We start from the raw sequence: 135,250 nt of genomic DNA on the forward strand, positions 1-135,250 counted from the left end.
CGTTTGGAAAAAAAATGATAGAACTATAAAATAGTTAAAGTGAAGGAAAAATTAATTTCGTTTTAAAAAATTCGTTCAACCAAATTGGTTAACAACCAATTTGAAAAATCTTTTATTTATTTGGTGTGAAGTTATGCGAAGAGTGTATTCATCAACAACTACATTTTCTAATTACCCAGTTAATCAAATGTTGTAGGTGATTTACCGCAACACAGGGAGACTCATCAGATTTCATTTTCTCCAATTTCCGTCATTAAAATTGAATAGTTGTCTGCTACGGACGTTCTCTGTAACGAGGCCGGTTAACTAACTTCTCGGAGTGATAAGGTGATCAAACCTTCGACAAGCTCGAAGGAAAGGTCACGATTTGCTGTTTCACGGACGTGTTCCGATGACAGCAAAGAGAGAACTAAAATTACGCTTGTTGCTCAAGCTAGGTTTAGAGAAAATATTTTATTCATTCATTGATTGATTGATTACAATGATATAACCTCTCCTATTAATAATACTAGAATACTACTACCCTAACTTAATGAACAAGAAACAAATATCTAAACAAATATGGGAAAGATATGGTGAATAAATGAAAACTAAATAATTGGAAGATCATAAGAGATATGATCGTATCAACTCTCCCACGGTTGAAATCCGCCTTGTCCTCAAGGTGGAAACCACAAAGCAACGACGATAGTTGAAAGCAAAAGCTTTGGTGAGGCGTCTCCTCCTGGATCAAACACATATCGAACAACTGAATATCTCCCTTTATCACCTTTGTCAAAAATCAACAAAGGAGACCCAATGTTGTTGGCAAAATTCCATGCCACAACGAAAAGCTTGTTCACACCTCTCAGAATGCTCAAACATGGAGCACCTCTTCTCTTAAACCAACAATTCTCAACATCCGTCGATGACATTTGAGCAACATTGAACGATGCGATTATCTTCTCCACTTCACCAATAGAACCATCCTCCTCTTTATCTTCTAGCAATGACTCCTCCTCTTCACTAATATCTGGGTTGTACAGCTGCAAAATTAGGGCCGGTGGGGGCGGGTCATCGTGTAACAATTCACCCTCATCCCTACTGACATCAGGGCAGCACGACGGTGCTGGTGGAGTTGAAGGCGGAACAGCAGCGACAACAGGTAGCGAGGGGCTAAATGGATCGTGACAGAGATAAGGACGTGAGAGGCGTCAGGATTCCACGGCATGAGGATTTCGTGGGGGCACGTCCGACGAATAGGGTGGGTGCCTTAAAGTCGAGGTCGTGTATTGTCTCGGCTGCTCGTATGAAGAATCCAAGTCGGTGTAGGGCGACTTCGGGTATAGCGGTGGTTCCGGCAGCGGAGGAGCACGAGTTTCTCCAACACGGTGATTGGAAGTTTGGAAGGGCGGATCCCAGCCAGTTGGACGACGCCTAGGCGTTCCTGAATCGAAATCCGCATAGGGTTGTCGTCCATATGCTGCTTTTGACGCATGCAAAATTTTCACACGGCGATCGATTTCTTCACATCATGATTTTAGCCTGGACTCTAATTTTTCAAATCGGGCCATGATCTTCTCCAGCCCGGAGGAGAAAATCTCGCTCGATCGCGGGAAGGCACGCGGCGGATTGCTTCCTTTCAGATTATCGCGCAGGGAAAGCCCCGGTTGACCATCCCCGCGACGGGTCATCGCCGACAAGCGACGTGACGGATCGGGGGGATCCAAGTGGTGTGAGACGTAGGGTGATTCTGGATCAGGCCACGACGGCGGACGGAGTACTTCCACCCGGCTGCTCGGAGGGTCCCAACAGGTTACACGACGAGGTTGGACCGGCTGGTAGGGACGGAATGGTTGTATGGCCTGAGGGAAGTTGTATTGACGACGGCGGTAGCCGGCGTAGTCGTATGACATGTCGACGGACTGAAGCGTAGGTGTGGTAGAGATGATGGTGATGCGGCTGACCTTTTTTTTGATATTGGAGATTTGTTTGGGGGATACGGATGAACGAAGACGGAGGATGAGCACGGGATGAAAGCACTAGTTGTTACGGACGTTCTCTGTAACGAGGCCGGTTAACTAACTTCTCGGAGTGATAAGGTGATCAAACCTTCGACAAGCTCGAAGGAAAGGTCACGATTTGCTGTTTCACGGACGTGTTCCGATGACAGCAAAGAGAGAACTAAAATTACGCTTGTTGCTCAAGCTAGGTTTAGAGAAAATATTTTATTCATTCATTGATTGATTGATTACAATGATATAATCTCTCCTATTTATAATACTAGAATACTACTACCCTAACTTAATGAACAAGAAACAAATATCTAAACAAATATGGGAAAGATATGGTGAATAAAGGAAAACTAAATAATTGGAAGATCATAAGAGATATGATCGTATCATTGTCCTATTTGCTATTATCAATCTGTTTCCTTAAATAAAAATCGGTTGATCAAGAAATAAATATACTAAAAATAGGAGAGAAGAATTGCTAAAATAAGAGGAGGGAGAGAAGAATGAGTAAAATAAGAGAAAGGAATAAAAAAATTAGTGGAAATAGAATTAGTGGATTGTTGGGTCGGTCATCTTCCTAAAATAGAAAGTTTCTATTTTTAAGAGACGGTCCAAAATGAAAAAAATTTCTATTTTTAAGAAACGGTGGTAGTATTTTATACCTATTAAAATATAAACTTTTGAAGGAACATAAATTTTAATGCATAATTGGTAAAGTCATTAGAGATTAAAAAGTTTCTTAAGTTAGAAAGTTCGTAATTTCAAGGGACGAACTGAAAAAGAAATGGGGTAGTCCATACTTTTAAGGGACATAAACATACATGATTAAATATTATCTTCGTGTGTCCGTTAGTAAATATCTCATTTCACTTTTATTATTTTTGGTAAATGGACTTACATTCTACTAACTCATTTCACTCACGTTTTATTATAAAATTAATATATAAAAGTAGGATCCACAAATCCACGTAACTTTCACTATCTACTTTTTTTCTCTTTATAAAGTCAAACAATTTCTTAAAACCCGAGCCAATCAAAGATATTTAATCATAGACGGAGGGAGTAATAGAGATTATTAAGGAAAAATTCTTTTTTTGATAAATCATGTTAATGGAATTCCATTTTAATGAAGGAGATTATATTTATTCCGGAAGAGGGAGTGACGCATAAGGGTTATGCGTCGTTATTAATGAAACGCACAACCCTTATGCGTCTTTGGTTAATGACGCACAAGGGTTATGCGTCGTTCAACGACGCATAAGGGTTGTGCGTCTTACCCTAATGACGCATAACCCTTGTGCGTCACACTGGTTAGTATTTCTGCCTATCACGTGGGTGACTCGGGTTCGATCCTTGGCAACAGCGCATTTTTTTAAGTGATTAGTATTTGATAAAAATGAGTTATTCTAAACATTTGTTTTTGGCAAATACATATTACTCTTATTGTTTATGTTTATCACCCTCGATTACTTTAAAATCAACACAAACTTTAAAAAGTACCTATAATTATAACAAAACCATTAAATGAAATATACTTAAATTCATAATTAATCTTATTCCACAATACTATAATTAATTTCTGAAGTTAATAAAAATTATGAAGTTTGATTCCATTGAAACAAAATCAAAAGCATGCCCTCTTTTAAATAAAATTCCCACAGCGTGTAAAAAAAATAATGCGAAATATCTTATAAATGCATTAATATGACACAAAAACTTGTGTGAGTCTATTTAAGCATTGAAATAGATAAAACATCGGTGACTCCAAAAATTGTTAGATTCCATTTATTCTGATTTAATACTACTTCATTTTAAATGGAGCTTGGCCAAGTCAAAGCCATTATACAAATGAAATTATTTGAGACATGCTTGTAACAAAAGAAGCTTATGCGAAGTGTCTATCAAATTCGTAAAATAATTGGAATTAACTTCTTTAATTAATTCTTTTATAAGAGTAATATGTATTTGCCAAAAACAAATGTTTAGAATAACTCATTTTTATCAAATACTAATCAATTAAAAAAATGCGCCGTTGCCGGGGATCAAACCTGAGTCACCCGCATGACAGACAAGAATACTAACCAGTGTGACGCACAAGGGTTATGCGTCATTAGGGTAAGACGCATAACCCTTATGCGTCGTTAAACGACACATAACCCTTGTGCGTCATTAACCAAAGACGCATAAGGGTTGTGCGTTTCATTAATAACGACGCATAACTCCCTCTTCCGGAATAAATCTAATCTCCTTCATTAAAATGAAATTCCATTATTCGACTTGAACAAAAGTAGAAAGACCTCAGAATATTAATCGTGCAGGTGAAGATTATAGAAGATATTTGCCACTATACCAAGCTGTAATGAGAGATGAGCAAGCTGCAAGGAATTTCTTCGTAGACATAACCTACTTCAGAACCACGATTATCTCTTCACATTTGGAAACAGTTCTCCAAGGAAAATCAAACAATTTGGTGAACAAGTCGGTGGATATAATGCGACGAGAGGTGCTAGGCCCCAAGGATTCCAATGGGGAAATTGCCTTACACTATGATGCCCTTGTTGGAAATACAACATCTGCTTTGGTTATCAAAAATCCAAATTTGCTGTCTGATGACAACCGGTTGTCGGTGCACAAAACAACCATGAATTGCCATAAGAAAACGCTACATTGTTTTATAGCTGAGCCTGAGACCAACTTCCGGCATGACCCTTTTAAATCTGAGAGCCAACAAGGCGTCATTTTCTTGAATGAAATAATAGCTTCTACATATGTTGGTCAGTTCCAAATTAATTCGTTCAATGCTCTAATATATATTATTCTCATTTCAAACCATAACTGAATTATGTGTATATCCTTGTTTATGATTAGATATTGCTGCTTATTTGGCTCACAAGTTCCCAAATTTGACTCTAAGAGTAGATGACGATGGTGATTCTGCATTATCAATCATTGCTCAAACTGACACCTTATTCCCAAGGACGAACTCTTTCACCTGGTCGCAAAAGTTTGTTTACCATCGTAAGTACATATATACCATTATTGCTCAAACTTTAAAAAGTCATTTCCAAATTTGTATTGATTAGTAGCATCTCTTGTTGCTTGGGACATAAACCTAAGATCATTGCTAGGCTGATTTGGTTGGTTAGCGTTTCAAACTCATCTTGTTTTATGTAGTAATATAATAACTAATTATTATAGTTCATTGGTTAATGTATCAGTGCCTAACGTTAAGGAGCTGAGGGAGAAGAAATCAATGCGTGCACAAACACTACAACTTGCAAAGCACTTGTGCAACCAAATACCGACTTTGCATGGAAATGAGGCTTTAATGATATATGAGAAATCTATACATCTTGCGGCAATCTATGGGATCAGTGAGCTTGTGGAGATGATAATAGACAAATATCATGTGGCAATTTATTATAGAGATTCTGACACGGACAAGGATGTGTTTTCGCTAGCAATGGCCTATCGCTTTGAGAATGTTATCAACGTTGTATATACTATGAATGACCGCAGATATATGTTTTGCAGCTCCACATACCATCATGATGTCAATTTACTGCACATATGTGTAAAACTAGCCCCTTACCGGCTCAATCTTGTAGCTGGCCTCGCTCCACAGGTGCAGTGCGAATCGCAGGGGCTAAAGGTACCATTTTAAATCAAAACCCAATTACCTTTCAACATTTTAAAACATGAAACCGAGACATTAGTAGCAGCTGACTAGAAAAAGTAACGAGTTAATATATGTATATATATCAAATTAGTCACTTTGATATACAGGAGATGGAATATTTTGTCCTTGCTTCACGTAGAACATGGCCCAAACACGAAAAGCAAACTCCACAGATGTTATTCACAAAGGAGCACGAAAAGCTAAAAGAAGCCGGAGAGAAGTGGATGAAAGACACGGCTAGTGCATGCACCATCGTGGCAGCACTAATTGCAACAATCATGTTCGTTGCAGCTTTAACTATTCCTGCTGGGATTGAACCTGCATCTGGCAAGTCACTTCTCTCAAACAAACCTTCATTCATGTTGTTTGCAGTGTCGGATGTCATATCATTGTTCACTTCCGTAACTTCTCTACTCTTGTTCCTCTCCGTTCTGACTTCACGTTATAATAAGGAGGATTTTTTTTTGTATGTTTTACCCAAGAGGTTAAGGTTGGGCCTGCTTAGCCTCTTTGTGTCCATTACATTTATGTTGGTTGCATTTAGTGCTACGCTCTATCTGGTTCTTCAAGGACAACGAGATGTGCAGGATTTGTGGTGCTTCTCACGGCCTTCGCTTACCAGCTCATCGCATCATTCGTGTTGCTACAATTCTCACTCCTTATAGATGTTATCTATTTAACTTATGGCCCTAGTATTTTTAATAAGAAGACCAATTGCATTCTCTAATAAGCTCATACGTGTTTTCTCTAATAAGCTTATATATAGTCATAGTTGCTAGCATTAGATTTTTTTTCTTTGCATTATATTACCAATTTCCCAAGCATGTTGTTCTTAAGAAGATTTAGTGGTTTGTACTTGTATTTGTAATTTATGGGCTTGTTTAATGCTAGTACTATATATTCTGGTTTCAGTAGATATATCAGTTTGTAACCACAAATTATTTGACTTTTAAATAGCCTAATATAGGAAAATGAAAATAACTGTTACATAGTACTAGCCTCATTATGTTTAACATTATTTATTTATTATTATTATTTAATTTATTTTAATACATTATAAATTGTTATTTAGTTTAATTTGATATTTAAATGAAATGCTTAGCATTTCTATAAGTTTTGTATCATAAGTAGAAATATTACGAAAACCACCCACAAGGACTAGTCAGAGAGACTTGAGACTTTGGAGGATAGAATAGGTACAAAAGGTTTACTAATTGCTCCTGCAAATTCTTTGCATCCTCTCCTCCTATAATACATAACACACTTAATACATAACACACTTGAGTAATAACATAGAATTTTAGGAGATATTTTATATTTTGGCTGGAAAAAGAAAATAGTACTCCCTCCGTCTACTAAAGATGTTTCACTTTCCTTTTTTATTTGTCTCATTTAAGATGACTCATTACTATAAATGAAAACACTTTTATATCTACTTTATTCCTCCTCTCTTACTTTACTCTCTCCATTTAACACACAAAATAAAATTACATAAAACTTTGTGCCGCCCAAAGAATGGATCATCTTCCTTGGGACGGAGGGAGTACTCAATTTATATTAACGTGAGAGACAACTATTTCAAAAAAGAGAAGGCGATTTGAAGGGTTTCTAATTAGACGTCTCCAAACCGAACCGGCCCGGAACCGTCGCCGGCGGTTCCGAACCGGAACCGGAACCGTCACCGGCGGTTCGAACCGGCACCGGAACCGCCGGAACCGCCGGGCCGGTTCCGGTTCCTCATTTTATGCAAACCGTAACCGGCGGGTCGGAACCGCCGGTTCCGGCGAAACCGGCGGTTCCGAACCGGCGGTTCGGCGGTTTCCGACACAATTTCAGGCCTACTCCCTAGCCTTTTCACAATTTCAGGGTTAAACCGGCGGTTCCGGGCCTAAACCGGCGGTTTCCCACCGCAATTTTCAAAATTTGAAAATTCAAACGGTCCGTAAACCGCCGGTTCCACCGAAAACCGGCGGTTTCGGCGTTATTTTTCAAAATTTGATTTTTTTTTAATTTTTAATCACAATTTTCCCCTATAAATACCCCCTCCTCTTCCATTTCTACTCACCCCATTCTTGTGTTAATAAGAATTTCTCTCTCAATCTCAATTTCTCTATTCTCCATCCTCATTCTCTCAAGTTGTGTACGTTGTTTGCGCTCATAATTTACTCACGTTGTTCTTGTTCACGTTATCATATAGTCATATTCACATAAACACTACTATCTATTCTCTACTTCCAATTTCCATAATATCATGTCTTCATCTCGTCGTGGTGGTGATCGGGGCAAGGGCATTGCTCAAGATCAAAGTGACTCTCGGCGTCGTCGTGCCCCTTCTAGAGCACAAGTTGCGGAGGAGGTGGGAAGGCGAGCCGCTCTTCGATTACAAGTAAGTTCTAAACTTCTAAATTAAATGTTTTACTATGTTAATATGTTATAATAAGTTTTAATATGTTAGTAGTTTTTTAATATGTTTTATTATGTTATATGATATAAGTTTTAATATGTTAGTAAGTTTTAATATGTTTTAATATGTTATATGATAAGTCTTTAATTTGAGAGCACCATTTGGTATACTTGCTCGGAAAAAGATTATGTGCGGACTACCGCCTTTTCTTATATGCTTGTGCAAGATTTTGAGTTCGACTTGCGGGCTCTCTTTCACGATTACGAAGTCAAGTACAACACTACCCACCAAGTTCGACCTAGACCCCCCCGTCAAACACAGAACTTTGGCTTCTTCCAAGTTGATGACCCCGACACCCAATCCCAATTGGCGGACCTATACGCCTTCAGCAGCGGAGGAAGGACGGCACATTCTGTAAGTGAGTTAGATTTATATTTAGACTCACACTTTTCATTCAATGAGGAAGAAGGAGGTCCCGTTCCCCAACAAATCGACGTCCTAGATTGGTGGTCTTCACACGAGAAAGATTTTCCCATCCTTGCATCAATGGCCAAGGAGATCTTTTCGGTTCCGGCTTCCACTGTCGCCGTCGAGTCCGCCTTTAGTGTTGGAGGCAACGTCTTGGACGACCGAAGAAGTAGGCTCACCGGACAAAACATGGAAGCCACCATGTTACTTGATGATTGGTGCTCCGCCGAAATTAGAGACCAAGAACCGGATTGGGACAAACTAGTAGTACAACCCGACCAAGACTACTTCCCCGACGAAGAAGAGTAGGCGCCAATACTTCCGATCAAGCCAAATAGGTAAGCAAGGTAAGAGAACTACGTGGACTTTGATTCCAAAATGCAATTGAGCATTGAGGATACGTAGGCATCTCAACTTATATTTCAACTTAAATTTTAAATTTAAGTTTAAATTTAAGTTGAGCTCAAGTCATTTTCCTTTATTTCTTTTTTCTCCCCTTTATTTCGAATATGTAATTTTGTAAATTGTAGACTAAAGGCCCAAAATGGTCCCTAACATTTGGCGTTTTTTTGATTTTGGTCCAAAACATTATCTTTTGGATTATTCGGTCCCTCACATTTGAAATCGGAGTCAATTTAGTCCTAAATTGACGGAATTGGTTAAAATTGACGGAATGTCACAGTCAACGCGATTTTAGTTGATTTTGACCAGATTAATAGTTATAACTATGTTTTATTAATGGCTAATACCTAATTAACCTAATTAATCAAAAACTTAAAAATGTAAAATTTAAACATGAAAATAAAAAAAAAATCAAAATTTTAGAGGAAAAGCGACGCACAGCACAACGTCATCCGCCTCCTCGTCAGCCACCTCGCCTTCGAAACCATCTCTGAGCACAGCAAATACGCCATCGCCACCAACAAACAATCGATCCACTCGCTTGTAATGGCGAATTCAAACTCTAACCCTAACCATAAAAGCAACGAAACAGAGGAAAAGCATCACGGCGTAGCCGATCACCCCATGGACAATCAAATGCCTAGCCAAATGCACAATATCGTCACCAACACCTTGGCTATGAAATCCACAATGTTGCCGGTGCCGCACAAATCTGCAGCATCTCCGTCTCCGATCAGCCACTCTGACCTCGGGGAAAAAAATGGAAAATCGAATAAACAACAGAGTCACCAGTTCATCAAACAAAACAAAGGCCATGGATTACCAGGATCCAGCATCAGACGCAGAGAATTCGAAGATCCGGCTACTAAAACAGAGATGAAAGCGATGGCAGCCAGAGCCCTACGCTACCTCTGCGCAGGAAACGTATCCGTATGCAAAAGCATAACAGAGTCACGCGCTCTGCTCTGTCTCGCCGTACTCCTAGAAAAGGGGGAAACCGAAGTGAAATACAATTCCGCCATGGCATTGATGGAAATCACCGCCGTGGCCGAGCAGGACTCAGATCTGATGCGATCGGCGTTCAAGCCGACTGCTCCGGCGACGAGAGCGGTGGTGGATCAGTTCTTCCGAATCGTCGAAAAGGCAGATTGCGAGCTCCTAATCCCTAGCATTATGTCAATTGGAAACCTAGCGAGAACGTTCAGAGCAACGGAGACGAGATTCATACCGGCATTGGTGAATCTGCTGGACGACAGGGAGCCGGAGGTGAGCTGCGAGGCGGCGGCGGCGCTGAACAAGTTCGTCGTTCATACTGCTGTGCTATCTAGCGATGCACGTGCCGGATAGTGAGACGTTGGCGCAGGAAGACGTGTTGATAGCGCTGGAGTGGTCGACGAAGCAGCTGCATCTGATGCAGGATGAGGGCATTGTTACGCTCGTTTATGAAGCGAAGAAGAGATTCGAGCTTTTTTTTATTTTCATGTTTAAATTTTACATTTTTAAGTTTTTGATTAATTAGGTTAATTAGGTATTAGCCATTAATAAAACATAGTTATAACTATTAATCTGGTCAAAATCAACTAAAATCGCGTTGACTGTGACATTCCGTCAATTTTAACCAATTCCGTCAATTTAGGACTAAGTTGACTCCGATTTCAAATGTGAGGGACCGAATAATCCAAAAGATAATGTTTTGGACCAAAATCAAAAAAACGCCAAATGTTAGGGACCATTTTGGGCCTTTAGTCTAAATTGTAATGAAGACTTTAAGTCTTTTGTAATTTATAATTTTGAAGTTGTAATTTCTAATTTTTATGTTGTAATTTGTAAATTTTAACTTTTAATTTGTAATTTTAAAGTTGTAATTTGTAATTTTGAAGTTGTAATTTGTATCAATAAAATTACATTTGTACATCGCTTCATTATAATGTTATTTACGCAAGTTTTTTTACATTTTAAACTTGAATTACAATTTACAAAATGCAAAAAAAAAATAAAAATCGGATAAACCGCCGAACCGGCCCGGAACCGGGTAACAACCGACGGTTAGGCCGGTTCAAGTGAACCGGCGGTTCACGGTTCATAAACCGGAACCGTGCGGTCTTCGACGGGCCGGTTCCGGTTCCAACAAATCTTGAACCGGAACCGCCGGTTCCGAACCGTGAACCGGCGGTTCACGAACCGTGGTGACGTCTATTTCTAATGAGATTTAAAGGTTACTTGAATTTGAGTTATTTTAGGGAAAATCGGAGAGGTGTTTTCAAGAGCTTCTAATTGATCGAAAAATCGATATGTCGCGCATCTTGTTTGGATGCGCGGCCATCTTTGGTCCTTTTGTGGTATTTGAAGACGTTCTCAAATTTCTCCTTGCGATTTTTAGTGCTTCGTTGAAACCCAAGCTTCGCCATTTTCCCGAATAAACAAACACCTCCTTATTCCATGATTCTTCAATCCATTCAAAAGCTGATCATAAACCCCAAATTAACACATAAAATTGGAAACAGCTCATTTTCCTGATTTGGTAGAATTCTCAGATTTTAAAAGAAAAAGAAGATGCCCTTCCTTCATGCTCATTCTTTTGCTAAAATTAGCATGAACCGCCATAAACGAACCGAAATCTGAAGTGTGAATGATTTGGTAGTATCAGGTTTCATGAAAGCAGGAGAATTAAGGGTAATTTGGTCAATTTGTAAATATTACGAGAAATAATAAGGACAAAGAAAATAGATAAAAATTTAAAAAATCTTTTATTCCGAAAAATTCGCGTGTCCATGTAGAATGATTTATTTTCGATGATTGTGTGGCACTATTTAATGGCGTGTCATTAATGTATTTCAGATAAGACTAAAGTTTCCATATTCATTGCATTGCATTGCATTGCATTGTCCCACTATGTTTTAACTTGCAAAAACGGTGATGTAAAATCAACCATCGTCCCAATAAATTGCCGCAAAATAAATCACAGTAGACAATTGAGAATGTTATAAAATTTACAATTCACTACATCGGGTTTAAAAGTTAGAATTGACTGAGATTTAAAAATTATTAAAATAATGAAAAGTTAGAATTGACTGAGATTTAAAAATTATTAAAATAATGAAAAGTTAGAATTGACTGAGATTTAAAATTATTAAAATAATGAAAAGTTAGAATTGACTGAGATTTAAAAATTCTTAAAATAATAATTATTAAAAATTTTGATTTAAATGACAATTTTCTAAAAATTAAAATATCTAACGTGCCCCGAACCTCTTGTGCGACTCGGTTACTCTCTTCTTAGAGCATCCACAATGGCGGCGAGCCCACCGGTTAGCCGATCCCTGGCGCTCGCCGGTCGGCTCGCCGAACCATTGCAGCCGGCGAGCGCCAAATCGGCGAGAAAATCAAAACTGGGCCGATTCCCGAGCGCTGGCCGATGCGCTCGCCGATTGGCTGGCCGCCATTGCAGGCTCCCGATCGGCGAGCGATCGGCCAGCGGATTTTTTTATTTATTTAATTTTCGAAACACTATATATACGCGATTTGCACGTCATTTTCATTTGCACCACTTGTTTTAACGAGTATTCTCTCTATCTTAATTTATGTACAAGAGCAAATCGGCGAAATGGAGCACAACAACGAGCCTACTCCAGGGACGAGCGGGTCTCAAACTCCCACAGTACCCGTGGGAGGTGGATGGGGTTCGATGGGCGGGTACTACAACATGTACCCTTGGCAGCAGATGATGACCGGGATGGCATCCGAGGGTGGTATGCCGGGATGGCAGGGGATGCCGGGGGGGCCGGCGATACCGGGTGGGCAGGGTGTACCGGGGATGCAACCCGGGATGCAGATGATGCCGGGGTGGGCACCCGGGATGCAGATGATGTCGGGGTACCCGGGGATGCAGGGGACGCCGTCCCCCCCGCCTCCACCTCACTCCTCGCCGTTGTCGCCGCTATCCGGGACCCCTAAATCTGCGGCATATGAGCCCGCGTCTGAGCCCCCCACCTGTGCCGCGGCGGTGGTTAAATCGGCACGCATACTCACGAGCATTGCGTGGAGAAAACTCTTCTCCTCGGGGTCAGTTGTCGCCCTCCATTCAGCTAAGATCTTGTACGTCTGAGCTCGCGTTTGTTGACGCGCGAAGAAGGCGAGCTCAACTGTCGACCCGCCAACAGGGGGGATGCCGACTGGGCCTCCTGAGAGGCCTGGCGAGCCCGTTGCGCCTGCCTTTGACCAACCGGGCGAGTGCGGCGAGCAAATGCGGGAGGGGACTGGGAACTCCTGTGCATCCTCGGGGAGGTCGTGGGAACCGCCGCTGCTGCCGCCGCTGTAATCACTGGTATAGTTCAGGCGCTGCTTCTTCGGCCAGCCAGCGTCGACACCTGCCCGAAACTTCTCAGAGTCCATCAGCACCTCATAGCAGTTCCAGTAGGTGAACTCCTTGTAAAGCCCGGGCACGGGGAAGGCTTTCTCCGCCATCCTCCTGCAGTCCTAGTCAGTTTGGCCACTGGACTGCATGCGGAGGGCGTTGGTGTACAAGCCGGAAAATCGGGAGACCCCAACCCTGATTCGGTCCCACCCCTTCCGGCACTCCTCCTCGCTGCGTGGCCGCCCCTCCGGGCAAAATGCCTTGTAGGCTGTTGCTATTTTAGCCCACAAATTGACGATCCTCTGATTGTTCGAGGCGAGGGGATCATCGCAAACACTTACCCACGCCTTGGACAGCGCGACGTTCTACGCGTCGGTCTACTTCCTCCGTGCCAGGCTGTCGTCACCAGCCGGCTGAGACGACTCGCCGACCATCCTCTTCCCCTTCTTCTTCTTTGGCGCGCTCCGACCCCACCCTACTCCCTCCGTTTGAACGGGAGTGTCCGCATCCCCGAGATCTATCCCCAACTCCTCTAGGGAGAAAGTCTCAATCCTAGTGAACTGCGTCTCCGCTGGGGTCGATGTGTGAGAAGAAGCAGTAACAAAATCAAAACTGGGGCGATAGACATTGTACCCCCCGTCCCCTGCATCCTCGGGTACCCCGGCATCATCTGCATCCCCGGTACACCCTGCCCACCCGGCATCGCCGGCCGCCCTGCATCGCCGGCCCCCCCGGCATCCCCTGCCATCTCGGCACACCACCCCCGGATGTCATCCCGGACATCATCTGCTGCCAAGGGTACATGTTGTAGTACCCGCCCATCGGACCCCATCCACTTCCCACGAGTACCGTGGGAGTTTGAGACTCGCTCGTCCCTGGAGTAGGCTCATTGTTGTGCTCCATTTCGTCGATTTGCTCTTGTACAAAAATTAAGATAGAGAGAATACTCGTTAAAACAAGTGGTACAAATGAAAATGACGTGCAAATCGCGTATATATAGTGTTTCGAAAATTAAATAAAAAAAAAAAAATCCGCTGGCCGATCGCTCGCCGATCGGCGAGCGCATCGGCCAGCGCTCGCCGACTGCAATGGTTCGGCGAGCCGACCGGCTAGCGCCAGGGATCGGCTAGCCGGTGGACTCGCCGCCATTGTGGATGCTCTAATGCTGCTGATGTGGCAGAAGGAGTTTATGGCTAGGCTATGACTGTGCTATTTCTATTATGAATGCTCTTAGCGGTTCGGGCACTCCACGTGCCTCTATTGCGTTTGCCGTAACACAGTATTGAATTCGGATCCATACCCGGGTCCCAACCCAGGAGTTGCCCTACCGAACTCCATAGCTGAGCAACACTCTCACACACTCTAGAATCTCCCCCTTTCTCTCACACACACGAACACAGAACGGGATACTGAAAAGGTAGGAATCCAATTATGGCTGAAGCTGACGGAGGAGGGGACGCGAGAGCACCTCTAAGCTCTTCCATCCCTTCCGGCAAGGACACCGCCTGGTTTGACGTCTCGTCTCTCCTCCATCGCGCCTCCCACGGTCCGTTTCTCTCTCAATTGCGATCACTAATGTTTTCTGGCTTTTATTTTACTTTTTTTTTAATTTGTAAATTGGAATGAGAGGGTTGCCCAGGCCGGGTAACATTCGCTGTTTTCTCAATTTATGTTGTGATTCTGTTCAATTGCAGCAGTATTTATTCCCTTCTTAGGCTAAACGATCTACTATTTTGTTAGGGAGATATGTATGTTTTTCTTATGCAGCAAAATTAAGCTGAAACTTTACATATCAATAAAAGCTGGTGCGGTTTGATTTGAAAAAGAATCAACTTGGAGATATATATGTAGTTTCATATGTAACTCTATTCTGTACTTCCCCCTCCACCTTCCATGCCCAAATTCCACTTGGAGATATATATATATGTAGTCTGGCACAAATTCCACCCCTACCACCAGAAAAGTTAATAAGAACTGCAGCATCTTATTAATTTTTTACTTGTAATTTATTCACAGATCTTCGAAATGATGAGCTTATCACAGGGGACAATTTCAATCTGTTTGCTGCGATGTCTGCTTTAGAGGTAATACAGCTTTTCTTCCGAAGAGTCGAAGACCTTTCATGAAATTAATTTTGAACTAAGGTATACTGCAAGTAACGGTATAGCTCAAGTGATCCAGAGAAAAAAGAATATCAGAAATATCGGTAGTAGATGTCAATTTGATTGTGTGAGAACAAACTGTTAATGCATCCTATTTTCAGTAAAAGATTTTACTATTATATTATCTTCTTAATGATAAAAGAAAGGTGATATATTTATTTTCTTGTTTCATTAGAAGTTATGACAATATTGTCTTTAGAAATGGAATTTACTATTATCACGAGACATGGGGCAAGAGCTATGTTAAACACATTCCTGTTAATTGGCTTAGGCATGAAGTTTTCTAATTATTAATTGCCTATTTTAGATAGTTGATGCTCTATTAAACTTTGGTTGTGAGCCTATTCTGTGATCAGCGTGCTTTATTTAGAACTCAGGATTAGATATGTTGGCGTTATTTGTCTAAACTTAGCATTTACTGCTAGGTTGATTGTTGATGAAACATGTAGTTTGATAATAATCCTGAACTTTAATGCCTTCTCCTCCTCTGTATGAAACCCTCCTTTATCTTTATGATATTGCTAGCACTGAGTAAATAGTAGTGTAACGCTCTGCATCATCACTAGCTATTAGCTAATGAGACCCATTTCAAGTAAGAATGTTTAGAAATATTCAGATTTCTTTCATCTCCTTGTTGTTGATATTTGAATGAAATGCTTAGCATTTCTATATGTTTTGTATCATAAGTTAAGAAATATTACAAAAACCACCCACGAGGACTAGTAAAGAGACTTTGGAGGATAGAATAGGTACAAAAGATTTACTCATTGCTCCTGCACTAAGTCCTTTCAATATATTAAATAGGTAGACAATTTTAAATAACCACTTTTAGAACAATGTGTTATTTTTGTCACTCCCATAAAGAAAGCTTTTAGTCAGAATATCAATTACACCCTTAATAAAGGGTCCCCTCTATTCATTTAAATAGCACATCAAAAGATTACCTGATAGGTCATCACCCTCTCTATCCCAAACTCCATCCTTCCCTTCTCCATTTCAACTCTCCAATTTTTGACCCCCATTCCCCCAACCTATCTCTCAATTTACTTGACCATATGTTTGTGTAATTGGAATATTGGATAAATTAAAGTATGTGGTTGATGATCATAATCTTTTACATGTAGCAACTCATTGAAACATCCAATCAACTCTCGGTTCACTGAGTATTGCCAGGATGCAGGGAGACGGGGCACACTAGCAGTTCAAAAATAGTCAATCTACACTAGATGAAAAAAATAAAAATTACTAGTATTCTTCTGTAGTCTTTACAAGTTCTCAGATAAAATGGGATACAATTTATTTTCAATCTGGAAAAGACATTACTGACTCTAATTAAATCATAATATCCAATAATTGCTACTTATGTTAAAGAAATAGGGTGGCTAAGTTAACGTAGGTCAATTTTCTTTTCCCTTCAAAAAACAAAAGAAAACTACACATGGGAAATTTCAAACATGACTTCAATTTCTATAGATTTTGGCCATTGTGGATATGCCTTGTATTCAAAAGAGACTTAGAAAATAACACATCCAGAAGCAGGTTCTTCTTTTCCTGCGACGTCCATTAAGAACTTGATTTGAAGATGGAAAAATTAATTGAGAAGCGAAGAACTTAAATGAGAAAGGAAAGATTAATTTTCTTGAGAAGTGGAGAAGAGCTGGAACGTTCATTATTTTTGTAGGAAAGCTAGAGTAATTAATTTTGGTGATTTGAAGGGTTACTTGTATTTGAGTTATTTTAGGAAAAAACGATTTGATAAGATTTGAATGGTTTACCTTTTAGTGGTTTAAAAGGTTATAGATCTCCCAAGCCACCCTGGCTCGCCCCCTTAATGTTGCTTGCCGCAGGCTCGCCTCAGCCACCTTGGGGCGATTCCAGTAGAGCCCCATGCGCCCCAGATGCACTTTTGACACCATTGGTTCCACTATTAGATTGGATGTTTCTATGTTTTTCATCATCAATGTTTGAAATTTGTATTTTTTGTGTTCTAAGAAAAAAAAGTAGTAAAAAAGAATAATGATTAAATTGAAAAGTAAATTTATTCTAGACTTTATATACCAACATGGCTAAGAATAACTATGATCTCATGTTGGAAGTTGTCACAAAGGAAAATTTTCACTAGCTATTTTCTATGCTAATAGTAATTTGACACTGTCATTGTTTTGCTTAATCTGGTTTTCCTGTCCTCAAATTTTGAATTAGATTTAAATATACTGGGTCCAATGTAGCACTAGCTTGTTATAATAGTGTTATTTGGTTTATTCAGCTCTTCTTTAACTTGTGATTCCTCATCTTATAGAAGTTTTCTTACAGAGAAAAATTACCAACAGCATATTAAGCACATCTTCTTGTCCTTGGAATGCAGGACTACTTGTTCATCATACTTATATAGGACAATTTTTCTTTCTTTTTAACGTTAAATAGCATGGTGTGGCATGCAAAATATTTAACATCGGATTGTATTTACGTTTTGTTAATAAAATTTCTGTTTTTACTACAATATTCAGCTGTAGTCTATGCACAATTTTATGTTAAATGGTGTGGCATGGACATTTTGTTCTGAGGCAATGTTATCAATCTCGTATGGCGGCTTATGGCAGTTTGCGTAAAAACCGCCACAGGCATATGGCGTATTAGTATGGCGGATATGGCGGTCAAAAATTAAATAAATAAAATAATACTTATATATTTATATATAATTCAAAAATAAAAAATATTAAAAATATAACATCTAAAACACTTTAAACAATTAATAAAGCATAATATACCACTCTAACAACCATGTTTCTTGCATAATGCCCTATTCTTAAATGCAGAACACACGCAATGTTGTCAAATGTCGGATATGGCGGTGCTATGGCAGCAACATGGTGCTATGGCGTTTCCACCACCGAACGCCATGCCATAGCGCCATGGTGCCCCCATATCCGCTCTTTGATAACATTGGTATTAGGCTGTAGTTCCTACTATATTGTGGTTATGTTTTATTGATAAACCTTTTGTTTTTACTAGATAATGGACCCGAAGATGGATTCAGGTATTGTATCTACTTATTATTCCGTTGATGAAGCCATTGAGAATGGTGCTGCTCCTATTCCATTGAGCGTTGATAGAACAAGTGATATTCAATGTGTTATTGATATAATGGATCAATTTCTTGCTTGTGAGGTATCGTCGATCAGTAGCCATTCTAGATAGCACTCATAAATGGTGACCAATATACCCCTCTTAAGTTCATTTCTTTTGATGCAGGCAACATGGCATAAAGGAGGTTCATTAGCGCAAACAGTGTTTTCTTGCATCTACCTGTTGAGGCCTGAGAGAACATCATCTCATGCCCTGCTGCATTCCTTCTGCAGTGTTATACGTGCTACTTGTAGTGCTCTTGTTTCAGCTGTTTCAGAGGCACGCACAAATGAAGTAAAGTACTTCAACAAATCTTTGCTCGTTATTTTCTAAAGATACTTTTCGTGCTTAAAAAATTAATTTATTTTTTCGTAAGAACTAAAATGAATCTTCAGCTCTTTCTTCAAGGAGGTAGAATTGTCAGAAGTTCCCTAGTACCTACCTCTTTAGAGAAAAGAATAAAGTTGTATGGGGGGGTAATTGTTTCAGCATTAAAGATAATAGCTCACATGTGTTTTTAGAGAGAGGGAGAAAAGAAAGCAATCACAAAACTAAGTGGTCTCTTTGACTTGAGTTGGAGGTTTTTTGAGGGTCAAGAGGAATAACTAGAGGAGATCTGGGATATGGTTATGCATAAACTAGCTCGGCAAATATCAAGTCTGAGTTAATCATATTTTGTATCAGATTTAGAGATGGAGTTGTATAATCTAAATAGGATGATATTTATATTCAAAGGATGACTCGTCCCATTTACTGCTTTAATGTCTACTAATAAAATATCTTTGTTTCTTATTTTCTTTTTTTTAAAAAGCTAATAGATTTATACATTCTGTGTCAATACTTCTCTTATATCATAAACTACCCTTTATGAAGGGAAGCAGGATATTGGTACCGGAATTCATTATTTTTGTGTGTGTCTATGCTTCATTCCTTGTCTGAATTTACTGTGGTTTCTGTTCTTGGGTATCATGCCCTCGTTTGCGATGTTTTACATCTGGGTTGAAGATACTGAGATATCAGTCCTTACTTCTTTTTCAGCAGCATTTTGGCATGATTATCAGTCCTTGTATTCTTTTCAATCTTAAATGTCTCAAGACTTTCTGGGTATATATTGTTAATCTTGTCCAGTAATGAAGTATGGTTGTTCAGGAAGAAGATCTTTTTACCATGGCTTATGGTCTACCGTTAAAGGCCAATGGAGATGAAAAATGCTTATCTATGATACATGCGGTAGACGAAACACTCTGTCGGCAACTGAAGGCATGTAAAGCACCAGTGTCGAAAAAAACAGTCCTCGAAGGTATGAAACTTAGAATTTTTGTACTGATTTTCAAGACCTATCAGAGAATTACTAGACCTCCAGTATGGTTCTGTACTGGCTTGTGGCGTCTCAGTTGCCCTGCAAATAAGTACACATAGGAAATTGGGAACAAGCTACTTTTGGCATAAAAAATTAAAGAAACACATACAAGAATTACATGATATGCTTTTTTTGAATGGTTGTGAAATAGCTTATATTTTCAAAACTACTATATACAAGTTTTAGGTTAATGTTGTTGCTTTGTGCAGATATAGAGCCTCTGCAAACTCATCTCGATCTTGAAGAAGGTTTTTGCAAAGCTGTTTTGTGCCGCATACGTTTTCGTAAGGTCTTATCTTGTATTTCTTGTATTATCTTGAATAGTATTTTCTAATTGTGAATGTGAGATGCATTGGGATACTTTTGAATTTATTGCCATACAGTGTAGTATCTGCCTTCTGGGGAATACTGTCAACATGTCTACAGGCATACAACATACATGCATTCAGTTCTTTATAAGCTATCACATAAACTTGTTTTCCTCCTCTTCCCCTTTTTGCCACACCTTCAAAAGATAATACTCCCTTCATCTCATCGAAGTGTCACATTTCCTTTTTGAATTGTAGCATTTCATTTAGCAAGCAGTAGGTTTTTTTTGTTGTTTAATTGCCAATTCCATTTTCCCTCTCTCTAAAAACACATGGGGGCTATTATCTTTATACTGTAATCACCTTTTTCTTAACACCCGTGTCCAAAAGAAATGAGACACTTCGAGTCATCGAGTGGGACGGAGGGAGTAGGTAATAATAGGTTTTTTTTTACCTGCATTCATTGCTTTTATCATTTATACTTTTCAGGCATTGGGTTTATTGTCCTTTTGTCTAATCTTAAAATGTCTCCCTTTCCAATTCTAATGTGACTTCTTTTGCATGTGATGTCCATCATTTTTCCTCCAATAACATTTAGGGATTCTTCTGTGTGTTCAGCACTTTTACCATGTATTAACATGCTTGAGGAAACCCCAAGGAAGAGGCTTGGAGTTGGCAAAGAAACATATTATTTCCTGCTTATCTGAGCTAGATTCCATGCTTAACACTGAAGAATTTCTGAGGCACAACTCTGCATGTGGAACTGTTGAGAATGAAGATGAGAAAACAACTGCCTCAGGTTGTCAACCAGTTGGTTTTGATTCTACATTAAACAGCAGGTCAGCAGCCCCAACTCCGCCCCGTGCAATTAAACTACTAAGCTGGAAAAAGGTAGTTTTATTTGCTGTTTTATTAACCTTTTAATCATCCATCCCAGACATGGAAGTAACTGTGTTATTCTTTTCGCTTCTGTTTCTGTCAGGCAGTCAATTATTTCCAGAAGCTTCTGCATGATCTGGATGTTGTATGTTCCTACCCTTTAGATCCTGTTTTTGAAGGTGCCATGCGCTTTGCGGTTGATGTTCAGAAGTTTCAACCAGATTTGGTGGCTAGAGCTCATATCCAGGTTCGAGTCTGGTACTTCTCTTTTTTGTCATTTTGCATATTGAAATTTGGATCCCATATTTATATTATTTGATTCTTCTTGAACTGTACCACTCAATGAATAGTAAGAATAATTATTAATTTATTGAGAGTGTGTTTCACTGGATAAGGGACTAAATATAGAATGTCAAGTTCTGGCTCTTGAAATGTTCTTACTGAAAAGATGATTAAGGGGATGTATATTAGCAGCTTTAATGCAAGTATTCTGAAGGTGTCCCTGAGAGCTTGGAACTAAGATCAAGAGTCCAGCATAAAGTGAGACTAGGATCTTGATGGCAAAAGATCAGATGGGTTGAGGTCGTACAGTCAAAATATGCTATCAGATGGCTACTTGTTAAATTTATGAAGCATAATCTGGTGGGCAACGACCAAGATATTTGATAAAATGACTACTTGATATAAATATATGTGATACATCGCAGATGTGTGGTGGAAAGTGTATAGTACGGCTGAAAATTGAATTCTAAAGTAATGCTTGTCACCCAAAGTTAAAACTCTTTTACAGTAAAGCCAAGCTCATTTGCCACCTCTCTTTCTCTCTCATTTGTTTTTGCTGCAAATATCTTTGTTTTTGCTGCAAATATCCTGATGCTGTCTTCAATAGTCTAAATTAACGGTACTAAGTGAGTCACAAGTTACAATTTAGTTGGTGGTATCAGGTTTAATATGGTTGGTAATTTGTATAAAAATACACCCGGCATACCCAAGGAACACAAAAAGTGGCCAAGTCTGTACAATGATGGAAATGGACAACTTAGAATTTCCCTAAGCAACAAAAGCCAATGGGATAAAGCAAAAAGGCCTCAATTGACCAAGTAGATTTGCCTCCTCAAACACATTGGTAACTGACACTAACTGAACACAAATGAGTTCAAATGTTTAGGATGCCTATATGGATGCAAATAAGTTAGTACTACGTGGAAAAGGATTTTAGTTAAAATCTTTTTATTAAGGTTTCTGAATTGAATTCTTTCTGTGCTCTTGTTAGAGTATAGATATTTTTTTTGTGAAAGAGAGACTGATGACTCTTTACTTATCTGTGGTGGATTTAGGATTTTACCATTTTCTTGAGATTTATTTCAAACTAGCAATTTATACCTTATGTTTCATTTTCTTATTGAGATCTCATTTTTTAATATGGTTAGTCTTCAGTAAGATTTGTCCTTCTGCTGTTTTACTGATTAGTGATCTAAGTCTTATTTTATGCAATGGATTCTCATGCGAATAGCTAATGAACAGCTTCTGCTGGTACAAGATGGGAAGCTTTATGGACGTGAATCTTTGTTTGCCGTCATATGCAAGGCTGCCCTATTACCTGAAGGAGCAAAGAATCATGAAATCCAGAAGAATGAGAGTGTTCAACAACTAGGGCAGGTGGACTGCCAATTGTCTTCCTATATTGGCATAACATGGGTTTTTATAAAAAAAAATTCTCCCCGACTTTGTTAGCCTCTAAAATTTGATGAAAGCATACCTTGTTGATGCAGTTACTTGTCACTTTGTTCCGAGTCCTATGTGCTAACACTGCATGGCAGAGGCGTAAACTAGGGAAGATCTTACAGGATTGGAGAATAATATATGTCCAGGTTTACCGATATTCTCAATAAAAATATAGATCACAAAGTACTGCTTTCCATGAACCTGCTGATTTGTTGTCTCGTATTGGTGTTGCATCCATGTTCCCATTTAAATCTTAACTTTGGTTCTTAAGTCTCTCGCATGAGGTTAATGTAGTTAACTCCTAGCCTTACAGGTGGTAGCTAAGCTATGGTATTCCAAACATGAATATTGCATCTTCTGTGAAGTTTTGGTTTTTTTAGTTGCGAGTGTTTAGTGCCAAGAAGGGACAGACATTTCTTCCCAAGAATGAGTTAGATGAAATAGGTGTATCTCTTCAGAAGTGATTAGATGCAGGCATGATTAAGAAGTTTTCCATGATTGTTGTTAAAATCCAAATTCTGGGGTACCCAGCCTTAACAAATAGCATTCTCTATCTTCCTGATGTATAACTGAATATATAGCAACATTGGTCCCTCTTTGGTGTTATTGATTGACTAGCATTGCTGCTGCCTCAGTCTTCACAGCTTTATCTGATTGCTTACCTATACTTGTGGCTGATTGATATTTTTGTTTGCAATTCATCTCAAACAGCTTGAGTTAGCTTTTAGAAAGGAGTTCGGGGAGACTGCAAGTATGCCGGTTGAACAGGTAGATATCTGCATATTTTCTGATCATCACATCAATTTTCTTGACAACTGCATGCCCGTACTTATTTTAATTTGGTAAGCCTTTTAAGAGTCTACTTGTATGTCCTTGAATCTTTTGCTCCCTTCTTGCAGGACTTGTTGTTAAGGGTCTGCAAACATATCCTTATTTGGGTAGAGGAGCAAACATATTGGATAGCTTTACGTTTCCTTATGCTTGGTTTTGAATTAGATCTATATTCAACCGATGAATATTGCATGGTATATTGGTACATTTATATCTACCTGATCAAGCTAGCTGAGAAAACTCATCTCAAAATAATGCTGAGCAATGGTTCTAGTGAGTAAATGCAAAGATTCTCTTCTTTTCATGTCACATTATGATGCAGAACATTCACGTTTTTTATGAGCTTTATCAACTCTTTTGCTTCATGAGCAGGTCGACGAAAATCGAAAAAGAAGAAGGATTTTGTAAAGGATGTTGGCAAAGACTATCAAGTTCCACCTGTGGTCCAGTTACTTCAGTGCTATATATACGTTGCACATGGTCTTATGATGGTAATTATACTCTTTGTAGTATCTCAATCCCCATTTACTTAGGTCAGCTAATTCTTTTTATGCCTGATTGTGTTAGATATTGGTAGAATGAGTATGGATTTGAGCAACAGTGGTTAGTTCAGTCAGATATCAACTGTATATAGACTGACACTAATTCCTGGATTATGTTACAGGGAGCTATGGTCCCCATACGTATTAATCAGTGGACCCTATGATTTTTTACTTTAACCTTAAAAGATAAGATTAATATTTGCTTCAATTAGTCTAAACCTGCTCAAAATGGCAATGCAGAACTTGGATATAGGAAACCTCAGTCTTAGAATTCGAGTGCGTTACTCCAAGTTGAATGACTTATCTTTTACAAAAACTATTATTAATTGCACACTAACTGCTCTAATTCTTATTCAAAATTTTCAGATGCTTGCTTCCTTACGGAACGAAAACAAGATCTTTTTGTGTCAGGGTCCTTTCAACAGCGAGCATGAGGTATTTTTATTATACTTGTTCCATTGTTTGCGCTTAAGTTCTTTAGTTGGAAAATAGATACTATATCCATTAGCAGCTAACTCAAACTTTCCAAGCTTCATACCTTTTTGTATCTTTGTTTTCTGACAACTATTTATGAGTCTTTCTTGGTAGAACCTCATCTTCCCTCCCCTCAACTCCTTAGTTTTGATATTAAATGGCATGCATTAGAAGGCTGTGTCAGCAGCATTCCACAATATTCTTTTGCCCATTTGTATATTCATATAAAACCAGTATACACAATGATGGTTCCTTGACGTTCACAATTTTTCCAGAGATTTGTTCAGCACTTTGAGCTGTTGCAGAAGGCTTGCCTTCCTGATCATGCGTCCTTCTTTTCCTTCAGTGAGACTGTAGCTAATATTCGTTTTTCTGTAAGTATTTGTCATTGTATTATACATCCTTAAACTATCTTCTTCCATAAATTGTGATCCTTATCATTTCCCAGACCGTATCCATGCATAACTGCTTCAAAGATGCACAAAAAATTGCTAAGGATCTGCGCGGTGGTTTTGCCAATGATCCAGACAGATTGGCCGAGCTTCGCCAGATAGAACAGGTAGCTGAACATAACCATGTTGCTCTAAACCTTCTCTGCCGGTTAGGAAGTCTTGAACCATCGCTCAAAATTTCCTTCGATTTTATTCACCATCCACATTTTGCCACAGCTTCTGTGAAGAGGTCTTAATGACCTCAAAATTTTGATACTAATCACCACCCTCCTTTTGAGCCATTAGATTATTTTTAAGACCTTCACCCCAAAAATTGAAGATAAGAATTGTACTATTATTAGAAGGTGGAAGTTATTAAATGAATATACAGCAACCATAGTTTAGAAGCTTCTCTTGCTAGCAATTTTGTGATATTGGAGTTTGTTTATAAGAAAACATATACTCGGAAAAGTCTTGTATCTTGTTTTTCTTGATTGCAGTCAAATGTGATCATGTTTCTTTTATTTCATTTAGTATTTCTTGCTCATAAGATTCATTTCTATTCAAAAAGTATTTATATTTTCTTGATGGTTGATTTATGTTGAATATTACAAGCTTCTTTTTGAGTTTTTTGGTGGAAAATCCATGTATATATCCTATATACTTGTGGTATCAATTTCAAATTGTCAAGATAAGATTGTGGAAGATTCCCCTTGTTAAAAATGATATACATGTGTTTGACTGTCCTCTTTATAATAATGAAAGCTTTTGAATTCAAAATAAATTAATGACACCATGTTAGGTAATTAGCACAACAGCTATGCTTAGGGGTGTAAATTTGTGTTAATGGGTCCTATAATAATTATAACATCTACTTATTTACGGTTAATAGGTCAATTACAACTTATAACCCGAATAACTATTGGAGATTAACATCGGTAGATCAGTACTTTAAAGTACTGTAAAATCTCATTAAATTATTAGTCTTAAGAGCTTAAAATTTAGGGCTCTGTAAACTTTTAACAGTGCAAGATATATTCATTATTAACTCAGCACTCCGTGTTTCTTATTTTGGATTAACCTGACATTTTAAGTTGAGTTAAACGCACAAGTAGAATAATAGCTTCATTTAATTTTTTTAATTAGGTGGGTGACCTGTAATTGTAGTTGAATATTTGATAGCCTAACACATAGTAGTTAATACCCTCATTGGCTCTGTTTTAAATACTGGACTCATTTTATTTTGGACTATCTCATGTTATTTGAGTCAAAAAAAATTTTAATTTAAAATAAATTATCTAATTTTACTTATTTTATTCTTTTGTACTTTATTCACTCTCATATTTTATTTAACTTATTAAATACAAAAACACCTCAAGTAACATGGTTTGAAGATAAACTTGACAGAAGAACTAATTCAGCTGTCAACGTGCCTGTTGTTGACCAATAATTTTAAAACAAACGCACATTAAATTAGACAAAATATATTGTCAAATCTTCTAGATTGTTTTGATCTATACTTTAACCAATTACACTACTGGGGTTAAAATATTAAATTTTTTAATCATAAGTATATATTTTAGTCGTATGAGGCCTATTTTGTCTGCGCTCTCGATCGTTGTAGTAAATATATAACATAAATCATTGCAAATCCTTTAAAATTACTTAATACTAATAATGACCAATCAAATACTCTATAATTCTTCTGCTCCGATTATGTATTTACTGAGTCAAAAAACACAACATATATGATTTACAATTTGGTAGCTCAGGCATAATAATTTGGACTTTTAATTAGCTTCCAACAGTCTTCGATTTTGAACGAGGCTTACAAATTTTTATATTATAGTGCAAATTCAAGACGATATTTTTTAAAAAATATAAAAAAAATGTAACGATGGGATAAAAGTTGGTGGTCGAAATTCTTAATAAACCAAAATCATATTGTACAAAATGATTTTGTACTAATGTACATGTTCTATTTACGTATATTATCAACTATTGTCTATTTTTTTGGTGCTCTGTAATTTAAATTTCTGACAATAGACAAAATCGACTGGCTTCAAACCAGTTATAAAACAAAGTGCAGAGTGCAGACCTTATATTGAGACCCACATATTTCATAATTTGATATATGTGTCACTATCAAGTATCAACCGACAGATTCAGATTCATTCAAACTTTTGAAAAAAAAAATTTAATTAAAATATAATGGTAATTCTTAATGAGGTCAATAACTTAGTGATCGAAATTAAGTCCAAAAAATAAATACTCCAATATTTAATACATAGAGCACTTTGGACGTGACGCTGCTAATGTGATTTACATTGCATTTATCTATATTATTAACATAGTTCATGTAAAATAAAATTCATGAAGCTATAGATTTATTTGTGCTGTATAAAAATACATCATATATGCACAATATATAAAATATTACATTTTCATCTTATTTCGATAGTTTTCGGTACTACGAAGAAGTCAGAATCACTACGTGGCCGATATAAAGTGATCCAATAAAGATTAAAATTTGGACTTCTTAAAGATGGTAATCGAGAGAGGTGGAGAAAGATTGGTTAGTCATTTGATAGGAAGAAGTGTATAGAGAAATATTTCAATGTTTGTTTTCTATATCTTTCAAATGTTCATTCACCCTAGTATTTATAGGGTGAATGAGAACATTCTAGTACACCAATAAATGTAGTTGGTACTTTACAACACTTAGGAACTCTACACTACTTAATGTGGGCGGCATATTAATGTGGTCTTCTTTTCCAACACATGTCATCTTCTTTTCCAACACTCCCCCTCAAGTTGAGTAACGGTATCCCCGATACTTAACTTGCCAATGAATTCTTTGAATTTTGTAGGACTCAACGCCTTGGTGAGAATGTCTGCCAGTTGTTCCTCAGATCGGACAAATGGGAACTCAATAATTCCGCTTTCAAGTTTCTCTTTGATAAAGTGACGATCGACCTCCACATGTTTGGTCCTATCATGCTGTACGGGATTTTCTGAAATGCTAATTGCAGCTTTATTGTCACAGAAAAGTTGACTCCTCCGTGTCGGTGGGAATCCAATTTCTGTTAATAATCTTCGAAGCCAAAGTATCTCCATAAGACCGCTCCTGATCCCTCGGAATTCAGCTTCCGCACTTGACAAGGCAACCACTTTCTGCTTCTTACTCCTCCACGTGACTAAATTGCCCCCAACAAAGGTAAAATACCCTCCAGTTGATTTTCTATCGACTGGATTGCTTGCCCAATCTGCATCTGTGTACCCATCAATTTCCAAATCTTCCTTTTTCTCTAGGAATATCCCATAACTAGATGTTCCTTTTAAGTATCTCACAATTCTCGTGACAGCATCCATGTGATCTTCTTGAGGCTGATGCATGAATTGGCTCACAACTCCAACGGCATATGCGATGTCTGGCCTGGTATGAGAAAGGTAGATGAGTTTTCCTACTAGCCGTTGGTATCTTTCACGATCTGTAGGTTTAGCTCCATCTACAATTTTCAACCCATGGTTGGGTACCATTGGAGTTTCAGCAGGCTTGCAGTCAAGCATACCTATTTCGGTGAGCATGTCAAGTATATACTTCTTCTGCCTTAAGAAGATTCCGTGCTTGGATCTCAACACTTCGATCCCAAGGAAGTACTTCAAAGCTCCTAAGTCCTTCATTTCAAATTATTTGAAGAGATTCTCTTTCAAATTCTGGATTTCTTCAATATCATCTTCTGTTATGATCATGTCATCAACATAAATAATCAAGCATGTCATTTTTCCATTCCTTTCTTTCAGAAATAGTGTGTGATCTGAATGGCTCTGTTTAAAGCCATGTTTGAACATTGCCTGACAAAATCTTCCGAACCATACTCTGGGTGATTGCTTTAACCCATAGAGGGTCTTTTTCAATCTGCATACCTGCCCTTTTCCAAATTCTTCGTACAGACCTGGTGGGACCTCCATATAGACTTCCTTGGTCTTCTCAAGTTCACCATGAAGAAAGGCATTTGTCACATCCAACTGGTATAATGGCCATTCTTTGCATGCAGCCACAGAAAGAAGAGTTCTTACTGTATTTAGTTTGGCCACCGGGGAGAACATTTCCTCATAGTCTACTCCATACACTTGAGTGTATCCTTTAGCAACCAATCTTGCCTTGTATCTCTCGATTGAACCATCTGCACGTCGTTTTATGGTGAAGATCCACCGACAAGCTACTGGTTTCTTTCCCGGAGGTAGAGTACATATCTCCCATGTTTCATTCTTTTTCAGGGCATCAATCTCCTTCTTCATGGCTTCCCTCCAGTGCTTGTGTTGCATTGCCATCTCGAAGGATTGTGGAATCTCTTCTTCTTCATAGAGAGCAGCTTCAAACGCTCTAGCCATTTCAGTAAGGTGTCCCTGGGTGAAATTTGCAACTGAGTACCTTGATTTTCGTCCTTTCCAGTCTGGAGAATATCGTCGAGGAGGAATGCCCCTCGTACTCCTGTGGGGTAATCTGCCATGTCCTGTCTCTTGTTCTGTAGGTGGCTCTTCTGTATCACTTATATTTTCCCTGCCACTGTTAGCAATTTCGGGCAGAGTACCAATGTTGGGATCAAAAGTTTTTACCTCGGGTCTCAAAGACTGGTTCGATAGTTTGGCTGGGTCCTGAGGCGACATGTTCTGTTCATGAGGAATTGGCGTTGTTGGACTCTCAATTATGATAGGATTTTCCTCCCCCTGAATGGTTTCTCCCCATAGAGGTAGCCAACTGAGTGCGTCACTATTCGGGTTACCTGGCTCACTCTCCCCCTGACCACTAGATTGGCTATAGAAATATTCACTTTCAACGAAGTCACAGTTCATAGTTACATACATGCGATCTGTTGATGGGTCATAACATCTATACCCTTTCTGATTTTTTCCATACCCCAAGAAAACACATTTGACAGCACATGGTGAGAATTTATCGCGATCATTTTTTGGTATGTGAGCAAAGACAGTGCAGCCAAAAACTTTGGGTTCAAGAATGAGAGAAGAGGGAATTGAGTGTTTGTTAGAGAATACCTCTAAAGGGGTTTTGAAGTTTAGGATTCCTGTGGGAAGACGATTTAGGAGGTAAACAGATGTGGCTATGGCTTCAGGCCAGAAGGTTTTAGGGATGTGGGATTCTATCAGAAGTGCACGGGTGATCTCCAAAATATACCGGTTTTTTCGCTCAGCCACCCCATTTTGTTCTGGCGTGTAGGCACATGTTGTTTGGTGAAGGAGACCTTTTTCGGTAAAGAAGGTTTTCATGCTAGAGTTCACATATTCTCTCCCATTATCAGATCTAAGGACTTGGATTTTGGTGTTGTACTGGGTTTGGACAAGGTTATAGAACTCAGTGAATTTTCCAAAGACTTCTGATTTTGATTTCAAAAAATAAATCCAAGTCATACGAGAAAAATCATCAACAAAAAGCAAAAAATATCGAAATCCTTGACCTCCGGTAACGGGCGCAGGGCCCCAAACATCAGAGTGAACTAAAGCAAAAGGAGTTTTTTCTCTAGTTTTGTTCAATTTGAAGGAATGTCTATGACTTTTAGCCAAAACACACGTTTCACAATTCAAAACATATGAAGAAGAAACTAATTTGGGAAAGAGTAAACGGAGATATCCTATAGATGGGTGCCCTAACCGACGGTGTAGGAGCCATATCTGTCTTTCATTCAGTCCACGACTTAGCAGTGCAGTACTATGTTGGGCGATCTCATCAACGTAGTACAGTCCATGTCGCTCAGTGCCACGCCCAACTATCGTTCCCGTCTTGATATCCTGTAACATGCAAAAACGAGGCTGCATTAGGAGTTTGCAGTTAAGTTCTTTCGTGACGTGACTCACAGACAATAATTTGTGGGACAAGGACGGAACATAAAGACAATTGGAGAGACGAAGGGTTGGTGATATATATATAGTTCCTGCCCCTTCGACCTGTGCTAACTCCCCACTGGCTGTTTGGACAAAAGGTTTTTTTGATTTGGATATATCTAAAAAATCGGATTTATCGAATGTCATTGTGTCAGTTGCACCACAATCAAAAATCCAATGGGAGTCTTTTGGTCCTATTTTTGAGGATGACGAATATGCCAGAGCTTGGACCAAGTTTGTATATGGTGTGGAAGGTGGAAATTCAAACTTTCGGGTGTGATTGTGCATTTTCCGAAAGTTGGGGAAATATTTGGAAATATTGTGATTTTCTGGGGTGGGTTTTTGGAATTCAGGTATAAGTAGGGGTGGGGTTTCGAAAATATTTGTGGGGTGGGGTGTTTTATAGGATTGATGTGGGATTGGGGGACTATTTTGCAAAAGGAGTGTTCTTCTCCTAAAAAACCCTAGCCGTCCCCCCCTTTCACTCTCCCGCTCCATTTCTGCTCCCACACCCGTCGACTCCCTCTCACGGTCGGCCTTCCCAGCCGAGATCGGAGACCGGTGGTCACCGGTCCCTCCTTCCCCCTCATTAATTTTACCTTCCATCCACGTTTGAGTCGATGCAATTGATGCTTTGGCCACGTTGACTTGGTTTGCGCCGCCTCCGCCACCCCCTGGTGCTGCGCCGCTGTTAGGGTATTGTGGTGGTGGAGTGACGACGTTGCCGCCGCTGGATGAGGGATTGCCGAAGCCGCCGGTGCCTGTGGAGTTGCCGAAGCCGCCGCCTCCGCCGTTGACCGTGGGTTTGCCGAAGCCGCCCGCCGGTCCTCCGGTGTAGGTGGCTCGGTCTCCTCCGATCAGAATGGCGGCTGCTGCCCTTCCATTCCCGGTGCCACCTCGTTTTCCACTTTGGCGAGTTCTCTTCATCTCTTGCCACCATTCGGGGTATCCGTGGAGGTGGAAGCATGTATCCCGTGTGTGTTTTTTTCCTCCGCAGTGTGAGCAAATAAGCTTGTTTTTGTCTTCATCTTGTTTTCGATTTGGTGGGAATGGTGTGCAGATTTCCGGTGGGGTTTGCGCCGCTGGAGTTGGGCGGTTTCTGTGGAAAGCTCCTAGGCCGGCTGCGATTCCAGATGAGTCTGGTTCGGGTTTGAGAACCTTCTCATTGACAGCTTCCCTTCTCACCATACCATATGCTCTGCGAACAGATGGCAACGGATCTGTATTTAGTATTTCCCGTCTGATCTTGTCGTATTTGTCGTCTAAAGCCCATATGAATTGGTAGAGTCGATGCCTCTGTGTATGTTTGTTGTACTTCTCGATGCTTTTGGGGCTTTCCATGGGATTAGGATCTCTTGCATCTATTGAGATCCATAGGTCCTGGAATTTATTCCAGAGGGATTCCAGGCTCATATCTCCTTGCTTAATTGTCATCGCCTGCCTGTGTAGATCATGTACTTGAAAGGGGTCAGCTCCACTTCCATAGGTGATTGCCAGACCTTCCCATAGGTCTCGGGCTGTTTTATACTGTGAAACTTCATTCCTCAAACTGGATTCAATGTTGTTGATGATCCAATTGAAGCAACAATGATCCCGTTGTTGCCATATCGCGTAGCCGGGATCGTTGGCGGTGGGGGGTTCTGATCCTCCAGAAATGTGAGAAATCAGTCCCTTTCCACCTATAGCTCGTTCCATCAGATTTATCCAAAGGGGATAATTATCCCCATTGAGTTTGTCTTCTAAGCGGATTTCTCCCAAAGACTCCAGGTTTTGTGGTGACTGTTTTGGAGGGTTTTCTGGTTTGTTTCCGGTTTTATTCATGAACTTCATGAATTCGGCAAATTGTGCCGCAAAATCTGCCATAGTATCGGCAGAGTGTGGTTTGGTATTTTCTGTGTCAGAATCTGACATCTTTGGTTTTCGTTTTGCAGGGATAATGAAGGAAAGGCCGAGAAGGGTATGGGACTATGATGACATTGATCTGAGTCCCCAAATAAAAATTTCCTGCTCTGATACCATCTTAAAGATGGTAATCGAGAGAGGTGGAGAAAGATTGGTTAGTCATTTGATAGGAAGAAGTGTATAGAGAAATATTTCAATGTTTGTTTTCCATATCTTTCAAATGTTCATTCACCCTAGTATTTATAGGGTGAATGAGAACATTCTAGTACACCAATAAATGTAGTTGGTACTTTACAACACTTAGGAACTCTACACTACTTAATGTGGGCGGCATATTAATGTGGTCTTCTTTTCCAACACATGTCATCTTCTTTTCCAACAGGACTAAATTGTATTTATTTGTTATGGAAATAAGTGCAGATACCATATGCGATTTTATATTTGTTGAGGAACCAAATAGAAAATAAAGGAACTTATATTATTTATAAATATGAGTTACGGTTATGGTCCCCAGATGTCAGAAGAACGATTCGATATCTCTGTACTCCCTCTACAGACTATTGAAGATCAAGGTACGCATCCGCTCTACAGTTTATGCTCTTTCTCCGTTGTTCTTGGTTAATCATCATAGAGAGGTTTATGTAATTATTCATTCAATTATTTCAACAAATACTACTCCACAAATAAGTTTTCATGCAAACACCATTATTCAAAATAATTGTTGCACACTCTTGGAGTATAAGTTTTAATTTAAAGCAGTTTGATAAAAAAACTGATGTGGGGCATAATCAAATATAATTAGATGGAGGATTTTAGTAAATGAGAAGTAAATTTTCACAAATGATCATTCTCTCAAAAAATATAATTATTAATTGCTTATCTTGTCGTTGATTCCTTAACCATAGCTCTGAAATTCTTATCACAAAAATGTCAAAAATAAAAAAAGCAGGTCCAGAATGTGTATATCTTAAAAGTGAAGTCCAAGAAATATTTTTTACTAATATTATTTGCGAAAACGATTGATTTAATATTCAAATTACAATATAATCCAACAAAAGTATTTATAATAAGCAAAATAGCGATTGACAGTGCGATACAGGTATAGAATAATTGGTGTTTGCAATTAAATAATAAAATAATAATAATAATAATGATGCCGACGGCCAACCAGAAAAGATTCATGGAAGTCTTTTTTTTTGGCAGACTATTCTTTTTCCAGAGACAACAAACAAATAAAAGGACCATCTCTCTCTCTCAGTTCCAAGTTAAAAGTCAGAACATTTTCGGCTCCTGATCTCTGTATTGCCATCTCTTCATTGAGGTATTTTCTTTGTCTTTTTTCCTTTCCTAGCTGTGAAGGATTTGAGCTGAAAAGGCCAAGTGTTTGTGAAGAAATCTGCTCTTGTTTGGATCCTTTCTCATTCTTCTTCGAATCAGTGTTTGTTGCTGATTTGTTGTTTTTTAAGTGTTTAATTCATGTGGATTATGGTTTATTATGTCTAACTGCGCGTTATTTTGTGGAGAATGCTTTCTTAATTCTGTTTCTCCTTTTTTTTCTTGGCATATGAGGTGATATTTTTGCTATTTTTTGAATTTTCAGTTTTATATATGTGTGTTTCACTGTTTCGAGTATTATGCGATGTCTATGGTGATAGAATTTTGTTTGTGATTCAATCGCAGTGTGTGAAAGCATTTATGTGTAAATATCAGCAAGCTATGGTTATGGTAATTGAAATTTGGATTTTGAGATTGATTAGGGTTTATTTGTAGATTGAGTGGAGTGTAGCTGGATTTTTTAGTCCATTTTGTTGAGGAAATGATGTGGGATATATTACTTCATATTTCATTATTGTTTGAATCTTTCATGATTTATTATCTGGAGATGTTTGACGTTTTAAATGTGCATGATTGTGGATTTGGTAGTATGAGCTTTTCTTATAAGTTCATTTATGGTATAATTAATTGAAAGTTGAGATATACTTAATGAAGTAAGTTCTATTAGTTCATTGGATCTATGTTTGTAGAATTTGCAGACACAATGTCACGTGGCGGTACACAGAGCAGTATAAGAAAAACCCTTGGTGCTCTCAAGGACACCACGACTGTTAGCTTGGCGAAAATAAACAGCGACTACAAGGTAGTATTTAGGTAGTATTACGTGATCAAAACTCAAATTCTATTGTGATTGCTGATTTTTTTTTATTTCATTCTTGTTTCGCAGGAGTTGGACATTGCTATTGTTAAGGCAACGAACCATGTTGAACGCCCTGCAAAAGAGAGGCATATTAAAGGTTGTTATTCACAAAATATTTAATGTACTTTTATTCATTGTGTTCTACCGGATTCCAATTTTGAAGGAAGCATCTTTAACTGTGTCTTCAATCTAACTTCCAGCTGTCTTTGCTGCTGTATCGGCCACCAGGCCTCGAGCTGATGTTGCCTATTGTATACATGCTCTTGCAAGAAGATTGGCAAAAACTCATAATTGGGCGGTATGTGATTATGGCCATGTTGAGCATTGCATGATAATGGTTTCATGGATAGTTGTAATAATAAATAGGCATATGAAAAGATGGATCATAATTTAGTTTGTGGCTCCTTTTCAATTGCAATTTGGATGTTGTTTGTTTCATCTTTTGTTAGAATCAACAGCATGTTATGCGTCATCATAACTGATTAATTTAATGAACTTCCGTATGTGTTTATGCTAGTTAGGGTCTATCCTTTTTCAGCCCTTACCTTATCACCCTTTTTCTTTTTGATAGTTTCAAATTATTCATATCATTATCTCGTTGAAGACTAGATCTGTGTGACTCTCCTAGTCCTAAGGTATCCATGAATGATTTGACACTGTTCTCGAGCCGCCTATACAGTGACATCATAAATTGCAATAGATGCTCTAATTATTAGGATTTTGATATGTTAAATACAGATCTTGGTTTTTTTGATGCTGTTTAATTCATGAAAGCACTATGATGCTTGTCTTGTTATAAGAAATGAACTGCTTAATTCTGAAATATGTATATCTCTTTTGTTGAACTGCATAGGTTGCCTTGAAGACTCTAATTGTTATACATCGTGCGTTAAGGGAGGTGGACCCAACATTCCAGGAAGAAATCATTAATTATGGTAGGAGCAGAGGTCATATGCTTAACTTAGCCCACTTCAAGGATGATTCCAGCCCTAACGGTATGATTTTGTTTGCTTTTGATCATTGGCAAAAGTTGTTAATGGAACAAACTTGTCATTAATATATTGCATTTCGTTCTTTTGAGCAGCTTGGGATTATTCTGCTTGGGTACGCTGTTATGCACTATTTTTGGAGGAGAGGATGGAATGTTACCGAGTGTTGAAATACGACATAGAAACAGACCGTCCGGTGGGTTTCTCTTGCAAACACCGATTTACATTAATTTTGTCTTTCCAAAATTTTATTTTCTTCATTCATAGATTGATGTTACTATATCTCGTCATGATCTAAGTGTGTCTTCCAATACAAAACTTTGTTACATGGATAAATTTCGTTAATATTCTACCTTTTTTGATATATTTCATCGAATTGCAGAGAACGAAAGACGTCGACACTCCGGATCTACTCGAACATTTACCAGCACTACAGCAACTTCTTCACCATGTGATTGGCTGTCAGGTAGATCTATAGTTAATCAGTTCAATGATGGTAGATCCTCTGTAAAAATGCTTCATTATTGATTTTTAAATTGGTGCCGTTGCATTGTGGAGTAAAAGTAATATCCTCGTTTAGCTTCTCCCTGACATAATAACTTGAAGTGCGACATTTTCAAAATGCAGCCCCAAGGAGCAGCTCTTCATAATTTCATCATTCAATTAGCGCTTTCCATGGTGAGTCCTGGTTTTACTCTGCTACAGATAAAATGGCTCATTTGTACTTTCTGTCTATAATCCTGTACCTTTTTTTCTCCCCCTCGTAGGTTGCTTCAGAAAGCATAAAAATTTACAGTGCGATAAGTGATGGTACCGTTAATTTGGTCGACAAGGTATAACTAAGAAAGCATCTTACTACTATAAAGATCTCTTACTTTGGTGGCATCAAACTTACAAACTTCATTTCCAACAGTTCTTCGAGATGCAAAAGCACGATGCTCTTAAATCTATGGATATATATCGAAGAGCTGGAAATCAGGTACAACCTTCAAATAGTTATTTCATATAGGATCGACAAAGCAAAGCTTCTTCTCAAATTAACTGATTTTGTTGCAATGCAACTTTTCTAGGCCGAGAGATTGTCAGAATTCTATGAAATATGTAAAAATCTTGATGTTGGGCGTGGAGAGCGATTTATCAAGATCGAACAGGTTTGACCTCCACATATTTTTTTGCCAACTATATCACATCTATTAGCTTTGGCTATGTTTCTCACGTTGTTTATTATGGTGATGAATGGTAAAGCCACCAGTGTCATTTCTGCAAGCTATGGAAGAGTATGTTCGAGAAGCACCACGCGCTTCCACAGCCCGCAAAGATCTGGTACTGATCTTCTTAATTCTCCGATTCATATATAGGCATTTCTATATATGGAGTATTAAATATGTTCGAATTAAACAGGGTGACGATAAGCCTAAGGCAGTCTTGGCTATTGAGTACAAACCGATTTCAGAGGTAAAAGAAGAGCATCTGCAGACGCCACCTCCAGCTGAACCCGAACCAGAGCCTGTCAAAGTGGAGACTGCAGCTCCTGAGCCACCGCCTGATTTGCTGGTGATTATTCGTATACTCAATGCATGGAACTACTGATTCATTCTGCTTTGCCATCTTAATATTTCCAACGTTCAAGTGAGTGACTGTGTTTGTCGTTGTGCATAGGGCCTGAACGAGCCCACCCCTGCTGCAACTGCGTTGGATGAGAAAAATTCTCTGGCTTTGGCCATTGTTTCTACTGGTAAGTTTTCCTTGACTCCGAGTTTAGACATGCCGGGCTTAGGCTTTTCTGCATCTAATTAAAGAAATGGTAATTGCTGGAATTGATACAACTTTGGCCATTTTAACATGATTTTTTACAACCTTGCAACTATAAACACCAAGTTGCAACTTTTTTGCAAGGCCTAGTTTGCTAAAAGATTCTTGAACTTTGATCTGATTTTGAGCAGATTTCTTCGAAATGCATTGAATGTGTCTATTTTTACTATAAGTCAAAGAGTGGTGTCATTGTTACTATATGTAAAACATTTTTAAAAACTTAAATTAGGTTAACGTTTGTGAAATTTTAAGCCATTAATCCTTTAAGTTTTCGGACAAGGTTGATATATACAAATCGTCGTCTTTGTAACTCCTTTCTTTCTTGCCAATACGTGTGTTGCAGAACAACCAGCCTCAACCGGACCAAGCTTCTCAAATGGAGCCACAGGCTGGGAGCTAGCGCTTGTCACAGCTCCAAGCTCCAATGAGACCGCTGCTGCAACGAGCAAACTGGTATGTTTCCCCGCTCTCGTGACAATGAGTTTTCCATCTACAGTCAAAAGCGTCCTTCACTGACCAAATGAACCTTTGTTTCCAAAGGCTGGAGGGCTGGACATGCTCACGCTGGACAGTCTATACGACGACGCAATCAGACAAAGCAACCACAATCACCAGGTCGCGAGCTACAACCCATGGGAGCAAGGCCCAATGGGGAACTCCATGATGGCACACGACCCGTTCTACGCGTCCAACGCAGTGGCTGCACCGCCAAATGTACAGATGTCGAACCAGCCGAATATGTTCATGTTCCAGCCGCAGCAGCAGCAGCCGATGATGATGATGGCCCCGCAGCAACCCATGAATCCATACATGACCGGTGTTCAGCCCCACCCGTACGGAGCAGGTATGCCCGTGCAAGCCTACAATCCTTATTCGGGCCTCATTTGAACGAAAATTCATCATATTCATTTGTTGGAAATACTAGGATTTTAAGATGGTTAGCTCTCTTGATTTCTTATTGTTTTATGTGTTGCATCGGAGATAGATATGGTTGTTTGTATCATATGTTGTGCGAATGAAGTAGATTAGATCAAAATTCATTTTTGAATAATCAAGTAATATAATCTTTTTTTGTATTTTTTTGTCAAAATTTCTATACCATGTTGGCTGGGGTTGTTGATGATTTTTTTTGACCGTTTATTACTTTTCTTTGTTTTTTCAATTGATAAATGAATCGAAATTTGGTCACGTAATAAATCTTGCGACGGATGATATCTTCTCCTCAAATTATATGTACCATTGCTCTTGGATAAATAAACTGAGACGCTTACTGTTTCCAAAAACGGTTATACTTGAGAATTCTATAAAGTAAAGTTGTTTAAAAATGTGATTTTTCATACAAGAATTACGAAAAGAAGATTACATTTTTGCTCTTTCCGCACCAAGACAATCCCCTCCACGTGGCAGCTTATCCGCGCCTTGGCATTATGCTTCACAGCCTAGTCAGAAAATTTGATCTCCTTGTCATGAACTGAAGCAATAATAATGGGCAATTCTTTTTACATCCTGCTCAGGAAATCAAACATTCCAAAGGAGCAAGAAAGCATGAGGCTGATTTTGCAAGAATCAATCTTTTCAAAGTAAAATAAAAAGGAAGATTATTGCAACTCACGACTAAAAGTCTAAATCCTTCGGGGGACCTTCCCTGAGCTTATTCTGAAGCTCTAGCTGCTTTGGCACTACAACCTCAATCCCCTTCCCCTCTTCTGAAAAATATCTCTCAAGCACCTTCTGCAAAACCAGCTTACCCCCATCATTTTACACTCTATCATCATCAGCATCATAACCATTTACCAAACTCACTCACCATAGCCGCATAAGCATCAAGTTTTCCATCGCGCACAGATTTACTCACCCCTCTGCAATCAACATCATCATCACTAATATAACAAAGCTTAAAAAGTGAGAGGAAATGGAGCTTGGAGGAGATTATAACTGAGCTATCATATGCTCTAGCGCCTCAGAAGAGGTGCCGTGCTCATCCTGAAGGTAGACTCTCCAACCCCTGCATCAACACCTCATTAAACCTCCATTAATTAAGCTTTTCTATCTATACATTTACTCAGCCACACAAGAGTCTTGATACACAAGGGATAGTGTACCTCTCTGCAGCTCGAACTGCAAACCTTCCGGCCACGCTACGGACTTTATTCGACTGCTCTGTTTCCTTCCCATCGCGGCTCTTCGGAAGCCCAATGATGAATTCATCCACTTCCTATTATAATCACACAAAACTCAATCCATCAATACGAAGCTGATATTAGCTTTTGCAATCTCACATTATAGCACAAACCTGCTTTTCAGCAAGATCAAGAAGCCTAAGCTCGAGCTTCTGCCCTCGTAATTCAAGTACCTAATCACACCACCACAACGCATTTGTAAGACTAACATCTGCAATTTTCCAGTTTGGAATCGAAGTTTGTGCATATTTCTATTTGTTACAAGTGCGGCATTACCGTTAAGGGGCGAACTGTGAAGCCTTTGCTAATGGCAACGCCCGTCCGCGACAACCCTAAATCTACCCCTAGGCTAAAGCCGCCGCGCCACGATGGATCGCGCTTCCGGCGAACGGCGTTTGGGGGAATTCGGAGCTCCCACGCCACTGATTCTGCCGCGGACACCGATAATTGTGATCCTCTGCGCTGAGAAACTGAATTTTTGCATTGAGGAGGGAGAAGAGGGTTTAGGGGTTTTAGAGCGATGAATTGAATCGCCATGGTTCAATTTTGTCATTCCCTCCATGCCAAAAGTGCAGGCAGATAAGAACGCGAATTTGGTTTATAAAATCGCTACTTGAATTAGACGCGCTTTCGAGAAAAAGAGAGATTTGTGAGTGGATGAAGTTGATGACGTAACACGTCTTTTTTGTAGTAGTAAATCTCTGTGTCTCCACACTTTTTTAATCCATTTCTGTACGGTATATGGTGCATAGAAAGTATACAGCATTAATTTATTCAATTCTGGCGAATACAAAACAGTAAATTTCCCAATTTAGTAAAGCTGAGTATGGTTTTGAATTTTGATAGATGGTTTTGGAATGAGATAATCTCGATTGAACTGATCTGATTCCTTTTCTGGAGATTGTGTGTAGAAATAATTTGCTGAATCTGCATGAGAAAAGTGGTGGTAGAGAGAGAGTAGAGAGAGAATATTTTGTTTCTGGAAGCGAAACATGTCTGCCGTAGTGTGCGGAAAGAGATCGAACATCTTTGAGGAATCTCCGTCGTCGCCGCCTGTTACTAAAAGGATCCGCTGCTCATCGTCGTCGTCGCCCGGCCGTACTTTTTCTCCGCCGAGGGCTGCTGCTTATACCTCCTCCACTTCTGCGATCGATCATCTTGTCGCCCTCTTTCCTGATATGGACAAACAGGTTATTGTTTTTCAATTTCTTCTTAATTTGATGTCCGTCTGCATTTGAGATTTTCTGGTTCTCGCACATGTGTTTTCCAGCTGTTTGATTGGGGGGAAATGGTGGTGAAATTTGTTCCTGATTGGATCTTAAATTAGCACACTTGTTGCGATTTATAGGATTTTTTATTTTGTGGGATTTTATTGCTTTAGTTATTGAAAGATGAAGTACTGTATTGTTGTTCATAATTTGTAATCGCTGGAATTAAAAATGTGCAATGCAGGTAGTGACTAGTGACAGGTGAATTTTTCTGATCATTTTACCTGGTAATGTTGAGTTTTGTAAATTTCATGTTTGAGGCACTTTACTTCTATCATTGAATTGCTTGGCCTTGTACCATTCATTCTCTTTTCACGATTAGATTGTGATTGTTATACCGTTCATTCTCTTTTCATGGTTAGATTGTGATTGTTAAGGCTAATAAACAGCGGATGTGTTCTCAGGAAATATTTCATGTTACATTCTTGTTGACCAACATTGCTATGCTATTCTACACGCCACACTTTTGTGAAAAAGATTAGATTTTGATTTAAACTGGTTGTGAAACTAATCACATTGGTTACTCTTACCAAGTTTGAATCGAATGAGGAAAAAGACTGAAAGTGTGCATCATATTTGTTGTGATTTACGCACACAAGGCTTTCACACACTCAAGAAGATCACACACACACTCACTGTTGTATGAGATCACACAATGCAGAAACACACACACTCACACTTTGAGTATTGAAGATGATAATCTTGGAGAGAAACTGGAAAACTCTTTATTGATAAAACTCCTAAACTACATACACGGTTTTTTGAGCTATTTAAAGCTCTACAATCAAGTAGCAACTGCTACTAACTAACTACAACAAGAATCAAGAAAGCAAGAAGAATAACCGCTACATCTCAGCTAACTAACTGCTGCTTCAACGGCTAGTTCGGCTAGGTTGCTTCTTCCTTCTCGGCTTAAGGCCGAACTCCCTTCTCGGCTCAAGACCGAACTCTCTTCTCGGCTCAAGACCGAACTCTCTTCTCGGCTAGTTCCAGCTCAAAGCCGAGCTTACCGAACTCCCTTCTAGCCGAGCTTACCGAACTCCCTTCTAGCCGAGCTTACCTTCTTCTGCCTTCTTCTTCCAACTGAAATGAGCACTCCATTATTACAATTCTCCACCTGAGGGCTCATCTCAGTTCTTGCACAAACATTGATCAACTTCTTGCAATGATCAAACTTGTCTCTACCTAGAGACTTTGTTAGCATGTCAGCCGGATTGTGCAAGGTGTTAATCTTAATCACCTTCACTCTCCCCTTTTCAATCTCATCTCTAATGAAATGCAACTTTATGTCTATGTGCTTGCTCCTTTCATGAAAACCCGGATGTTTAGCCAAGCACATAGCTGAGCTGCTGTCACAATGAATCACCATTGTCTTTTGGTTAAAACCAAAGTCAGAAATCACTCCCTGAATCCAAAAACTCTCCTGTACAGCTGCAGTGAGAGCTATATACTCTGATTCTGTTGTTGAGAGAGCAACAACACTTTGCAACCCTGATTTCCAGCTGATTACTGTTCCAAACATGGTGAAAAGATAACCTGTTTGGGACTTTCTGTTGTCTAGGTTTGCAGCATAGTCTGCATCACAATAGCCCTGCACAACCTCCTCAGATTCACCTTCCCAGCCATTGAAGACAATTCCCCAGCCACTGGTTGACTTCATGTACCTCAATATCCACTTAAGAGCATTCCAATGCTCCTTCCCCGGGTCAGCCATGTATCTGCTAGTCACTGAGATAGCATGTGCCAGATCTGGTCTGGTACAGATCATAGTATACATAACACTTCCAACCACACTAGCATAAGGAATAGACTCCATCTCCTCAGCCTCTTGCTTAGATTTAGGGGCCTGCTCCTTTGAAAGCTTAAAACTCTGGGACAGAGGAGTTGATGCAGCTTTTGCATTTTCCATTTTGAATTTCTGCAAAACTTTCTCAATATAGTCAGTTTGCAGCATCCACAGCTTCTTGCAGCCTCTATCTCTCTGAATATGTATGCCTAGGATCTTTCTTGACTCTCCTAGATCCTTCATTTCAAAGCTTGACTTCAGATCTTGTTTAACTTTCTGAATTTCTGTCATAGAAGGCCCTGCAAGTAGCATATCATCCACATAGAGTAATAGGTAGGCAATGGGAGTCCTGCCTGCCTTCTTGATGTAAATACAATCATCATATTCTGACTTGGAGAAGCCAATCTTCTTCATCTGTGCATCAAACTTCTTATTCCACTGTCTAGGACTTTGCTTAAGTCCATAAAGACTTTTCTGTAACAGGCACACCTTGCCTTCTTCTCCAATCTTCACATAGCCCTCTGGCTGTTCCATGAAGATAGTTTCCTCTAGATCTCCATTGAGGAAGGCTGTCTTCACATCAAGCTGTTGTAGCTCCCAGTCAAGCTGATTCACCACAGCCAATAGGATCCTAATTGAAGTGTGCTTCACAACAGGTGCAAACACTTCATTGAAATCGATTCCCTCCTGCTGTGTAAAGCCTCTAGCCACCAGCCTTGCCTTGAACCTGACTCTATCCTTATCAGTGGTCTCAATCTTTCTTTTAAACAACCACTTACAGCTTACCAGCCTCCTTTCCTTACCATCTGTACTCAGCTTGGATTTGTCCACCAAAATCCATGTTTTGTTCTTGAGTAAAGACTCTATTTCCTCATTCATGGCTTCAATCCATCTTTCTCTATCTTTACTCTGCATAGCTTCTTTATATGTGAGTGGATCTGCACCATCAATACTTTCAGCTGCACACAGAGCATAATACACAACATCAGAGAACTTTGTTGGTGGCCTTGTTTCTCTTCTAACTCTGTCCCTTGCAAGCTGATAGTCTCTGATAGAGTCTGATATAGACTCACCAGCCTGGTTGCCCTGAGTTGGAGCCTCTTCTTTATCTGAATCAGACTCACTCCCTGAGTCAGTAACTCCACCTGCTCCTAGGCCAACCCCCACAGGCTCCACCTTGAAGAAATCACCCTCATCTTCACTGGAGTCCAGCTTATCTTTCAGGAATGGCATCTGATCCTCCAAGAACACCACATCCCTACTCACCAAGACCTTCTGCTTACCGGGCTCAATACACCAGAGCCTATACCCCTTAACACCCCTCTGATACCCCAACATAATACATTTCAGAGCCCTAGCTTCAAGCTTGCTTTGCCTAGCATGAGCATAGGCCACACACCCAAACACCTTGTACTTTGAGTAGTCACTATGAGCTCCATACCACATGTAATCAGGAGTTTCAGATTTCAGGGCAGTAGATGGGCATTTATTGATGAGATAGGCTGCTGTATACACAGCCTCACCCCAGAACCTGCTGCTCAAACCAGAACCAAGAAGTAGGCACCTCACCCTCTCTAGGATTGTCCTATTCATCCTCTCCACAACACCATTTTGCTGAGGATTACCAGGAACAGTCCTATGCCTCTTCATACCCTTCTCTTTACAAAACAGATCAAACTCAGCAGACAAGAACTCTAGGCCATTGTCTGTTCTTAAGCATTTAACACTTCTACCCTTCTCTAGCTCAACCTCCTTACACCATATCTTGAACTTTGTGAGTGTTTCAGATTTTTCTTTAAGAATATATACCCACAACTTCCTTGTATAGTCATCAATGATAGCTAGATAATACTTTCCTCCACCAATTGAACACACCGGTGAAGGCCCCCAAAGATCACTATGTATGTAGTCTAAAGGGGCTGTAGAAGAGTGAATACCTGTAGGGTAGGGTGCCTTCTTTGCTTTTCCAAGTATACACTGCTCACAGGGGTCCATCTTGTTGAAATCTCCAGAGATCAGGCCCTTCTTGATGAGTTCTTTCAAGCTTCCTTCAGCTGGGTGGCCCAATCTCTTGTGCCATAGCATTATGGAATCATCTGACACAGCATTGCTTTCTCCATCAACAGCCTTAGCCTTCAAATAATAGAGAATATGCTCTCTGTCAGCCTCCATCATCACTGCATCTCCAGATTTAACAAACAATTTTCCTTGATTCATCAATATGGTGAACCCTCTCTGCTCCAGCATTCCCAATGAGATGAGATTCCTCTTCACTTCTGGAATATACCTCACCCCAGTTAGGATCTTTATAGAGCCATCTTGTAGGCTTAGCTTTACCTTCCCTATTCCTCTGATCTGACAAATGTGATTATTACCCAGCACCACAGTGCCGGCTGCTTCTTGAAGGTCATGAAACCAGCTCCTATTTGGGCACATATGGAAGCTGCACCCTGAGTCCATAATCCACCTATGACTGACCCCACTGTCACTAATATTCATGAGTTGAGCCGGGGGATCAGCACTCTCCACACAATCAGATTGGTTGTGTCCCTCAGAGGCTATCTTTCTCTTCCATGCATGACAATCTTTCTTCAAATGTCCAGGTTTCTTGCACCAATAGCAAGCTCTGGTTTCCTTCTGAGCATCAGAACTTGAGGGTTTAGGGCCCTCAAACTTCTTCTTGAAGTTCTGCTTCTTGAACTTCTTCACATTCAAGGCCTCTGCAGCTTGAACATTGGAGCTTGCAGAGCCTCTGTTGGCTGTCTTCTGGAGTTCTTTGGCCATCAAGGCTGAATAGACTTCTGCATAGGTGATAGGTTTATCTCTTCCATAGATAATTGCATCACTTAACTGGTCATACGAGCTAGGCAAGGCATTCAATGTGAGAATGACCTTATCCTCATCTGAAATCTTGACATCAACAGATCCCAGGTCATCAATGATCTTGTTGAACTCCTCTAGCTGCTCAATGATGGACCTATCTCCAGAAAAACTATAGGCATACAGCCTCTTCTTGAGATACAGCCGGTTAGCCAAGGATTTGGCCAAGTAAACTTCATCCAACTTGTCCAAGATCTCCACCGCAGTCTTGGCTTCTTGAACATCCCTCAAGACCTTATCTCCAAGGCACAGAATCACTGCAGAATGTGCCTTGAGCTGCATCTCCTCCATCTTTGCCTGAGCTTTATCATCAAGCACTGGAGCCTTTCCTTTCTCCTCTGGTTTTGCAAGAACTGCGGCCAAACCTTGTTGAATCAAAACCGCCTTCATCTTCATCTTCCACAGGCTATAATCATTCTTGCCTGTGAACTTTTCTGCATCAAGCCTTGCTGCCATCTCTGAAACCGTTTGATCCTCTGCAAATCAGCTTCAATATCCCTTCCCACAGACGGCGCCACTTGTTGTGATTTACGCACACAAGGCTTTCACACACTCAAGAAGATCACACACACACTCACTGTTGTATGAGATCACACAATGCAGAAACACACACACTCACACTTTGAGTATTGAAGATGATAATCTTGGAGAGAAACTGGAAAACTCTTTATTGATAAAACTCCTAAACTACATACACGGTTTTTTGAGCTATTTAAAGCTCTACAATCAAGTAGCAACTGCTACTAACTAACTACAACAAGAATCAAGAAAGCAAGAAGAATAACCGCTACATCTCAGCTAACTAACTGCTGCTCCAACGGCTAGTTCGGCTAGGTTGCTTCTTCCTTCTCGGCTTAAGGCCGAACTCCCTTCTCGGCTCAAGACCGAACTCTCTTCTCGGCTCAAGACCGAACTCTCTTCTCGGCTAGTTCCAGCTCAAAGCCGAGCTTACCGAACTCCCTTCTAGCCGAGCTTACCGAACTCCCTTCTAGCCGAGCTTACCTTCTTCTGCCTTCTTCTTCCAACTGAAATGAGCACTCCATTATTACAATATTAGCAACTTAGTAATGAATTTGTATGGTTGGGTAGTATACTGGTATTCAAATTTCTAGTTTTTTCTCAAGTCGCGATAGCGCTCATACACATTTTTACCCCTTACTCTCTGGAGTGGGTTTTTGATTTTTGGTCGACAGGCCCTGTTCTGCCTTATAATTCTTGAGAACGATCAGGTTTAGTAGCTTTTATATGTGAGAATCTGATGCGCATTTTCATAGTTTTACCAGATGTTGATTGTTAAGTTCGTACTTCCTGTTTGTGGTGAGATGTTTGATAGTCGTAGTTTTGTATCTTGTGGGTATTTTCGTAGTGATACATAGCAGTATCAAGAATATGATTAAGTTGGTGCACAAGTACATGTTAAGATTGTCCATATTTCTCTGATGTGGTACTGGTAGCTACTTGCGAGATCTTGTTGCGCAAGTGAGACAATTCGTATGTTAGTCTTCAAATTGTAACCATTATTTTCCATGTAGTTACTCATAAGGGAAATTTGATTCCATTACACAGGAAGTGATGAATGCACACACTTCTGCATTTCTCATCATATTACCACACGGGCTTTACTTCGCATTTTATTTCTCCAATTAATTATGATGCCTTCTCGTATTAATTGGATTTTGTCATCTTCTGGATTTCGATAATTTTCCAGTGCTGACAGGGCACTTTCCTTATGTAATCCATCATTATGCTTTCTCATTTCATATACCCAATTGCTTTGCATAACACCCATTACATGTTCAGTTGAATCATAGTATATTTACTTTAACAAACATCAAAATATGGTATGCAAATTGCTCTTTGTTCTTTGTGAATGGATATGTCATATGTGTCATCAAGTTCTGATTTACTCTCTGAATGGAAGTACTGTTTAGTGACAATCTGATATACGTTATTCTTATTTCTTGTGCTTAAAATGTTAAACTTATTAACTCGTTATGAATGGTTTTGGCTTCTAGTTTCTGGAAAACGCCCTGGAAGAGTGTGGTGATGATTTGGATCTAGCTATCAAGAGATTAAATGATCTTCAACTGAGTGTTGCCGCAAGTTCATCAGATCTTACCCAGGATATTGACAATCAGTTTTTGGCTAAAGGTGTTTTTCTCAATTTTAATGCATCGTTTGGTAACCCATGCTTCATACTACCTCCATCCTTGAAAAATAGCAACTATTTCCATTTTGGTCATTTCCTTAAAATTAAGCTCTTTCTATTCTAGGAATTTTTTCTGTCATTTCTAATGAGATGGGACCTATTCTCCACTAACAATACTTCAATAACTTTTTCTTTGTATCTCTCTCTTACTTTACCAATTGTGCATTAAAACCTGGGTTATTTCAAAAGTTTATATTTTTTAAGGACGAAGGTAGTATGTTTGGATATGTTTTCTGAAATAACACTTCCCTGATACCTGTTAAATTCATTGATAGTATATAACAATAAGTAAATGTTAAATTTCTGAAGATGTGTAGGCTCCAGGCCTACTATGTGAATCATCATTGGTTCTCTATATATCCATTAAGTCTTGCTGCCATTTCCGATTTTCTGTACGACATGGAGGCACATGTTCTTGGCATAGCCTACCTCATTTTAACTATTCTAGTTCTCCTTTATTTCCTTATTGTTCTCTAGCTGACTCCTGAAGCTTGTTCTATTGGAGTCCTCCTGGATCTCTCCTGGTAGCCCTGTCCCAAGTGAACAGAAACACTGGACTTGCCTATGATTTCTGACATCTTAACTGTGTTTCTTTGCCCAGTTCTTTTTGCTGGATGACTGAGTGATTCTAAAACACACGTTTCTTTGTTTAGTTATCCACCTGCCGTATGACATATTTGTTTTTCTCATCCTTCACATATCAACAAAAGCACCTTATTATTTTACTAAAATTGTACCTCATTTATATCCATTTCTGTTACGTGCTTTGTGTCTGCCCAAATGAGTACTTTTATCATGAATAACTTTATTTCATTATTAATGTACATTGGGGGCTCTGCTTCAGGAGAGGAACCACCTGGTGTAAACAATCTTCCAGTAGATGGACCGGAGTGGGTGGAGCTTTTGGTTAGAGAAGTCTTGACTGCAGCCAGTGTAGAGGATGCTAAAGCACGTTTGTCCCAAGCACTTGAGGCATTAGAGAAGTCAATTTGTGCGAATGCTAATGCAGAGGCTGCAAAAAGCTTCCAGAAGGTGAGTTATTTAATCAATGCCTACCTCCTATAGAATATATAACACAGATTCATTTAATATTCAATTTCCTAAACTCTGCCTCTCTCTTGTGAGTAAATTATTTTTAATGCAAGCTCGTCGAAATGAGTATCAGTCATAAATTAAAATGGAAGTTGATTCTATACTTGGTAATATTTCTAATTGCATTTACACTTTTGTAATGCTTTGTAGGAGAACATAGTGCTGAAGCAGCAACTAGAAGCACTCATACAGGAAAATACTATTTTGAAGCGAGCAGTTTCTATACAACATGAACGGCAGAAGGAATTCGAGGAAACGGGCCATGAGTTGCATCAGCTGAAGCAGCTAGTGTCTCAATACCAGGAGCAACTACGGACTCTCGAGGTCAGTTTTACAGTGTAAAACGTGCATAAGCATGTGATTGTTTAGTTGGCTAGCAAAACTACTTTATTGTCAACTTTGCTCTAATCATCAGGCTCAACGCAAATGAACAGAATATTCCTTTCAAATACACAAAACATAACTAAGAGGTTGAGGCCATCCACCTTAAATGTGCTATATTCCAATATACTGGGAACTATTTCCTCAACGAAAGGTTTTATACTTCAATACCAGCTCATGCCAGACCCCAAAAACATGCTGATGAAAGAATCCTAGAAAAAATATGATGATTTTAGGCATTAGCTATCTGAATTTTCAGATTGGGTTATCATATTTGAATATATTTTTACAGAAAGTAGGTCCAGTATATGATTCATTCATATTTTTTGTCTAGGTAAACAACTATGCTCTTACAATGCATCTTAAGCAGGCCCAACAAAGTGGTTCACTCCCAGGACGTTTTCACCCTGATGTGTTTTAGTTATTCATCCCAGTGTGTATTGCGTGTGCTATAGTAGAATCAATAATACAGGATCTAGCCTAGATTCCTGGCCTTAGCTGCTATGCGTAATTTTTATGAGTGAGACCACATTATAATATTTGCTGGTTTGTGATGCCGCTCTATGCTGACATCCTAACGAATTAACGATTGCTGTTATACTTACTAAAGTTAATTATGGCTCCATTCGGATTTCTCTCTTCCCTTCACACCTCCCCCTAAGCGTGATATGGGCGGTGCATATGCCCTTATAATCGTCGTTACTTTTTTGTATAGCATCTTCAACACTACAGCGACGTACATCGAGCTTGAATATTCTCTTTTTGATTGATGTTAGCATGATCTCTTGTCGATTTGCTTCCATTCTGGTTTTATGCGTTTCTCTTTGGAGAATTTATCTTTGTATCAAAGCTACAGGGTTTGGATGCCTCTTGTAACACGTTATGATATTCGCAGCTGCAGCTTGCCTTCTTTTTACTCAAACAGCTAATATTATATTCCTATTGCCTTTTCTTTTCTGGGTGCATTTTCTTTTTCTTTGTCTTTTCATGATGGTGATTTTTCTTTTTGGTTGATCTCCTATTTACCTAATTGGGGTTTTCGTATGAAACACATTAATTATGAATCTTTTCTCTGAATTGGATTCTTGACCTAATATTTCTGCGACATAATTCTTGCAGATAATGGTAGTATAAGTATTTAATTTATTTCGGTGTGTGTACCAATATTCATACATATTTACCCTACTGGCTAAATATTCAACTTTGTCCTATCATTTTAGCATTTTAGCAAAAACGTCTCAAGTCTCAATCTTTAGTGTAATTGCACAAAGGGTATCTAACATTTTAATTTTCACTTAAAGATGTCTTGCAAAATTTTTCCAAACAAATATTCTCCTAGATTTTTGAAAGAAAAGACAAAATGAAGAAAATTGGAAGCTAACTTGGCCAACAATATTTTGAGTGCGATTGTTCTTCAGGTGTTCAGTCAAGTAGTATCCCATGATTGTGGCAGAACCCTCCTTGGTCGTTGTTACTGATATTGATATGATCACGAACTAAAAGATTAAAAATCACAGCTATTAAACTAAAGAAATCTAAATACAACTCAAGAAAAAACTTTGGATTGAGCTTTGATTTTTGGCTCATCTCCTTCACTAAATTTCAAATTGAATTGGATAAAAAGTGTGGATTGACAATTTTCTTTTATTCCCAAATCTGTAGACGATTTTGCCTAAAAGTTTGTTTGGGACATTTTTAGGCAAATTTGAAACGTAAAATCGAATATTTATCATTTTTTTATAATTGTATCTATATATCTTTAAATAAATCTTCTTCTCTTATACTTTATTATTTATGGGTCCGTTATTTACATTATTTTAATTACTTTTTTTCATTTACTCTTAGTTTATCAATTATGCATTAAAACTTATATGATATCAATTAGCATATTTCTATCAAACTGATAGAGTAATAAGCAAATAAGTAATAGTGTATCCAATGAGTGGGGCACACGAAAACCCGGCAATTTTGGTTGATAACAAGCGATCTTGCATAAAATTGGCCGGTTTTCAACTTTTGTTTTTCATTTTCTTATTTGGAAATTTGGTTTTTTAAAAACTAAAGGCCCATTTTGGTCCTTAACATATTACGATTTTTTTATTTTGATCCAAAACATTATCTTTTGAATTATTCGATCCCTCATAAATAAAAACGGGTCACATTTGGTCCATTTTGGACGGTTCCGTAAAAAATATGACGGAAATTCCAAATTTGGACGGAAATTCAAAAATTGACGGAAACATGCCGGCTTCCGACTCCCGGTGTTCTGCCGCTGCTACTCACCGTCAAGTCGTCGTCTCGCCTCCTCTCCCTCGTCCTCTCCCTCACCCTCGACCCCTCCATCGACCACCTCCCCCTCGCCCTCGCCGTCGTCCAGGCACCCTCCGCTATGGCTGCCTCCCCCGCCGCAGTTTCACCTCCTCCTCCCAAATCGTGGCTGCGGAAACATCGGAAGGCGTCGTCGTCGCTAATTTTGCCGGAGATGAAATCGATCGGATACACTCCCGATTGCGGCACCTGCAATTACATATTTTTGACTCTTTCGAAAATCGGTGAATTTGTCGTGTCGCCTCCTCTCCCTCTCCCTCACCCTCGACCACCTCCCTCTCACCCTCACCCTCGCCCTCGCCGTCGTCCAGGCACCCTCCGCTACGGCTGCCTCCCCCCGCCACAATTCCACCTCCTCCTCTCAAATCGTGGTTGCGGCAACACCGGAAGGCTTCTACGGGGGATTGATTGTTGAGTTGAGCGAGGAGAGGAATGTGGACGCCGTGGCGGAGGTGGTGAGGGAGATGATGTAAGGAGGGGGTGAGGCTGAGGGATGAGACGGTGACGACGGTGGGTGAGGCTGAGGGATGATGGAAAGTGGACGCCGTGGCGGAGGTAGTGATGGAGGTTTGGGTTTAGGGTTTCCGTCAAATTTTTGACGGAATCGTCCAAAATAGATCAAATGTGACCTATTTTTATTTATGAGAGACCAAATAATTCAAAAGATAATGTGTTGGACCAAAATAAAAAAATCTCAATAAGTTAAGGACCAAAATGAGACTTTAGCCATTTTTAAATCGAGATTATCCAATCAATTTTATTTATAACTAGCTAGCCACATTTATTACTGCGCGTGCGTGTTGAGTGCTGACATTAATTAAATAAGAGTGAGTAATAGTACCTTGGTTATTGCAACTTATTAGCACACCATAGCATGCATAGATCAAATCTTGATAATCTCATCTCTTCACCAATCTCAACCCTTCGATTCCATAACAAATTAACATATCTCAATAACTATTAGCAAAGAAAACATATGTATCCTCTTTCATTAATAATATACTATCAAATCTTGTGTGTGTCCAACTGTACTACACTTACTACACTACAGTAATATATATCAGACACAAACTGCAGATCTAACAGAGCCAGAGGATGATCTCTCAAACCCCACATGTTAAGCCATCTGTACATCCAATTAATAATCCAAAACACACTAATCAAGATTCAAGAGTGTCACTAATTAACTTTGACAGAAGATGATGATGAAGAGTTAGATACTAGTATATTGATGGAAAATCAGTAGTAGCAGTGTAAAAGGAGTAAAACATGAATTGAAATCTGTAAAAACTCCTTCAAGAAACTGCAATAAGGCTTCCAAGGCCGTGTGTCATCATCTTCTTAAACTCCTCAAAATCAACCATCCCATCTCCATCAACATCCACCTTTCTGATCATCTCCTTGCAGTCCTCAATCTTGCTCCCCTCACTGAATCCCAAGGAAGACAAAACCATCCCCAATTCCTCCACCGTGATCCGCCCATCTTTGTTCCCATCAAACACATCAAACGCATCTCTCAAATCCCCATCCCCATCTGCCGCCGCCGCTGCTGATTCTCCGCCTCCCTCCATGGTCTCGTAGAGCTTGCAGAACTCGTCGAAATCAATGAGGCCGTCGCCGTTGAAATCCACCTTGTCCACCATATCCTCCACATCCTTCTCTCCCGCCAAAATCCCCATATTGTGGAGAGACTCCCTCAGCTCCTGCTTCGTGATGAATCCGTCCTTGTTCTTGTCGAACGTCGCGAACACGCCCCTCAGCCCTCCGATCGGCGGCGCAGGAGGAGCAGCGGGGGGCTTGGTGGGATCTTTGAGTGAATTGAGCCATGGAGAGAGGAGGGTGTAGAGGAGGCCGAAGATGAAGAGCAGAGAGTAGAGCACCACTGCAATCATTTGTGTTTGTTTGTTGTTGTTTTCTTTAGCAACAAACACAAATTTAGAGAGAGAGAGAGAGATAATGGGGGGTTGGAGTGGAAAAGATTGAAAGGGGGAATAAATATGATGAAACATTTGTTGATCCCACAAACCGCGTGAAACTGTCGTAACTGTAAAAAAAAAGAAAAATAAAGAGTTGATTAGTGTTGGTGGAAGGGGTGATTTAATGAGACTCGCTTTCGCTCTACTTATTTAATTTGTAATAGTAATTTGTTTTGTTTCCCAAAACAAAAACTTGCATAGCATTTGCTTTTTCTTTTGGATAAACAAAAATCCACAGAGGAACAAAAACACAAACCAGCAACCAAAACAAGAGCAATGTCACTCATCAGTGCTCTTTCATTGAAGCCTTACACCATTGCTTATTATTCATGCAACAACCTTCTAATCTTGATAAGTCCCTCATACATTTGCATCAACACACAAGGAAACTTTGGACACCACATTTTGTTCCACGAACTTAATCTCCAAATAATAGTGTTTTTCAAACTCTTCATGTGGATTCATATTTTGAAACATAATTTTGTTCTTAAACTACTAGATAGACCACCCAATCACACAGGATCGAGAGGGAGTTCCATGGCTTTTTATCAACTTGAAAAACATATGTTCATCCAATTGAGAAATCATAAGACTAGGTCATTAGGCAAACAAAATGATAAATTCCAACATTTGTAGAAGAAATAGCCAACACTACAACAACACCTCCACTTGAAAATCATAAGATAAATAGCCTTTGACCACTTTTTCTAAAAATGCATAGATCATCTTCAATCCCGATGAACCCAAATCTGAACAGCTTGTCCTTGATGTTGAGTCTGCCTAAAAGAATATATCACAAAATTAATTTGTTTCTTTTTCCCATTATATTATACTCCCTCTGTCTCATTAGAAATGAAACGTTTTCCTTTTTGGGATGTCCCAATAAAAATGAAACATTTCCTAAAATGAAAACAACACCATCTCTACTTTTTCTTCTCTCTTACTTTACTCTCTCTTCATTAACTCACAAAACAACCCTGCATAAAATCATGTGCCGGAAACCAAATGTTACATATTTATTGGGACGGAGGGAGTACTAAGTTGCCTATACATCGAAATTAGAACCAAAAAAGCCCAAACTCATTTATCACTTTGGCTCTCACTTAGTGGCGTGCGATCCACGGCTAAGGGCATCCACAATGGGGATCCTATGCTCCGCCACATAATCATTCTATCCTCTTACCCTTCCACCTGCAGTGGGACACCTTATAGGTTTCGCTACTATTTTATTAATTAATTTTTTATGTCTTCAAATATGTCATGCAAAATTATCAAAAAATACTACGATTAAAGGCAAATCTTACATTACTAATTAAAAAAATTACAAGAATTAGAAATAAAAACACTACGATTAAAGGCAAACACTACATTACTAATCCTTCATTCCCAGGTTGCGGCACAGATCATCGATCATCCACTTGAGGTATTCGGCTTTGCTCGGGTCCTCGCACTGCATGAGGGCGTGGTGCGTGTCCAACAACGTCCTCCGGTTGGCGGCCGCCACCAACTCCGCATAGGCATGTCCCGCAGCCGAAGTCGGGGCCAGGGTCGGGGTCGGGGTCACGATTGGGGTCGAGGTCGGGTTCGGGGCCGCGGCCTGTGAGGATGTTGCCTTCGCCTTGCCCTTGTTCTTGCCAGCCTTGACGCCAATGGGACGCCGGGAGGACATCGGTGTGCCGGAACTCTCATCCTCATACATCGGCGGGTTAGGGTCCATCGGAGGTGCGCCGCTGTCGCTGCTCATACATTGGTGTTTTTTTTTTTGCATGACACTAAAAATTGACAAAAACTTATATGATTTGCATGCTCAAAATTTATATTTTGATTAGTTGGGCATTTAAGAAACAATTCCCCGGTCTCAAGTCTCAAGTCTTCGACTAAATGAATTTTGAGGTTATGTTTAGTCAGCCTATCTACAACCACTTATTTAAAAGATAGTTCAGCTCAGCTCATAACCACTCATATACTACTTCATTTTCTTTTTGACACCATATATATACTACTTCATATTTAAATGGCAAATTTCTTAGAATGTGTATTACATAAAATATTAGTATGATGTGAGCCCCATATATTTATAAATTGCATACATCTACTAAATCGTATACAAGGGAAAACTGAGACACCAATCTCTAATGGCAAAGTGGACCATTCCATTATTTTAATTAAAAATACGATTGAAAAAAATCCTGGAAATTTGGCTCATCGAACCTGTAATTAAGTTGCTTTAAAGTCGCTGTAATGGACTATGCTGTACATAGAGTTAACTATAATTGTTCTCATATTTGCAGACTGATTATTAACCACATGATCAATTTAATTATCAACTAATTCTTACCCTTAAGCATTAAATTTTAATTCAGCGCAATCTAAGCAAAAAAAAGGCTACTATTTATGTTTCTCTCAAGCTTTAGGACTAAGGTTAAATTTATTTGAAACCTAATGTGAAGTTAACTTTCGTATTTACAAGTTACTAGTAATGCTTGAACCTAGCCGATGTTTAAGGCACTGCAACTATTTAATTGGTTCAAGTGACTCAAGTTTACTTTTATTTTAATCAAATCAAGTTAAAGGGATATACTTCAATTTATCTCACGTTTAGCAGTAAATAGCTAGGTTCATACATAGTCTCAAATATAATCTAATTCGTATTGAAATTAATAAATTTAAGTAACCAAAATATTGCAACTTAGTTGCATTCCTAACTTTCTAGAGATTATTATTGCAATAAAAAAACTTTATAGGGATTAATTATCAACTATGGTTTAAAAAACTAATAAAAATCTATATCTATTTTATACTAATTGAAGTAAAACACAAAAAGCTTCGTGATAGAATTTATTAAATCATGATTCATGAATAGAAGTACCCATTAATAAAATTTTAAAGCAGAATAAATAGTTTCTTCCCAAGAGCATAAACGGGCCGTATGAGAATGCCAAAATATGATAGTATAACCCATTAGCCAAACTAAAAGGCCCATTTATTAATCATATGGGTCTTTGGGCCTATGATGTAATACGCATTCCAGAATTTTGGGTTGGAGTTTATTAAACTTTGGAAATTGGAGTTATTATCATTAATCAACGACGAATATTCTTGCTATAAATATGTCGTATTTTCGTATGATGAGGAGAAAATTGCTACTCATTCTTTCTTTATACCTTTATAGCAAAAGGAAGAGTTCATGTATTTCGATGTATATAATTTAATTTAATTTTCAAGCTACAGTAATAATATAAACACAATACTAGTAAAAAAATAGAGAAATTAACTACTCCTAGTTTAATAATTTATTCTCATTCACTAAAAAATCATAATGACTTTCTTTTTATCAGTTGTATTGACAATAATGATATCTTATAAGAATAATATTAGAGTCCATTAGGCCCGTAGAATTGAAATTGAATTGGAATTAAAGTTTTACGGAATCGAAATATGAAGAAATTGAATTATAATTCAATTCCAAATCCTTAATTTGTTATGTAAAAATGATATACTCCCTCCGTCCCATAGAAATAGGCTATTTGGATTGGCACGAGTTTTAATGTATAATTGGTAAAGTAAGAGAGAATGTGAAAAAATAGTTGAAATTGTGTAGTGGATGTTGTGCCCATCAATGAAAAAGTAAAAAAGAAGGACAAAAAGATTACAATAAATAGATATGTGACTATTTGTATGGGACGGACGAAAAGGGAAATATGACATATTTCTATAAGACGGAGGGAGTAATTAACATGAAAATAAATTTAAAGAAATTATGTACACACTCACTGCAATTGGTGTGTAGTATATATAGTGTATGTAGCGCATGTACTGTGTGTGTGAGAGGGAGCAATGTGTGTAGTGTGCATATTGTGTGTAGTATGTGAAGATATCCAACTTCATAACTATTTGTAATTCCAATTATCTATATTTGATATTATTCAAGTTGTGGAGTTGAGAGAAATTAAGACCGTAACTCAATTCCAAATCTAGATATTTTATGGTATCAGCACTACTATATTGCTTTGACTACCTTTTTTTAGTTTTGTTGATTAAAATGGATGTAATATGCCTTGAAATCCAAATAATGATACTGTCTGTTTCTCACAAAGTTTATATGATTTCATAGTACTAATTTATAGTATCTTATAACTTGTTTTTTTGAAATCTTCATGCAGAGTAGTTTGCAGGAAGCTTGAAGGTATTTCCTATTTATTTCTGTTTCTGTATGTAATAGCAAAAACTACCAATGAGAAGAAAGCTTCATGCAGAATAGTTTGCAGAAAGCTTGAAGGTTTATGTTTCTGTATGTATTAGTAAAAACACAACTTGGAGGCATTTTGTTTGCTAACTCTGATTTCTTTTAGGGAAATTTCAGGATCTGAAAATTTAAAAGAATCAGTTGTATTCAGCAGCTGAATCAAAGAAGAAATGATTTTTGCAAAGCTATAGCATAAATACAAGGTATGTGAATTTGTAAATGAATAGTTATATAATATACCTAGTCGTGCATATTTATATATTATATCGATTTTGTCACGTCATTTTGATCGGTTGCTGGTTTCAGAATTTCATCGTGCATAGTATGGCACTAGGAGCTCCACCTCCTGGACCTCCCTCGGATATTTAGTAAGCCAATTTTATTTCATTTTTTATGTTTATTCAATCTTTTCCAATTGCATAGCCTAATCCCTTCAAATGAACACAAAAACTGTAGCTAATAAGGTACTCGTATTCTCTACTCTGTTACATTATTATTTCTGAATCCATCATTCCATTAAATTTCTGGAATTAGTAAGAAATACTTATGTTTGACATTTATGGTACCTCGATAAATAACGTTTCAGGATTTTGTATGTGTATTTCTTTCAAATTACTCGATGGATACTTTTGACAAATTAGGTTTTAACTCATTAACAACTCTTGCTTGGGAAACATACCATTTCAAGAGCTACATTTGAGAACTTTCGAATAGTACCTTTTGATTGTCGTTCGATTTCTGAGAATTGAGTTATTTGACTGGTGAAATTGGATTCATGTTGATTTCTCAGTCACTATTGAACAATTTGAAATTTGTTGTCTTCAACTACAGTGCAGAGGCATGTTACGAAACCACTTTGTTTAAGAATTTCATTCATGAATAACTCTTTTCTTACTTTTCACATTTATAAGGTTCATCATTTATCTTCATGAAATCCCCTGTTATAAATTTAAATGCATCAATTTTTTTCTTGAATCTCTCTCTTTTTTAGGACATTGCAGGTACATCCATAAGTTCTAATCTGCTCACTGATGCATATTCTTATTAATGTACGAAACATGGCTACTCACAAGATTTTTTGCTGATGTTTCTCAATATTCGTGTAGGGCTGTAGGCAATCTAAAATTGCACAATAATTGTGTAAGCAGATGACCTCAAGTCAGATGTTTCTGTCCATGACCGAAGAGGTAAATTATAGAGCATATCATCATGTATAGCTAATCTTGAAAATTACATGTAAAAATTGAGGATTGTTTTGGCTGATTTCTGAATTTGTGGATGGGATATTTTGCAGTTTGATATGGGTGATGTTCTCATCGGTGGTAAACAGAGTAGTGGTATGTCACACCACATTTTTCACCACTTTTTATAGATTTGATAAAAAAAATTTGAGGTACCTGTTGTATGCATTTTGTAGACTATTGCACCTAAGGATGTTCATCGTTTCCGGATTCTGGGACTTCTCTTATAGCCGGCCCAACGATATTTGCTATGCTTTAGTAATCAGACTAGTATGGTGTTTGGCTAAGCCTATTTAAAGATGTTAGTAGATTTATGTTAATGGATCATATGTTGTAGACTGAGATAGCCATGATCAACCATGCCATAGAAGTATCTGGAGTGGTAAATCAAGAATGCAAGTTTGTGGTTTAAAAATATGGCTCATCTATTATGGATATTGTCTTGAAAGAGGTAACTTTTCTTGTTTTTGATGCTCTACATTTGTTCCCAATTTCTGATGTTGCTCTCACTGAACCATGGTTTGGTATGTCTACAGTTGCAACCAGATAATATATGTGGCCAACTCGGCGTGTGCGCAGCCCATGGAGCAAGGTTAGTGCTCGTCTTCATACATAGTTGAGCTTAGATAAATTAAATATATGATAATTGAGGTTTGTGTAGATGGATATCTGATTTTCAGATGCACAAGCTTTGCTCAATGATAATTGGAAGGACTGGAGAGAGAAGGTAGAGATTTTATCAGTTGAAGAAGCTGCATAATGTCCTTCTAATCTCGATTTATTGTTTCTGAAGCTGTAATTTACTTATTGTGGGGGCGAGGGGTGTTTCACCTAATCATATATTGTATCCGTGAATGATTCTGAAACTGTAAAATAATTGTTGATCAATAAATTTATAAACTAGAAAATAAAATCTGATGTTTTTTTTAAATATGGATTATTGTTAGCGACGGAGTTTTTCGTCAGTAATAAAATTTGAGGTTTACTAACAAGCTTTTTACAACAACGCCATTCTGTTAGGAATCTGTCATTAATCTCTTCCTGGAGCGCCATTCTGTTAGGAATCTGTCATTAATCTCTTCCTGGAGCTCTTCCTAGAGGATATATGGATTTTATTGACGGATATTTCTGTCACTAATTTTTGGTTTTTTTTAGTGTACACTATTTAAAGCGTCTCTAAGTACAAGTAAAAGCGTCTCAAATATATTTGATACGCGTGTTAAAAGTGTCCCAAAAATTAATTCACCGATGCTAGCTAAAAGCGTCCTTAATTGGGGACACTTTTTAAAGCGTAGGTAATGTATTTAGTAAAAAAGCGTCCTTAGAGCTCTTTTTTCTTGTAGTGCATGAGTATCAAATTTAGAATTGGAAACTCAAATTCCACATCCCTGATACATGAGCCTTACAAATTTATGACCTATTATTTATTAATGTCATCATATCGCGATAAAATAGTAAATTCGCAACTGAAAGATGATAAATTCGAATTCCACTAATATTTGTAGATCGAAAAATATTATGCGCTCGTATATGTATATCTCAAACCTAACTTACATTTGAAACACAAGTACAATTGTCCCAACCACCACACTAAATCAATCAACAATTTAAGTTTATATGGTAAAAGAAACTTAAGCAGTATTCATGAACTATAAAATGGTAGGCAAGCTAGAAAAATAATTGGACATAGATTTGAATTATAGTGTGATTATCATTGTATGATTGGTTGCAGAGAAAAAGCAATTTTAATAAGCTAGTAGGAGTTGGAGGAATTTCGCTTTAAACAGGTTGTTGCGTTGTTGAAGAAGTAGACAAAGGATTAAAATGGGAAGCTTTAAGCATAACTTTTTGTACAAATTAATAATTGTGGGCAACTCATACCCTAATACAGATTGGCATCTCTAATAAAGTTTGTGGTCCCTTTTTAACTTTTATTTTGCATTTTCAATTTGTTGATAATATTGTTTGTCACATTAATATTATTATAGTAATGCATTGATAAGTGACACCTAAAAAAGAAAAAAAGGAGAGTAATAATTAAGCTAAACAACAAACGAAATGTTGTATTTCTCCAATTATTATAATAATTATATATCTTTATAAACTTATCATTGCTTTTTCTTTCTTTGTTTACTTCGTGTCCTATATTTTTGAAGGGTAATTTGTAATATCACTATGTCTTTAATTTGCTCTTTTCCAGAGGGTCCATTTTCATCATAAATGTAACCAAAATATGGAGATTCCACTATGGGTCTGATCATCAACTCAATAATTAGTTTTATAAGTATATGAAAGCAAACATTACGTGGATTCGTTGTAGATTGAATATAATATGAAATTAAAGTGAATAAAAAACTAAAATTAAAATTCATAAATCTAACATAGGTATAAATGATATTCCCTCCATCTATCTCAAGTTTTGAACAAATATAGTATCGTAATTAATTAAGAAACACAAATTTTATGTTTATAAATTAAAAATGAGTCCTAATTATTGTTCATCAATATCGTATAAACGACTCTATGGGAGAAATAATGTAGTTTAAAAAAATGGTATTTGTTGCTGGATTTTCAATTTTCGATAATTCAAATTTATTTATATTCAATTAGGTGATTTGCTCGAGAACATGCATACAAATTTTCAAATCTTTTTGAATAATAAGAAAATTAATTGGTGGGGGCCGAAGCCCCTAACCCGATTCACCTTTGATTTTCGTTTTTCTTCATGAACTACAATAGAGATCCTCAGACGTTGGAGCTCTTTTTCGTTTTCATGTTTCAATATATATAAATAGTGCCTTTAGCTTTCTCTCTAGCCAAAAGACATTCCCAAAATAGAAATAAAATAAAAAACTACGCTTTTAATGCTTCAATAAATGATAAATTGATAAAGTGTTTTTTTCAATGAGTGTTAAAATGCTCAACATTAGAAAATGAGCCTCATACGTTGTACTTGCTCTGTATATAGATTTGTTGTAATCTTTATTTTGTGTAAAAACTTTTTTATGGTTGCAATTATTAAGTGATCCGTGGTGAGGTTTAATGTTAAGGCCTTATTACCTCAACGTGATCGGCGGCGGGGTTGCGCGGCGATCCAACGATAACTCCGGCGTCCTACACAGGATCGGCGGCGTCTTCTAGCAGCGGCTGTGCGCGGAGGATTCTCCGTCGGGCAGCGGCGAACTAGGTTTAGATAAACTCACGTATTTTGTGGGCAAATATTGTAATTCTTATTCATCCGTAACTTGATAAACAAAGCCCTATTTATAGACTAAGGACCCTAGGGTTGGTTCGACTTCTAAACCTAATGCATCTCGGGAAAGAACCAACAAAGAAAACCCGAAACGGAGCTTATAGATATGCTCGACTCATTAAAATAACTAAGTTACCAAAAATAAGAAAGACATAAAAAGGAAATAAAATCTAAAAGGAAAAAGAGAATCCTAATTCTACTTCGCGACGTAATCGCCGAATCGGAGAGGCGCGCGCCGAACTCTTCTTCCCCTTGTTGTCGCGACCGACGTCTGCATGTCGTTCTCGCCTCTCGCTGATCTTCCCTCCGATCTCTCGACGTCGCCATGCAGATTTTCGGCGTCGCCATGCAGCTCGGCATTGTGCTCTTCGGCGTCGCGCAGCTCGGCATCGTGCAGCTCGGCGTCGCGCAGCTCGGCGTTGTGTTGATGCGGTGGTTGCCTGGGAATCGTATCAACTCCCCCCTCCATAGCAACCTCCTTGTCCTCAAGGAGCACATTTGGAAACTTGCGCTGCACTAGTTCCAGCGGTTCCCACGTCGGCGACTCAGTTCCATCGGACCAACGAACCAACACATGCTCCAAGGGTCGATCATCGTGCCATAACATGCGTCTGTCCAACACCCGGACCGGATAGACAACCGGCCGATCTCCAAAGAATTCAGACGGCAGGTCCATGCCCATTCCCGAGTCGTTGCCTGCCACAAACGCGCGAAGGAGGCTCACATGAAATACGTTGTGGATCCTACTCCCTTCCGGCAAGCGCAATCGATATGCAACTGGTCCAATACGCTCTAATACCTCAAACGGGCCATAGTAGCGACGAGCTAGCTTGGCCGACCGTGGACGAGCCACCGAGTGCTGCCTATATGGTTGGAGCTTCAATAGGACCAAGTCACCCACCTTAAACTCCAAGTGGCGACGATGTTTGTTAGCGGATTCGCGCATACGCTGCTGTGCGCGTTCCAAATTTCGCCTTAACTCCACCAATAACTCCCCTCGTTGGCGTATCAATTCCGCCGCCTCCGGTGGCGTCGACCTCGAAGGTTCCGCAAAAATCAAGCTCGGTGGGTCCCGGCCATAGAGGGCCTTGTACGGAGACATTCCCAAGGCCGCATGATGGAAACAATTCAAAGCCAGCTCCGCCCAAGGTAGAAAATTTGACCACTTGGATGGACGATCGGCAGTGAATGCTCGCAGATACTGCTCCAATCCCCTGTTCCGTACCTCCGTCTGACCGTCCGATTGCGGGTGGTAAGCCGTTGAGAAGTTCAATTTCGTGCCACTAAGCCGCATCAAATCCTTCCAACATTGGTTTAAGAACACCGAGTCCCTGTCCGAGACCAACGTCTTCGGAAAACCGTGATGGCGAACAACTGTATCAATAAACACATTGGCCACTTTTATCGTATCAAAATTCGTCGGCAATGGGGCAAAATGTGCATATTTAGACAAACGGTCCACGGCCACCATGACTACAGTGTAGCCCCGTGATTGCGGCAAACCCGTAATAAAGTCCATGGAGACATCCTCCCACACTTGGGACGGAATTGGTAGCGGTTGTAACAACCCTGCAGGCTTCTGGGTAGAGTACTTCGTCGTCTGGCACACCACGCAAGCTTCGACGAACTGCTTTACCTCCTTCTTCATATTCGGCCAGTAAAAATCCGCAGTCACGCGACGCAGCGTACGCTCGAACCCAGGGTGGCCCGCTGATTTCGAGCTGTGGTATTCGATCAATATAGGCGTCCGTGCCGATGATCGTGAGCTCACAAATATTCGACGATTGTAGTATACCAGCCCGTTCACCAATGATAAATGCGGTAGGGCCCGCCCCTCCTTTATGTCCCTCGTGATCTCCCGCATCTCCGGGGACGAAGATGTTTCCCGACGAAGCAAGTCCACAAGGTGCGGAATAGGATGGGACGCTGCTGTGAGGAGGGCGCACGCGTGCGCTGCTTCGTTGCCCTCGTCGGCGTCCGAGGTCGTGTCTGTGTCCAGGTTCGCCTCGGCTGTCGAGGACGCGTCTTCGTGCAGGTCAGGCTGCTCGGCTTCCTCGCGGCGGGACAACGCGTCGGCTGCTCGGTTTGTGCTCCCCTTCTTGTACTCAATACGGAACTTATATCCCATGAGTTTGCGCGCATACAGCTGCTGATCCGGCGTTTGCACTATCGCATGGAGCAATTCTTTCAAGCTCCTCTGATCACTCCGAATGACAAACTCCCTCCCTAACAGATACTGACGCCATTTCTGCACTGATTCGACGATGGCATATAATTCCTTGTGATAAGTGGACGCGACCCGTCGTCGCGGACCCAGTTTCTTACTGAAGAATGCAATTGGGTGATTGTCTTGGAGTAGCACTGCCCCAATGCCCGTGTTCGAGGCATCCGTCTCGACGCAGAAAGTCTTATCAAAATCCGGCAGACGAAGTACGGGGGCTGTCGTCATTGCTCCTTTCAGGTCTAAGAAACTCGAATCTGCTTCCGGGGTCCATACAAAGGCATCCTTTTTCAACAGATCCGTCAAGGGAGACGCAATCAAGGCGTATCCGGCTATGAAGCGGCGGTAATAGCCGGTTAATCCCAAAAACCCGCGAAGCTGTCTCACATTCTTTGGTTTCGGCCAAGCCGTCATTGCACTAATTTTATTTGGGTCTGCTTTAAGGGATCCATTGCTGATCAAGTGTCCCAAATATTCCACGGTCGATTTGCAGAAAGAGCACTTTGATAATTTGACGACGAAACTATTGGTCTGCAGAACCATCAATACTGCGGACAAGTGTTCTTCATGAACTTCCATAGTCGGGCTGTAAACCAGTATGTCGTCGAAAAAGACAATGACGAACTTTCGTAGCATAGGTTGAAAACTCGCGTTCATTGCCGCCTGGAATGTAGACGGGGCATTCGTCAACCCAAAAGGCATCACCAAGAATTCGAAATGTCCGTCATGGGTACGAAAAGCCGTCTTAAATACATCTTCGTCATGCATCCTTATCTGATGGTAACCTGATCGCAAGTCAAGCTTGGTGAAAACACGAGCTTTACCCAATTCATCAAAAAGCTTGTCCGCTGTCGGGATAGGGAAATGATCCGGCACTGTGGCGGTGTTCAGCGCACGATAGTCGATGCAGAAGCGGAAGGTACCGTCTTTCTTACGAATAAGGAGTACCGGTGAAGAAAACGGACTGTTGCTTCTCTGGATGATACCTTGCTCGAGCATCTCTTTGACCTGCCGCTCTATCTCGTTTTTCTGAAAGTAGGGATAGCGATACGGCCTGACGTTGATTGGCTTCGTGCCTGGCAACAAATGTACCCGGTGATCATAGGGGCGTGACGGAGGCATCCCGGATGGCATGTTGAACACCGGTCGGAAGGTCTCCAACACTGTCGTGATGGGTGGTGTTAGATCAGCAGGAAAATCCTCCCGGACATCTTGTGTGGTAATAGTGGTTTCCGGTTCCAAGAGCATGATCTCAAAAACCTCTAACCCGATCGATGGAGACATCAAAGCAGCCAAGGACGTTCTGTCTATCTTGCGGGGCGGTGGTACCACCCCCTTCAAAGTAATAGGTCGCTCCTTGTGAGTGAATTCCAAAGTTTTTCCTGCGAAATCTGCGGTCACCTTGCCCAACGACTCCAGCCAATCCATTCCTAGAATTACATCTGGGCCGTGAATAGGCAGTATATGTAAATCCACCAAGAACACCGACCCTTGTACCTCCAACTTCGTCTGTTTGGACACGTGAGTGCACAGTAAGGCCCCCCCGTTGCCTACAACTACCTTGAACGGCCTTATCGGCGAGAGGGGTAAGTGTAACGATTCCGCAATCTTAGGGTGTAGAAAATCCCTGTCGCTACCCGTGTCAATTAAGACACACACCTCGTGGTCCTGTATGCATCCCACGACCTTCATCGGACGAGAACGACGACCACCGTCCATCGCGTGAATATGCGAAATATCTGTTGGCACAGACTCATCAACCGCTTGGTCCTCCGCAACACCGTCGTTCTCATCGTCCTCCTCCGCATAGCATAGCAATCGCTGTTTGCACACGTGCCCTACAATCCACTTCTCGGGGCAATAATAACACAAACCCTGACGAGCTCGCTCCGCCTTTTCCGCTTGGGATACCCGTATCATGCCGGGTCGCGGCCTTTCCCCACTGCGACCCACTGAACCCGTGGTCTGGCCCACGGCGGTTGTGACCGATGCGGATGTCGGTGCTGCCGAGGTACTTGACTGCCCCCGTCCATCACGATTCTGCCAAGCGCGACGAGGCACGGTTGAAAAGGCTGCCTGTGCCCCACGGTCATGTATCTCCTCCGTCCACTCCAAAATCAAGGCCATCGCGGCTGCCAATGATTCCGGTCTGTGCAACTTCACGCGCTCCTGAATGTCCGGTTTGAGGCCAGCTACGAACAAAGTGAATAACTCTGATTCCGGGACTCCATGGACCCGATTCAAATATTTTTCAAATGTATTGTGGTACTCCAAAAGTGATCCCGTTTGCGTGAGTTTGGCCAACAACCCAAAGTAATTTTGAAAACTCTTTCTATCGAAACGGTGGCGAACGTCCCCCAGAAACTCATTCCACGTGACGAATTCGTTATTCGCGCAGTAATTAAAGACCCATTCAGCTGCAGGTTGATCAAACAGCATCACCGCGTAATGTAATCGTTGAGCCTCGGGCATCATAAGGTGATTGAAATAATATTGGACTCTTGCGATCCAATTAGTCGCGTCTGACCCGTCGAACCTGGGCGGATCCATCTTTACCCCCGGTGGTCTGTCGAAACCAGGCACGGTACCCTGATATCGCTGGGGGGGGTCCCAGCATGTCGGAGGCCGGTCGTATGATTGATCGAACCCTCCGGGCGCCAGCCTCGAGTTGGGGGTTCCCTGCATCGTCCATCCCGGACCATGGCGACCCCATTGATCGCGTCTCAGCCTCGTGTCGGGTTGCCCCTCGCGTAAACCCCAATTAGGGTTTTTACCCCGAACAAATGTCCCTCCGTTGCGCATGCGACGTGTCTCATCAAATCCCCAATCGTCTTCGTCGTCATACTCTGGCGGATTCACCGCTCCGCGTGACCAAGAACTTCCAAGATTCCCGCCGCGGCGATCCGGATCTTCCCTCGCTGAATCGAATTTCTCCAAACGTTCCAACCTCTCCAAAACCTGAGCCAAGGTAGTAGTGTTGGTCTCTTCCCTGCGCGACTCCTCGGGTTGGCGAATCTCCCCCTCGCCGTCGTCCCCATGTTGTCGGTGGAAACCCCCACCGTCGCGGCGGTTCGTCCTCGGCGGACGACCCCCGAATCTGTATGGCGGGTAGGAATCGTTGTGTCCCCCCCCCCAAACGGCCTTGCCGTTATTGTCGAAACCTTTCATGAGTACTGGATGAAAGCACCAGATGTTAAGGCCTTATTACCTCAACGTGATCGGCGGCGGGGTTGCGCGGCGATCCAACGATAACTCCGGCGTCCTACACAGGATCGGCGGCGTCTTCTAGCAGCGGCTGTGCGCGGAGGATTCTCCGTCGGGCAGCGGCGAACTAGGTTTAGATAAACTCACGTATTTTGTGGGCAAATATTGTAATTCTTATTCATCCGTAACTTGATAAACAAAGCCCTATTTATAGACTAAGGACCCTAGGGTTGGTTCGACTTCTAAACCTAATGCATCTCGGGAAAGAACCAACAAAGAAAACCCGAAACGGAGCTTATAGATATGCTCGACTCATTAAAATAACTAAGTTACCAAAAATAAGAAAGACATAAAAAGGAAATAAAATCTAAAAGGAAAAAGAGAATCCTAATTCTACTTCGCGACGTAATCGCCGAATCGGAGAGGCGCGCGCCGAACTCTTCTTCCCCTTGTTGTCGCGACCGACGTCTGCATGTCGTTCTCGCCTCTCGCTGATCTTCCCTCCGATCTCTCGACGTCGCCATGCAGATTTTCGGCGTCGCCATGCAGCTCGGCATTGTGCTCTTCGGCGTCGCGCAGCTCGGCATCGTGCAGCTCGGCGTCGCGCAGCTCGGCGTTGTGTTGATGCGGTGGTTGCCTGGGAATCGTATCATTTAATTTCTTCAAGAAAACGGAAAACAATTAGTGAATTTAAAGCAAACAAGATTTAGCCAATTTACCATAGCGATGCCTAAGATCAAGACATCATTATACCTAAAACGAGCTGACAATTGAGCTGATTTAAGAAGACGACTGAGGTTGAGGTAAGTGGTAGTTTTCTATAGCAAGAAAAAGTCCCTCGAAGGCAAACCAAAAATGCGTCTTATATTGTTCCAATTGGAAACAACTAGAAAATTTAAAAGGGGAAATGATTAGCCAATTTAGTTTAGTAATGTCTAATATTGAGACATGAATTAACTTGATGCAACACACATTAGTGACACTCGATTTGAGCTTGCCAAAGGCAGGTGCATAAGTCCGAGAAGGTGGAAGCAACAACAAATTAACATCATTAAAATCATCGTGAGCAGCAACAAAAAATTAAACACAAATCTAAGGCAAACTAACTCGGTGAGGAGCCCATAATATGCATCTTATAGTTATTTTTGTTTCATTTGCCAACACCATCCCTCAATTCCTTCATGGTGAACCTTAGAGAGATTGAACTTTTTCTAAATTTAGACCAAGCATCTATCGAACTGAAATTTAAAGTCCAAATATATTGTTAGGGTCATTTTTCTGTTTCGGTTCAAATATATAACTAACTAGGTCAATTAAATTTAATCAACAGTTGGCAACCCACTTATATATGAAATGAATTAGTAATAAGGGGGGAGTGACCTAAAATATATAGTAATAGTTTCAGTTCTTCCTTTACACTTATATATGAAATATTGTTATAGTTATTTTTATTTATTTTTTCCAACACATGGAACATTACATTTATCTTATTTATGAATTTTATATCGAGCATGCATGTATTTATCAACTGATATTTATCTTTATTGAATGTGAACAATTAAATATCATATTAATATACATATTATTTGTTTATTCATTTGTTTTTTCACCCTTACGTATTCATTATTTTAGTATTAATGTAACAATTATGCAACAAATGCTTCGTCAAAGCAGCTCCGGCGAACGGGCGCCGCCGTTAATTATTAGGGCCTTCTGTGTATATTTATGAGCAGCACTTAATATAATTGATTAAAACTTTTATTTCATTCGACATTAAACAATTAATTCTTTGTTTTATATCAATAGCGAAATACTGTATATACAAGATGCACCTGCTCCCAATTACCACACAAACGAATATATATATTCAATAAATGGTATACAAATCGAAATCATGCTCAAATATTTGGGATTCGACCCAAGACCATAATATTGCAACTATGCTGTGTTAAGTGCAAATGTACAATTTCTTTATATATTACGTGTAACTGATTAACTTTTATATATTCATAGTTTATTGTATTTAAAAATGAATTTTCATTTAAAACCGAAATTCGATGAGATATTTTATGTTTCAAATCCAATTTCTCTCCTCATGCACGTGTGGACAATTCAAAATTATTCATAAAGATATCGAATATATTCAAGTATAAAAGCTAGCTCCCAATCGACAAATATTATTAGCAGAGATAACATATGTTACTCACATGAATGTATATATATGAATATATTAATGTGTATGACAAGAAAAAAAACCACAAATATTGGGGTCCATAAACTCCCCCCATACCTTTTAAACCAAAAATAAATTGGTGGGAGATCATATATATCATGCCCACATGCAAGCATGTGATGAGGGATGGGATAGTTTTATCATTTTGCCCTTTCTAATTCCACCTTTTAAATATAATGCCGTTGCACCTCATTTCATTTTCTACATATATATTCTTGTTATTATAAAATCACACACATTTAATGAATACCAATATTAAATAGTCTCTATATATAAGAGGTTGGTCCAGCAATTGAGCACGACATGTGATATGTAGGAACAATTACAGCTATTCATATCCTAATTACGCCAATTTCACTCAACCAGTGAGATTTAACATTTTTTGCTCAAGAAATTGGTCCCCACTAGGATGCTACTTCTTAAATAGTACTCCCTCCGTCCTAGATAATTCGTCTCACTTTGGTCGGGCACGAGTTTTAAGAAATGTAATGAAAAGTGAGTTGGAAAAGTTAGTGGAATGCGGGTCCCACTTTTATATATTAGTTTTATAATAAAATGTGAGTAGGAATGAGTTAGTGGAATATGGTGTCCACTTCCAAAAATGATAAAAAGTGAAATGCGACAAATTATGTGGGATGGACCGAAATGAAAAAATGGGACAAATTATATGGGACGGAGGGAGTATCAAATGTCGGGGATGCTAATAATGCAGTGTATCTATGGCTTTTAATCTGTGAGTACGATAAATAATTACACAAAAATTATGAGAGGCTGCCAGTGGAGTCATGTCGCCTTCAAGTGGCTATTAACAGACCGTTGTTCATTCTTTCGTCTCTCATTGTTTGTTTATGTTGACGGTGTAACGATATGATTGGACACGATATATATTCTATTAATTAATCAAAATTGTACCATCCATATCTTATGACATTAGTGATTAATTAATTTGCATTATGTGGATGTAAATGTGGAAAATTGATGTATAGTTGTTGTTACAAGTAGTTATGATGATGAGGTAAGTAGTGTAGTGTTGATGCATATATATACCCCACAAGCACTCACAGTAAAAGCAGACTACATGTGGAGAAAATTGGGTTTGTTTGTGAGTGAACCCTACTTTGCTTCCTCTATAAAGCTGCTTTCTCACACACACACCTTGTGTTGTAGTGGTCCTTCCTTCTCACTATGTATGGGCATGCCATTTTCATTTTCTTCCCTCTCTCTCTCACTCTCACTCTCACTCTCACTCTCTTCCTTCCTCCATTCTATAAATTTCTAGCTAGTTGAAGTCTTGAAGAAGCATTACAAAGCCCACTTCATGCTTTTCCACAGCTTTCTTGAACTACAAATTGCTTCACTTCTCTCAAGAATTGGGGTTTTAAGTTCAAGAAAGTTGTGGGAAAACATGGTGATTATGGGCTACTTCTCTATCCACCGCCGCTGCCACCACAATTCCACATTCTTGTTAAAGGTATATACACTTTTGATATATGATATACCTATTCAATTTGAAACATCTAGATTTTATAAGTTTTTTATAGTATATGTTACATAAATTAGTGATGATGGGTGAAAACTGGAGTTTAATTGTGGCAGAGAAGATTCCCTGCAGCTCTTTGTTTCCTCTTTGTCACCAATAATTGATATATACTTGATCTTGTTTGCTCTTTTGTTTTTTGGCCCCCTCTCCCATTTCTGTGGAAATAATCAAAAGGCTTCATTTTGTCACCATCATTTTATCTTACAGTGAAAAACTCACTTATCATTACACACTGAAACTCATGTAAATTTGTTTTATATATGCAGAGGAGACGTTAATGCTCCCTTGCATTCTCAGCTGTCACTGCAGCTACACAATTATGACTCTTTTATACTCTCAATCTACCTCTTTTATGTATATATACTTGCTTCACAAAATTCAATGAATAAAATTATGATTACTTTTCAATCAATATGCAACTAATTAATTATTTCATAATTATTTAGACAGCTCTTAATAATATTTTGAGATGAGTTTAGACAATCAAGATTAATATCTATTGGATTTGGCTACCAAATATTTAAGGATGTGTATATTTTCATGCAAATGAGACAGTGGCTCAGTTGAAAATGAGTGACTTAGTTTGAGAAGATCAGACAAATAGGTATGGCTTTTATTTTGCAAAGGTCAGAAAATAGTACTAATAATAGTTGTGTTGCAGAACGCAATCGCCTCTTTTTGTTCGAATTTTCCCTCTTATTTTTGAAGGGATTAATAATTTGTTGGACCACTTGATATTCAGTTTTTACTTTATTTAAAAAGATTTATTGGGCTAGAAATATGGAGTGTAAAATGCTTCTTCTTGTTTCAATAACCTGCTAATTTCAAGCTAGCAGCAATTATTTTTCTTCTCCTGGTTTGATCTTGGACCAAGTTATATAGTATTATAATGCTGGGTGGAGCTTCAGCACCCCCAGCCAATTTTACACAATTTTAGAACTTTATTTTTATAATGCTGGCACAACAACTCAATTTTAGCATCCTCGCATATTTGTATGTATAAATATGGGTAAAAGCTCATATTTTGGTGATATTTATCTCTTCTACAGTTTTAACATGTATTGGATTTTCAAATAGTTATATAGTATTATTGGAGATAATAGCAAGTATATTATGTGGAGTGGAACACTTATTTTTGCCAAATTTATCCAGACGAGATCTCAAGCATTATATCTATTGGCTTAAATTACACGAGCATGAAATGGCCAATAGATTTAACTTTTAATTTTATTTTATGTTTTTCTGCTTTCCCAAAAGGGTCCGGATTGACTATTTAGCACAAACCAAACTAAAGTGACAAGAAAACAAGGTCAACTGCATTTACTGTCCCAATAGAATTTGAAATGTTTCACATTTCTTTTTGACGGAAATGTAACACAAAATTTAAACTGGAATTGGATTTAATTCTTGATAGCGCACATAGATTTGGCTGTGATAGCTCTGATTAATAATCTAATTATAAAGGTGTGCTTCTATTTAGTTGTTTGCATAAAATAGTGAATTATTGTTCTGTGAAATGTTGTTTTCATAATTATAAATACACCAAGGGAAAATTGTGTAGGCTCCTAAAATGTTTGCTCTACGAGCTCATCTATCTCACCTATAACTACTAATTTAATATCGAGTTTACACATGTGAGCAAGGCCCAAAATAGTTGGCTCGTATATTGAGTAAATAACCTTCTTTACATTATTGGTTTTGATTACTATCAATTGATATACCATATATTCACCTATATTAATTATTATTATTATTATTATTATTATTATTATTATTATTATTATTATCAATTGATTACTATCAATTGATATACCATATATTCACCTATAATAATTCCGTCCCAATGTGTTTGGAACGATAGCACAGAGTCATTGTCACACCTACTCATCCATCCAACTTGTAATCATTCACCAAATTAAGCCTCACAAAAATTATACCCACCACAAATTTAATTATATCTATATATTATTTGGTTGTGATGGACCATACTACATCTACATATGTAGTATTCGAAAATTTGAAAATAACATATTGAGACAAAATATCACTACCCATAAAATTTTGTTCTTAAGAGATATGAACTTCCTACGAAATTATTACTAGTAAAAAATAAAGAATCATCGGATAATGCCAGCTAACTAATCACGAACACTTGAAATTGATGATCAACAAATTAAGGGACTAATCACAATAGAATATATGATATTAAATAGTAATTAGTTAGCTTAATGGACAGCAAACCAACAACAAGAATTCATTATTCAATCGATCAAAATGCTGCCTCTGATTAATACAAAAATAAATGGATAAAGGTAGATAATCAAATTTTCAAACCATATCTTTTTAAACCCTACTGAGACATCTCTCTATCCTAAGCAAAGGCACCACTCTAATGCAATGGTAAAGAAACTCATTTCTGCACCAAGAGAAAGGAAAAAAATGTACAATAATCTAAAAAGTACTCCATGAAAATATAATTGTACAGCGATTATTCTTAACAATAAATCATGAAATAATATAGAAAACAAAGAAATATTGAATACGGACGAGATGAATAATAACTTAAAACAGAAATAATTCATGGACTCAACTCAAGATGTTCATTTTGAAATTTCAAACGAAAGAAGCAAAGATTCAAGTGTTTAGCAACTGAATCAGATATGACAAATATTGCAAAAACAGAAATCTGCACAAAACATAATGCTGTGAATTAAATGATGCCATGTAATAATCAAGATATGTACAAGTAGGAACTGAAATTAATCAAGAAAGTCATTTAACATAATACTATATTCCAGCCTGGCTTCAATACTAGTGAATCAAGTTGTACATTATTATCATACGGAATAATTAAATCATACCGATTATATATGTTTGTCATTTAATCGAAATAGTGGGCAGAAGCATTAGATCAGATCCATGGTCATGACAGCCTCATCAAACAAACATGATTAGGGTAAAAAATTTAGAAAAGACTATAATTTTGTTTGTTTATTCTATGCAATTAGAACTTGTCTTTCAATTTCCCAATAAATAAATAGTAAATGTAAAATCAAAATGAGCATACAAAAATTAAAAATGCATCTGCTATCACCATAGGAAGTTGATCGATAGAAGAGGGCCTTACCAGATCTGCTCTGGTAGAGAGAAAGAGCGAAAGGTATGAATAGAGAAGGATTTGTTGTTAAATTTGACCATCATCGTATCTTCCCACAACTTTATTGAACTACAGAGATTATTGTTGAATGATCAAACGCAAATCTAGAGATCTGCAGTTCAAGAAAGCTGTGGAAGAATAAGAAGAGGGCCATTGCTATAAAGTGCTGCAACCCTAAATAGGGTTTCTACTCTCTCATATATATACACGAATATACATGTATAGAAGTGGAGAGGGAGAGAGAGAGAGAGAAGTGTAGGTTAAAGAGTAGAAGAATAGCAGTATTTATAGGAGAATTGGAAGTCATTTCCACCAATCCCGAGAAGAATATATGGCCTATTCAAAAGCTGACTACTTGGCCATTATAACATGTATTTTTATTTACATTTATATTTTTATTATTATTAATATTTTTATTATTTTCCTACGTTGTCAATTAGTATACCATTTCAAAATGCTATTTTAGCAAAACTTATTATTTAGCTTATTGTAGATTCTTTACTTTTTTTTATTGTTGTAGGGTTTTTCATCAATTTAATACCTACCTCTCTTTTCTAAAAAAGTAATGCATCCGTACATAAAAAATAGACAAGATTGTAAGTGGCATGAGTTTAAATGAGTAATTGATAAAGTAAAAGAGATAGAGAAAAATGTGGTGGAAGTAGTGTTAGTGAATTGTGGTTCCACATTTAGAATGATGTTTAGGAATAGTAATTGTTTAAAACTTTATAAATTGGTCTAAATTTGGTGGACACCTCAAAATGGTAAAATTAGTGTATTTTTTATGGACGGATATAGTAACTTTGGAAACGACACGGTTTTAATGCAAAATTGGTAAAAGTAAGAGAGCAGAATAAAAATAGATAAAGTAAGAGAGAGAAAGAGAAAAAGTAGTGGAATAGTGTTAGTAGATTGTGGGTTCCATTTTCAAAAATAGAACTTTTCTATTTTTAGGAAACTGACCAAAAAGTGAAAAATTTCTATCTCTAAGAAATGGAACGAGTAGTACTCCCTCCGTCCCCAAAGAATATGAATTATTTCCTTTTCGTCCGTCCCTGAAAAGTATGAAATTATCTAGTTTTGGAAAATTCAAACAACATATTACCCCTACACATCATTTTATTTAGAACTTATATCATTACCATTAACAACTTATATCATTAAAATAGTGTGGACCCCACTCTTCACTAACATTATTTCCACTATCATTTCTCTTTCTCTTACTTTTCTCCTTATTTATTAAAATCCGTGCTGAACCCATTGTTCATACTCTTTGGGGACGGAGGGAGTATTATTTTAAAGGATTGTAATTATAACAAATTAAATAATGCGAATATTTTTAGTAGGAGTATTGCCAAAAGAGAGTGACAGGCAAAGTGTGTATGATAATTATATGTGTGGGTAGGATCGATGCAAGGTAGCGGATCCAACGGTGGCTAATGCTTCACTTTTGGGACACATACAAAAAGGTCCCTACATAGATCTGTCCATTCGTGGGCTTGTTGCGTATATCTATGTAAGTATATCAGCTTAATTTAATTATATCTATGGCGCAGTGTTTAATTATATCTCTATTATAGTGGAGTAGTATCTTATAAATGAGTGTCTTTAATTTAAATTAATTCCATTTACATTATATTCAAATTATCAATTAGAACGTGATCAAACGGCTACCCAGTATTCAAATTGCTTGATTTGTGGGAATTATATGTAAAAAATCATGGATTAAATATGCCCGGTCAATGGATTTTGACCAAATAATAAATGTGACGAGACATTTAATTTTGTGAAATTAAATGACATAGCGTCGATCTACATTTTACGTAGGTAAATGTAGTATATTCACTTTCTCAAATCCGATTTCCGGTGAGTGAGAAATAGTGGATTAAAGTTGGGCATAATTAGCTTTTAATTAAAGCTTGGAGATGGAGCTTAGGGAATAATTAACTAGTGTTAATTATCCCACATTGGAGGATTAACACATCTTTAATGTGTATAAATTAAGTGACTTTATGTTACTTAATAATTATAGTGGACCAAGATGGGTGAAAGAGCCCACACGCGCGCGCCGCCGCCGCCCGCCCGCCCGAGCCCGAGCCCGTGCCCGTGCCCGTGCCCGTGCACGTGCACGTGCTCGTGCTCGTGCTCGTGCTCGTGGTCGCGGGCGCGGGCCGCGGGCCTCGGGCCTCGGGCCTCGGGCCTCGGGCCCGGGCCCGATCCCGAGCCCGATCCCGATCCCGAGCCCGATCCCGATCTCGATCCCGATCTCGATCTCGATCTCGATCTCGATCTTGGACTTGGACTTGGACTTGGACTTGGACTTGGATCTTGGATCTTGGATCTTGGCAATTGGTCTTTGGGTGGTCTTTGGACCACCGCCGAGTCAGCAATCCAAGTGGCTTGACACGTCGTCAAGCGAGGCACAGTCACGGTTGCCACGTGAGAAATCCACACGGATGGCACACTCCTGCCACACGTCTGCCACAGTCAAAAAGCATTCTGCATCATAAGCTCTCTCCCTCTCCCTGCATAGTTTTTTCTGTCGAAGCTCTGCCCTCTCCTCCATCCAGTTCGCCGGAGCTCTGTTGATTGCGGTGCTGCATCAATAGAGACGTAGCCGTTTTACCTTTGGGGACGACACGCCAAACCGAAGAGCACTACCGGGGCGTATCTCGTCTTGCGGGAAGAGGCCTCCTCGACTCGGCTAATCACACTGGTTTAGTAGTTTCGATTATACGTTGTATTTTTAAGTTCAGTTCTTCCTTTCCTTTCTTTTGGGTTGTATTACGCCCGGTAGTTATCTTTGTAATCCCAGAAACCACCAATCGCAAGACGAGATAACTTGCCTTTGAAGGAATTTGGACTTCTAAACTGAACTAAAACTTTCGAAATATTAAACACCTTTGCTGGAGATGTCTACCGACTCCAACACCGCCGCTGCCACCACCGCCGCCGCCATTCCCTCCACCATGGCGACCACTGGACCGGTCAACACTTCATCGATTCCCTCGATGATGCCAACTCCTGGCTTCCCAGCCGCTTCATCCACCGTCCCTTGGGTTTGGGACAACCCCTTCGGGGCGTCCACTGGTTCCACCTTTGGTGGTTCGGTTGGTTCCACTTTTAGTGGTTCCTTCGGATCCTTTAATGGATCGAGTGTTGGTGCCTTCGGGCTCAATACTAGTGTTGGATCTTTCGGGATCAACACGAATGCTGGGGCCTTCGGGTCTCATGCGGGTGCTAGTCCCTTCGGGGCTGGTACGACCATGGCGGGCTCTATGCCCAACATGAATGGTGGGGGCTCTATGCCCAACCAAGTTGTTGGCTCCTTCGGGGGCAACGGAATTGGTTCCTTCCAAGGACCAACTGCGGCACCTTTGGCACCAAGAATGATGCCACCTGCCGAGAAGCCACCAAAGTTTGGAGGATCTGACTTCAAGCGGTGGTACCAGAAGATGTTGTTCTACTTGACAACATTGGGCGTCGCCAACTTCCTCACGGAGAACGAGCCGCCCGCACCAAGCGACCAAGAGACTAGGCTCGAAGTCATGGCAGATTATGAAGCTTGGAGGAAAGGAGATTACCTTTGTAAAAATTTCATTCTAAGTGCTTTAGATGATAGTTTGTACAATGTATACTCCAATGTAACCACATCTAAACAAATGTGGGAAAACCTAGAAAAGAAGTATAGCATAGATAATGCTGCAGGGACGGAACAAGTTGTAGCATCCAAGTTTATGGACTACAAAATGGTCGACTCTCGACCCGTCATGGAGCAAGTCCAAGAGCTCCAAATGATCATCCACTCATTAGTGGCTGAAGGGATGACCTTGCCCGATAAGTTCCTAAGGTGCACGATCATTGACAAGCTCCCTCCAAGTTGGAAGGACTTCAAGAGTTATCTCAAGCACAAGCGAAAGCAGATGACCCTTGAAGACTTGATCGTGAAGTTGCGCATTGAGGCCGACGTGCGCAAAAGTGATCAAAAGGCTAAGGGCTTCACCCCAAATGAAGCCAAAGCCAACCTGTTGGAGCGGGGCGGTCCCTCCAACAAACGCCCTCGCCCAAACCGTCCAAACGACAAAGGGAAGGGAAAGCAGCCTTCAAAGAAGTTTGAAGGCGACTGCTACAAATGTGGCAAACCGGGCCACTTTGCCAAAGACTGCCGCAGCAAGAAGAAGAAGCCGGCAGCCCACGTCGTTGAGAAGGAGTTCAAGGACTGGGATGAGAACGACCTCATTGCAGTGGTCACTGAAGAGGTTAACCTTGTTGATAACAAGGGAGGCTGGTACATCGACACCGGCGCTACTGCTCATGTTTGCTCCGACAGGAGCAAGTTTGCCTCCTACACTGCTGTTGAAGGGAGGAAGATCAACATGGGGAATCAAGCATCGTCAGAAGTCCTCGGCGTTGGCAACGTGATTCTCATGATGACGTCTGGCCTAACTATCACTTTGAAGGATGTGCTGCATGTCCCGGACATCCGCAAGAACCTAGTGTCAGGATCAATACTAGTTAATAAAGGGTTTAAACTTGTATTTGAGTCCGATAGGTTTGTCTTGTATAAGTTTGGAAAATCCATCGGAAAAGGTTATGTAACCGATGGGCTTTTCAAGCTTAGTGTAGCAACTCGAAGTGTTGCGAAGCCATTGGCCAATAAGAATAAAGCATCTACTTCCTCTTATTTGATTGAGTCTTCAAATTTGTGGCATTGTAGATTGGGACATGTAAATTCAAAAGCCATTAAAAGATTAGTAAATTTAGATTTACTAAAGGCTAATGAATTGGATATCCAAGATAAATGTGAAATTTGTCTTGAAGCAAAAATGACTAAGTTGCCGTTTCACTCGGTTGAACGAAGCACAAAACCCCTTGAATTAATTCACACGGATGTATGTGATTTAAAGATGTTGCAAACTAGAGGTGGTAAAAAGTACTTTATCACTTTCATAGATGATTGCACAAGATATTGCTACATTTATCTTTTAAGAAGCAAAGATGAAGCAATAGAGGCGTTCAAAAATTATAAGAACGAAGTTGAGAATCAACTTGGTTGTAAAATCAAAATGATTCGAAGCGATAGAGGAGGCGAATATGTAGCCCCGTTTGAGGAGTTATGCAACGCAAGTGGTATAATTCATCAAACAACTGCTCCATATTCACCACAATCTAATGGTGTTGCAGAACGCAAGAATCGAACTCTAAAAGAGATGATGAATGCACTGCTACTCAGTTCAGGATTACCACATAACATGTGGGGGGAAGCTGTTTTGACAGCAAACTATATCTTGAATAAAATCCCTCTCAAAGGAAAAGATGTTACTCCTTATGAGTTGTGGAAGGGAAGGAAGCCATCCTACAAATACCTCAAAGTGTGGGGGTGTTTGGCAAAGGTGATGGTTCCTCCGCCCAAAGAAGTTACAATCGGACCTAAGACGGTTGATTGCATCTTCATTGGATATGCACTTAACAGTAGTGCATATCGATTTGTTGTTCACAAGTCTGAAATATCGACTATCACAGTAGGAACAACAATTGAGTCGAGGAATGCTGTATTTCTCGAAAATACCTTTCCTTGCAAAGATAAGGAAAAAGTATCAACCAATTCTGAGACAAGAATTGAAGAAGCCACTAGTTCTAAACAAGTGGAAGAAGAAGCCACTAGTTCTAAATCAACAGATGCGGAACCTGAATCGCGCAAGCGTGCAAGGCCCGATCCAAAAGATACAGTACTAAGACGTGGTAATAGAGTCAGAACACCAAAAACTTTTGGTCCTGACTACATTGCTTTCATGTTGGATGAAGAACCAACATCGATAAAAGTAGCCTTTGCTGGCCCAGACGGGCTGCATTGGAGAGAAGCTGTTCAAAGCGAAATTGATTCAATTTTGCTAAACCACACATGGGTGTTGGTTGATTTGCCCGAAGGTGCTAAACCTTTAGGATGCAAATGGGTTCTTAAAAGAAAGTTTAAGGCCGATTGATAAGTATAAAGCCCGATTAGTAGTAAAGGGTTTTAAACAAAAAGAAGGACATGACTTCTTCGATACCTATTCACCTGTAACAAGGATTACATCTATCCGGGTGCTTCTCGCTATTGCTGCATTGCACAATCTCGAGATTCATCAAATGGATGTAAAGACCGCGTTTCTGAATGGTGAACTAGAAGACGAAATCTACATGGAACAACCCGAAGGGTTTGTAGTACCTGGACAAGAGAAAAAGGTATGCAAGCTCGTGAAATCCCTATATGGATTGAAACAAGCGCCATTGCAATGGCACTTGAAGTTTGATAATGTGATGTTATCAAATGGGTTTAAAATCAACGAGTGCGACAAATGTGTCTACATCAAGAGCACTAATAACGGTCATGTTATAGTGTGTCTCTACGTTGATGATATGTTAATCTTGGGTAGCAACACTCAAGTAATTAACGATACAAAGGCCATGTTAAAGAGAAACTTTGACATGAAAGACATGGGTCTAGCCGATGTAATTCTTGGAATGAAGATTTTAAGAACGAATGATGGAATCATCTTAACACAATCACATTATGTTGAGAAGATATTGAATAAATTCAAAGCCTATGATGGCGCGCCGGTTAAGACTCCAATTGAACTCGACGTTCACTTGAGCAAAAACAAAGGCGAGCCCGTTGCACAAGAAGAGTATGCACGGGTCATCGGGTGCATTATGTACTTGACTAATTGCACTCGACCTGACATTGCTTGTGCCGTGAACAAGTTAAGTCGTTACACGAGCAATCCAAGCAAAGAGCATTGGAGAGCTCTTGTGAGGGTTTTGAGATATTTAAAACACACTCAAAATCTTGGGCTACACTTCTCGAGATACCCCCCGGTGCTTGAAGGGTACTGTGATGCCAATTGGATATCCGATAATAGAGACTCACTTTCAACAAGTGGATATGTCTTTACTATTGGGGGTGGTGCTGTATCGTGGAAATCCACAAAACAGACCTGTATAGCCCGATCAACAATGGAATCGGAGTTCATTGCCTTGGATAAGGCTGGTGAGGAAGCCGAGTGGCTTAAGAACTTCCTTGAAGACATTCCATGTTGGTCTAAGCCAGTGCCACCAGTGCTGATTCACTGCGATAGCCAAGCGGCTATTGGAAGGGCAAACAATGGTTTCTATAACGGTAAGTCTCGACATATACGTCGACGACATAACACCGTGAGACATTTGATCACAACAGGGGTGATTACAATTGACTATGTGAAGTCAATAGATAATCTAGCGGATCCGCTAACCAAAGGGTTAAACCGTGATCAAATGAATAAGTTGCTAGAGGGAATGGGTTTGAAATCCACAAACTAAAGAATTGTCATAGTGGTAACCCAACCATGATGACTGGAGATCCCAAGAACTTGGTTCAAAGGGACAACTAAGCTATGAGAGTTCATGGAAAAACACTCAAACTATATCTATTCCCTAGAGAGCAATAGAGTGTTGGAGAACTTGCCTCGTGGTAAAGGCTAAGTCTATGACTTTTAATGGTTCTTAAGGATCTCAAAGAGATGGAATTCTCAAAGAGACCAAGTATGGCAAGGTACTTGACTAAGAATCACCTACGTAAGTGCGAAGTGTGGTCGCTTCATAAAAAACGCACTTATGAATCCAAAGTGGTGTCCAAGACCGCAATGGACACAAAACGTGAGAACGGATGAGGTTGAGGTGTTTAAGTGTTAACACCATTGTCTCGGTGCACGCCGTGGGGGATTAGTTCAAAGCATCGCGCTACTAAGCCGCCTGTGTATCCGATGGTGTCGACTATGGAGGGTTCAAAGTCAACAACTACCTATCCTTATGCTTATATACCTCGCGAGGGTTGAGCTTGTGTCTGCATGCATATGCATTCGGCTATTTCCACTCATGTGGGGGATTGTAAAAAATCATGGATTAAATATGCCCGGTCAATGGATTTTGACCAAATAATAAATGTGACGAGACATTTAATTTTGTGAAATTAAATGACATAGCGTCGATCTACATTTTACGTAGGTAAATGTAGTATATTCACTTTCTCAAATCCGATTTCCGGTGAGTGAGAAATAGTGGATTAAAGTTGGGCATAATTAGCTTTTAATTAAAGCTTGGAGATGGAGCTTAGGGAATAATTAACTAGTGTTAATTATCCCACATTGGAGGATTAACACATCTTTAATGTGTATAAATTAAGTGACTTTATGTTACTTAATAATTATAGTGGACCAAGATGGGTGAAAGAGCCCACACGCGCGCACACGCGCGCGCCGCCGCCGCCCGCCCGCCCGAGCCCGAGCCCGTGCCCGTGCCCGTGCACGTGCTCGTGCTCGTGCTCGTGCTCGTGGTCGCGGGCGCGGGCCGCGGGCCTCGGGCCTCGGGCCTCGGGCCCGGGCCCGAGCCCGATCCCGAGCCCGATCCCGATCCCGATCTCGATCCCGATCTCGATCTCGATCTTGATCTTGGACTTGGACTTGGACTTGGACTTGGACTTGGACTTGGACTTGGATCTTGGCAATTGGTCTTTGGGTGGTCTTTGGGCTTGGTGCTTGGCCCAAACTATTCTTTTTGGACCACCGCCGAGTCAGCAATCCAAGTGGCTTGACACGTCGTCAAGCGAGGCACAGTCACGGTTGCCACGTGAGAAATCCACACGCTCCACACACGGATGGCACACTCCTGCCACACGTCTGTAACCGACGTCGGTTACGAATTGCCATGATGACAGCCATCATGGCTGTTGACCCCCTGCAGTGGACTGAGCCTATAAATAGGCCAGCCATTCCATGCATCACTACACAATTCAAAAAGCATTCTGCATCATAAGCTCTCTCCCTCTCCCTGCATAGTTTTTTCTGTCGAAGCTCTGCCCTCTCCTCCATCCAGTTCGCCGGAGCTCTGTTGATTGCGGTGCTGCATCAATAGAGACGTAGCCGTTTTACCTTTGGGGACGACACGCCAAACCGAAGAGCACTACCGGGGCGTATCTCGTCTTGCGGGAAGAGGCCTCCTCGACTCGGCTAATCACACTGGTTTAGTAGTTTCGATTATACGTTGTATTTTTAAGTTCAGTTCTTCCTTTCCTTTCTTTTGGGTTGTATTACGCCCGGTAGTTATCTTTGTAATCCCAGAAACCACCATTATAAAATTAAAAATTATAAAATGGAGCTGATTTTATAAAAAATCTCTCTTTATGTGATATATGTGTCTGCTCGAATATTCAGATTAATGTCTTAATTGCACAATCTAACCATGAATAAGTCATAGTATTGTATACTCCATATTCCATAGATATGTTTGTACTACGTACTATCGATTTGCATTAGTTGTCTATTAATTAATAATCCATCACTTGTATTTATGTTCTAGAATCTCTTTAATTTACACCTAATGTAATTCTCCTTAAAATCACATTTAATATCTAACTAATGTTGAGTTCAACGAAACATGCATTATAAATTAATCAAGAGTAGTTTATTAGTTAGTTTGTCTTTAAATAATAACACGTTGTACGTCAGAACATTAATTATAATTAAACTACATTACGGTAATACCTTGGGAGTACTACTTAATTACCTTCTTGAAGACCATTCGAACTATCCGTGCGGACAAATTTTTGAATATCTTCATAAGTATCAGAAATTAGGGTGAACCCAATAACCATAATATACTACATCCGTCGTCAAAAAATAGGACACATGTTTAATGTGCAATTGGTAAAATAAAAGAAAGATGTGAAAAAGTAAGAAAGAGAGAGAGAAAAAAATAGTAGAAACAGTGTTAGTAGATTGTGAGGTCACGATATATTTTCTCAAAAAAAATATTTTTATGGTGAATGTTAATTTGTTTACATAAAGGCGTCCTGGTATTTTTAATGTGTGTGTATATATGCCGTGGAATCATATGTTCAAAGCCCCCACCAACAGAAATTAATTAATAGTATATCCAAATTATATACAGTACTACTATATATTACTCCCATGTACCAGTTGTGGATATTGCAAAAGACAATACATCTTTATTTCACGTAGCTTACAATTACTGAAAACAGCCGTTATTTGAAGTTGTGGTAAAATCCATCGATCAATTGCACCAATAACAAAATGATGATATTTAAGTTGAGTCAATTTTTCCCTTTTGCATTTAATAATGTAAACGGATACGAATATTGTTGGCATATTTATTGAAGAAATCACTTATTACTATGATTTGTGAAACCCAAACCTTATTTTGATCGTTAATTAATTAATAGTAGTACTACAAAAGAGATGGGAATGGTAATAAATAAATTAAGGTTAAGGTTAATAATAATGATGAATTAAGAGTGAGGCCACATGGTAGCATGTGAGGGTGACCCACAGATGAGATGCACTCCGTATTTTCCGGACAAAGGTCCCTCTGTCGGGTATTCACGTTCCTTCTCGACATCTTCTCTTCCTACGATATCATTTCCCAATATACTATTGTTATGTAAAAAAAATTCTCGTCACACGCTCAATATATAATTTCAACTGCTAAAATTACATTCTAACAAAGATATAGACCATTTTTTTGGAGTGATGCTAAATGGCCATAATGTGGTCGGCCATAAAGAGTTAATTTAGTCCATTTACATGTATAAAAAAAATTAGAATTACCGATATAAACTTATATGTGTGTGAATGGACTTGTGAGTTGATACTTATATTTGAATTTCATTACGTAAAACACATTAATATCACGAATTACTGTATACGTTGAGCAACAATCAATAAATGACAGTAGTAATAAGTTGAGCAAAAACTACGAAAGAGCAACACTAACATGTTGAGCAACATATAATGAAGATGATATAAAAGTAAAATCAAGTAGTATTAAACCAAAAATTTGAAAAAAAAATCAATTTTTTTTGTTATATAATTAATTTATGGTTGGCCATAATGTGGCCGCATAGCATTATTCTTTTTTTTGGACGGTAAATAACACATTATGTCATACTATTATGATGGCTTTCAAATTAATCAAACTAGCTTCGATTCGATTGTTAGTAGTGGTATCATTAAACTTATTTTCTTATTATTTAAATAAATTTATTCACACTAAAAATAATATAGATGTATAGTTCAAAAATTTAATCATGTTCATGTATTCTTTTACATGAACATGAACATGATTTAATCATGTTCATGTATTCTTTATTTTCTTCTGCTTTCTATTCCTTATTTTTTCCAAAAATTTAATCGTGTTCATGTAAAAGAATACATGAACATGATTAAATCAATCTTTTTCTCCAATTTTAGTTATGATGAGTTGGCGAATTTCCGATGTTTGTAAATGCTGGTAGAGAATAAATATCACGACACGGAAATTTACGTGGTTCGATTTACTGAGGTAAATCTACATCCACGGGGAGAAATGGGGGCAGGTTTGTATTGCTTGATCTGAGAATTACAGCTTACAACACAGACTTGCTATATGATTATTTTCTCTCTAGAGAGCTTTACAGAAGTTAACAGCAGATCCCTTATCTATCTGACCTAGGTTCTATTTATATTTTGAACCAAGATCGTGGCATGCAGCATTTATTAGGTAGTGGATGTCGTGGAGATCGTGGCGACCTTGCATGGGTCCACTATCCTGCCTGAGTTAATGACTGCTTGACACCACTAAATAGATCGTGGGTGTAGTGGAGGTCGTGGAGGCCTTTCATGAGTCCACTAACTCCTAGTTCGGTCGAATGCTGAGACCGAACTACTGAATTATTGCCGAGCAGCTTTTGCCGATCTGAGAGTAGAGCTTGATGCCGACCTGAGAGCAGAGCTTGATTAGTTGGCTTTTACCGAGCTATAGGCTAGGGCCGAACTCTTTGGTTGTGCCGAACTGAACTCTTGGCCGAACTGAACTCTTTCTTGGGCTTTGGGCTAGCCGAGCTGTCCCTGCTATTGGGCTTGTTTAGTTCGTACTCCATCACTACCCCCCCCGAAAAAGCGAAGTGAATCACTTCGGCATTCTGGATAAGGATACGGGGGAGGCTGAAGCCGAAGCAGATAAGGAGAAGGAAGCTGAACCTCACCGAGAAGGTGGAGACGAAGCTGGCGAAGTATGATTTCGTCTCCTTTTTCTTAGTTTGGTTTCTTCCTTTATGTAAAATGGCCTTGAAGTAAACTTCTTTGACCGGACTAGGTCCTTGGTCTGATGAAATAAACATCTTTGACCGGACTCGTCTTTGGTCTGATGAAATAATCATCTTAGACCGGACTCGTCTTTGGTCTGACGAAATAAACATCTTTTGACCGGACTCGTCTTTGGTCTGATGAAATAAACATCTTTGTCCGGACTTGGCTTGTCGGTCTGATGAAATAAACATCTTTGTCCGGACTTGGCTTGTCGGTCTGATGAAATAAACATCTTTGACCGGACTCGTCTTTGGTCTGATGAAATAAACATCTTTGACCGGACTCGTCTTTGGTCTGATGAAATAAACATCTTAGACCGGACTCGTCTTTGGTCTGATGAAATAAACATCTTTGACCGGACTCGTCTTTGGTCTGATGAAATAAACATCTTTGACCGGACTCGTCTTTGGTCTGATGAAATAAACATCTTTGTCCGGACTTGGCTTGTCGGTCTGATGAAATAAACATCTTTGACCGGACTTGGTTTGTCGGTCTGATGAAATAAACATCTTTGTCCGGACTTGGCTTGTCGGTCTGATAAAATAAACATCTTTGTCCGGACTTGGCTTGTCGGTCTGATGAAATAAACATCCTTGACCGGACTTGGTTTGTGTTCTAATTTGGCGATTTTTGTTGCCGGGATCGAACTTTCCCTTGTCCTAATTCGGCGAATTTTATCGCGTGGATCGGACTTTCCTTTGTCCTAATTCGGCGAATTTTATCGCGTGGATCGGACTTTCCTAGTTAACCGAAGTGGTCTTATGCAGTAAACCTCTTTGACTAGACTTGGTCGTCCTTGGTCTTATGAGGTAAACTTCTTTGACCGAACTTGGTCGTCCTAATTCGGCGAGTTTTATCGCATGGATTGGACTTTCCCTTGTCCTAATTCAGGCAAGTTTTATCGCGAGAATCGGACTTTTGTTGCAGTTCGTTTCAGACGAAGTGCTTGATTCTTAAGCAGAATTGTGGTCTTGTATCCTCTTTAGAAGCTTTGACACACAATCTTTGGCTTGTTGCAGCTCGTTTCGGACGAACTGCTTGTTTAAGCTGAATTGTGGTCTTGTATCCTCTTTAGAAGCTTTGACACACAATCTTTGGCTTGTTGCAGCTCGTTTCGGACGAACTGCTTGTTTAAGCTGAATTGTGGTCTTGTATCCTCTTTAGAAGCTTTGACGCACAATCGTTGGCTTGTTGCAGCTCGTTTCGGACGAACTGCTTGTTTAAGCTGAATTGTGGTCTTGTATCCTCTTTAGAAGCTTTGACGCACAATCGTTGGCTTGTTGCAGCTCGTTTCGGACGAACTGCTTGTTTAAGCTGAATTGTGGTCTTGTATCCTCTTTAGAAGCTTTGACGCACAATCGTTGGCTTGTTGCAGCTCGTTTCGGACGAACTGCTTGTTTAAGCTGAATTGTGGTCTTGTATCCTCTTTAGAAGCTTTGACACACAATCGTTGGCTTGTATGTTCTAAAAAGGGGATTAGCCTTTGAAGAACGAGATACCTCAGTTATATTTGTAAGAGACGACACTCACATAGACAGACACAACGCACGTAGAGACAAGAACAAGTAAAAAACAAAGAAAACACATAAGACTGACTGAACTGTCTCTTACAAATGGAACTTTTTGAGGTTGGAAATATGCCATGCTCGGGGCGTTTATTCTCCTGACTTGAGAGTCAATTTATAAGACCCTTTGCCGAGGACTTCTGACACCCAATATGGAAATTTTTGATGGTGGGTTAGAGTTTGCCCAGCTTTTCGGCTCGGCCGGCTTCGTTGTTTCTCAAGATGAGATCTCCCACTTGAAGTTGCAGCTTCTTCACCCTTTGGTTGTAATACCGGGCTACTTGCTCCTTGTACTTGGCTGCTTTTATGCAGGCCAGTTCTCTTCTTTCTTCGGCAAGATCTAGCTCGGCTCTCAGTCCGTCCTCCTTCAGTTCTGCTGAGAAGAAGTTTAGAGTTCGGAAACTGGGTATGCCGATCTCAACCGGAATTACGGCTTCAGGGACGATTTAGTCTTCCCGGCAGGGAAAGCATCAATGGTCAGGATTACTCCATCATATTGTTGCTCGTCATCGTCTTCGGGATCCTGTTGCCTTTTCGGATTCTGAGGAAAGCAGCTCGTACCCCTCTGCTTTTTGTTTTTTGTTTTTCGGCTGCTTGCTTTGGTATTTTTTTAGCGTTCCTGTTTTCACAAGAACATCAATACCTGCAGCCAAATTTCGGCACTCCTCGGTATCGTGACCGTGGGTTTGATGGAAGGAGCAATATGCATCAAGACTTCGGCGTGTGGCCGATTTCGTCATCCGTTTTGGTTTTTCGAACATTTCGGAATGCAGTTCGAAAATTTCCGCTCTTGACTTGTTCAATGGTACGAACTGAGCGGGTGGCGTCTCAGGATTGAGACGTGGTCCCAATCTACTTCGTACCGGTGCCCTCTGAATTCTTTCAAAAGGAGTTCGGCGAGGAAGAACATATCGGGGGTGAGGATTCTCTCTCCTGGAGGACACGTCACTACTGCGGTAGTGACTTTCATGTCTGAAGGAGGAGGGAGAATCCCTCGTTTTCTTCTCCGGCTGCTGGCTATTTTGCAGGAAGGCTAAGAACTCCTCCTGCTTCTCGGCCAAAAACAGCTTGACAACCTCATTTAAATCGGGCTGCTGGGAAGATTCTGTGCGATGACTCCTGGAGTGGCTTGCTCCTTCGTGAGAACTGGAAGTAGATGTCTCCCGAGGCCGTTTTTCAGACCTGCGAGCTAGACTTACTTCCTCACGGTTGTCACGGACAGAATTATGGGTGTTACGTGATCTGGAATGCATTTTTTTGGTGGAGGAGGATCAAAAACTCGCTTTATCACAAATTTGGTTCTGAGTTTCCCACAGACGGCGCCAGTGATGAGTTGGCGAATTTCCGATGTTTGTAAATGCTGGTAGAGAATAAATATCACGACACGGAAATTTACGTGGTTCGATTTACTGAGGTAAATCTACATCCACGGGGAGAAATGGGGGCAGGTTTGTATTGCTTGATCTGAGAATTACAGCTTACAACACAGACTTGCTATATGATTATTTTCTCTCTAGAGAGCTTTACAGAAGTTAACAGCAGATCCCTTATCTATCTGACCTAGGTTCTATTTATATTTTGAACCAAGATCGTGGCATGCAGCATTTATTAGGTAGTGGATGTCGTGGAGATCGTGGCGACCTTGCATGGGTCCACTATCCTGCCTGAGTTAATGACTGCTTGACACCACTAAATAGATCGTGGGTGTAGTGGAGGTCGTGGAGGCCTTTCATGAGTCCACTAACTCCTAGTTCGGTCGAATGCTGAGACCGAACTACTGAATTATTGCCGAGCAGCTTTTGCCGATCTGAGAGTAGAGCTTGATGCCGACCTGAGAGCAGAGCTTGATTAGTTGGCTTTTACCGAGCTATAGGCTAGGGCCGAACTCTTTGGTTGTGCCGAACTGAACTCTTGGCCGAACTGAACTCTTTCTTGGGCTTTGGGCTAGCCGAGCTGTCCCTGCTATTGGGCTTGTTTAGTTCGTACTCCATCAAGTTAGTAGTGACATTTTCTTCTGCTTTCTATTCCTTATTTTCATATTCTTTTCTTTACGCTCAAATCAATCCTTTTCTCCAATTTTAGTTCTTTATAATATCCCAACCTCTGATAATTCGGCGTTTGGTTAATAGAGCTAAAGATAATTTCAGATAAATAATTTTAAGTAACAAAATAGTTTGATTGAGGCTTAATTAGCTCACCCCTTTCACTTGTATCCGCCGCAGTAGACAAACAAACTTATAAATTTGAACAAATTTTTGTTGAGATGTAAGTTCCAAATCCCAAAAATTAAAGAATTTTGAGCCGTCAAGACAGAGTTGCACAATTTTTTAAGCAATTGTTGTGTGTGTATGAGAGAGGTTCATGTGATTGGGCTTTCCATGTTAGAACACTAATGAATGATGAATGTGTGTTAATGGTATAGATTAGCTGGCAAACACTAATTCTTGTATATAATTAAGCAGCTGTAACCTTATTATTAAATGTTTGTCCATAGATTGATTAGATGTCACAAATTATGTTTTCTTGTAAGCTCACCTGTCACCTATAGACTATAGTAATTTCATTGATATGCAAATTACCGCTTCATCATTAAAATTGTTTAGTGGGAAAATTGATTAATTATTTTATCGTGCCTAAATGAATTTCATTTTACGTTTGTAGGATATCCCATTTTCGTGTTTCATTTTTGTCAATGAGGTTAAATCAGATTATATCCAATTCTTTTTTTATCGTGTTATAAATCCAAAACCAACTAAATTCAAGTTTTAGTTTGTTATATGGAGTAATGAAAATTCTCCTAGCTAGGTACTTATTAATATCGCGCCGAAAATGGCTACTCCTTAGTAATTTTTAGTTTTTTTTTCTTCTCCCCTAAAAATTAAGTGTCCTATTATTTACCATTATTTAATATTTTCTGAAATATAGTAATTAGTTGCATATGTACATTTTATATGATGATTAATAAGGTTATAGAGATATAGATTCTATTTTTCAATATGCATAATGGTGAAATAACAAAGCCATTAAAATGGTCGTCAGTAATTTGTTTTTGCTACATAGTCTTTGCATGTTGTTCTAGTCTTCTAGAGTTCAAATTTTGTGAAAAACAGTATGACATCATCCATTTAAGTGAAAAACACATAAAACAATACTTGTAAATTTTAAAGAAACAAAAACCAAACATAACCCATTTGCCATGATTTGTACTTAATTGGCACAATATCTCAGAAAGTAACAAACTTATCGTACTTAATACTATGTCCCATTTTTTGTGCTCATGAAAATTTTGTTTGTGCTCTTGTTAAATCTATATTTATATTCAATAGTTACCAATCACATACTCAGTCCCATAAAAATGTCATACTTGTAGGATAATATAAGATTTTAAAAGGTTTTATTTTGTATATTAAGTGGAGAAAGAAAATAAAATTTTTATATTAATATGAGATATAACTTTTTTCAAAAATGAAAATATGACATCGATCTTTAGTAAAGATGAGATAAACTAAAAAAGAAAATGAGATTGGGAAAATAGTAAATTATATGACATCTTTAGTAAAGATTGGGGAAATAGTAAATTATAGTAGTATTTGAAAATTTATGCATGACATACTCAAATATGCAGAAACACAAATGAGATTTTTTTAACTAATGCAGGCAGAGCCTAAAAACAAAACTAAACTACCGAATATAATAAACAATCAAACCAAAACAATATATAGTGAGCAAGCATTGCAAAAATAAAATAAAATATACAAAAAAAAATTACAACGCCCATATATACAAACGAAATACTCCCTCTATTCTAAAATAGTATAGACATTTCTTTTTTGTAGGCAATAAAAGAAATAGATATTTAACGTATTAAGTAAATATAGTAAAGTAATAGAGGAAATTAAATAGATATTTAAAGAGAGAATAAGTAGCAGAGAAAATAAAGAGTGAAAAAGAAAATGTTGTCATTGTTGCCAAAAGTAGAAAAGATCCTATTACCATAGAACATCCCAAATAGAACTCTATTAACACGAAACGGATGAACTATATGAATTTAAGAGTTTGATGTATCAATTATAATTTTATGCAAATTTAGATCTGATCTAGAATTGGGATATCATTTGGGGTAACTCGTTCGTTTTTAGGTCAAATCTTGTTTTACTATAGTTCGAATCATTTGAGTTGATTTCTTTTTCATAGATTTAGCTATTTTCGGGTTTATTCGGACAAAACATTTGCATAAAATAAACACAAAAAATTGATTTTGATACTTAATCATAATGTAAAGACGTGTGGATTTCAACTTTTAACAGCCAATTGATAACTTCTACTGAAATAGTATTATGATATTAGGGAAAAAATAAATTAAAAAATGTAAGATCTGTGATGATATTTGACTTAGTGGACCATATACTATAGGTGAAAAAAAGAAAATTGAATAGAGCATGTCTTATTATTTATGCTTACTCACTCTGGCATCTTTACCATTCTCTTTCAATGGATGTATGGTAGTACATAATATTGTACAAGATCCGGACAAGATTCGAACTGTCTATTTAGGTGGCCACCTTTAATTTAAGACACTAAAATTATTAAAATGGATGGGTAGGTATATATTAATATATTATATATGTTGCACATCACCTATATTTATATCCTATATACAAATACATATACATTGTATTCATAATACAAACACTGTATATATAATACACACTCTTACTTGGATTGGCCTACAATTGCATGCTCGGCTAAACTTTGAGTTGATATTTTGTGTGCACTAGTTGTTATTTCAGAAAAAAGTTAAAGAAAAAAACGAATTATATAACACGACAACAATTTATGGATTGAATAATATTACGGTAAGTAATTCGATGAAACTATTTAAAATTCTAAGGAATTTCAACTGCAGGCCCTCTCGAATTTGAAATTCCATCAAAGTAATTTAAATTAGTTCTTTCAAAAAAATTTTATAAATACAAGTAGGTTTTTAAGTACGGACGTACTAGCTTTTAAATACGAAAGTATAATGGAGAAAATAGAAAATATATTGTTATTTAACTATCAGTTTTCTTTTGCGTTGCCCAACCAACTAGATTGATCTTCTTTTAGCATCTGTGGCCTACAAATAATAATGTTCAATTGCCATATAATTGTTTTTTCTGTCAAATTTTAATCATTTATATTAAAAGTAGATTTTCAAAGTGTATTGTTGCAAGTTTTTCATGTATCATCTACACGGAGAGGTGCGAATAAAATCTACTTGTAGGCCACACTAAAGTTAAATACCATTAAAAAAAATTTGTAGACTTAATCATAAAAAATACTTTGTGCATTTACCCTACTTTATATGTATAATACATCTTTAGATGAGTGTAGCTAGCATGATTATACAACCATTTTATGTTTGGTGACTTTGGTCCATCGTCTAAGTGTTTACTAGGTAGGAAAAATGATCATTTAAATAATTGAATTCGTTCCTCACGAAAATTTTGAGTTTGAGTTACATAAAAAAATGTAAAAATCAAAATTGACAACCAATTTCCATCTTCACTATATATAGGCCATGGACCAATTTTTTAATTTGATGGGCTGACATAAATTATTTATTTATTTATATTGAAAAGGATGGCATATATTTACTACGTACCCAACTCATCAGTTCCGTTTGGTAAGTAAATGAAATAATTTTTTTGTATTTTGTGCGAGGCAAAATATGAAAATATCAATGTCGTTAAGTGTAAACCCCCCAAAAAATTCCGAAATACAAACAAGAAGAAAATACAGATTAAGAATAAAAAGAACGTGGTTTTTTCTAAGTACTCCTTTCTATCAGAAACGAGCAAAAAATTTCCTCCAAAATATAAATTTTAAATAAATGCATAAGAGAGAACTTCAATGAGAAACTTAGCCCAAAAAGAGGTCCAACTCGAAGCCCAAATATATCTTCCTAAAATGAATTGACTTTATGTTTTATGAATCAAACAACAGTGGCGGATCCAGGAATTTTTATTCGGAGGTGGGAAAAATAATTATAACGACTTCCATATTCAAAACATAACCGGTCCTTTTAACGGTTGCATCTTTTAAAGGAGAACATATGAAAGAAATGTATAATAATTTAAAGAATTTAGACAATAAATTTAAAGGAGTGGTGGAATTCGCAAAATAATTTCTTGAACGAAAATAATAATTTTGTGCCAAACTAATATACAATATTTTTAAAATATTGTATAGATTTTTGTAACATAAATTAAACAATATGAAAGACAAAGAAAAGTTTTAATAAAAAGTAAGAGAAATTTAAAAAGATAAAATAGAGATAAGGAAATTCTGCTCTCTCTGCCTTGGCAAAGGGTCGAACACGAGTCTATAACATGTGAAGCTGCATCTACAACCGCCAGACCCAAAACAACTCTTTGTGTCACTTTGAACTCAAAATAATATTATTTGTTATGAACTGTATACGCCAGTGGTAATGAAGCGTCTTAGCTCTTATCAACTAATTTAAGCAACTTATAAAATAAATTACTATAATGACTTTAGTTCTAAATTTTGTTGGCATGTATAATGTATATATCGAAAATAGAAAGAGTTGGAGCTTTCAACTCTGCAAACTTTTATCTTCTTTTTACTATGTCGTTATTTTTCTGATAAGAAACTTTATTATCAATAAAAAATGATTAATTGTAGTGTTATTACTTGGACCTCCGGTCAAGATCTAAAATGAAAGTTCTTTATTTATTTATTACAGATAATTTATTTAAATTTTGCAGAATGTGTTATTTTTAATGATAACTAATATTTTAGTTTATTTAGAAAAAAAACTATTATTTTCAATATATAGAAGAGAATTAAAATACTTTATAAAATAATTGGTAAATGAGATAAATAAAATAAGTGTACTAAAAAATAATTTTTTTTAAAAAAAGCATTAGAAATAGAAATATAAAAAAGTTAATATATTATTAGGAATTAAGTATTACTACTATAAAAGAATAGTGACAAGATAAAATAAATATATTAGTAGAAATTTAAAATACGGAGTATGTTTTATAAAATAAAACTATAGCCCTTATATATTTTAAATGCATAGTAAAAGGTAAAAAAAAGCATTTGAATAAAATAGAATAGAAAATCCTAAGAGAGATTTAAACTTGCGTCTCGAGTAGGACATGAGAGACTTCTACCGCTAGGCAAATATCTTGACTTAGTTGGATCATAGTTATTGTTATTTCGATGTTTTGGGGTACAAGTCTAGCTGTACTACTTGTACCCCACGTTCTATTCTAGTTCTGTCAGTTGTCAGAATAAATTAAATGATAATTTGACAATACTAATATGAATTTAATCGATTTATACTAAGATCACCAACCACATCTAAGGACATATCCAATAGAAATAGTCCAGCCATAACCTAACCACAAACTCCTCCTGTCACATCATCAGGACAAGCAACTGGACAAGCAATAACTCAGTCATAGCCTAGCCACAATAAACAAAATTATAAAAACAAATAATTAACAATCACACAAAATACGAAATTAAATGTAAGACACAAATAAGGGAAAATCAATAATAATATTAAAATTTTTAAAAGTACATTAATTAAAAAAAGTACATTAATTAAAAAAAATTACATTAATTAAAAAAAACTCCTCTTCCACACACGAGCCCCCCGCCTCCGCCTCACTCCTCGTCGTCGTCGCCGCTATCCGGTTTTGGATATTTTTAGTGTAATTGAATTAACTTGATTGATCAATATGATCATAATGAAACATCAAATAAGTTGGAAGTGCGGAGTGAACACTTGTTTGAATTCGTTATGATTGGACGGGGGTTCGGGGGCAGCGCCCCCGAGAGCGGGGTCCAAGGGGCAGAGCCCCTGGCTGGGGTCGACAGCTTGAAAATTTTTTATTTCCATTAAAGTTGTTATACAGAAATCTTCATCCGGAAATGCAATTTCCGATAATTGAAGGACCAATTAATAATATTTAAAACCCGCCAAAACTAAATAAAAAATAAAAAAAATAAAAAATCGGTTGGCCGATCGGGAGCCTGCAATGGCGGCCAGCCGATCGGCTAGCGCCCGCAAATCGGCGTGCGCTCGTCGTTTTTCTCGCCGATTTGCCGCTCACCGGTTGCAATGGATAGCTCACCGCAAATCGGCCAGCCGGGAATCGGCTAGCCGGTCCGCTCGCCGCCATTGTGGATGCTCTAAGTATGGTGGTTTAATATAGTACATCATCGGTCCCATTAAAAATGAAATGTTTATCTTTTTGGATTGTCCAATTAAAAATGAAATATTTACTAAAATGGAAACAACGCTATCTCTACCTTTTTATTTATTTTACTTTATTCTCTCTCCATTAACTTACAAAACAATATTACATAAAATATCGTACCGAAAAGTAAATATTTTATTTCTAATGAAACAAAGGGAGTGCATGATTTAAATTCGTATCAGGCAAAGTTGATAATCTATGGATTGATTCAATCATAGAAAATACCAAACCTGGATTAGAAAAGAAAAGGTAATAATTATTGATTCCTTAATTTTGTAATATAGTCCAGTAAATTGAAGGACAATTTTATTATAATTTGTCTTGAAAAATGAATATATATTACACACATATAAATAAATATGTAAATATAAATTGCAAATGATTTTGCAATATCATTGGACAAAAATCTTGATTACTGTATTTGTTTCCCATTGTAAATAATCTTATATGAAAATGTAAAAAATTATTAACAATTAAAATCAATAGTTGTTTTAATAAAAATAAAAATAAAAATAAAAATGTGCAACTAAACGCCCCATCTACGCATGTTGTGCATGTGTCAGCCTCATTTAGAGCATCTCCAATGGCGGACGTCAGGTCGGACATCCGCGACGGGCGATCGGGACGTCCGCCATTGTGGCGTTTCAACTCGGATACGGACGTCCCGTAAGGACGTCGGATGTCCTCAGACGTGCGGGCGATGGGCGGGTGGACGTCCACCATTGTGGCGTGGGTCGGACGTCCGGGTCGGACGTCCGGTATTTATTTTTTTTAAAACTCTATTTATACGGCTCGTTGAACTTCATTTCATTCGCACCACTTGTGTTAACAAATTTCTCTCTCTACATCTCTATTTTCAAGTATATCTAGAATGGCTAGTGACAGTGATAGCGAGGATGAATTGGAGGTCGCTGTGGAAGGTGGGATAGATAGGCTGCTACACCAGAGGGAGCAGCGGCGGCAGCAGGCGGCGGTACATCGGCCGATCCGTCGTCGAACTACAATACCCCGTGACCACATTGATGCACATATTCGGTTGTATCAGGACTACTTCGCTCCGCAGCCGCGTTTTGGGGATGCCTTATTCCGGCGACGTTTTAGGATGTATCGTCCGCTGTTTATGCATATCGTGGGTGCTTTAGAGAGAAGATACTTGTATTTTAGGATCAGGGATGATGCAGTTGGCAAACCCGGACTCACGCCCTTACAGAAGTGCACTGTCGCAATCAGACAACTGGCGTACGGAGGTACGGCCGACATGTTCGACGAGTACCTCCACATTAGCGAGTCGACAGCCGTCGAGTGTCTGCAGAATTTTTGCGCGGGCGTGAGAGCGATATTCGAGGAGCGGTATCTTCGGAGTCCGAGCCACGAAGACTGCCAGAGGCTGATAGATATGCATGGGTCGGTGCACGGGTTCCCCAGGATGTTGGGCAGCATAGATTGTATGCATTGGGAGTGGAAGAACTGCCCCGCCGCCTGGAAGGGGATGTACACTACCGGCTTCAAAGCCAAGCATCCCACGATGATCCTTGAAGCTTTAGCTGACTACCGGCTGTGGATATGGCATGCTTATTTTGGAGTCGCCGGGTCGAACAACGACATCAACGTTCTGCAGTCGCGACCTGTTCAACGCTCAGTGCAATGGCGTTGGTCCCGCCATCAGTTTCGTCGCCAACGGCAACCAGCACAATATGGGATACTATTTGGCGGATGGGATATACCCAAACTGGTCCGTCTTTGTGAAGACAATCAAGCATTCGCTCGGACAAAAGAAGTCATACTTTGCGAGCCGTCAGGAAGCAGCGGGCTTTTGGTGTGCTCGAGAGTCGATGGGCGGTAGTAAAGGGTCCTGCACGGCAATGGTATATTCCCAACATCGGCGATGTCATGTATGCATGTATCATAATGCACAACATGATTGTCGAAAATGAAGCTGCGGAACTGACTCAGTGGACCAATGAAGATGATACGGGTGCAGGTCCAAGTCACGGCGTGGCCACCGCGAATGTGAATATGGGGGTACCTCATGGAGAGGTCGAGCGGATGCGTGCATTTGCCGACATGCGGCAAACAGATGCCCATGTTCGACTTCAGCACGATATTATCGAAGATGTTTGGACGCGGAGGGGTTGACGTTGATGTTATTACTTTTTTTGTTTTATTACTATGTAATTTTTTTTTCAAATCATGTATGTTTTTTTTAATGAAGTTGATAATTTTTCCCGTTCGTATTCGTGTTGAAATTTTATTTCCGTAAACGTAAATTGCTTTATTTGTGAATTTGTGATTTTTTTATTGCTGGAAGTCCTAGTGGGAAGGGCGATGGGAATGACGGATTGTGAAGGGGATGTCCTAGTGACGTGGCAGTGGGATGGGAAGTCCTAGTGACGTGGCAGGAGGTGTTTTTGGGAAGTCCTAGTGGATGTCCGAATGGGACATCCGTGCATTGGAGATGCTCTTAGCCAGAGACATGATGGCTCTGACACAGACGCCCACCCTTACATTGGCAACCACTACGTTGCACTCAAATCCAGTACAATAAATGCACGATTATTGGTGCCCTTATAGCATCAACGGTGGCGCGGAATTTTCGGTGGAATTCCCCGCGGAATTCTCAAAAATACCTCATGTCATGTCATACGGACTTTCCACTGCACTGTCACGTCATAAGGACTTCTCACTGCACAGTGACGGACATCCCAAAGGATGTCCCGAAGGACTTCCCACAATTAAAAAAACCAAAAATTCTCAAATTAAACAATTTCCGGAATTAAACAATTTACGGAATTAAAATTTTGACACAAATAGGGAAAAAAATTCCATTAAATAAACGGAAATTCCGCGCGGACGTCCTTGGGAGTCAACGCAATGGCGGACGTCCGCTCGCACGTCGCGGAACTGCGGTGTCCTCGGCGGAATTCCGTGTCCGTGCATACCATGCACAATGACGGACGTCCGCCGCGGAATTCCGGCACGCCGGTCGGATTTCCGCCGGGACGGGCGCCGTTGCTAATGCACTCAATGCTAATGACTAAATGAAAAACTACTAATCAACATTTAAAAAAAATGAAAGTCTCCAACTTAATTAAATATATGTGCGACTATAATTGAGTTAACCGCTGGCAAAATCGTAGCTTGACCTATGATTTAACTCCAATAAATACGTTTAAATTTAAATAATTGAGTTAGGTCAGTTTTCCAAAAAAATAATCAAGAAATTAAACCGTAGCATGGACCAATAGTCTTAAGTTTCCCCTTCAAATAAATGTCATCCACCTCATATGGGCTATATGAATATTTCAAAATTTCACCCCCAAAAAAGAATAATCCAAATTGCAAAATCCACAAATTGTAGGCCCCCGCAATCAAAACTTTATTTCCCAAATAAAAAATCCCTGAGTAGTGGGCTACACACAGTGAAGGTGGGCTGTGTGACCTGTGTGGTCACACAATTAAAAATAGTCATATGATGTGAAGTATAATGAAAAAAAATAAAAAATTAAGTTCTGTAACGAAACACGCAGTAAAACACGTTGAGATTCACACACCAAACAAATTAGATGGACCTGAAAGTCCATATCCAATCCTGTTTAATATTTTCGCCCTATCTCAATAATAATAAACCCTTTATCTCATATTTGCCGACCCCAAAAACTAGGTCCAATTACAAGCCCAATCTCCTTTCTCTCTCCTCCCCTTCCTTCTCTCTCCTTCCCAAACCCTAGATCTGGTCGCCGGAAATCGCCCCTCCGCCTCCGATTCGGCCGAACAACCCGAATTTTCGTCTGGGAGTCCGATTCGGAAACTCCTCTTTTCGCTGGTATGAGAATTTTTTTTGTTTTGTTTATGATTTGTTCTTACCCAAAATTCTGTCATTTTTTCTACAGTTGACCTTTTTAATATGTTTCTTAATAATTTTAGTAGGCTGTATCGGGTTACTTTGTGGCTTTTTTGCTAAATTCTCTTCTTTTTTTTCTTCCTGTTATTCGTGGTTTATGATTCTCTTAATTCTGAGGTTTTTGAATAATTCTGGGCTTGTTTGTTTCATTTTTTCTATCGATCTGAAGGAAATGTTACTAATTTGTTAGAACTATATTCTGTTTTAGAGTTGATTTATGTATGTAAAGTTCCTGATTTGGATCTGGGCTTTTTTGATGATGCTTTTTAAGCCCCATATGTTGTTGAAGCATTAGATCTGTGGAAGCTCGTGGTTTTGTTGGCTGAATTGTTATATTTGGACCGTTGACTCTGTCAATTGTTGCTTTTGTTTTGCTCATGTATTGTATGATGAGGTTATTTAGATAAATATTGATACTTGTTGTAGTCACTTTGGATAGAGGAGGGAATATCTCATAACTTGGTGTTTGGTTGTCTGAAATGGGCCTGTGGGACCTTGTGAACTTATTACTACTACATGTTATAGAACAATGTGTTTGAAAAATATAGTACTTCATTCATGTCTTAATTCTGTGAGCATAGAGATGGCTAAAAATCTGGATTTTTTGCTTAAGCCAAGGCCCACTTGTAATCTTGAATATCCGGGCCTCGCAGCTCAAGCCTAAAATTGTTTTAGGACCCATTTTAGTATTTAAATCTAGTCTGGAATAGCTTCAGAGTTAGGACCAGGCCTTTACATTAGTTGTAATTGTATTCTTGACCATTCCAATGTTTTCAACACATAACAAGTGATGACATTATTTTCAAATGACACGCATTGGTGCTTATGGAAAATGTATTGTTTTACTCTTTGATGCCTTGGGAGTACTATTTCATCAATACAATACTGTTAAAATGCAGTTTCTCTTCAGTCTCCTTGCTAGAATGTCACTATCTCTTATATGAAAAGTAACACTTCACCTTTTATCATGATTTACTTTCTGAGCCTTAATGTTCTCAATCAGTGTTAGTAATAATGGCCACTCTTTCACAACATCATAGCCTAATTAACACATTGTAATTGTTTGTGATTCCGGGTGGATGATTAGGATACTGATTTTTGGGTCATCTTTGGTTTTACAGGAACATTTAAATCATATAGCATTCTCTTAAGATGGAGGTGGAAAGCCCTAATCAAATAATGAATAATGAACTTGTCCCAGTAGAAGATACCCAGTCCATGGAGACAGAGATGCAACTCGACCTTTTAGAGCCTGAAGCCAACCATTTGGAAGAGCTGACGCCGATCATTGTTGAGGCACAACCTACTAAACGTAGGAAAAAGAAGTCGGTTGTCTGGGAACATTTCACAATCGAAACAGTGGCAGCTGGTTGTAGGAGGGCATACTGCAAGCAATGCAAACAGTCATTTGCCTACAGCACAGGGAATAAGGTAGCTGGGACGAGCCATCTCAAGCGTCACATTGCAAAGGGGACTTGTCCAGTGGTACTGCGTAACCAGGAGAGAAATAACCAGTCCACCCCTTACAGCGCCCCTCCAAAGATGAGCTCCTTTACTGATACGCCGAAGCGACGCTATCGGACGGCTTCTGTGCCATACCTTTCCTTTGATGCTGATCGCTGCAGACATGAGATTGCTAGGATGATTATCATGCATGACTACCCACTCCACATGGTTGAACACCCTGGTTTCATGGCATTTGTTCAGAATTTACAGCCTCGATTTGATATGGTGAGCTTCAATACTGTACAGGGAGACTGTGTGGCTACTTATCTCCGTGAAAAAGCGAGCATCCAGCGCGTGATTGAGGGGGTACCTGGACGGATTTGCCTAACACTGGATTTATGGCCTTCGTCCAGAACTGTCGGATACATGTTTGTAAGTGGACAGTTCATCGACAGTGAGTGGAAGATGCACCGGAAACTTCTCAATGTGGTCATGGAGCCCTATCCGGAATCAGCCACTGCTTTCAGCCATTCTGTTGCTGCTTGCCTGTCTGATTGGAATATGGATGGCAAGTTATTTTCTGTAACCATTAATCAACCATTAAACGACGCTGCCACAGACAATATGAGAGCTCTGCTATCTGTAAAGAACCCGTTGGTGCTTGACGGCCAATTATTGGTTGGAAATTGCCTTGCTCGTTCGTTGAGCAAGATTTTCGAAGATGCAGTAATTTCTGTGGATGGCCTTGTCAAGATGATAAGAGACAGTGTCAAGTATGTGAAGACGTCTGAATCACGTGAGGAGAAGTTCATCGAGCTCAAACAGCAGCTTCAAGTGCCTAGCTCCAAGACTCTTGCTATCGATGACCAAACTCGATGGAACACGACATATGAAATGCTGCTTGCTGCGTGGGAATTGAAGGAAGTTTTCTCTTGTCTTGATACTATGGACCCTGATTACAAGGGCACCCCAACAGAAGAGAATTGGAAGCAAGTGGAGATACTTTGCAATTACTTGAAACCCCTCTTCGACACAGCGAATCTTCTGACAACAGCAGGTTCTCCAACAACGAACACCTTCTTTCATGAAGCGTGGAAGATTCAGTTGGAACTGGCGCGCGCAGCGTCCAGCGAAGATCCATTTGTAAGTACTCTGACAAAGTCGATGCAAGAGAACTTTGACAAATACTGGAAGAGCAGCTGTTTCATTCTGGCAATTGCTGTGGTCATGGATCCACGGTTCAAGCTGAAACTCGTGGAGTTCAGCTTCTCGAAAATATATGGCGACGATTCTGCCTCGTATGTGAAGATCGTTGATGACGGGATCCACGAGCTGTTCCATGAATACATAGCTCTCCCCCTGCCTCTGACTCCTGCTTACACGGAGGTGGTGAATGGCCAATCCGCGAAGCCCGAGGATCCTCAAGGAATTGGAAGTAACAGTCTAGGACTGTCAGATTTCGACGTCTACATGATGGAGACTACGAGCCAGCTTTCCAAGTCAGAGCTGGACCAGTATCTGGAGGAGTCATTGCTGCCACGAGTACATGAATTTGACGTGGTGGGGTGGTGGAAGGTGAACAGGATGAAGTATCCAACTCTCTCAAAGATGGCATGTGATATACTGTCGATTCCAGTTTGTACGGTGCCAGCACGAAATGTGTTCGACACGGTTCGGAAGGAAATGGATAGCTACAGGTGCTCGTTGCGGCCGGAGACAGTGGAGGCCCTCATCTGCGCGAAGGATTGGCTGCAGACAGAGACCGCAGAGGCTCCGACGGCACCAGTGAAGGTCGAAGTCCCAATTTAGTGTAGTGGTGCTTTAGGTTGAGGCGTTATTTTTCTTGGATGGTTGAATTGAATGATTCTGTTAATGTTGAAACTTAATATTGTACACTACCTCAAAACATGCGTAGATTGATTTTATGTAGCAATGAATGAGATTTGAGTATTTGGAGAAATAAATGTATTAGCTAAGTAAGAGTTATTTTGGAGAAAATCTTCTACTGTAGTTTAAAAAAAGGAATATACACTAGTTTAATTTCCTTACATTCTTTGTACTACTATCTACAATATCATTTGTTGAAATGTTTCTAAATATCCAAATCATTCAAGTATTTGTTCCACAAATTTTAATCATCTCATATAAGTTTTCTGTATATGGAGATTTCACAAAATCAAACCCAGTCATTGAATTGTCTTTCTCCAAAAAAAAACTAATCTCTTGAGTTTGCCCCTGCATATAACTGGTTATACAAACCTCGCAGCTTGAGAAACTATGCACGAAGAATGACATGCATCAACATTTTTTATTTGGATTTTTTGTTAAATAATGGCATGTGTTTCTATCAAATATGGACATATTTTTAATTGTATGAACTACATAAATAGTTCCTAAACTCGGTGGATCACTAGAATAAAATGTAATTACATATGTGGTACTTTTCATTATTCATCCCAAATTTCTACCGAAAATGCCCTTAGACATGGAGAACATTTTATAAAAATGGGATACTTGGGTACCATGTATGATATTTTCTCCCCCTTCTCTCTCTTACTGTGTGTAATATTTTCTTATTTAAATGTCTAAAATGATATTTTTCACTTCATTTTTTCAATAATTTTATGTCAAATCATTTTTCTTTTTCTTTCTCTTAATGTTCAAATATTAATTATAAATATTAAAATTATAAATTTAATTATCAAAATGACTTGTAGTAAAATTTAATTTTTGATTGTGGTTCGATTTATTTTTTTAAATAAGTATAAATTATAAATTTAAATTAGGTACAAGTTATTTTGATAATTAAATTCATAATTTTAATTTTTAGAATTATTACTATATTTAAGAATTTTATACTAGTATTTTTCTATTTTAATTTTTTACTTTCTAAAAGTTTAAGTGAGCAAAAGAGGATTTGACATAAAATGATAAAAGTGAACTGAAAAACCTAATTTTCAGGCACTCAAACTATAAGAAAATATCATACTACCCAATACTAGAGAGAGAAATTACCAAACCCAGTACCAGGCATTCCATTTTTATGAAAGTCCAAAAATGCCCTCCATTCCTTAGAGGCACTTGAAATTTGGGATGAATAGTGAAAAGTACCACGTATGTGATTATGTCTTAGTCCAAAGATCTACCATAATATTTTTAAACTCCATGTATTATTGGCATGAAACCTTAAAATGCAACGACTATTATGTTTATTTGTGTAATTCACTCTTTTTAATAAGAGTGAACTGCACCAAATAGTCTGAACTTTTGCACTTGTTACACCAATGACCCCTAACAAAAAAAATAGCATCTGGATGCCTAACAAAACATACAATCACAAACGAGGTTTTTTAAAAAATAACACCCCTAGTCCCTTAAAGGGCATTCTTGTCATATCACCTACAATGATGACAGCCGCCCTACAACATACATTGTGTGATGTCACATCAACAAATGATATCACTTGAAAATGTTCTTTCCTCTCTATTCCATGGCTAAAAATGTTCTTTCCTCTCTATTTCACTTATTTCGCAATCTTGGAGCTTGAGGATGATTCAATTAATTTTTCTTTTTTATTTTATTTGAATTAAATTAATGGGGAAGTAGTATTGGAAGTTTGCTGAGGAGGGGAAAACAAAGTTTCAAAGCTATAGAGGATTTAGCTCTGGTCTAGAAGCTAAGGGATTAAGAGCATCTCCAGTGGTTTTGGACATGCAATATCCTTCCCATAGTCTTGTCACTGCACATCATCAGCATTAAAATCCTCCTACCTCATCATCTGGACATGCAACTGGACATGCAATAGCCCTCCCATAGCCTATCCACCTCACTAATAACAATTATATAATTTAATTTACAATCGTAGCAACATACGAGATTTAATTTACGAGACAAATACAGGAAAATTGAATAGTACTATTAAAATTTTAAAAAGTACAATAATTTTAAAAAATATATATTAATTTAAAAAAATACAAAAATTAAAAAGTACAATAAAAAAATTACATAAAAAATCACTCCTCACCGCCGTATATATAGAGTTTCGAAAATCACTACTCGTTAAAACAAGTGGTGCGAATAAAAATGATATCCAAAGCGCGTATATATAGTGTTTCGAAAAATTAAAAAAAAATAAAAATTTGACGCCGGTCTGATGCCGATCCGAGGCCTACAATGGCGCCGTGAGGATCGGCGTGGGCATGCCGATATCGCCGACGCCGCTCTCAATGGTTCGGCGTCAGCACCGGCATCCGCGAAAAATCGGCGTGCCAGTGACGCCGCCGCCATTGGAGATGCTCTAAGGATGGATTGTCGAAGTTGGAGGCTGTAGTGAATGCTCAAAGCCTCGTTTGAGCTTTTTACCGACGAAAGGAATGGTGGTGGCGCCAGATTTCTATATGCAATTATGATTGATTTGCTGCTGAAGCGAGGCGGTGGAGGCACTTGACCTGCGTTTGGGGTGGAACCAACAGCTGCAATGAGGTTGAGGAGTTGGGTTTGGTGAAAGGTGGGATTGGAGGTGGGCTCGAGGCGTCAGAGCTGCTTTGTGACATTGGGGAATGATAAGACCATCCACAACGCGTCCCGCCCCGGTCTCGCGTCTCGTCCCGGAGGGACGGGTTCACCGCGGGACGCGTTGCAGCGCCCATCCCGTCCCCAGCCCGAGCCCGTCTCGTCCCGTAGCCCATACCCGCGAGACGCGGGACGCGCTGTCCCGCCACGCGCCTGGGACACGTGGCGCTCGTCCCTTGCGTGCGTGTCGCCCACTCGCTGCCCCACGAGTGGGCGACGTCACTGATGACGCAATAATTCGTTTTTTTAAAAAAATCGAATTTTTAATTTTTTTTATACAAACGGTAATATTACCGTTTGATTTATATTTTTGTTTTTTTATTTTTTTTATTTTTTTTACTCTATAAATAATCTTATTTCATACTCATTTCAAACACAAACACACATCTATTCCTCTCAAATCCTCTCTCTATCACTCCAATTTCCATCTTCAATCACCTAAAATATATGGATCCTTTTGAGCAAATGCGTCAATTAATGGAATAATCACTCGAAGAAGATCGACGACGGGAGGCGGAGGAAGCCGCGCCACCCCCACGACGCTCCCGGAAGTACATCAATCGGAACCGGGAAGAAGCAGCCGCACGGTTAGTACGCGACTATTTCTGCGATAACTCGATTTGGGGAGATACCTACTTCCGTCGCCATTTCCGCATGCGGAAACCGCTATTTCTCCACATAGCGAATACTTTGGCGGCCATGGAAGAGTTCTTCCGAGAAGGGTTCGACGCGGTCGGCCGTCCCAGCCACACGACGCTGCAGAAATGTACTGCAGCCATCCGGCAGCTTGCGACTGGACAAACGGCCGACATATTCGACGAATACCTGCACATCGGAGACACCACTGGGCGCATGTGCTTGCTCAACTTCTGCAGAGGCGTCCAGGCAGCCTTCAGTGACGAATTTCTCCGGAGGCCAACCACGGAGGATTGTCAGTTCCTCCTCAACCTGCACGAACAAGTGCACGGATTCCCCGGGATGCTTGGCAGTGTCGATTGCATGCACTGGCAATGGAAGAAATGCCCGGTGGCTTGGGGGGGTCCTACACGAGCGGCCACAAAGGCACCCACCCAACCGTTGTACTCGAGGCCGTTGCCGACTACCGGCTTTGAATCTGGCACGCGTACTTCGGGGTTCCTAGCTCGAACAACGACGTAAACGTGCTCCAACAGTCCGACCTCTTTACCGAAGTTTTGGATGGTAAAGCGCCGGCCATCAACTTCGTCGCCAACAACCGACGGTATAAAATGGGGTACTATCTCGCCGACGGCATCTACCCTAAGTGGCCGACCTTCGTGAAGACGTGCGGCAGGCCTGCGAACCCAAAGCAGGCTCTTTTTGCGTAGAAGCAGGAGGTTGCGCGCAAGGATGTGGAGAGGGCGTTCGGGGTTCTCCAAGCGCGCTTCAACATCATCAAAGCCCCGGCTCGTTCGTGGTTCATGGAGAGCATGGTCGACATCATGTATACGTGCATAATCTTGCACAACATGATTGTCCGAGATGAAGGACCCGATGCGGGAAATTGGTTCGACCCCGAATCCCCCGGAAGCTCAACCGCAAGTAGTCCGCCGCGAAGTGGAGCGCATCCGTCTATACAAGAACGGTTGGCTATTCGGGCAAGGACACGCGACTCTAGCGCCCACACCCAACTCCAAGATGATCTAATTGAGCACATTTGGGAAAACTTTGGCGGAGCAGATTAAATTATGTCATTTTTATTTTTTGGGAATTTTAATTATGTCTTCGTTTTTTTTAAATTTTAAGTTGTAATGTTGTTTTAATTTTAATAAAGTGTGTTTGTTTAAATTGAATTGGGTTGAAAAAAAAATTATAAATGAAATTGAATGAATAGTAATTAAGGGACGGTATAGAGACGGTTAAGGGACGGAGCGTTGCAGGTTCCGTCCCTTAGTTAAGGGATGGATGAAAAAAGGACAGTGGGGCCCTCAAATAGTGCTCAAATAGTAGTTAAGGGACGGTTTAAGAGACGGTATAGAGACAGCGTAGTGGATGGCCTAACCCACTCCATCCAATTTACCAATATTTGCAGAATTCTGAAAATTTTAGTTATTTATAAATCTACTTAATTCTATTGTAAATTATAATTTTATTAATCAAATATAATGATTTTATGTTAAAGAAATTTAAAATATGACGAAAATTTGTAAGAGAAAACCTTTTATTTAAGGCTCGATTTTAATTAATGCCATTTATATGGAATGAGTTTCCATTTATGGAATCAAGTCCTTAATTATTTATTATTTCTAAAAATTAGTTACTATATAGAATTAAATTTCATCAAACCCGATGCCACTCAAACTTTACCAACCACTTCTCTCTCATCATCACATCACGTTCCCGCTACTCTAAGTTCCTAAATTAACATTTCATCTGCTTTTGCTTGAAGCTCAATTAGAAGAACAAAAGCTGCTCTAAGAAAAAAATGGCAAGTCGCTGAGGGGAGGTCTAGGAGGAAAAGATGGCACGCCGCCGGAGGCTGGGGGTGAGGCAGATGAGAATAAATATTAATTCACAAAAACTCACCATACAAAATCTGCGCCAAATATAATCACGTATGATTTGTCAAAACTCTGCATACCTATAGAGACTAAATTGTCCTTCAAGCCATTTAGACATTTTCATCCGAAAAATGACTAAAAAAACTTTATTTGTGATTATATATTTTGTTAGGCCCCTCTGGTGTTATTTGTTTTGTTACGAGTCATTGGTGTAACAAGTGTAAAGGTTATGGTTATTTAGTGTAGTTTACTCTTTTAATAAATTTAGATCATATTAGTATTATGTTGATTTTTAAGGAGTTTGTGAGATCTATCTTACCAACTTTTATTATTACTCTCTCCATCCTGGAAAAGTACTAATATTTGGTTGGACACAAGTTTTAATGCATAATTGATAAAGTAAGAAAGAGATAAAATGAAATTTTTTTTAAAGTATTGTTAATGAAAAATGGGTCCCACCTCATAGAGAAAATGAAGTTTTCAAAATTAGATACTTCATACGTTTCAGGAACTAACTAAAAAAGAAATAGTTCATACTTTGTATGGATGGAAGGAGTAGTATTTAACTACATGTTGTATACTACTCCTACTATATTAGTGACCCATTGAAAATAGTCTTGTAGGAGGGAAATTAAAGAATAAAAATATGCTTGGAAAATAAAATTGTGCAACTAAGCGTCCCATGTACGTGTGTCGTGCATGTGTCCTCATTTATCTAGAGACGCGAAGGTTCGACACAGACACCCACCCTTGCAACGACGATCATTGCACTGCACCCAAGTTAGTGCAAAAAATGCACGATTGTTTGTGCCCTTAATGCCAAATGCTAAATGAAAAACTACTAATCAACAAAAAAATGGAAAAATAATCTCCATCCCATTTAAATAAATGAGTCAACAGTTGGCAAAACCGTAGCTTCACCTATATGATTTAACTCCAATAAATTCGTTTCATTTAAATAACTGAGTTAGGTCAGTTTTCCAAAAAAAAAAAAATCAAGAAATCAAATCATAGTCCATCCTAGGGCATGGACCAATAGTCGTAAGTTTCATCTTCAAATAAATGTCATCCACATCATATGGGCCATATGAATATTTCAAAATTTCACCCCCCAAAAAGAATAATCCAAATTGCAAAATCCACAAATTGTAGGCCCCCACAATCAAAACTTTATTTCCCAAATTAAAAATCCACAAATTGTGGGCTACACACAGTGAAGGTGGGCTGTGTGGTCACACAATTAAAAATAGTCATATGATGTGAAGTGCTATAATGAGAATAAATAAAAAAATAAAAATTAGTTTATGTAACGAAACACGCAGTAAAACACGTTGAGAATCACACACCAAACAAATTAGATGGACCTGAAAGTCCATATCCAATTCTGTTTAATATTTTCGCCCTATCTCAATAATAATAAACCCTATCTCATATTAGCCGACCCCAAAAACTAGGTCCAATTGCAAGCCCAAATCCCCTTTCTCTCTCCTCCCCTTCCTTCTCTCTCCTTCCCAAACCCTAGATCTGGTCGCCGGAAATCGCCCCTCCGCCTCCGATTCGGCCGAATAATCCGAATTTTCGTCTCAGGGTCCGATTCGGATACTCCTCTTTTTACCGGTATGAGAATTTTTGTGTTTTGTTAATGATTTTTTCTCACCAAAAACTCTCATTTTTTCTTAAGTTGACCTTTTTTAAATGTTTCATTAAAATTTTAATACGTTGTATCGGGTTAGTTCGTGATTTTTTTTGGCTAAATTCTCTTCTTTTTTCTCCATGTTATTTGTTGTTTTTGATTCTCTTAATTTTGAGGTTTTAGAATAATTCTGGGCTTGTGTGTTTCATTTTCTCTATGGATCTGCAGGAAATATTACTAATTTGTTAGAACTATATTCTGTTTTAGAGTTGATTTACTTATATAATGTTCCTGATTTGGATATGGGCTTTTTTGATGATGCTTTTTGAGCCCCATATGTTGTTGAAGGCTTAAAGCATTAGATCTGTTGTTGAAGCATTGGATCTGTTGAAGCTCGTGGTTTTGGTAGTTTACTTGTTATGTTTGGACCGTTGACTGTGTCAATTTTGTTGCTTTTGTTTTGTAGATGAGGTTATTCAGATAAATATTGATACTTATTGTAGTCACTTTAAATAGAATACATATCTCATAACTTGTTGTTTGGTTGCCTGATTGGGCTTGTGGGACCTTGTGAACTTATTATTACTACATGTTATAGAACAACGTGTTTGAAGAATATACTACATTCATGTCTTAATTCTGTGCGCACAGAGATGGCTAAAAATCTGGATTTTGCCTAAGCTAAGGCCCACTTGTAATCTTGGATATCCGGGCCTTGAGGCTCAAGCCTGAAATTTTTTGAGGACCCATTTTATATAGTAGTTAAACTAATTCCGGAATGACTTCAGAGTTAGGACCTGACCTTTACATTAGTTTGCATTCTTGACCTTATTCCAATGCGTTCGACACATAATAAAATTATTTTCAAATGACACAAATTGGTGCTTTTTGAAAATGTATTGTTTTACTCTTTGATGTTTTGGGAGTACTATTTCATCAAAACACTATTGTTAAAATGCAGTTTCTCTTCATTCTCTTTGCTAGAATGTCACTATCTCTTATCTGGAAAGTAACACTAGCCTTTTAGCATGATTTTTCTTGCCCAAAATTTTTCAGATTGTGCATGAACCTTTTTGTAGTTTAATGTTTCCTTTCTGAACCTCAGGTCCTCAATGTTCTCGGCCAGTGTTGGTAATCAAGGCCAGTCTTTCACATCATCACAGCCTCATTAAAACATTGTAATTGTTTGTGATTCGGGGTGGATGATTGATTTTTTGGTCATCTTTGGTTTTGCAGGAACATTTAAATCATATAGCATTCTCTTAGGATGGAGGTGGAAAGCCCTAATCAAATAATGAATAATGAACTTGTCCCAGTAGAAGATACCCAGTCCATGGAGACAGAGATGCAACTCGACCTTTTAGAGCCTGAAGCCAACCATTTGGAAGAGCTGACACCGATCATTGTTGAGGCACAACCTACTAAACGTAGGAAAAAGAAGTCGGTTGTCTGGGAACATTTCACTATCGAAACAGTGGCAGCTGGTTGTAGGAGGGCATACTGCAAGCAATGCAAACAGTCATTTGCCTACAGCACAGGGAATAAGGTAGCTGGGACGAGCCATCTCAAGCGTCACATTGCAAAGGGGACTTGTCCAGTGGTACTGCGTAACCAGGAGAGAAATAACCAGTCCACCCCTTACAGCGCCCCTCCAAAGATGAGCTCCTTTACTGATACGCCGAAGCGACGCTATCGGACGGCTTCTGTGCCATACCTTTCCTTTGATGCTGATCGCTGCAGACATGAGATTGCTAGGATGATTATCATGCATGACTACCCACTCCACATGGTTGAACACCCTGGTTTCATGGCATTTGTTCAGAATTTACAGCCTCGATTTGATATGGTGAGCTTCAATACCGTACAGGGAGACTGTGTGGCTACTTATCTCCGTGAAAAAGCGAGCATCCAGCGCGTGATTGAGGGGGTACCTGGACGGATTTGCCTTACACTGGATTTATGGCCTTCGTCCAGAACTGTCGGATACATGTTTGTAAGTGGACAGTTCATCGACAGTGAGTGGAAGATGCACCGGAAACTTCTCAATGTGGTCATGGAGCCTTATCCGGAATCAGCCACTGCTTTCAGCCATTCTGTTGCTGCTTGCCTGTCTGATTGGAATATGGATGGCAAGTTATTTTCTGTCACCATTAATCAACCATTAAACGACGCTGCCACAGACAATATGAGAGCTCTGCTATCTGTAAAGAACCCGTTGGTGCTTGACGGCCAATTGTTGGTTGGAAATTGCCTTGCTCGTTCGTTGAGCAAGATTTTCGAAGATGCAGTAATTTCTGTGGATGGCCTTGTCAAGATGATAAGAGACAGTGTCAAGTATGTGAAGACGTCTGAATCACGTGAGGAGAAGTTCATCGAGCTCAAACAGCAGCTTCAAGTGCCTAGCTCCAAGACTCTTGCTATCGATGACCAAACTCGATGGAACACGACATATGAAATGCTGCTTGCTGCGTGGGAATTGAAGGAAGTTTTCTCTTGTCTTGATACTATGGACCCTGATTACAAGGGCACCCCAACAGAAGAGAATTGGAAGCAAGTGGAGATACTTTGCAATTACTTGAAACCCCTCTTCGACACAGCGAATCTTCTGACAACAGCAGGTTCTCCAACAACGAACACCTTCTTTCATGAAGCGTGGAAGATTCAGTTGGAACTGGCGCGCGCAGCGTCCAGTGAAGATCCATTTGTAAGTACTCTGACTAAGTCAATGCAAGAGAACTTTGACAAATACTGGAAGAGCAGCTGTTTCATTCTGGCAATTGCTGTGGTCATGGATCCACGGTTCAAGCTGAAACTCGTGGAGTTCAGCTTCTCGAAAATATATGGCGACGATTCTGCCTCGTATGTGAAGATCGTTGATGACGGGATCCACGAGCTGTTCCATGAATACATAGCTCTCCCCCTGCCTCTGACTCCTGCTTACACGGAGGTGGTGAATGGCCAATCCGCGAAGCCCGAGGATCCTCAAGGAATTGGAAGTAACAGTGTAGGACTGTCAGATTTCGACGTCTACATGATGGAGACAACGAGCCAGCTTTCCAAGTCAGAGCTGGACCAGTATCTGGAGGAGTCATTGCTGCCACGAGTACATGAATTTGACGTGGTGGGGTGGTGGAAGGTGAACAGGATGAAGTATCCAACGCTCTCGAAGATGGCATGTGATATACTGTCGATTCCAGTTTGTACGGTGCCAGCGGCATGTGTGTTCGACACTGTAAGGAAGGAAATGGATAGCTACAGGTGCTCGTTGAGGCCGGAGACGGTGGAGGCCCTCATCTGCGCCAAGGATTGGCTTCAGACGGAGACCGTTGAGGCTCCGGTAGCACCGGTGAAGGTGGAAGTCCCAATTTAGTGTAGTGGTGCTATAGGTAGAGGCGTTATTTTTCTTGGATTGTTGAATTTAATGATTCTGTCACTGTTCAGAACTTATTTTGTACAATACCTCAAAACATTCGTAGATTGATTATTGTTATTGTTATAATTTTATGTAGGAGAATGAATGTGATTTTAGTATTTGTATGCCACGCGGTTTTGTGAAACTGATACCTGAGAATCAATAATTTAATGATGGAACATTATGTATGATTAGAGATCTAAATTCATGATGTTTTGCAAATTTATATATTACTCATAAAAATCATTTATTTCAATGAATATTGTATAAAATTTGGATAAAGTATTTTGGCTTCTAAATCATATCTACATAATTTCCTTCAATCGACATCAATGGGGATAATTGAATACAATTGACTATTTTTTAAAGTTATGGGAATGACCAAGCTTCTTGGTTTTTATGAACATTTAGCCTTAAAAAAAGTATTAGAGTTTAATTTGTTTGCAATTTTGATAAATTTATAAAATTTCAGTGTTCTATTTGTATAATTAAAGTGCTGATCAAAGTATTTTGCTAAATGAAAATCTAAACTACTCCCTCCCTCTGTCTGCGAATAAGAGTCTCGTTTTTCCATTTTAGTTTATACGCTAATAAGAGTCCCGATTCACTTTTACAATGGGGTCCCACCTTCCATTAACTCATTCGACTAACATTTCATTTAAAACTAATATATACAAGTGGGACTTCTATTCCACTGACTTTTTTCCACCCACTTTTCTTAACATTTTTCTTAAAACCCGTGTCGCCCATAAATGAGATTCCTAATGGCGAACGAAGGGAGTATTTCGAAATATGAAATACTTAAATTATGAAAAGTTTAGAGATGTAACTAATATTTAGTACAGTTTTTTGTTGGAAATTTAAAGAGAGTGTATTAATTATAATTTATAATTAAACAAATTAATGAAAATTAAATTAAATCCTTAAGTTTTGATAAATAATAAGTTTAATTAGAGCGGTCAAAATTAGATTTATTTCCCTCCCCAAATTCGATAACCTCTATCACCAACACCAAAGTTCCACTGCCCCCTTCTCGGCGGCGTTCCGCCGTTTTCTTCCGATTGGGGCTCAGCCCACCCCAGTCCCGGACTCGATACTAGGCGCGCCTCATTAGATGAACTGATTACAAGTTTGATTTGAGCAGAAAAAGATGCTTCAACATGTTTTACTTTGTTAATTGTAACTTGTGCCAGGCTCATTAAGAAGAGGGGTTATTCTATTTGATTTTGATCAAGGACATGGACCTTAAGCTGTTCAAGCTGGACATAGATGAGCTCATACATGAATTCACTCAGGTATTTGATTTTAATCAACAATGACAATTGTTCCCCCCTATTCTCGTACATATTTGCTGCTGACGTGATTACTTTGCTGGTTTGGTGTGTAGTGTGAATCGAGTGCTTTTGCCGAATTCAAAAGAGTTTGGCTTTCAAGGAGGTTTTCCTACATATTCGAGGCTGCCCCTTCCACTAATCAAGGTCTCTTTATGCAGTCACTCTATGCACATTCCATTAGTAAGTTATCTAACTACATTGTCTACTCTATCTGTTGTTTTCCATATTTGAACTATTGAACTTGTGATGTTTCTGGTTTCTTGCAAGTTGTAAAATGTGTGTGTGTGTGGAGATTGGGGGTTAAAACTTGTTTTATCTGATCATAGGGTGTATGTATTCATATTACCAATACATCAAAGAGTATCTATATGGGTAGAAGCTATCAAAATGTGTATTTGCTGCTCACTTTTCTGTAAGCAAAGAGTGAAATTGGAAAGCTCTAAGGCTAATCTCACTTTATCTGGTGGGTGCCTTGCTAGGTTTGTATGTTTAAAAAGCTTCGTTTCTGCATGAATTACTATGTACATTGATCAAGTAAATCCTTGTTTTCACTTTTATTTCTCCTATTGTAACTGTAAAACTGGTGTTCTTCTGATTGCAGGCTACATGATTTCAGCGGATTCTTTCTTCAACAGATTAGGTGGCCTATTTTGCTTGTACTGCCTATTTGAGACACAACTGTTCAAGCCTCCTTATAAAATTTATTTGTCTTTGGGTGAGCATTTCACTTGTTTCTCACCATGGTGTGGTTATGCCATTTGGGTGATAGATTTGATGGGGAATTCTACAATATCCAGTAATTTGTACTTCACTTGAATATCTGTGTTTATGTGGCTGCTGCCAGTTGTTAGATTTTATCGTTGTACATGTTTCTTTCTTGCTCTCTGTAGAACATTTATGGCTTAACTATTAGTAACTTTGCAATACAATACGTCTCTGTCTTGTCCTTCACTATTTTAGCCCAATTAATTAAGTACTTCATTGCCTTCTTACTGTTAATGTATATCTAGCGGACCACTCAAAAGCACAACCATAAACGAAATGCAAGTACATGTTCTTGAGATCTTAGAAGCAGCAAGCACATTTATCTGGTTGGGGAATGTATATGTCAATGTTTCTGTTAGCTGAAACCGGATGACTTCCACTAGTATTCATTATCTAAAGACTGTAACATTGTCCTTGAGAAAAAAAAAGGTGGGCTTAAAGTTGGTTCTGTTTCGATTAGGACTAGACTTTTTGCATTCTAAATTATTGTGAATTTGATGTTGTTTTGGAGATACTTTGTTGTCATATATTCTGTGGGAAAGATAATAGATGAAAACTTCTCATTCTTATTCCCCAGACATTTATAAAGATGTGGAATTGAATTTTAAAGTACTAGTAGTATTAAATAATTTGAGCAGCAATGAAGTCATAGTGCATTCTCTTCCAAGCAAGCCCCCTTACCTTAATTTTCTTTGATAGGAGAATTGAAACAGCTCAAGAATCTTGTAATTGAAGCAAAGGCTGCTGGTGTGAATGTAGTTGCTGCTCTGGTGAAGGGTATGCTGGAGAGGAACATGTTTCTTTTCGGATTTGTAGGTGTAGATGAAGGCTCTCCAGCAGAAAGAGTTAATGAAGTAACGGGTGAACATAATGCCCGTATTCAAGCAGCATATAAGATGTAAGCTTCTGTGTTTTCTTCTATCACCATTTGGTTGGCTTACCTGAAGGGTGCAATTTTGACGCATTAGGTTATTTGCTAACTCCCGGCTTGAGCACTTCATCCACATGGACTTGGTGAGTTCCTTCACTTATCTTTTTGATTGCATAATTAACTAAACTATCTCTGTTATGATATCTCTGTGTGTTTAAATCTTTCCTTTAGGGCACAGAGCTTGACGTTGATATGTTCAAGAAAAGATCGTCCGAGTATGCAGCCGCTAAGGAGCTTGCCATCAAAGGTACTTTTAAAATGTCCCTGAGATTCCATTAGTCCTCTCTTATTGACTTGCATCCACAATTCCACACGTCTCCAGAGCATTAGATCACAACATGTGCTATCAACTGCTTTTAAAATGCATCTCTCATTTCCCACCTTCTAATACGAGTTGTAATATCTTTGCCCTGTTGAAGAGGCTAGCCAAGTGGTTGATGTGGAAAACATAAAGCACATTGCTGAAAACCAGAGATTGATAGGCGACGTGGTTGAGCAGACTGCTGCTGATTGGAATTCCCAAAAGGAGACATTGTATCGACAAACGGGGTTCAGTCCTCCCCAGCAGGAAGAGGGAGGAAACAACAAGAAACGGAAAGAAGCTTGCGACAGCCTTGCAACGCAGGAGGATGATGTGGACTCAGAAGACCCTGATGATTTCTGCAGAGAATTGGAAGAAAGTTTGCTTTCTTAGCCATTGGAATAGGACGATTAAGGAATTTCCAATGAGGAATATACACCAGTTTAATTTCTTTACATACTTAGTAGTCTTTATGTAGATTAAGAAGCGACCCAGAATCTCCAATGAGATATATACATCAGTTCCTGAATGAATATTATCACAATAGAGAAAACAGAAATGAGAATAAGCCTGAGCAGATTTAGGCTGAAACTAGAGTATAGCATATGCGGCCACTAGGCTGCTAAGTGTTTAGCTCTGTGATAGTACTTTAAAATAACCAAATTCAAGTCACTGGTAAAAGTAAAAGTGAAGTAGCCTTTGCATTGTAATACCACTTGATGTTTGCCAAAGAAGGCAAATATTCTCAATATCTAAATAAGACCGAAAGCTTTCGAGGCGGAGAATCACTGGCAGGAGCTGAAACAGAGAAAAGAAAAGGGATGAGAATAACCAGTCACAACAATTAAAGATTTTTAGGATGTATGGTGTCTGGATTTGAGGGACAAATCACTTGGATTCAGAACGCTCTTCCTGCCAAGCAAAATTAATTGATAACTTTGAGATACTAAAAGGTTACACTCTAAAATAGTACTACAAAATTCCAATTCACTTGTCAATCAAATAGCAAACCATCCAGGCAAGCTCTCTCTCTCCTTTCTCCACTAAACCAATCAGTGGTAACTGGCCATTACACAGTATCTGAGGAATAAAAGAACAGCAAAAGGTTATATTATATGTAAAAGTACTTCAACCTATGCATCTCACCGCAAGAATCAAGATCACTTACTCAAAATAAGATAGATAGAAAGAAAAGAGATGAAAAGGAGAGGTAACATAAGAAACATTGCAACCTTAGCTCCATTACAATAAAAATTCTCAGTATCATGCAAACTACATGTTTTTTGGTTCACTATACCATACGTTATTTGGTTCAGCTTCAATGCTAGATTGCTTCAATAACAATTAAGTGATTTATGCATCGAAAGAAGGTAGTCAACCAAGAAGAGAGTGGGAAAGATGGAGGGAGAGATAAGAAATAGCCTGAAAACCTTCGCAGCACCACGCTCATAAAGAACTATAAAGAAACGCCTCAAACAGATGATCTTGCTTTCCTCATCTGGATTTGAAATTATTGCACAATATGCATCGTGGTAGTTATTGAGATCCAACGTGAATTTAAAGACATTCGCTCAAAGTCTGCCTTTTACAGTAGTCACTGATTCCCCAAGGTTCTCATCAGAGGTGCTACTCAGTGGCAAGAGATTCGTCAACTTGCTCAAGTGCAGCCAGAGCAAATTGGCAGGCAGCTTCACTCATATTATATTGTTCAAAGAGCTGCATCACCCATTCATAATAGTGAAACTTCCATGCTGCAATAACTTAACTGGACTGTGAATGCAGCTATTAATGCATTACATTAACACAAGGCCAGTTATATTGAACAAATAATGCATGCCAATTATATCAAAAGCTTATGTAGAAATAAACTTTTCAGACAAAGGAAATCAGGAATGTATAATCCATGATATTTTGTGAAAATGAACAGAATATAAATGTGTGGGGAATTAGTCCCACTAATGTAACTATTTACTGGATAGAGATATAATTTCATATCCCAGGAAATAAGCATTTCAGTCTTTATTAAGGAAATGTGCCAAAAAAGAATAGCATTGAACTAATAACAAAATAAAACTGGTCATGAAAGATACAGACATTAGGACCTCTTTTAAGCCTTCTAGGTATTTCAAGATTTTTATGATTGTTTCAAGGCTCCTTCACCAAGAGTCTATAATGACAACCATATAGTTAAAACAGAAAGAATAACAGAGAAACCTGAGCCTTTGATAAGACAACTACATTAGGAAACATTACAAAATACTCTAAAGCAAACTTGTCACATAAAATGAGATAATATTTCAATGGAATCATCCACTTTGACATTATTGTACTGTGATTAGAATGAACTCAAGGGTACAAGCACATGCTGCTGGGGTTTCTCAAGGGGACATGGTAGGTGAAAAAAGTACAACACATTGCAGCATCCATACCCATGTCCTAATCTCCCGACCCCCCAAAAGGACCAACACTATGAATCTTGCAATAAGATGATCATAGCCACATACTAGTTCCTCAAAATCTTGATACAATGATTTCACAACTCAATCTCGATCTTGTGCACCTTCTCATCCTCTCGAGGCATCTCGAGCAGGCTCAAGGTAACGAGGCCGGATGCTGAGTCGTATTCAAAGTCGACGACCTCAGAACCCACCTTGCATTTTCTTGGCTTAGTCGAAGAGTAAGCACCAAACCGGCCACATCCCTTGGCTTCAATGGAGACAGCTGCAATGGCTTCCGAGCTCAAGTTCTCTGCTCTCTCGGCACCCACAATGCTTTCTTCCGCTTGATATCCATTCCCCACATCCGAGAGCTCTGCCCCGGCCTTCACATCATAGTTCAGCCCTTCTATAGCTCCGCCTCCATTGAACATGTCGATGAGGCCGAACGGGGCAAAGCTGAACCCTGGTGCTAGCGTCTTGATTGGTGTCACGGTGTACACCTCGTGCTCGAGGACCTTAAGGGAGACAGGCATGGCCACGTTGTAAGGAAGGACGATGACTTCTCCGACCCTGTGGGAGTAGAGGGCCACATGGCCATCCCAGTTGGAGTTGGGAGCCACATCAGAGATGAAGTGGACGTCCCGGCCCCGCACATAGCCGGTGATCGCCTCGGTTTTGGTCTGGTGGTGGGTGTTCTTCCTCTCAACACTGTTCCATGCCGCACCTTGACAGTTGTACACGCCTAGAACCCCAGTATGTTTGTTAATGTTCCATATCTTAAGCAGGCTGCACCACCACAACAACAATCCATCAGTAAATCATACATTCTCAAAGTTTAACACTGTATAAAAATAATTCAAACTACTGACCTAACACCATCACGAGAAGGGTCTGAAAAGAGGCAATCCTTGGTGGGGCGACCGGGGAGGCGAGGGCGGAGGATGGAGCCATCAGGCAAGACAAGCTTCCTAAGAAGCTCGAAGTTGTGCTTGCCCGGCGCATCACTGACATAGACAGGTCCACCACTGATCGCTCTGGCCGAACCATGGTACTCAGCTGCCGGATGCAGAGAGTGGAACATGTCCCAATCAGGCAGCATTATATCTCCCAAGAACACACTGTTGTATGCAACAGCTGCAATGTGGATGGTGTGTGACACCGGATCACGCGGATAGAAATCGTCCGAAGCTCTCACTATACCAGTCTGCTTCGAGCTGCATCCAAAACACACCATTAGTTAACATTCAAGAATCAATACAATTAAATGTGAATTTGAAAATACTAACACATACCAGTAGAGAGATTCGAGGTTGTGGCTCATACAGGCAATGATTCCATTATCAGGGAAGTTCCTGGCAACAGAGGCATCAAGAGCATTTTGATACTGCCTTGTGAGCTCGACCCTGCCTCCGAGGCCAGCACCGAGCGTCTCCAAGATGCACTGCACGTCGACCTTGACGCCGTCTATGCCTGCAGCAGCCAAGTAACTATGGAGCTCATTGTAGAACTTGTACACATTCTTGGGGTTCACCAATCCCAATCCCTGCAAAGCTATAGCATCGGTTTTCCACCCCGGCTCGTTCGCAAGAACCCCCTTTGACAGCTTGGGATACTGCATAGCTGATCCGTACTCCTTCATCTCCTCCACCCCAGGCCACACCCCGCCCCAGTACCCGGTGATGGCGTGCCACACATACACATACTTGAGCCCGTGCTTCTCCTTTGCGATGTTGACGATGTTCTTGATCCCCATCGAAGGATCCTCCTTCTTCTTAAACTTGTCATTCTCCTTGATCCCAGTCAGCCTCAGCAGCCCCTGCTCTTCCTTTTCATCTTCTTTCTTGTCGGACCCCACCGATTGCCATCCATCGTCGATGATGACGAACTTGGGAGGGGTTCCACCGGCCTCGAGGCTCTCGAGACCGGCCTCCACGCCCTCCTGCGTGACCTCTTGGTAGAATGCGTCCCACGTGCACCACCCGAAGCAGTCCACGATTCCAGGGAGCTTCTTCTCGTGCCGCAGCCGGAAGGTCCCGAGGTGGAGCTTGACCGCCTTGATGGCATCCTCGATCGTGGCGAACGGATCGGTGCCGCAGCTGATGTAGACGGAGTGAGTGAAGGTGGACCCCACGGTGTCGGAATCGCCGCTCTCGAGGCACAATTCGAGCTCATCGGCGGCGTTCCCCTGCAGGCAGGCCTTGAATTTGCCTTCGATCAAGGGGAGGAACACAGTGTAGACGATTTTGTTGTCGTTGCCGGCATCATCGGACTCCAAATGCGAGCCCTCTTTGGTCTCGAGGAGGAGGAATTGAGTCTCTAAGGGGATGTCGCGCCCCTTGTCCCCCATTTTCTGAGCCATCCACCACAGCTTGAACCGGAAGCAGGCTAAGAACCGGACGTCGCGTAGGGTTCCGAGTGAGACGGAGTGGCTGCACTGATCCTGGTCGAAAGCCGCCCCTAGAAACACCCCATCCGCCGCCCCCGCCGCCGCGCCGGAGGTGGCGATCACATTCTCCGGCACGTTTGTGAGAATCGTCCGATCCTTCACCACGAGCTTCCTCTCGGCGATCCGGACTGCTGGCTTGATCGTCATCGCTGGATCCTCGCCGGATTTGCGCCCTAACTCAGTCCCCTGAAGCAAATTCAGCTCAAAATGTAAGACAAAATACAAGTAATTCAAACACTGCAAGACGGAAATTGAAGGGGAAGGAGACGTACTCTGTAAGCGAGAACGCGATTGCGTGAGGAAGACGATGATGGGAGGTTGAGCGGAGATGTATTTTTCGTGTGAAGTAAGCGTGTGAGAGAAGAGGAGGAAGAAGAAGTGAATGGTGCAATGGTGTTGAAGAAGGGGGTATTTATAGGTTTAACCGGTATTCTGGAATTGGGAATTGGGATTGAGAGAGAAGAAACCACCATGATTGGCTGTTGGTGGTGGTGTTGTGCGCGCTATCTCTCTCTCTCTCTCTAATGCAGCGGTATCTCGATGGGGATTGGTGGAAGGAAATCGGACGGTAGAAAAGGAGGGAGCTTCCTCGATTGGGTCGACGTGTCAATGGTAGATCGTCACGCCACGTCGGATCCACGCGGTGACAGACTATTATTCTAACGACCTAGTTAGGAAAAAAGGTTTTAAATTGGAATAAAAAAATGTTGTCATACAGATTTTTTTGTTTTCCTGGGGAATGGGTGCTACTGCTGCAGGTCTAAAATTCCGGTCCATTTTGCGGTCGGTGATTTTGTTTTAATGCATAACAAGTTCGTAAATGGTTAAGGTTAAGCAAAAAGGCACAAGAATTAATCTAAGAGTAGTGCTAAATGGCCACATTATGGTCAGCCATAAAAATAAAAAAATAATAAAAGATAGTGTATTTAATGTCATTTCATTGAAATCAATACTTCTAAAAAGTATCAATTTTATTTGTACAATTGTACCCTTAGTTATGAAATATAAATATGAAGAGACTAGAATTTATTCAATTGGATCATTAGTTAACTCATGTTGCATGAAATTTATATAAATAAAAATTAATATTTATTAAGGTTACATGATAATTAATTTAATTATTTCTTATATTTATAATACCAACGCATCGTGGTAATACTTTTATTTTTCATATTTACTTAAAATACTCTAAATGTTTGTATATTTACAAATAAGTAAAATTGACCTTTGATCAATATACTTATTTATATTAATAATCATGGGTTAATATTATAAATGATCACTAAACTACAGAGCATGTATCAAATTAGTTCCAAATAAATTTATTTCATAACGAGTACAAAACTTTATTGATTCCAACTTGGTATAATAGGAAAATATTTTTTAAAGGACAAAATTTTAATCTTAAATTAAAAAATAGTGTAAAAATAAATTATTGAAAACATAAAATTAAAAAAATGAATGAATCTAATAAAAGAAATACGTATAAAAGTGTAAAATTAGGATTAAAGAAATGAAATAAAAATAACTAGAATTAAGTAAAAGGGTAATAGTGTAAAATTATTTGAGCATTAAATGACTTACTTGAAACATTAATAGTCATACTATCTAAATTTACTAAAATGGCATTTTATGGCCAGCCATAATGTGGCTGCATAGCATTTCCCTTAATCTAATCTAATCTAATCTAATCTAATCTAATCTAAATCAAAATAATTTAAAAGCAAATTAAAGGAAAAAAAATAGTGTATATTCATAAAAAATTCCACAATGAGGTTTAGTTTCTCATGTTCAAAATATTGTAGCCTAATTTATATTATTTATATTAAAATAAATGTCTTTCAGTGAGTAATATGCAAATTTTAAAAAAAATATAAGTTTCGGATTTAACTACCTACACAATTTCCTTAGTATACAAATAAATAGGTCAATTGAAAAAATGTCAAAGTTATAGTAATAATTAATTGACTATATTTAAAAGTTATAGAATTGACCAGAATTTGACTGAACGTTATAATTTTTCTAAGTAACGTTCCCAAATAATATTATTAATATATTTTTGGTGTTAATTATTCTTGTTTGAAGTGTTGTAATCGCATTTATAAAAATGTGATCTTTAGTGTTACTATGACTACTTGAATTTTGGTATATTGAAATTGCGAAGAATATGATGCTAATTGTGTATTTATCTCGTAGCATAGACAACATACTGTTTTAGATTGTGTGGATGAACACCTTTTGGTAATAGGATAAGTTTTAACTTTCAATTGACTAGTCCGACATTCAATGTGGATACATGAGGAATAGTATCCTAAGGAATCTTTATTTTTTATTTGGATTTTTTATTACATAATGGCATGCTATAGCATGTGTTTGTCATATACGGATATATTTTTAATAAATTTCGATCATATTAGTATTCATGTTGATTTTTAAGGAGTTTGTGAGATCTATTTCACCAACTTTTATTATCTATATATTAGTATGTATGGCACTTACAATTAGTACTTAATCACTTATCTACGTACATGAAGAACTTCTTTCAAGAAATGATCATATATAATTAACGAGTCATTATAGAATATTTTGTTTAATTACTAAAAACCCTATTATTTTACATTCCCGGCATTAAAAATATCTATGTGGTTGTTAATTACTAAGCTTGAATAAAATAATCTAGAGAAATCTTGGCCAACTCGATGTGTTCCATAATTTAAATGAATAAGGTTAACATGGGACACGTGTTACACATACAATGGTGACGTCATTTTCATTACAATTATTGATATAATAAATTAATGCTGATTGTGTGTCTCCACGTCGACTTGCTGTCCGAGCCAAATACACGTATTGATTATCCACGTAGATATTAATCGACATTTGATCAGGACGTATTTGTTTGGAATAAAATTAGGTCAAAATTGGGGATATGTTACAACCAAAAACAAAATTGAGTTATCAAATATAGGTGGCAAAGGTGAATTAGCTGTGGGCAAGTGGAAAGTTTTTCACCGCCATTTGAATATTTTACAAAATTGGTCAAATTAAGATAAGTATATTAATTTGTAGGTTCATGGCACGTAAAACTAACTCCAAATATTGACTATTATTTAATTCATGTATCAAGACTATTGATTAATTTCAACTTGTTACATTCATGCGGCGTGTAAAGTCCCAAGGTATTCTATTATTTTGATTAAAGAATATCAATTTGTATCGAATCGAGATGATATCTTGTGTGTGATCTGAATTTTCTTTTTGAATATTTACATATGAATTTTTTGTTTTTTTTTTTTGTGATTATACCAAATTTTGAATGAGAATGTATAGTCATATTTCCAGCCTTCCAGATCGAAACCATATACTTTATGTTGGGTAGCAAAATTTCCCACACGCTTTTGGAGTTGAAGACTTTAATTAAGTTATTTTATCGTGGCAGCAAATTATGATTATGAAATCAAATTGGTGAAGCAAAACATAAATTGTATTGCTGTATGCTATTATACTTATTAATTATGCATACTAATAGACTATCACATCAGTCATGATCTTATTTTTCTTTTCAAAGTAATCAAATTATATGAATAGCATAAAGGTCATGTTAATCAAACAAAGTAGCAAACCTTGAAATTAAGATTCTTCTAGAAATAAAAACATGACATTCTAGCTAATTCCACAATTATCATTCCATCTGATAACATCAAATAATAGAATAATTATTACTCTAGCATATATTCATCTAACTTTTTATTGGGTTTCAGCTTTATTTTATAACTTAGATCTAATTTTCTTTATATTTTTATTTTTTATAATAAATACAATACCTAAGATAGCGTTACAGTAGACTCGAATTCGACAACTACTACTACTCCTATTTATGCTAACACAGTAACACACTTATACAATTTCTTTTTAAAAAATCATGTATATCATGCATACGGCAATTTCTTCTATATTCACAGTTTGAGTTAAACTTATTTTCCAAAATTGAGACGAAAAGAAGTTTGACTTTTTTTTTCTATGTAATCATTGTAATGTTTGCAGATAGACAATTTCAATCGTTAAAATAAGTAAATCGATAAAAAAAAATTTATTTTTCAGCTAAGTAGGATATAATGAAGACTATACCAAAATTGTTTGAAGAATCGCGATATCAGAAAGAATTTAACATCAATCGTTCTTTTCGAAAAACATTTTTTTATTTGTTTTCTTGGAGCAATTTTTGGTATCTTCGTTATAAATTATTTTTGGCATATTGGTCTTAAAAGTCATAAATTATTGGCAAATTTTGATAAGTATATTTTACAAATGTTAGAAACTTTAAAAATTATAAATTAACTTTATGAGTCTATGACCAATATCTCATGATTTTTTGTGTGGAATTAATAATATTAATGATTGACAGTAGACGTGGAAGATTTATCTACATTAGTCAAAATTAAATATTTATGTGGAATTGAAGGTGTACATTTGTCGCGTCTCACCCAATGTTTCTTTGACACCATTTTTTTGTGATGTTCAACTCTCAATCTTGTAGCTTCATATTAAAATTCAGTGTTAAAGTTAATTGATCGAAACCTACATTTCTTTAGTGTTACTTATCTCATTTTTAAGTGAATATAATATTTTTGTAATGATATAATTACAGTTCGATCGTGATATAATAATTTATATCTGATAACACGTCGATATTAATTGGGTTATATTTGAACGCACACAAACTCGTCCACTTCTGATTTCCAAAATTTGAAATTTGTCCATATGAAAAAACTAGCTAATTAGATTTACAAGCTAAATCACCCCCCCCCCCCACCCCACCTCTGATATTATATATGTATAATTTTATGTATTTATAAATTTCCCCAAAATATGTATAGAAATGGAAGTGACAAGTAGAGGGGTTGTTTAATTCGAAAGTGTTATTGTCCATATCAACTATATCAATCATACTATAAAACACATAATATCATTGGTACTATCATTATCATACAACAAACACCAGATCTGATATTTTTCACTATTTGCAAATAATGGCATCATATTTCCAATGGAATGATAATCCAATCAATCATGCATGCGCAAATTTTGGAGTGTTTCAATCATAGTACTACCACTATATATTGACATGTAATTCATAATAATTATATGGATTCCAGTCTAAATCTTTTCCTAATCAAGGGACAAAATTATAATCCTAATCACTAATATATTACTTTAATTAAATGGGATATTCTTTGTTGAATCTTGGCACTCTGCAATCTGCATACACCAATAGAAGCACGTCGTCGGGAAGGAAGCCCTTTTTCCTCCTTTTTTGAATTCCCCTGTTTTGGAGTTTTATCTTCTTTTTTTGACAAATCAATTTTGATTTTGAGTTTTATCTTCTTCTCACATTCTACAAGTTGTTGTTTCAAGCACATACATATGCACTCATGAACCATGGAGAATTGGTCGAAATATTATTAAAAGGTCGACCTATGCTTGCTCTACACTAGATAGCATATCAAATAGTAGTAGTACTATACATGTTATCTTAAAATTGTGTGTGCATTGGTTAATGGTGAGTTGATCTCAATTATGACTTGCACTTTCTATCCTCCCATCAATCGTGCAGCCTATGGTAGGTAGGTAATATCTCTCTTTCCCGAAACTTTGGATGCTATTAATTTAGTGTTAATAAAAGTGCATAATATATTTGAAAAGCATAAATACCTTATTCGACTGAAGGTAAAATCGAGCCATGGTTATATGTTTGATAGGTCATTTGAACCGTTCCTTAAACTACTATTTGCGGACCCCACTAAACTTTTTTACTCCATTCCTTAACTAAGGAACGGAACCTGCAACCCTCCATTCCTTATCCGTTCCTTAAATTACTATTCATTCAATTTCATTTTTTATTTTTATTTCCAACCCAATTCAATTAAAACAAACATACTTCATTAAAATTAAAATAACATTACAACTTAAAATTCAAAAAAATAGAAAAAGACATAATTAAAATCTTAAAAAAATAAAAATGACATAATTTTAAAAAAATAGAAAAAAGGCATAATTAAAATCCAAATATCGAAAGTGGAACATAAAACATTCAAGGATGTCTCTATAAAAGAGAAAAAATCAAGAATGAGTTTGTCCCACATCGAAAGTGGAACATAAAACATTCAAGGATGTCTCTATAAAAGAGAAACAACCAAGAGTGAGTTTGTCTTACATTGAAAGTGGAACATAAAACATTCAAGGATATCTCTATAAAAGAGAAACAACCAAGAGTGAGTTTGTCCCACATCGAAAGTGGAACATAAAACATTCAAGGATGTCTCTATAAAAAAGAAACAACCAAGAATGAGTTTGTCCCGTCGAAAGTGGAACATAAAACATTCAAGGATGTCTCTATAAAAGAGAAACAACCAAGAGTGAGTTTGTCCCACATCGAAAGTGGAACATAAAACATTCAAGGATGTCTCTATAAAAAAGAAACAACCAAGAATGAGTTTGTCCCGTCGAAAGTGGAACATAAAACATTCAAGGATGTCTCTATAAAAGAGGAACAACCAAGAATGAGTTTCATAAATTCACAAGCACATCAAATATATATGGGCTATTATGAATTTCTTGTATTCATTTATTTGTAAAAATTGATTTTTATATAAATAAAAATATTTTTTTAAAAATTCATTTTTAAAAAAAAATGAATTATTGCATCAGCAGTGATGACGCCCACTCGCGGGCCGGCGAGTGGGCGTCAAACATGGCGCAGGGGTGCGCCACGTCGCCATGGCGCGTGGCGAGACAGCCCGTCCCTTGTCTCGCAGGGACGGATCGCGGGACGAGATGGGAACGATTCCGGGATGGGACGGTGTGCCGCAACGGGTCTCGCGGGCGTTCCGTCCCTCCGGTACGGAACGCGGGACGGTTCCGCGCTGCGTTGTGGATATGTAACTTCTAATAAGAAACATCATGGGCCATAAAATTAATAATAAGATAATATTTTTATGTTGATGTTTGGCACGTGAAATAATGTTTGAAATTGTGTTATAGATAATAAGTGAACAGATGAAATTGCCCTTTGTTATCAACATTATGTATACCCTAAATTAACAATACCACTCTCCCGTTTGACTAACACATGCAAAAAAAAGTACACTTCTAAGATTATGTAAGATTACAACATCAGGTTTTATTAGAGAAATTGTGCGATCAACATGATCATTTTGTTTCTTAATATTTCTTGTACGTTATAGCATGCTCCTACTTTCCAAATTTTGATTTTCCTTGGTTCATAAGAAATATACACTACCCGTAAATTTGTCAAACTTAATTGAGCTTGTAGCATCACTCTTTATACAACTTCAAGGAATTGGTTTTTATATGTATCTTATGTTCAAATGCTAATTATATGTATCACTCTTTAAACAGCTTCAAGGAAATATTGATTTTTATAGTATCTTATTCTCTTGAAGTTGGAAATGGATATACTGAATATTAGTATTATATATAATATTATTTCTTATTTAAACACTGCATAAATTTCCCTTGTGGATTAAGTAGTAATAATAAAAACAGATCCATATTATAGTAAGATTCTTTGATCCGGCCACGATAAGGATGAGATTTCAAAATTAAAAATAAAATCTAGAATACATAATCGGTTGCTCCAAGTTAAACTCTGTTTTATGTAAATAAATATATGACATTCAAACTTAATTGTTTTTTTTCCAGTTTGAAGGAAACTATGTAAGCTTTTATTGACTATTAGTTTGATTATTTTATCACCTTTTTACTGGTGAAAAGCTACCGAAGATTTATAAAGCTTAATTATAATAATTTTATAGTATGATATGGGCATGTTTATATTCTTATCAAATGAAATTAGAAAATTTATCATTTAATCTTATTAATTACTATATAGGGTATAAATGTATATATACGACCGATAATCAAATTACAAAAATACTCCATTGAACAATGATAAAATGAGAAAAATATCATAACTATGCTCTCAAAATTTAAAACAATAGCGCCGAGAATAAGAAAAATGTCATATAGAATCATTTAATAAGAAAATGAGGGATTGAAGCATATACGAAAAATATGTCTTAACTTAGAAATAGCAAATGCAAATTCTCATTTGGAGTCTGAAGTTTCAAACTAGATGTATTGGATGATTTGATCTCATTCCACTACAAAAAAAAGCATGTTTACCTAGCACCGAAATGCTAGGAAAAACCCCAATATGCTAGGAAAAATAGAGTTTTTCGAGCACGTTTCCGAGCACTTAGGGTGCTAGCCATTTGCTTCCTCGGAATTATTTCCAAGCACTATAACATTTATCCGTTTTTAAACTTGAAATAGTTCATACATTTACAGTTTTACTATAACTTAACCTGCTCATATATGATGAACTTGCTGTGCATTTCATTCGAGACAAAGTTCTTCCAATGAAATTGAATTACGTCACATGGACGGACCCAAGTGTATTGGGGGAGGGGCTTAAGGATCAATGATTTTTTTAAAACTATTTTTTATTAATTATTTTTAAAATTTATTTAAATTTAATATAAATTATAATGTAAAAACCCCTACAAATTATCTAAATTACTCAAAATAAACTTTAAAACAAAATTAGAAATCCCAACCCCAATCGATAAATATTTCTTCACCCGCTCTGTTGCATTATATTCCTTTCTCAGACCAAATAGTGACATTCTTACAAAGCCACACATATATCAATCTTTCATGATATTGCGAAGTAAGATTGGTGTAATTGCGCAATCTACACTTGAATTGCATGTGTGTTAGCAAGCTTGGTTAAAGAAAAATGGAAAGTGCAACTACGAAAGTGATCAAGGAAGCTGATTGTGTGCATGGACCTAATTGTTGATTTGTGTTGTCTTCTAGCCGAGTTTGGTAGAAAATTTATTTAGTATTTGAGAGATTTATTCTAGATGCTTCGTTAAGATAATATTGTAGTGAATTGCTTGTAACTTCTACAATCATCATCTTTTAGCTATACAACATAATCATCTTTTATCACATTCAATATGAAAATTTCCATCTGCATTATAACGTTGGAGGAGGAGGAGGTATGATAAGAACCCAACATCAGAATAGCCTGCCGATGACTCTATAGATGAAGCTATCGTCGGTCCTTCGTTCCATGCTCCACCACCTCGCATAAGGAGGCCTCCAATCCATTTCCAAGACTAAGTAGGGAGTTAGTTATTTATAGTTAGTTATGTTCGTTTATCTAATGTAATAGAGTAGGAAGTTGAGCGTATTTAGAAGCTCTATCTCGAGTTTTCTTTGTGGTTCTTTCCCTGGAGATAGGAGGTCAAACCGCCATAGGGTCCTGTTGGAATCGTGGTCCGTTCAATGCAAATCGACCGGGTCGTACAAATGACGATTATTTAATTTTGAAATAATTAAATAATTTATAATCGATCTACGCCTCGAGTAGATGATTGTGGTATATTCACTTTCTCTAAACTGATTCCCGGTGAGTGAGAAATAATATATTAAAATATGTCACGATATATGGAGATATGTAATTAATTAATTAAATAATTAATTAATCTTATTTTGGACACGTGGATAAAACAATGTGGCAAATGAGCATACATAGAAAACTTCGTAAAATGAGTGCACATTGATCGAATCATCCAGATACATTTCTGGAATGAACAACTACGTGAGAGGTGTCTAGATACATCCGTCCAGGTTCATGCTCCATGATTGACGTTTGTAACGTTTGTAACCGCCGACCGTTACAAATTAGCCTTAATGGCATGTTTGACTCCATATCCTCCCATGGCCTATAAATAGTGGTGCATACTCTTGCATTTTACACACCAAGACATTTCTAGATATACTTGAAATCTCTACACTCAAAGTATTCTCTGCATTCATAAGCTCCCTCTCCCTTTTGTGCATTGTTCTTATGTCGAAGCTCTGCCCTCACCTCCATCCAGTTCGCCGGAGCTCTGTTGATAGCGGTGCCGCTTCATCAGAGGCGAAACCGTTTTATCTTTGGGGACGACACGCCAATCCGAGAGCACTACCGGGGCGTATCTTGTCTTGCGGAAAGAGGACTTCTCGACTCGGCTTACTACTGCATTTACGGTTTATTGTTTCGAATTATTCATTGTTATTTAGTTTCGTTTTACTTTTTCTTTATTCATTCTTTTGGGTTGTATTACGTCCGACTAGTGTTTATCTCTTGTAATCCAGAAAACTAACAGATCCTAGATATAAAAAGGGAACTTGTCAGCGTATCAACAATGAATGATAAGATATTTCCCAAATTTGTTGTTTTCTCTCAAATCGGACAAACTGTCCGACGGAGGAGACCTCTGCGTGTAGCCTAAATTTGATCGCCGAGCTCCCTCGCCGTCGATTCTTGTCTCGATACGTCCAATATCGTATCTAGGTAGGGGTACACAGCTGATGTGGGTATGTTGGCTTTCTAAGCTTATTGTGGTTGTGGTGTTTGTGATAGTGTTAGGTTAGGCTAAGAACTGCTTTTTTTTTTTGTCTTCGTTGTCTTAGCTTGGTATGTCGTGCTCCAAGTGGCTTTGGTATGTTGTTTTGTCTTCTTTGTTTTTATTTTGTAATTCTCTACTCACCTCTCATTGGGAGTTTAAGCATTTTGGTGCATCTACTGCATATATCGAAAAAAAAAAGTAGGGGTGAGCCGCGGCTGTGGCTGTGCATAAATATTGAAGGTTGGCATAGGCGAAACAGTTAATTATAGTTTATATTCCAACATTGTAAAATATTTTGAAATTTATCTCAACTTTTGAAAAATACTTCAGTTTTATGCCCAATTTTCCAAACACTTGCAGAATTCATCACCATATTAAGAGCATCTCCAATAGGTTAGGACGTCAAATAGCCCTTAAATAGCCTTCACACTGCCACATCATCAGCACTACAATTCTCCTACCACATCAGCTTGCCACATCAACTGGACATCAAATAGCCCTCACATAGCCTTCACACTACCTATCCACATCACTAATAACAATTATATAATTTAATTTACACTCGTATCAACATACGGAATTTAATTTACGAGACAAATACGGAAAATTCGAATAATAATATTAAAATTTAAAATGTACATTAATTTAAAAAAAAAAAGTACAATAATTAAAAAAAATACATTGATCTTGAACCGAAAGTAAGGTAGAGAGAATACTCGTTAAAACAAGTGGTGCGAATGAAAATGAGGTTCAACGCGCGTATATATAGTGTTTTCGAAAAACAAAAAAAAAAAAATTTAAATCCGACGCCGGTTTGGCGCCGATTCGGGAAGCACAATGGCGCCCGTGAGGATCGGCGTCGGAACCGGCGTCAGCGCGGGAATCGGCATGGCGACGCCGATTTTGACTCCGATTTCGCCGACGCCGGTACCAATGGTTCGGCGTCAAACCGGCGTCGGTGAAAAATCGACGCCGGTTATTGGAGATGCTCTAAGCTTCGAGCATCACATTGGTGATATGGCAGGCCCGAGGCCTGTGTGAAATAAGGTATGCACATTCTTTTTCTTTGAAAAATGACACATCTGAGAATTCGGCATGCTTTGCCACCAATGACGCCAGATATTGAATTCGGTGATAAATTTAATACAAATTTAAATTTTAGATATAAAATTAATATTTTATAAACCCTTATAATTAACCCTTAACTTACTACTACTAAAATTAGAGAGAATTTCCACATTGAGAAAAGACAAATTGTAAAATTGCTGCATAGCCAAGGATTAATTTTGTTAGAATTAAATGAAGGTCAAGTATTAATATAAGTCTTCTACAATTCTACTATTTAAAAACCCATTTAAAATAATATATTTTGTTAGACTAAAGTTAATCTGATCGACTGAGCAATATTTTTGAGTACCAATCCTCATTCTTGACCCCCTGCAGTCACTGGCGGAGGGAGCTGGGACAAAGGGGGTACGAGTGTACCCCAAAAAAAAAATTTTTTTAGTAGTATTATATTAATAATATAGGTATACTGTCCCCTATTGCTATTGGGCTACTCCTGTACAAATAAAATTTATAAGTGGGCCTTTAAAGATTTATATGCCCAAAAAACTTCCCAAATTGGGCCTTCAAATTTTCCACTTTCAATTCATTGTACCGTCCCTGCCTGCCTCAGTCTGCCACCGCCACTGGTTGATCATCAGCCATCAGGTTAGTTGTTTTCCTCAAATTAACGCTCGAATTTTTGTGTAATGTAGTTATCGAATTGATTTCGTTTTCTGGTGTTGTTTGAGTTATTGTGGCTGCCCTGCCTCAGTAAATATCACATGCTCTGCTCCTCGATCATTTAAATACCAAAACCTTATAATAAATGAAAATTATTATTCTTTTATTTTAACAAGATGCTCCTCATATCATTACCAGAACACAAC

General features: G+C 38.8%; 9 protein-coding genes and 3 long non-coding RNA genes across 18 annotated transcripts; 8 read left to right on the forward strand and 4 right to left on the reverse strand.

Moving 5' to 3' along the window:
- Positions 1-14,594: 14,594 nt before the first annotated feature.
- On the forward strand, positions 14,595-25,663 carry LOC121748662 (N-alpha-acetyltransferase 35, NatC auxiliary subunit-like). Its single transcript, XM_042143144.1, has 16 exons — positions 14,595-14,847; positions 15,318-15,385; positions 18,476-18,631; positions 18,716-18,883; positions 19,739-19,889; positions 20,159-20,238; positions 20,876-21,148; positions 21,240-21,383; positions 22,661-22,795; positions 22,909-23,007; positions 23,573-23,629; positions 23,761-23,965; positions 24,065-24,183; positions 24,601-24,669; positions 24,984-25,082; positions 25,157-25,663. Exons 1-16 carry the CDS (start codon positions 14,733-14,735, stop codon positions 25,394-25,396), a joined length of 2,178 nt encoding a protein of 725 aa, XP_041999078.1. The 5' UTR covers positions 14,595-14,732; the 3' UTR covers positions 25,397-25,663.
- Positions 25,664-34,129: 8,466 nt separating this feature from the next.
- Positions 34,130-39,027, forward strand: LOC121748672 (putative clathrin assembly protein At5g35200). Of its 2 annotated transcripts, none has more exons than XM_042143155.1 (16): positions 34,130-34,263; positions 34,967-35,079; positions 35,164-35,233; positions 35,337-35,434; positions 35,990-36,131; positions 36,221-36,321; positions 36,508-36,591; positions 36,753-36,803; positions 36,893-36,958; positions 37,039-37,104; positions 37,196-37,276; positions 37,371-37,448; positions 37,527-37,679; positions 37,785-37,860; positions 38,281-38,390; positions 38,478-39,027. In XM_042143155.1, exons 2-16 carry the CDS (start codon positions 34,981-34,983, stop codon positions 38,823-38,825), a joined length of 1,623 nt encoding a protein of 540 aa, XP_041999089.1. In that variant the 5' UTR covers positions 34,130-34,263; positions 34,967-34,980; the 3' UTR covers positions 38,826-39,027. The 2 variants fall into 2 exon arrangements, with proteins under 2 accessions (XP_041999089.1, XP_041999090.1); XM_042143156.1 differs by having other exon boundaries at positions 34,143-34,263; positions 34,976-35,079.
- A 181-nt stretch (positions 39,028-39,208) lies between these two features.
- On the reverse strand, positions 39,209-40,790 carry LOC121748695 (putative pre-16S rRNA nuclease). Of its 3 annotated transcripts, none has more exons than XM_042143186.1 (7): positions 40,394-40,790; positions 40,231-40,290; positions 40,040-40,152; positions 39,874-39,942; positions 39,745-39,796; positions 39,550-39,665; positions 39,209-39,443 (listed from the first exon to the last, which is right to left on the reverse strand). In XM_042143186.1, the coding sequence occupies exons 1-6, from the start codon at positions 40,652-40,654 to the stop codon at positions 39,552-39,554; spliced, it is 669 nt and encodes a 222-aa protein (XP_041999120.1). In that variant the 5' UTR covers positions 40,655-40,790; the 3' UTR covers positions 39,209-39,443; positions 39,550-39,551. The 3 variants fall into 3 exon arrangements, with proteins under 3 accessions (XP_041999120.1, XP_041999119.1, XP_041999118.1); XM_042143185.1 differs by having other exon boundaries at positions 39,209-39,376; positions 39,550-39,668; XM_042143184.1 differs by having other exon boundaries at positions 39,550-39,668; positions 40,394-40,775.
- A 107-nt stretch (positions 40,791-40,897) lies between these two features.
- On the forward strand, positions 40,898-50,368 carry LOC121748689. Its single transcript, XM_042143179.1, has 5 exons — positions 40,898-41,307; positions 48,067-48,202; positions 49,105-49,292; positions 49,503-49,676; positions 50,068-50,368. Exons 1-5 carry the CDS (start codon positions 41,110-41,112, stop codon positions 50,152-50,154), a joined length of 783 nt encoding a protein of 260 aa, XP_041999113.1. The 5' UTR covers positions 40,898-41,109; the 3' UTR covers positions 50,155-50,368.
- Positions 50,369-53,021: 2,653 nt separating this feature from the next.
- On the reverse strand, positions 53,022-54,047 carry LOC121748692 (calmodulin-like protein 3). Its single transcript, XM_042143182.1, has one exon. It carries the CDS (start codon positions 53,951-53,953, stop codon positions 53,357-53,359), a length of 597 nt encoding a protein of 198 aa, XP_041999116.1. The 5' UTR covers positions 53,954-54,047; the 3' UTR covers positions 53,022-53,356.
- Positions 54,048-59,387: 5,340 nt separating this feature from the next.
- On the forward strand, positions 59,388-60,401 carry LOC121748712. 2 transcript variants are annotated; one of them, XR_006039515.1, is made up of 5 exons: positions 59,394-59,470; positions 59,578-59,620; positions 59,701-59,975; positions 60,061-60,116; positions 60,205-60,401. It is a non-coding gene; the product is annotated as an uncharacterized LOC121748712 (long non-coding RNA). The 2 variants fall into 2 exon arrangements; XR_006039514.1 differs by having other exon boundaries at positions 59,388-59,470; positions 59,578-59,975.
- Positions 60,402-71,614: 11,213 nt separating this feature from the next.
- Positions 71,615-72,383, forward strand: LOC121748711. The gene is made up of 2 exons (XR_006039513.1): positions 71,615-71,906; positions 72,242-72,383. It is a non-coding gene; the product is annotated as an uncharacterized LOC121748711 (long non-coding RNA).
- Positions 72,384-73,906: 1,523 nt separating this feature from the next.
- LOC121748710 lies at positions 73,907-75,435 on the reverse strand. Its single transcript, XR_006039512.1, has 2 exons — positions 75,103-75,435; positions 73,907-74,391 (listed from the first exon to the last, which is right to left on the reverse strand). It is a non-coding gene; the product is annotated as an uncharacterized LOC121748710 (long non-coding RNA).
- Positions 75,436-100,767: 25,332 nt separating this feature from the next.
- LOC121748665 (zinc finger BED domain-containing protein DAYSLEEPER-like) lies at positions 100,768-104,479 on the forward strand. Its single transcript, XM_042143147.1, has 2 exons — positions 100,768-100,957; positions 102,157-104,479. Exon 2 carries the CDS (start codon positions 102,188-102,190, stop codon positions 104,288-104,290), a length of 2,103 nt encoding a protein of 700 aa, XP_041999081.1. The 5' UTR covers positions 100,768-100,957; positions 102,157-102,187; the 3' UTR covers positions 104,291-104,479.
- Positions 104,480-110,991: 6,512 nt separating this feature from the next.
- Positions 110,992-114,762, forward strand: LOC121748666 (zinc finger BED domain-containing protein DAYSLEEPER-like). 2 transcript variants are annotated; one of them, XM_042143149.1, is made up of 3 exons: positions 110,992-111,189; positions 112,311-112,345; positions 112,442-114,762. In XM_042143149.1, the coding sequence occupies exon 3, from the start codon at positions 112,473-112,475 to the stop codon at positions 114,573-114,575; it is 2,103 nt and encodes a 700-aa protein (XP_041999083.1). In that variant the 5' UTR covers positions 110,992-111,189; positions 112,311-112,345; positions 112,442-112,472; the 3' UTR covers positions 114,576-114,762. The 2 variants fall into 2 exon arrangements, with proteins under 2 accessions (XP_041999083.1, XP_041999082.1); XM_042143148.1 differs by lacking the exon at positions 112,311-112,345.
- An 825-nt stretch (positions 114,763-115,587) lies between these two features.
- Positions 115,588-118,481, forward strand: LOC121748688. 2 transcript variants are annotated; one of them, XM_042143177.1, is made up of 7 exons: positions 115,588-115,912; positions 116,005-116,131; positions 116,553-116,666; positions 117,416-117,614; positions 117,685-117,730; positions 117,819-117,894; positions 118,067-118,481. In XM_042143177.1, exons 1-7 carry the CDS (start codon positions 115,856-115,858, stop codon positions 118,339-118,341), a joined length of 894 nt encoding a protein of 297 aa, XP_041999111.1. In that variant the 5' UTR covers positions 115,588-115,855; the 3' UTR covers positions 118,342-118,481. The 2 variants fall into 2 exon arrangements, with proteins under 2 accessions (XP_041999111.1, XP_041999112.1); XM_042143178.1 differs by having other exon boundaries at positions 116,005-116,095.
- Positions 118,482-120,243: 1,762 nt separating this feature from the next.
- On the reverse strand, positions 120,244-123,343 carry LOC121748659 (probable galactinol--sucrose galactosyltransferase 6). Its single transcript, XM_042143140.1, has 4 exons — positions 123,105-123,343; positions 121,679-123,018; positions 121,256-121,600; positions 120,244-121,172 (listed from the first exon to the last, which is right to left on the reverse strand). The coding sequence occupies exons 1-4, from the start codon at positions 123,303-123,305 to the stop codon at positions 120,482-120,484; spliced, it is 2,577 nt and encodes an 858-aa protein (XP_041999074.1). The 5' UTR covers positions 123,306-123,343; the 3' UTR covers positions 120,244-120,481.
- Positions 123,344-135,250: the final 11,907 nt, after the last annotated feature.

This window comes from Salvia splendens, chromosome 9 (assembly GCF_004379255.2).
Source record: "Salvia splendens isolate huo1 chromosome 9, SspV2, whole genome shotgun sequence".
In the NCBI taxonomy this organism is placed as follows: Eukaryota; Viridiplantae; Streptophyta; class Magnoliopsida; order Lamiales; family Lamiaceae; genus Salvia; species Salvia splendens.

Excerpts from the sequence above, each read along its gene's own strand:
- LOC121748695 (XM_042143185.1), bottom strand. The coding sequence starts at position 40,654 with ATGGCGATTCAATTCATCGCTCTAAAACCCCTAAACCCTCTTCTCCCT. Across the intron at positions 40,291-40,393 it reads TCACAGTTCGCCCCTTAACG|GTACTTGAATTACGAGGGCA; the intron begins GTAATGCCGCAC and ends TGGTGTGATTAG. Across the intron at positions 40,153-40,230 it reads TTGATCTTGCTGAAAAGCAG|GAAGTGGATGAATTCATCAT; the intron begins GTTTGTGCTATA and ends TGATTATAATAG.
- LOC121748672 (XM_042143155.1), top strand. The coding sequence starts at position 34,981 with ATGTCACGTGGCGGTACACAGAGCAGTATAAGAAAAACCCTTGGTGCT. Across the intron at positions 35,435-35,989 it reads CAAAAACTCATAATTGGGCG|GTTGCCTTGAAGACTCTAAT; the intron begins GTATGTGATTAT and ends TGAACTGCATAG. Across the intron at positions 37,861-38,280 it reads TTTGGCCATTGTTTCTACTG|AACAACCAGCCTCAACCGGA; the intron begins GTAAGTTTTCCT and ends CGTGTGTTGCAG.
- LOC121748692 (XM_042143182.1), bottom strand. The coding sequence starts at position 53,953 with ATGATTGCAGTGGTGCTCTACTCTCTGCTCTTCATCTTCGGCCTCCTC.
- LOC121748688 (XM_042143177.1), top strand. The coding sequence starts at position 115,856 with ATGGACCTTAAGCTGTTCAAGCTGGACATAGATGAGCTCATACATGAA. Across the intron at positions 115,913-116,004 it reads TCATACATGAATTCACTCAG|TGTGAATCGAGTGCTTTTGC; the intron begins GTATTTGATTTT and ends TTTGGTGTGTAG. Across the intron at positions 116,132-116,552 it reads ACTCTATGCACATTCCATTA|GCTACATGATTTCAGCGGAT; the intron begins GTAAGTTATCTA and ends TTCTGATTGCAG.
- LOC121748659 (XM_042143140.1), bottom strand. The coding sequence starts at position 123,305 with ATGGTGGTTTCTTCTCTCTCAATCCCAATTCCCAATTCCAGAATACCG. Across the intron at positions 123,019-123,104 it reads ATCGCGTTCTCGCTTACAGA|GGGACTGAGTTAGGGCGCAA; the intron begins GTACGTCTCCTT and ends AATTTGCTTCAG. Across the intron at positions 121,601-121,678 it reads AACCTCGAATCTCTCTACTG|CTCGAAGCAGACTGGTATAG; the intron begins GTATGTGTTAGT and ends TTTTGGATGCAG.
- LOC121748662 (XM_042143144.1), top strand. The coding sequence starts at position 14,733 with ATGGCTGAAGCTGACGGAGGAGGGGACGCGAGAGCACCTCTAAGCTCT. Across the intron at positions 23,630-23,760 it reads CAAGTATGCCGGTTGAACAG|GACTTGTTGTTAAGGGTCTG; the intron begins GTAGATATCTGC and ends CCCTTCTTGCAG. Across the intron at positions 25,083-25,156 it reads TAGCTAATATTCGTTTTTCT|ACCGTATCCATGCATAACTG; the intron begins GTAAGTATTTGT and ends ATCATTTCCCAG.
- LOC121748665 (XM_042143147.1), top strand. The coding sequence starts at position 102,188 with ATGGAGGTGGAAAGCCCTAATCAAATAATGAATAATGAACTTGTCCCA.
- LOC121748666 (XM_042143149.1), top strand. The coding sequence starts at position 112,473 with ATGGAGGTGGAAAGCCCTAATCAAATAATGAATAATGAACTTGTCCCA.
- LOC121748689 (XM_042143179.1), top strand. The coding sequence starts at position 41,110 with ATGTCTGCCGTAGTGTGCGGAAAGAGATCGAACATCTTTGAGGAATCT. Across the intron at positions 48,203-49,104 it reads CAATCAGTTTTTGGCTAAAG|GAGAGGAACCACCTGGTGTA; the intron begins GTGTTTTTCTCA and ends GCTCTGCTTCAG. Across the intron at positions 49,293-49,502 it reads CTGCAAAAAGCTTCCAGAAG|GAGAACATAGTGCTGAAGCA; the intron begins GTGAGTTATTTA and ends AATGCTTTGTAG.